The sequence below is a fragment of the Echeneis naucrates genome, chromosome 22 (genome assembly GCF_900963305.1).
Source record: "Echeneis naucrates chromosome 22, fEcheNa1.1, whole genome shotgun sequence".
NCBI classification, from domain to species: Eukaryota; Metazoa; Chordata; class Actinopteri; order Carangiformes; family Echeneidae; genus Echeneis; species Echeneis naucrates.
In genome coordinates, this window is record NC_042532.1 from 10,420,201 (window position 1) to 10,564,379 (window position 144,179).

Genomic DNA, 144,179 nt, shown 5'->3' on the forward strand with positions numbered 1-144,179 from the left:
CTCCATCACAGATACCGGAGGATTTAGAGCATCCTCACGTCTGAACTGCGCTGTCAGGTCGTAGAGTTCCTGTTGACACAAGCTTTTAGACTCCACAGCGGCGATGGCACTTTCACTGCTGCAGGTCCAGTAGAGTGGCTCACACTGATAATCAGCCCAGAGTGGATTTTCCCAAAGAGGAGTGTTACGACAAACATGACTAATATTAGCCTGCAGGTGCTCGCATAGGGAAGGTTAAAAGCTGGGACCTTACTGGAAATGAGCCATGTAGGTTATTGTACGTTGTATCGATGTCTTTTCAGGTTGTTTCAAACCCTCCGAAGGGAAGGAGGAAGTAAACACAGAAGCAGTGAGATTACAGCGAGTTATTAAAATATAGGGGCCATGTTTATTTTTAGTTTTTAACTGTACCTAAAACTAAACTTAGTAGCTTTCACTTGGTATTTCTCTACTGCTGTTATTGTTATTGTCTCTCTGACGATGTTGCATGCTAGTTTCAACATTACGGGAAGTTTTTTCTATATCTATATATATATATTTATATATATATATGTATATATATACGGTTAGTTATCATTTGGCAGAGGGGCCAACAGCTAAGGCCACCCGGTACACAAAGCTTTTAAATGGTGTCACAGATGAAAAATGTCAGCTCAGTTCTTTAAATGTAATTATAAAAGCAATAGCTTCCATTTACATTATGAAATAAAACCTCATGTGAACAGAATTTTGCGTCAAAATTGAACGAAATAATATTTTTCTCCTGGATTAAAACAGTCCACATGCATGTACGCATAGTTTACAGTAAGCACTACAAATGATGGGGGAAACTGCAGAAACAGCTTTTGCTGTGGTAGAATCAGACAGTCAGAGATTCTCTGGCTCCATCCTTAATGAAATAACCCTTTCTGACAGATGGCAAGTGCCACTTTCCCTCTGTTGCATAATTTAAACTGACCTCTCTAATTGGACAATAATTCAAATTACCAGCCGCTGGTATAAGGGCAAAATTGTCAGGACAAACTCGTGGCTGACACTGACAAGGATTTGTTTGTGTTTGGAAAAATATCAATGCAACTCATGAATATGAAGCCAAGCTGAAGATACATTATTAATCTACAGAGACTCAGAGACAAAATCAGGCCGTTTTCATGCATACATGAAACTAAAATTCACCAGTGAATTTGCATAAGTGTCAAGTTCTGTTAGACACTTAAATTTCCACCTAATCCTCACTGTGAACTTAAAATCTTTCATTTAAGATTGACCGCTACTTGATTTATGACCCCATCCTGAATCCACCAGGATTAGGGTCACTGGAATAGTCAGGGTTCATTATATAACATATGTGAACTTTAAAAAAGACTCACTGTACTGTAGCTTCTTTCATTTTATGAATATGTCTAATAATTGTAGAATTTTCTCAACCATGATGAAATAAGAATTGGCTGCACCTGATACTCCCCTTTCAACTACGATGAATATCCTGATGAAACGACTTCTTCGTTTTTCTTACAGAAGTTCTGGAAGCTACCATTTGGAGCTTTTCACCACGAGTGTTGCTGTGTCACGCATTTGACCAACTACAGACAAAAGTAACGACAGCAATATCATTTAGGCTGCCTCAGTGATCAAGACGACTACAATGAAAATTGAATCGAATTTTATTCAAAAAAAAAAATAAAAATAACTGTAAAATTTATTTAAAGAGAGCTTTGAGAAACGAGGGGAGCTTTTTGGTGCAAAAATATAGAAAAAATAGAAAAGATATGAGGACACATGAAAGGTGAGAGAAGCACAAAGGTAGAGACGCTTCAAAGAGCACTGAGGAACCTCTCGCTTTTGAATCTGACAGGCGGGGATTGAAGCTCCACTGATACATGTGATCTGAATGTTGCTTGAGATGGAGCCATTGATATGAATCCTCCTGACTGTGTAGCTGCTCTATAGCTCTATATTCCTCTACCTGTCCCAGATTACTGACCCCTCTGTGTCCACCTGACAGGTGTATGGAGAATTGTCTGTCACGACAGCTCCGGCACCCTAGTGGGCAGAACACTCATGAAAAACACTTTAAAGCTGCGTCATAGTTACATTCAGCAACAATCATTAGTTCAGGGGTCAGATTACTGTGTCAGAAAACTGCCCGGATGGATTATGTTGCTCTTGAGTGGGCTTATTTACTGCAGCAAATTGCTAACAAGGAACAAGGACGGCTAATCCTGCTTGCAGGAAGAGCTGAGGGCGGAGACTAACAGCATGGAGCCTTCCCACCCTGAGAGGCCAATCATGCCTCAATTGTGTCTACTTGATTCTTTTTATGCACCCAAACCTGCACAGAGAGCAGAGGTCAATATTTGTCAAGTTCGGAGTAACTTCAGAAGAAGAAGAAGAAGAGACTTCATCACAGTGCAACTGGAATTACTGAGCAGGAAGTACTGCTGGGATCATTTCTCCTGACGAGCTAGATCTAACAGGTGTCGGCACACAGGACAAAAGGGGGAGGGGTTAAAGTGGACTCTGCTCTGCAGTCAGCAGAGAGGCCCAAAAGGCCGAACGTGGCACAGTGTTTGACTGCCAGCTGGGTGAATAAAACCCTGAAATCCACAACCACCGCAGCACCCAGGAAGGAAGGAGGGATGTTTGCAGTCGGATAGTGCCGCACAGAGGCAGGCAGGAACACACAAAGAGGCTGGGTGTCAGTGATAAACCTGCGGAGGAGTAGTTATCTGGTCTGAACTGGCTGGCAGATCCCCAACTTTGTTCAGCTGACAGATGAGGGTCCAGAAGGTGGCTAACAGGATGAGGCCAGGCGGCCACGTGGCCCCGCAGGGATTACACCGAGCAAGGGGAAGGTAAAGAGATTAGACTCCAAACGGAGGCTGCTCTTTTAACCTCATCACTGTTGTCACACTGACAGCGCAGGAGGAAACTCCCGAGCCCAAATTCCATCTCTTCCCCGTTTCTGCTTCCTCCACCGCTCCTCACTCCCTTTGTCCCTCTGCTCGTCCATCCATGCAGCCACTGCCGTTGTCCCTGAGGTACCAACAGCAGTCAGGATCAAGCTGCTGCTGAGGAGCTCAGCTGGAGTGGACGGCACTGCTAATGGACTCACCATAAACAGGCTGGACTTTATTGTTGTGTGCTACAGTCTCTTCACAAATGCCAACTTTGGGCTTGAAAACCACATAAATTAGCCCATCATGCTTTTGAAGTCGGGATTATTCTTCACTTTGTGTCTGTTTACCCTCCAAGCAAGTCAAATCAAAGGTAAGAATCTGGGCTGGGTTTCTAGTTACTTAGTTAATTGCTTTGTTGTTTTTGTTTGTTTGTTTTTTTTTGGAAATGGAGAGCAACCTGCTGTTTCCACAGTCCACTAACTACAATACTTTGAGTTTAAAAGAAACATTTTGATGAAAAATATATCTTCCTTCATGGTTTCTATCATCGCATGGCAGGAGACTTAAAAATCTCATGCGTCACCTGAAGGACAACTGGGTTCTCCAGTTAAGTTTGTGTATAATTTAGGATTTGAAATAATGTAGCAAACCAAGAAAATGCTAACTCATTGTCAAACATAGTTTTTTTTTTTGTTTGTTTTTTTTGTTGTTGTTTTGTTTTGTTTTTTTTTATAGAAAATGTCAAGCAGCCAGGGAGCCACTTTTAAGGTCATGAATATTCACTGTGAATTTAACAGGCAGTGACATATAATAGATGTTCACCGAGAAAGATAGCATCGTTTCAACCATTGATAACATTTGTGTCTGCGCTGGTTGTCTTGTTCAGCGTGATGTGTCGAGTGAGCTCATTATCCTGAAGGAAACAAAAGCCATTCTGTTTGCAGTGGCACAGGACGCTAATCTTTTCTGGCTTGTGATTGTTCTGTGAGGCCTTTCTGTGGCTGCTGCGGGCGGTAAGGCCCGCTCCAACACTCCCTCCCCTCCGCTCCGCTCAGGACCTCGTGTCTAAGCATGTGCGAAGTCACTTTTAAAGCTTCCCAAAAACCCATTCAAATGTTGGGTTGCTGGCGTGATTCTTCGTGAAAACACACATGGCCTCGTTAAATTTCAGGCTGACCTGGTGGAATATCCTGAACAGCCTCACAAAACAAGGGGCAGCTTTGCCAAAAATTGCTACAGGCTACAATATCAATGGCGACACATTCTTTGCATGTTCTTGGTGTTGGGCCAAATTTAGATCTGAGGAAAACAATGTTGTTCATTGTAGTGGTCATTATTTATGTGAAATACAAAGATTAACACATTTCTTTTCTTCTTTCTTTTATTTGCCTTAAAAAAATAATTGAATGCATTTTTCTTCTCTCATGACTTAATTAAATCTGATGCAGCAGACCTCAAAGATTGCTGTGATTTTAAACCAACAGGCCCAAACTGGGAGGATGTTCTTTTACACGGGACTTTCTCTGCTGCACTAAAATCTCCCAATGACAGACAGACATGAGAATGAATGAATATAACTATATAACTAAAATCCGATATGCCCACTGTGAGATAATTCTAATAATTTTTCTGAATATAAAATTAATTCACTAACCTTTCTGTCAGTCAAACAGATTAACAATCAGAACCACACAAAAAAAAACAAAAAATCAAATTTTCAATTTCAAAAGTGTTGAAACTGAAAAAGTCTCTTCAATAGTGTAATTTCAGGAATAATGTGGTTGAGTAAAATGTGTTGCAGGTTTTGTTGGAGCGCTCTCCCACTCAGGTGTTTGTGAGTTTGTGTTCACTTATTGCAGATGGTCATACAAACACTTAGAGCTGGAAACCTACTTGGAGTGCCGTGCACAGTTTCTGTGCTGTATGGCCTTGGCGGTTTGGTTCTGGCAATGCAGTGTTGCTGCTGAAAACAGAAGATCAGGTATTTATGTACAGAGGTGGTCGTCTTGTTCACGTCGAGCTAAAAGCTCCGTCTCTGTTTGTACTGTTTGTTCTGTGTTTGTTCTGTTTGTGTACTGTTTGTTATCTGACCTCCAGCCTGTGTTTTGGGGCTCACAAATCTTGGCTTATTGTCTTAAAAAGTCCTCACAATGAGTGCTTTTCTTCTAAAATAGCTGAATTCAATGGGGTGACTGTTGGAGAGAGGAGACTGGCACACCGGCTTGTGTAATGGTGCAGAATTACCCTTCAGTAATACCTCTGCAGGGTGGCTGAGCTTTGTTTTCTTTACTTAGGTGATCAGAAAATTGATCAGGAATTTGGGGCAGTTTGTGTCAACATTCGACTTGACAGTTGTGTGGCGGGAGATATATAATTTTTTTTTTTTTTTTTTTTTTTAAAGCCTGGAATCACCTGTAGCTCATATTTATCTTGTAAAAGTTAGAATGTGTGCAAACTTTCTTTTTAAGATGTAATCTGCATGCATGCAGTCCTGCACATTCACACCTGGATGCCACTCAGTACCAATTCATCCTCACACTGCAGGCTACTGAGCAGCTTCAGCGAGGCCGCGTACAGATGAATGGAGTCGCCTCAGGGCGTCCCAGCTGCTGTTCCTGAGTGAGAATTGAGTGTTACTCTTTCGCTTTCTCTGTCTCTATTAATTTTCTCTTCATTAAAAATCTCATCCTTCCCATTACAAACTAGTTTGACAAAGTGAACTCAAAAGCTGGAAAAAACCGATTGCACCTTAACATGATGCAAAATGGATACAGACACCTTCCATGCAAATATTCTTTTCACTGCAAAGTCAGATACTATTTATAAAGCAGAGGCAGAGAGAGCAGCAGTGACCTTACAGTAAGAAGGCTAAACAGATGCAGTGATGTAACTGCTAAGATTGAGTGTCTGTCAAATCAAAGAGTACTGAGCAGTAGCTGGTGTTTACAAAGATGCACTTGCTTTGGTCATGTCACGGACAATGAAACCTTAAATTCAGGTTGAATAAACAAGTTTTTTGCCAAAATCCAAGATTTTGCCTGAAACATCGAATGCTGTTCATTAAAACTGTGCAGCATACCGTTAACAACAGTGGAGTAATGATGGAGAGTTCAGTTTTGGTTTTGGGATGGCGCCCATCGACCAATACAGTCATGCACGCAAACACTTAATAGCCAACAAAAGTTCAACTAATTATCACAAAGTCCTTGCTTATCTTTAGTAGAACATCATTTATTAAAATGGTAAAAAACCAGTTTATTCTAACTTTCTATGGGCTTTTAACTTCACTAAATGCTTTCGCAGACCTTCATGACCGGGGTTTCTCAGGACTCAGGAATGTGAAATACAGGCACTTTCTTGAAGCCTCTCGACCAATCAGACATGCTACAAATGTCAAACCAGAGCAGGACGGACATCGGACAAAGAGGTCGGCGCTGTTCACCACAGGGGTCAAAGTGTGTCCCCAGGAGACGATGAAAGCTGTTATCGGCAGCCATCGGGCCTATTACAAGCTCAGAGGTAAAAGGATGTTTACGATTCCTTTTTTTTTTTTTTTTTTTAAATGTGCAAGTATCCAGTGACCAAAGTTTTGAAACGCAATAACTCCTTCATGGACTTATGTGACAGACATGGACTCAAGTAATGTTACTCTAATGTTGAATGAATATTTTAATTTGAAAGGATAGCACATAATATCCCAGCCCTCACAAATATATGTGCTTATATAAATTATTGAATGTCGATGTTCAGCGTTTTGTTTTTGATCCAGAGGTGACTTTGGTAAATCACTGGATGACACAACAGAGCTGTTAAGTGTGAGGTTCAGGCATTCACACAGGAAAAACACTTGAGATAATGAAGTTCTATGCAAATATGTTTTGTTGTGGATGATTTAAGAGGCTAGATTGACACCTCGGATGTTACGACTGGTTGATAATAGAAATTGTTCAGCGGCAGCTGCTGTGGTGTATAATTTTAAAATGATGCTGATTAATTTGGTGTATTGGAGGTAATGGCTTTGCTCCAGAAACATGTTTGTTAGAGAATAAATTTCCCACAGGCATCAAGAGATTGGACAATGTGGGTCTTGCTTTCCCTAAAGAGGCAGACGGAGCATGCTGCAGCTTCAGGGGGGGTCTCTGTTTTTATAATTTTAATAGTTACAAAAATGCCATGAGCATGTTATGCTTTTTTTCCTAAACATGCAGTTTGACATTTACTGAGCCAGGCTTTAGTACTGTTTGGCATTGTCCCACTGATATCACATTAAATACATACATTCTGTGTTTTATTGGAACAATATGCCAGTGCAATGTTTCTCTGGAGGAAATCTGAGCAATAAATTGCTAAATTAAAGCAAATTTTCATTTACGTATGAATGCCAAGATCAGAAGAGTGATCTCATTTCTCCATGCTGTTATTTGTCGTCTCTTCAATTTTTGTTGCCAACATATGAAATGTTATGCCCAGCCATCCTTTATTTGGACTGTATTCATAATTATTTCGTGAGTATCATGCATTGTATCTGATATTGTGTAAGAACTGTCAAAATGATACATCTATAAAGTTTTCTGACTCACCCTCAGTTTGTCAGGAAGCAATCTGGGAAGCGTTTCGGATCTTCTTGGACAGGGTGCCAAACTCAGAGGAGTACGGAGCGTGGGTCTACACCTGCCAACATGAAAACCTCTGCATGGACGACCTGGCTCAGAACTTCAGCAGCTCTCAGGAACATCTGGAGATGGTGGCCAGAGTGAGTGCAGCACAAATACGTTTGTTACTGCACATCGGTTTTCCTGTTGATCCCCAGTGTGAATGCGTAATCACCAATATCATGCTTCTTATTTCCAGAGAGTGGTGGAGCAGACTGAAAGTGAAGGGTAGGTGCAAACGTCCCGCTTACAATTAGTGTTAAATGTGCTGAATAATTACAAAATAGCTGGTAAACAATTATCAGTGTTTTCATTTCCAGAGGGAGAGGAAACATCAGAGAAGCTGTTAAAACCTCAAAGGAAACTGAACCTCGGCTAATTTAGCCGGTAAAAAAGGAAGTGGGAATGAAGAGTGATAGAGAAGAGGAACAAAAAATCCCAAATAATTGGTTTTAACATTTATTGAGAAGACAAGGAATTTACTTTGGTGCTTAGACCCCAGCAGGAAGTTGATCATCAAGGGAAGTAGACCCCAGGCCTCAGGTGCCTCCAATTAGAGGAAACCTTGCCATGAGGAGACAGGACATGAATTATGTGTTCATGAGAAGGAGACGTCTGAAGGGGTTTGACTGGAGATGGTCTGGTGTCCACTCATGGAGTTGTACACACCTTACAAATGACTGGCTGGAGGCCAGCATGTAGGCTTGTGATTGGGCGAATGAGCTGCTGGGGCTCAAAGATAACGGGAAATGCTAAAATCAAGCAAAACTAAATATCAACTTGAAGCCCAGGGATTGTTGCTCAATAGTTGCTGTGTGTGTTTCCAGATTCGTCGCTGGGACCCCAGAGCCGGACAGGGAATGTGAGTTGGACACAAACGCATCATTATTCTTCAGTGAAAACAACAACATAACAGATAAACGATAGCTGACCTGGTGAGTTGCTGTTTTGTCGCAGGCACCTGGACGCCCCCTCTGATTGAGCTCCCGACTGATGGCGATGAGGTGACATGACCAACACATTTCCAGAATCACAATCTAAGTCTAGACAACTTCTGCAACAACTTGACTATAGTTCAGATAATGTGCTGTGGATCTCTGTTTGTCAGATCAAGGGCGATCCCAACATGATAAAGGAAAACTATGAGGAGTACATCGTCGAGTTCTCTGTCACTATCGTGGACCCGACGTACAGCGAGCTGCTCAGCGATCCTGCAGCTCCACATTACAATGACATCACGCGAGAGCTCACAGAGAAGGTGAGAACTGACTGCTTCATCTTCCTGTAAACATAGAACATCGTTCTCTGCCATAAAATCTTCCAATAAGCTGTTTGGACACCTCTTTGGTGACAAAACATCAACTCCTGTATTTCTCTCCGATTATTTTTCCCTCTAACAAAACAAACAAAACCTTTTTTTTCCCCCATTCAAACTTGTTGCGTTAACATGAGCTCAGTGTATCTGTCTGTTTCTGTGATAGTGTAAAACTCACCATTTATTGATTTAACAACTTTGAGGTTGCAACCTTAGACTTAGAATAAGGCTTCTAAATGACCACAAGCCTGGAATAGTATGATCGAATCATAGATGACCTCTGAGAAAGGAAGCATTGACTAAGACGCTGAGCACAGATCTTAAGGACGGCTTCAGTGATGACTTTGTGGGAAGCAGCCAGCTTTTGACAGAGGCTGCTGCAGCATGGCCAAAAGTAAACACATCACAGTGTGTGTGGTAATTGGAAATTACACAAATGTTAATTGGGTGGTGCTTTTTCTTCTTTTTTTCTTCATTGTGTGTTTATATCTTTTTGTTTTATAGTTTCCTCATTGTGTGAATGATGCATGTATGTGAGCAGCATATTGTAACTTAACTCGGGATAAATAAAAAAAAAAAATCTAACAATCGATCTTAAAGCTTGACATCAGGTTCACACATTGAAATAGTTTGCCTTATTTTAAAAGCGGCTGCTTTGGCTGAAGCTACTTTAAAGTACCAAGTCTGGTTTCATCTGCATATATCGCTGACATGGCTCTGGCCAATTCTTTGTATTATTTGCCTTTTTGTTTCCACATCTGAACGTCCTCCTTTGGGAATTAATAAAGTTTTTACTGACAGTTTGCAAACCATTAATTCCTCCTGTGATCTGGGAGCCCCCGTCCCCTGAGTCCCACAGCTCCTTCTTCTTGTGTGTTTCAGCCTTTGGGTTATTATGATCATTTGTGCTCTGTTTGGAATTTTCCTACATGTCGTTTGTTCCATCTTACAGTTTATTTGACTTAATTGCTTAGAATTAGGCCAGTGTTTCATAACATGTTCCCCACCCATTTCACTCCCTCCTGTTTTTTTTGTTTTTTTTTTCTTTGTATAGATGCTTCGTGTGTTTGAAAAGGTTCCAGGATTCAAAGAGATTCGTATTCTGGGATTTCGGTGAGTCTCACAAAATGTTTTCTAAGTATGATGGATTGATTTTTCTTAAATACACAGTAAATAAGTCAAAATATTTAATTTAATTTAATTTATGCATTTAAAATCTCTTTACTGGCTTTTTACTACCAAGCTTATCAACCCAGAGAAACTATCTTCCAAAATACCCTTTTTTGGTGGAAATCCATCACAGGTGAAGTCCGTCTGTTTTGAGGGACTCTGACATGATTTGTTGTGTTAATCAGCTCAGAAGACGTGTCTGTGCGCTACGCTGTGGTTTTCAATGGAGAAACAGAGCTCAGTGATGATCCTGAAGGCCTTGAGGAGCCCGAGACAGATGAGGATGTAAACGCTCCTAAACTCAAGAACATTATTGTAAGGGCCTTAAAACAGGAGCCGTCGTTACCGCTGGATATACAGACCCTCAACTTTGAAGCTGGTAAGCATAATTTTGCAGTCAAATTTGATTGGATCAAAGATTAAAGTGATGTAGCTGTACTAAACTGGGTTATCGTATTTCATTTCAGTAACCACGATCTATCCAGTTGCTGAGCTTGGCATAAACCCTGCCATCTTATCTGAGGACAAATCCACAAAGGCCTCGACGGAGGACAGCACTCGCGCTCCAAGTTTCTTCCCCACTGTGGCGGTGATGGAGAACTCTCTGGAAGCTTCTACAGTCAGACCAGACCCACACACCTTTGTGCCTTTCGCCCCCGCCGACCTCACAGAGACCACTTCTGCCATCTCTGAGGAGACTCCACTGATGGCAGCGGTAGAGGAGAACGCCACCGGAGGTCACATGTTAACTCCAGACACAACACTGGAAGCTGCCACACAGCATGAAGAGGAAGGAGCGGGGCAGGAGGAGGAGAAAATACCACCACCTGAACAAGACCAGGGAGGTGAGGATGAACCTGCAGAAGAGGCGACAGATGATCGGGCTCCTTCAGGTGAACCTTCGTCTTTAAAGCAGGGTCTTCAAAGAGACACGATTTGGGATTCAAACCTCTAAACCTCAATTAGATATATGCACAGATAAGAATTTTCACATTTAGATCATGGAGAACAAAAGTAACTGTGTTTTTAAGCTTAAAAATCTTTGTGCGATGGCTGAATTTGGACACAGTCATCTGACATGTAGATACTTCTGATGTTCTATGAAAGAGCAAAATTCTTCCACTTGCTTATAACATGTTTTTCATGATATTTATTTTGATGATGTGATCCAGCTGACGGGCTCAGCGAGGAACATGAAAGGGCGCAGAACAAAGACCTTCTCTTGGATACTTCGGCTTCACAGTCTGAGGACGGGATGAGTGATAAACCTGGTGAAGTCAACATGGAGGTGTCAGAATCTACAGATCCTACCGTTATGGAAATGCCTGTCATAGAGGCCTCAGTCCCAGGCTCCACACCACCAGCACCTCCTGAGGATACAGTCCAAGGCACTGAGCCGGAAATGGATGTGAGGCCTTTGCCATCTCCTGCCGAGAGCGGCGAAGAACCTGAAGACCGAGACGAGTCCGATGGAGGGCACAGTGGAGTGACTCCAATCTCAACTGAACTTCCTGCTGAGAACCTAAACATTCAAGAAGATGTACGACCAGGCCAGAACAGGACAGAGGCAGATGTGACCGACACTGTGGAGGAAGAGAGCGGCAGTGGGTTCCCTTCAGAGTCGGACGAGCGTCCTTATGAATCCACAGCAGCACCAGCCATGAGACAGGCCAGCACCCCTCTGATGACCGCAGCTGACAGAAGCAAAGAGTTAGTGGTTTTCTTTAGCTTGAGGGTCACTAACATGATGTTTTCTGATGACCTGTTCAACAAGAGCTCCCCGGAGTATAAATCCCTGGAGAATACCTTTCTTGAGCTGGTAGGTACACAAGCTTTTGTGCTGGATATCATGCTTCTCCATGCGTCATTTTCATACTTGCTTTTGTAGCCCAAGTTGAGAGATGTGATAAAAGTACATTTTTACAATATTTATGTGATTTGTAGTATAGCTAATGGAAGGACTTTTTAGAATAGCCCCAGGTTGGTGCTCAATCTAAATCTGCACCAGTGAGGATGCGCTTTATCCTCACAGCTGTTTGTTAATCCTAAAATTAACTAAATTATGATAAATGTATATTTTTTTCATGGATTAATAATTTTTTTTTTTATAATTGTTGAAAAAGTGATAAAAGTTTCACCAGTCGCCAAATTCCTGATCAATTCTGCAACTGCATCAAATTCAGAGGGGCCTCTGTGTCAGCAGTATAATGAAAAAGCTGAATTATTCTGTTTCACTTAGACACAGCACCCTGGGTCCAGAAACTCGCCAAACCCTGGAGCTTCCAGTAAATCTGGGCCTAGGAGACAGACGACTTTAGCCTCCATACCGGTATTTTTTTTTTTTCCATATTGGAACTTTATCTCCCATGCCTCAGAGAGAGCATAACCTTTCTATTTCTTAACTAACCTTTCTGACATGCAGTATCGCTCAATCTGAAACACCTAACATTTCTAACCTTTAATACACTCTGCTTTAGCTTTTGACTTTGCTCTTTGTAGTTTTGTGTAATGGCTGAAAGAAATGGTTGGAAGAATTTTTGCCTTAATGTTTTTTTTTTTTTATTGTGCTAACGGTTTGGGGTCTGTTTCCAGGACTGTGGAGATTTATGTCGCAAAATTCATCTCCAAGTGGTTTTTATAAAGGTCTTGAACATTTAAACAATAGATTTCTGCTATTAGTGGGACATTTTAAATCCTAAGCACCATAAACATCCAAACATTAAAAATGATCTAATTTACTAGTTCAGCATTTTGTAAAATGTCTCTTCTCTTTCTTCCTTAGAGTTAAAGTACACTTATTCAAAGAAAAGGGAAATTTTGTCTTACTTTTTGCACTAATTCAAATGCTGAATTGTTTGGGTGTGTACCATATTGTGTGTTTTGTATTGTGAAGTCGTGCAGGTTCGTGCATTTGCTCTCCCTGAACTGTCTTTGTTTATACACAAAAGAGGGCACACTAGCCCGGGGGAGTCTGATTCATGGGACCTGGGTCTGCCTTAGTCATTGCTTTGTGACTCCAGCACTACATGCATTGAGCTATCAGTCAGGTGTGTGTGTGGACATCTGTAATCTGTAACGCTGCACCAGTCCTACTGCATGGGGTACCTGCATGTACCACCAAATGGACAGATTGTTTTAGGCCACTTTGTTTTACAAGATGTTTATATAAATCCAATGTGCATATTAAACGTTACAGAAATGTTTTAAATTAGCATGAGCTGCTGGTGACTAGATGAGGATCACATCTCATACAACCTGCATCTTTTAGCTTACATCGAACAAAGAAGGAGCTCTCGACAACTCTGTAGTATCAATGTTTCCTCTGCGGCTGACAGATAGGACACATTTTAAGGCTTGTTCAGCTATGTCCTATGTCCTATGTCCATGCTAATTCTACTGTCTGATTGATGTTAGGGAGTATGAGGTCCTGGGACAGCTGGCCTTGTACATCATTTCTGTGTGAGCCTTTCGGGTGAAGGAGAATAGATAATAATGTATTATGAAACTCCATCGATAGCCATTGATTTATTTATCATAGTATACATGTAAGAAGATTAACGGTGTGATGAATCGTGCCATGAACTGAATCTGTTTGATTTCTTATCCTTAAACAGAATGGATCATTTCCACTAGAGATCTCCTGCCAATTGTTTTTTTTTTTAAAGACTACTTCATTACAGTAAATATGAAAAATATTGATGTTCTCCTAACATACGATGCTGAGGCAGAGATACACAGCCAGAAATGACGTGGACAGATATTAGTGACAAACAAAAACCCAACCCAACACAACACTCCATCTCCAATCTTTAATGGTTGCCCAAACCGTGGTTTCTGCAGTTTATCTCATTAATCAATACATTTAGCTTCCTGGCAAAACTAATGTGGTCTGCCGTTTTGAACTGGTGAGTATTTTACCAAAATACATCTATTATCAGTGTCTCATTCATATCTTCCTTTAAATGGGCTTATCAGTAGGGAAGGGACACTATGAAACTAAGAATTCAAACTGCTCCTGGTTTAGAAATTCAAAAATAGCAGAAAAGATAATGGAGATGTTGAATTTACATCACATAGCCCATTTAAATGGACAATGTAACGTGTAATGTCATATTGGACACCTTGTTATGATACTGTAGCTTTAACCTCCCCTGTTTTCCCCTTTCCTCCATTACTCCTGTACCTACTGGTTTGTGAAGCAACCAATAAATTTGGACATGGAGGTTGGAATGTTTTGATCTGCTCCAGTAAATCAGAAACATTTTCATGGCAGCATCTTAAAAAAAAAAAAAAAAAAAAAAAAAGTGTGTGTATATATATCAGAGAAGGGATGTTTCACTGAGTTTTTCAAAACAAGAACCAGTAGATACAAGTGTAACCTGTGAGAAGCAAATGTGTTTGTGTCCGAGTATGAAGTTATGGCTGCACTATTTGCTCCATGTTCATAAAAGCTTAGTGTTTATATAGGTGGCAAAGAAACAATCCACAGTACAGATGAGGCTTGTTGTGGAAGGACTTGGCTTTGACCTTGAGCTGCAGATTGCCATCTAATCTACAGTGCACGTGTATAATTTGACATTCTTCACTGAGACAAATTGAAGACCAAACGGCAGTGTGTCCATTCGTTCTGCACCCTGTTGCCTATTTGTTCTGGATGTTGGACAATTCTGTACGTCTCTCAGAGACTATTAGCTGTAGGGGACTAGCCCTCACTAAAGTGTCTGCCAGTGATAAGTGAAGTAACCCGATCAAAGCAGAGCTCCTTAAGGCCTCTTATCTCCTGCTCAACAGCCAGGCCAGCTAAAGCAATGTAATCTCTCCCTCTCACACCGCGGCGGTTTGATGTTTGCCTCATCTGTAGCAAACATGAATTGGTTGGGAGGAGATCGATGAACATTGATGCAGGCCCATTACTTGAGCGGGCTGACTTCCTCCCCCGTCTGAATATCGCCACCATCTTCCCTCCAAGCCCAGAGGCCTAATAGATTGTTCCTTCAGTTACTTGAACTTAAAGTTTAAGTCTCTGGGGGAAAAAAAATAATGAATGCAGCAATGTGGAAAATTTTAAGATGCAAGTAAAGTTAAATGTGTTTCATTGAAAAGATTGATTTTGACTGTGAAGTGGACTGCCTTAAAGTGTCTTAGCTAAACCATGATGCAGATAAATAAGCTGCAAAACTTTAAATGAAATGCTTTCTTTCAGACTCATTAGGATAATAGCCACTATAAAAAGTCACTACGTAAGTTTGCGGCCAAAGGAAAATGCATTGTCTAAATGTGCCGTCAGTCTTTCTCATCCGTTTTTAACAAATGTGTGAGTCAATAAATTAGTTTATAATTGAATTTCATCTAATATCTAATTTAAAGATGGTATAACTCAACCCCATCAAACTAATGTCAGGGCCAGTTAACTTTCTCAGCTTTGCTAAAATAGGCTAATTTACTTTTAGGAGGAATGGGGAGGAAAATGTTGAAGAAATTAGCTTTACCTTAGTTTAGCCAGTGGTTTGTTTCCCCACAAATATTCCAGTCTGCTCTTACCTTAAGTTTTTTTTTTTTTTTTTTTTTTTTTTTTTTTTTAAACTGTGTTTTGACTGATTAGAGCAGTGCGGGCAGAGATGCCTGGCAAAGAGAATTAGCATGTATATATTGAAATGAAAGCCTCCACCAAAGGTCTGATCCTTTGCTCACGTGTTCTGACGCTCCTGTGGCTAGAATTAATATGTTCTGTGTTCTTAAACTAATGCGTATAAACCTAAACTTAATTTTGTTCTGGATCCAATTACACACTCGATGCTGTTATAGCAGGATTTCATGCTTGCATCAAAATTTAATTATGAGCTATTCATAGCATTCGCACTGTAATGTGACCTGAATAATTCAAAGTAAGTCGTGCAGTCGTGTTGTGTGACGAGCTCTGTCCTGTCAGTGTGGTCTCTGCTCCCCTGCTCTTCACAGGCTCTGACACAGACAAAAACATCTGACATGATTTCATTAACCTACTTTAAATAACCAAGTGAAGCTCTTCATCTTCACAGGTTCAGGAATGACAAATTTTTCATCCTCTTAGATAAAATCAATCTTGGTTTTTGGGAACTCTGCGGTCCGAATAAAACAAGTTGTTTCTCTCACTGATCACTAACTTAAACAGTGAAAGAGAATCTGTTTCAGTTGGTAAGAAAGGCACTGACTTCCCTTTTCATTACTCACAGCTTCTGCCGTATCTTCAGTCCAACTTAACTGGATTCAAGCAGCTGGAAATTCTCAACTTCAGGAACGGCAGCGTTGTGGTGAACAGCAGGATGAAGCTGGACAAGCCCGTACCTTATAATGTCACAGAGGCCGTGCACTGCGTGCTGGAGGACTTCTGCAGCGCAGCATCTAAACGGCTTGACATTGAGATCGACAGTCGCTCCTTGGACGTAGAACCAGGTGAAATACCCTTACTTCATTTTGTGTAAATGAAATACACCGATGCGATGACATGATGCGGACACCATCATCCTGAGGAGAAGAAGAAGGGGGGAAAAAAAAAAAAAAAGCCCCAGCATAATCTGTTCTCGCAGTGATTTATGTTTACCCATTCTACAAGGTCACGCTCTGCCCACAACGTGCTTCATCACTCTGCTGTCTCCTGCAGTGTGTAGCTGAGGGGCTGTGTAAATCTATTCACTTGGATGACTTCATGACAGTTTGTGACCTCACCTAACGCACCTTATTGAAAACAGACACCTCCATTCACATCAATCGGAGTGCCCTTTAATTTCCCCTCTGGATCTGTGGACAGTGAGAGACGTTGACACTGCATTAATGTTAATTAGCTCTCTTGTCCATGTTCTGTGTCTGCTGCCGCCTCCCTCTCCTCTCTGTTGGTTTCAGCTGACCAAGCAGATCCCTGTAAGTTCCTGGCCTGCAATGAGTTTTCGCGCTGCGTGGTGAACAGTCGGACCGACGAGGCGGAGTGTCTGTGTGATCCGGGCTACAGCACCGTGGACGGCCTGCCCTGTCAGAGCACCTGCACTCTGCAGCCAAACTACTGTCTAAACGGAGGCCTGTGTGAAATAATCTCGGGGCACGGGGCCACTTGCAGGTGCACAACAACATCTCATCCCACTAGTCAATGAGGCGTAATGCAGATGCCAGACATTTAAAAAATAAATAAATAAATACAGATTTAAATTGGATTTAAAACATCTTCAGTTTTATTCTCTCATCTAGAAGTTCAGGGTGACACAAATATATCAGTGATTTCTAAAATATTGTTGCTGTTTAGAATTGTAATATTGGGATTTTTTTTTTATTGAATGCATAAAACAAGCCTATATATAGTGAGATCGGGCCAGCAGCCTGCACTGACTGATGACCTCTAATCAAAGTAGCATTGTGCTGTTTCAGTATTTCCTCTCTTTTCTAATTTACACTTGAAATTGGCAGCTGATAAATTTATGTTCAAACAGGGAGTTGGGGCAAGATCTAATGCAGGTTATTTAATTGGAAAACTGTAATGGTGAAATAAAATGTAATTAAATGTTTATGAATAATCAGTGTGGCAGTTTTTCAGTAGTCCTTGTAAAAAAAAAAAAAAAAAAGTAATTTAATCTTCTACCTCACTTAGCTATATTAATTTTCTCATCTCTTCCAGATGCCCTGTAGGTAAATACTGGCACTACCATGGTGAGCGCTGCAATGAGCTGGTGTCGATGCCAGTAGACCCTCCACTTATTATAAGCTGCCTCGCGGGAAGTCTCTGCTTCGTTTGTGCTGTCATGGGCATTTTGATTTTCATCAACAAGAAATGTATAAAGACCAGAAAGGCTGTAACTTTGGTGTATGTATGTTTCTATATTTTTGGGCATCCAGAGGGTGTTTCTTTTTGTTCTGAGAGTATTTTCCTTCACTGCCTCATCTCCTTCATATTGTAGGCACACCCTTGCTCCCTATGCCTTTGAGAATACTTTGAGGGTGAACCCAGTATTTGAGAATGATGATGGTGTCTTAACTCAGGTGTCCACATTGCCATGTTCTTCAAGCTCTTCTTCTTCCCAGTCCCAGCAGTCTGAGCAAGAACGTTTTGCCTCAATTGAAAATATACATCTGAGTATTGAGGTATACTGTGCTGTGCGGCACAAAGGACTAACAACTTACAGGAAATGGCTGACTATTGAACTAACAACCAGTTTTACTCTAACAAACTGAAAATCACTAGGAGTCTCTGTTTTGTGTCTTAAGAATTTTAACATCACCATCAAAGTTGGCCAAGTGTCTGTTGAGAAAGTGTCTTTCAAACTGTTTGTGGCTTAAATGGAAAAGAAATGTTGACCAATGTCTTTGTGTACCTGCAGTAGTTGCTCAGAGGCTTTGAACCCAACACATTTTACACAGTTTAAGTACCCAACATCCAGGATACTGATGATTCTTTGTGTCAAACCAAACAAAGTGGCAGTCGTAGCTGTAGGTATACAGTGTGATGTAGTAGAGGATAGATGTTGCTTTTCATGTGCACGGGATTTGTTTGGGACTATAATATATTAATGAAGCACACTGAGTCAGTCTGTTTGTCTGTCTCCATAGATCCCCAGAAAACTCTACACAACAAGATCAGAAAGATTAGTCTCAGAAATGGTGGACTTTCATCACTGCATACCACACAATGAGGTGAGCGCTGAATACTAAACCCTGAATTTGTAGCTCAGTTAAAGACACTCAGTCTCAAAAGTGTAATATTTAAGGAAATGTTGGGATTTTGAGTAAACAAAAACTAGGACTGTGTAAGAAAGCTAATACTTTTGAAGTGTGGATGCCACTGTGATTTCACACAGATGTGCTTCATAAATAACATTTTGTCATGCTTTAAGACAGTTATGGAAATATTCAATAACATTTATAACAAATATTTTGCAGCTCTATGATGCGTTCAAAGGTAAAACATCTGTGCGCACTGCGCCTGCTGATTTATTTATCTTTACTCCCAACCCAAATCATTGACGTTTAAGAACTGACATAAAATAAACCATAAAAACTTCTAACCTTCAGATAATGTCCACATAAGATCACTAGTGCATGACTTGACTGATGCTCCTGCAGTGTACTCAGAGCTGTGAAAAATCGTTTCTCTTGATTGATTTATACAATCAAAGGATCTTACAAGGTTATTCTAGTGCAATTCTTTTGGATAATGGCCTATCAAAAGATGACTCATTCTCTTGTCTATCCTGTAGACGTGGCGACTGCCAACTGAATACAGAACATGTTGTCTATTGAGGGCATCGGACAGCGACTGTTTTGAAGTGACCGTTCTTTGAGACCCGAGGAGAAACCAGCATGACCGCTCAGAGCTGAAACCGATGAAGAGAGGACTACAGTTGCTGTTTAACTGTTTGTGGGATGGTTGCACAAACACAGGTACAGTAGACAAGTGATTGAGGTTATTTGTTCATAGTGATGAAAGGGTCTTTTTAGACAGAGAGCTATGGATGTTCAGGTGGACTTAGGTTGTTTTAAAGTGGAATCTAATATTTATTTTAAATGTTGAATGGTAGGAACATTTCCTGTATACCCTTGGCAAAGGTTGTTCTTTCCTCACAATGAGGTATTTATTATTTACAAACTGATACACATGGTGGTATCTTAACGTTAGACTGTAAATTGTTGTTTATTTTAACGCTTCTCTGTAAACATTGTTGCGTCCCAAAAAGAGAATGAATGTATAAGCTGGTGACTTTGGTCATGATATATTGTGTATAGAAGTACTTGCGGCTGTGTGTATGTTCAAAACAACTGTTAAGACTAATCGTTTATCTTTTTGACATTTTGATTTTATTTTTATTTTTGTTTTGTTTTTACACATTTTACATTTAAAAGCAAAAAAAATTAAATGTATAAAAAAATTTTTGTTTTCTTTGTTTATTGGGTATGTCTTTAGCCATTGTTAAAAAAAATGTATATTTATTGATGTGACTTGACATATTCAGGTCGAGGATATGTTATTCTCAGTAACAGTGATATTATGCACTGGAGGGGCCCTGAAGTTAACACCCTCAGTACACTGGGCTTTGTTGTGTAATTAGCTTCTCTTAGCATTAGGAGGACGGCTCCATTTGCAAATCAATGGACACAAACATCTATGTCAATAGATTTGTGAATTATTGCCAGTAACTTGGCATGAAAGGGGAGAAAATGGGGGCAAACATTTATTTTCTGCATTACTGCAGTCCAAAACACAACAAAGAGGGAACATATGACATTGAATCATTAGGTACAGTTGAGTGTATCATTTCAGTAAATAAGCAAGTCTAAACTAAAGATATTTGCTTGTCCGGGGAGATGACAGGAACGGTAACAACCCAACCAACGCAGTTTCATAAAATATTACACTAATATTACACAATTACACTATTATCTGCAAAAGAAAACCTTAAACACACAAAACTGCAAACAAACTCTACACTTCCCTACTTGAATATCAAATAAACAATACAAAAAGTCTAATTTTTCATGGATTGCGTGCGTGTGTGTGTGTGTGTGTGTGTGTGTGTGTGTGTGTGTGTGTGATCAAGAGAATAAAGGATGGATAAAAAGACAAAACTTCAAAAGTGGTAATAAGCAATAGTTCACTTAAATAATTTTTTTCTAAAAAAGTCATTCTGGAAGAAAGATGCATTCATCAACTACACAAAGGAATTAAGAATTAGCAACATTGTTTTTGTTCCATTTGATGCCGTCAAAAATGTAGTCAGCAGAGGATGATCTATATTGTCAGAATCGTTGTTCTACTTATAAAATGACATAGGTTTTATAAATATATGCTCTTGCTTCTTGTTTTATTTATTAATTATTACCATGTTTTAGGACTTTATGCAAAGTGGAAAAAAATCAAATATATTTGTATATTTAAAAGACACTGAATGCTAATTATGGTCTTAATATTCAAATGATGATAAGGTACACAAAAAGACTGACTCTCTAAAAGGTTTTTTTCTTTTTTGTCCCTATTGCAGACCATAAAGGTTTCAGGTTTCCAGTTTCTATAGATAGGTTACGCACCAGTTAAGACTTTCTTGGTGTTGTGCAGTGTTGTTGCATTTTAAGGCCTCACTGTGAGATATTCCATTCAAGCATAGATTGAAAAGACTAAACACACATGCACTAATAAGGTGTTTCACAGCAACAAAAAAAAAAAAAAAGTCAGGTAGTTAAAAGAGAGATGATTTGGTGATTCAACATTTTTAGCTGTGGGTACTTTTTTTTTTTCTTTCCATCCTGCAGACAACAGGTACACTATGCTCCGCTCCCTGTTTGTGTTTGTGACTGAGTGCATCAAACTGGTGATTGTGTGCTTATCTTGTGCGCTGGGGTTCATTTGAGGAGACTCTGGAGCATGGCAGTGGCATATGTGGGGCGGGCCTGCTTGTTCTCAATAGCTTTTTTGAGGTACTGAATTCCATCACAGCGTTCCCAGATTTCTTCAAACTGCCTGGGCAGGATCTCCGCCCCCCTCTTCCTAGTAAGGCCTGTCTCCTCCAGACTGAGCTCACACATCTCCATGTCATCTTTGCCTGAGTGGTGGAGGAACAACAACATTAGGTTTACTAGTAGAAGATTTTGCAATGAAAGAAAAGCTTAGCTGCAATGTTAAAATAACTGAAATATTTTAGAGCTATCGTCTAGAAAATGAGCAAAATATAAAGTTGCTAACTCACCAGCAACCAGCACGATGGGCTGTTTGTCTGGATGAAGCTCCATCTGTCTGGCTATCCAGGGTCCATCAAAGTGGGCATACCACCACCCCTTCTTTTTATTCTGGGGGTCCTTGTACTGGTCAGCGGGCCGAATGAAAGGGATGCGGAAATAACGCTGCTGGCGGTTCATGGCCACTTCTTGATGCTGGGCCGTCATTGGAGGAGTTGGGTTTTGTTCAGCTACAAAGGAACAAAAAAGCATATTCATTTATTCATTCATCTTCAACCACTTATCCATTTCTGGGTCATGGGGAGTGCTGGAGCCAATCCTAGCTCACACTGGACGAGGGTGGGGTCCACCCTGGGTAGGTCACCAGTCCATCACAGGGCCAACACACAGAGACAGACAGAGACAACAACCAATCACACTCAGACCTACAGACAATTTAGAGTCACCAATTAACCCAAAGATGATGTCTTTGGACGGAGTACCCGGAGGAAACCCATGCAGGCACAGGGAAAACATGCAAACTCTGCACAGAAAGGCCCCCGGCCCGAACCCACAAACTTCTTATTGTGGGGCAACAGTGTTAAGAGCATGCTCAACATTTTCAAATATCTTGACCTGAAATCCTCAAGAGTTGAACACAAGGAGGACGATTCACAACTAAACGTCTGTTTCAAATAAATCTAAATCTTAAAATATCTTATTTTTGTGTGTTTCAAAAGCAACAAATGCAAACTCTGCTGGGCAGACACCAAAATATAAAACTTTAAAAAAATTCAAAAGGATCCAGGAAATGCCCAAATAAATACCACATGGAAAGCAGCTTTTACCCTTTTATGAAATGGCCCTGATAAGACCCAAATTGAGAACAGGATCCAATTATAAAGCGAGGAAAGGGCAGCCAGCCTGGCCTTCAGGAACAATCATACCAAAAAGCGAAAGTAAACAGGTTAAAGTAGAAGCACCTGTTAATCTTAATATTTATCCTTAAAATAAAGGAAATATGGAGTGCTTTAGAGCAGCTAAATAACATATACAAACACTGAACCTGAACTAAACCTGACATGCCAATGCTGCCAGTTACTAATTAGAACAAATATTTCTGGAAGACCAGACAGAAGGAAGCTGTATTTTTACATGATTCATCAGGTAATTGAAGGTTAGAAAATTCAGACAGGTTTGCTTGGTCGCAATATTCTTGTAAGTAAAAGCAAGGCTGAACTGGAGAAAAAACCTGAGAAAAAGACCTAATTTGTCTGAGTCAGAGTGTGTTTAGAAACTGTATATCACACTACGGTATACAAATTTGTGCTCATATTTATAATAGAAATGTAATGAACGTAATCTAGAGCAACAGCAACTTTACTCACCATAGTCAGTAACAGATTTGGGAGCCCTCTGATCATTTCCGTCATCATTGCGTTTCTTGTTCTTGGACTTCCATGCATGATAAACCTTCAGACGACGGTGGAACTCCTCTCTGCAGGCCGCCAACAGCTCAATGTCTGTCCATACAACATAACACCAGTGAGTACTCAAAAAACGACAAGCATAAACTGATGGCAATTCTGTGAAATACTAGCAATACTAGGAGAAACATTACACTAAAAAGTTGTACATATCACTTCTATTCTATCTAGACTGCTCTCCAGATATTATTGTTTTATTTCTCAGACATTTACAGAAAAATGTATATTAAATACAGAAATTAGCTTGCATCCAAAAGAACTGTACAAGAGCACATCTCTTAAAATCACAATATTAATGTAGTCTAGTAACTTGAACTTCTTGAACTGAACGTTTGGGGTGGACTTTGCTACGTTTTGATAAGATTTGGTGTTTTATGTGTAAAGACACAGGGAACAACCTTGGATATCACCCACATTAAGACAAGATAGCTGAAAAGATTCAGGAACTAAAGCATAGCAAATTAGGATTATTGTATGACTTCATTTCATTTTATTTCATTCACTTTCATTTTAGGAATTTACATTTCACAATAATTCAGCAATTGAAGGTGCTTTCTCACCTGTGATGAAAAGTAAAGCAAACATTCAGTACTTTGGAGCAAATTGGGCTATACTCAATCAGACTTCCGCCTTTTGGTATTACCACCAGTATCCCCAAAGCAAATGGGTTGCGCAAATTTACTCACGTCCTTGAAATCCCACAAGGCATATCAGTCCCTGACACTGATCAGCGTACTGTATAGAGTGAAATGTTAAAGGCATCATCAAAGGAGCCAGTAAAAACATCTGCTTTTCATACTGACTGAGGGGAGGGTTGGCTGGGGATCACTAGGAAGAGCAGGGAACTGCCATCTCCCATAATGGTGATAATTTCCTCTCCCCAACACTAAAATGTGTAATGATGAGCTGTAGCAGCTGTGGGAATGTTCACACGCTGCTCTTTTGATTTTCACTTTGATGACTCAAAAAAATGGGGACCAAAACATGACCTGCTCATGCAGCTAAGCTCGGTGACCTTGATCTGTTTGCAGCAGCTAGCTGAGTGTGTACGCCCACTTTGTTTTGCTGATAATGGCAGCACCATACTGAACTTGGGTGTATTTTCTGATTTCTCACCGCAGGAAGTGTTGATGACATCTCGCAGCTCAGCATATTTCCATTTGCTGAGGTCATACTTTTTCACACCAGCAGCAGCTTTGGTTGCCTGCACCTGAGGACCCCTATGGTAAAGTACAGATGAACATGGGTGAGAGAGAGAATAGATAAAAGTGAGTGCGCACATAGGTGCAGCACATGTGACAAGGTGAAACAGATACCTTGTTTCTTTCACGTCCTCGTCATTGTCTCAGCCGATTAAATTCCCTTTAGAGACCAATCAGGAGGGGAGCGTGACAGTAGTCTTTGCTCATAACCTTAAAGCCTACTGCCTCATCTTATGTTACAGCTTGCCAGATGCCAGTTTACATCTGCTGGCATTTTGGGTGCTGTGTTTATTTTCCTGGGTTTTGGTTGCAAATGACTGAAAAAACAAAAAGTAGCCATGCAGTACTTTAGTTTATAAATCAAACTGATGGCACAGAATTACAGCGAGTTAAAAGGTTGCTGCAGCAGGTCTGAGGGCTTGTCTCCAGATTCCCTGCTGAGCTGAAGCTGCTTATTCAATCATACAAAGGATTTACCTCCTCTATTTACAGTCGGCATAGCTGCTAATGTCTCAGTGTAGGGGATTACTAATCTACGAAACATTAGCTACATCTCAATGGCATTTATAATTCATGCTGACTGGTGAGATGAAACTGAATCAGGCTGGGACATGTGCCACAGTGCGCTCATGAAGAAAATGGGCTGTGTGGGTTTACTTCTCCAGGCAAAAAAAAAATGGCAGTGTAGTGATGGCTTTTGGCAGCAGGTGAATAGGATATAGATGGTTGGATGGAAAAGGAAAGTGGAGGGAGTCAGGGGTCTTTGCTACGATGCCAGCAATGGCAGTGTGTCTACATCCCCTGCAGCGTATTTTCATCTGCTTAAGATCTGTAGTGTGCACATGCAACAAATGTGACCTTTGGAGCTGCTCTCTTGCCGAAGATATCTTTTTGATTGCCAGGGGTCAGCTGGCAGAGGGATAGCAGGAGACACATACAAAGTGGCCCCTGGATGCCTGAGCCAACACTGACAAGATTATGGGCTATTGGATCAAATGTAATTCTGTGCTCAGTGGACCTGCAGATAAGGAACACACAGGCGCTAAGAGAACTTCTTGTGACTTTCAACACATTGCCGGGTAGTTTTAATGCCACAGATAATGTGAATGTGTTTGTATTCAAAGCAAAGTTAAGGTAGCTACAATATACTGTATCGGGCTGAGGATTGGCAGACAATCTTGTTGAATATCTGTTAAATATGGTTGATGACAGTTGAACAGTTTAAACAAAGTTTTCAATAACTAGGAGGTGATTAAGGATTAACTTGCTTCTACCTCTCTACATAGAGCACTATTTAGATAAAAAAAAAACTGCCAGTGAAGAATGTAAGTCTGCTCACTGAAGAATTAACTACAAATGTCTCCATTATATATACATTATGTATATTTAATGATTGAATGGTTTTCAACACAGCCAGTGTAAGGTACATTTGCCTTAGGTGGCAAATTATAGGACTGAAAAAAATCAAGGCAACAAGGATTTATGAAAAACTGCAGTTTTTGCTGAAATAATTTTCTACAGCTAATTCCACCTTAATGAAACATGTAAGGAGGCAAATCTTTATATCACTCACTTGTTTTGTAAATTTTATTCAGGCTTAAACTTATGAATAATTGAAGTTGAGGCCACTTTGAGTGAAAGGTTGTAGATGTAGCAGATGGTATTTCTGGATTTTTGATGCAAATAAGATACTAATGGTTTGCTGGGTGGTAAATTGACTAAGAGATCGTGAGCAGCCTGCGCTCACTATACCTGGCATCTTAGCTTAGCTCATTAACAAGCTAATTAGCCAGTAAATGAAATAATCTTGAGTTAACCTTCAAGTAGTGCCCAGATGCCCACCTCTTTAAACAATGCTTACCACAGTTATTAAAATGGTATTAAAGAGTTATATCAGGACATATTCTCTGGTTTGCACATTAAACTCAAGGTTGTCAGTAGAAAATAAATGTACTGTCACTAAAACTTTTACATGTTATATATTTTATCTTAGTGTTACAAAAAATGAATACAACCACTTCCTGATTGGTTATCGCAGAGAAAGTATTCATGAGGGTATCTTCATGAATATCAAAGGTGCCAAACACCTGTTAATTGAAGCCCATTAATATCATTGATATTAACATAGAGATAGAGTGGAGTGAATAAGTGAAGATAAACAACAAATTTGCCTTGAAACTTGTTGTGAATCAGGTACGAAATATATGCGTATATAAGAATATTGGCATACAGTGAAGGACACAAGCTTTACACACTGCTGACTCATGCTGTAAAAATTATGACTACACATTCTGATCCACCTCTCATTATGATTTGCTGTGTTGATTATAAAGCAACCAATAATCATGGATAATTTTCTCCAAATTTCTACACACATCTGAATTTCACAGTTGATTTTTAAAGTCAAACAATTTTCCTGTTGGCTCTGTGTTGCTGGTGTAATCTATCATCTATTTTAAGAAGATGGGAGATTTAGGACTATGATAGAGATTAAGCTAGACAGTGAGAGAGGGAGGAAGTGATTACTGTTGGTGTTAGCTATGCATGGCTATGAGCAGACTCGGAAAGCTGCAATATCTTACATGGCTCTGGCTGAGGATGAGGAGATAGGAAGATCTGAAAAAGGCTCATCACTGGGAGAAAACACAGCAACAGGATAAATACATTTACACACACACAAACACACACACATTCACTCAAATGCTGAGGTCAGCACTGCTTGTTCACTATACAGACAAGCAGTATGTATCATGCAAAGATGTGCAGTGTGCTCACGTATGCAATACCTGCGCAGGCCTGCGTCCATCTGCCCCTCCTCAGTGATCAGCTCTGCCTCACTCTGGGCAATTCTCATGGCTAACTCCCTGTCTCTTCTCTCCTGCTCCAGTATGGCAGCACGCTGGACCTGCTCCTCACGTTCCTGAGCCAGCTGGAACTCCAGCTCCGCCTGTAAATACATAACACAACACTTCTGCTCTTAATATGACTTGCTTGAATCTGGAAAAAAATCTATATCTTCTCTTGATCCCAATGCTGTCATGCATGCCAGAACCTTCATAAGAATTAGAGCTGCTGTATGCTAAAACATGATTTGGCTTATTTATCCAGGTTTTACTGGTATTTTTTCTAGACACAACAGTTAATCAAAAACAACTAATGAATTTATATGCAGTAGCAGTCAAAAGTTTGAACCCACTTTCCAAACTTTTGACTGGTACTGTATGTGCTTGTCTACCGTCTGGATATAAAGATGGTTGATAGTCTTTATATCCATATAGTCCTTATAGAAAGCCACTAATATATTTCATAATCTTCTTTAAGCAGCTTTAAGAGTAACTACTTTTCCCCTTCAGTTTATATTATTCATATGATAAAATGGTCCAACCAGAAGACCAGCAGGAACGTTAATACATAGTCAGAGGGAAACATGAGAACCAAAACTAAAAACTGTGACTTATGTGTGATCTATATAAATGTTCTGCATTTTGTAAAACAGATGTCAACATTGACCTTAAATTCCCAAATGTGTCTTAGTACTGTTTGTCCCAAATCACATTTATTGTTTGCAGGACAACACTTGTGAGCTGCACTGACCGACTCATATGTGGATCTTGGAAATAAAGGACATAATAACAGCTGCACCTGTTGTCATTACATGATAAGGATGAAAGATGGGAAACCTTAAACTGTGTGCCCTCTTTAGGAAAGTAAATAATATAGGTTCAGTCACCAGATTGTGTATCATAACCAAAGTGGGTTAAAGCAGACCAAAGTTTAGAGTGTGCAGTGCTCCAATAACCTTTTCTTATACAGCAGAAACTAGCAGAGAACACTTGAAGTAAAATGCCACCGTCAGTAAAATGCCACTGTCACAGGAGACTCTCTTGGAATGTTTACTGCTGCAGCTTTGAGCCTTAAACCCAGGGATAAACAAACTTTGCAGTGAGTCTCTTGAGAAACTGGCCTATGACAGGTTGCTCTGAACAATCTCACTGCTTGACAGATGACTGCATGTATCGGTTAGAGATGGATAAAAGTGCAAATAAAAGGCACAATAATACAACATAGGATAGCATATGGAACGATGAGGCCATTTAATTCCTCTAAGTGAACGGCTTCATCCCTCCGTATGCTGTCCTGTGTTGTCTTATTGTGCCTTTTATTTGCACTAGACAGACAGGAAGACAAGAAGTGAAATCATTGATCTGGACTCTGCAGATACCCTTTGGGAATCTGATCGATGTCATGACCAGCTGTTGCTGTGTGAGACCAAAGATCGAATTAATGTTTTCCTCAGGGTGGAGATCAGGCAGAGAGGGAACTATACTGATGGGTTTCATGTGATGTTTCTGCTGAACATTAACACCAGATGATTTATACTACACCCTGACAATGATGATGTATAAAATCAACTTGAACAGGAATGACATTTTCTTTAAGTGTTATGCTATTGCATGCAGGGACTGTATAAATAAAATCATAGTAATTTCAGTTCAGGGTGAATTAAAGGTTTTTCAAATGTGTGCCAATTTCAGTCTCCAATGTTTCTCCCTTTAATTCTCCACTTCACTTACTGGTTGTGGCCAGTTTGCTTGCAGGCAATGATTATCATTTATATTCACCGCTAGAGCAGCATGGCGGCATAATGGTTAGCGCTTTTGCCCCACAAGAAAGTTGCGGGTTCAGTTCCCGGCCTGGGGCCTTTCTGTGCGGAGTTCACATGCTCTCCCCATGGGTTTCCTCTCACAGTCCAAAGACATCATATTTAGGTTAACTGGTGACTCTAAATAGGTCTGAATGTGAGTGGTTGTTGGTCTCTGTCTGTCTCTGTGTGGCCCTGTGACGGACTGGCAATCTGTCCAGGGTGCACCCCGCCCTCACCCATTGAGCTGGGATTGGCTCCCTCCCCCGCAACCCAGAGACTGATAAGCGGCAGAAGATGATTGAATGAATTCACAGTCAGTCTAATCTAATTTTCTTGATTAATCACTTAAACTTTTGATCTGTAAAAAAGTCAGTGGACAATTGAAAATTACATGAGTTGCTTAAAAAACTAAACAAAACACTTGCAAACGTAATTACTGTTGATTTGCTATTACATAAATTGTTGTAGGTCGTCATTTTGGCCACACTCTAAAATACATATATATATATATATATATATATATATATTGATTGACCACTGCTGCACAGCAGTGCACTTTATAATATGAAACTGACCAAGTGAAGCTCCCTCTCAGTCTAAGATTAGAATTAAGTCTAGGAAACAATCTTTCTTAAATGTGATCTTACCAGCAGAGATTGAGCAGCGATTCCCTTCAGGGGAGAAGCAGCCAGTTACCTTACTGTGTAGTAAATACAAGGCTCAGGGGAGATCTTGAGTAAATGGCAAGCCTTCGTGACATCACCCATTACTTTTTGAGCAATCATTTTGAAGCCCTGAATTTGCAATTTAGCTGTTGCAATTCTTTTTTTTTTTTTTAAATCTGAAGGAACCATATTTGGAGGAAAAGGTGATGCCGGGGAGAAGTAGTAAATAGTAGATCTTCTGATCTCTTTTACTCTAGATGGGATCATTATTTAAAGAATGGACCTAGACAGTGAGACTGTAAATTCAACAGGGAAACATTTATGAAGGGAATAAATCAAGTAAGAATTAAAGCCATTTTCACATAGACTTCAACACAATCTGACTTATTTGACTTATTTTGACAACCAGCAGAGTCACCCCCTGATAGTCATTAGATAGAATACAGGCTTAAGGCTCTTCACCCTGCTTCACACACACATCACAACCTGAGAGCCTTTGTAATATTTGCTGGATTATTTTCACATGCTTGTGTCCTGGGCATTACAAACATTCAGCAGTAATACACAACGCACAGAATGGAAAGATATAACATTAAAGGTGCAACAAACCTGCATAACTTTCTCTTCTTCCTCTCTTTTTTTTCGGTCCTCTTCCTCCTGTTTCCTCTTCTGCTCCATCTCTGCTTTCCTGAAATTGTTGTAGAGAACAAAGAAAATATCATACGGTATGTAGTTTTAGTTGTCCATGTTATTTACAAATGATCTTTGCTTTTGCCATCACTTACAGCCTTCTGTCCTGTTCCTCCTGTTTGCGCCGTTGTTCTTCCTTTTCCCTCCTCTTCCTCTCTTTCTCCATCTCCTCCTCAATGTGCTTCAGTCTCTCACTTTCCTCTTCCTCTTGCTTCTTCTTTTGCATGGAGGAGAGAAGCTGCTCTGATCGTTTCACTAGCCCCTGGTATTCTGTGTCAATCTCTTTCCAGGTCATAACTGTGGCCTGTGGGTCAACAGAAGGATCAGCGCAGAAAAATTATCACAAAATCAAGTCCTACTTTTCATTCCTTAATCAACCCATTGAATGAAAGATGGGGTTACTCTGAACTTCATCACTTGCTTATCTGGTGGAACTCCCACAGGATGCTTAACAAGTTCCTTTGAGTTTATTTGAATAACATTTTGCCCCATGCCACCTTTTAGGGGAAGTTTTAGGTCGTGACACTGAGTGCACTCCCCCTGACTTGGCATACTCTCCTCTATTTCAACAACACAACCTTCCCATGTGGCATAAAAAAAGAAGGATGACGCTGACTGACACTGAGCCTGTCATTTGCAAACAACAGCCCTGATGCTCAATTCCCCAATATACTTGTCACACAATCAGTAGGGGCATAGGAGGTCACCATATTGTGAAGATTCATTAGAGTAAGCCTCTAACAGTTGCACAGGCAGGGAAGATGACAAGGTCTTGTCCCCAATGCATGGAGGCCTGAATGACAGCCAATGGCATCTCATGCATTATTCACTTGGAGATGTGATGCCATGAGCACTTTCTAAGCACTCACAGCAGCGCGGGTGTCCACAGTAGAGCTGCTAATAGGCTAACAGAGGAGCACAGGAGAGGTGGAGAGGTTGATTGTGATGAAGGGGATAGATCGGGTCAGGAGTCACTTGTTCACTAGTGTGATTCTGGATGCCATGATGAACCTATGTGCACTTCAGTCTTACCTGTTGATTTCATACAACTGATTACAGAATACCAAATTTGAAGGTAAGTTATGCATTTGTCTGAAATTGCTTGTGGATGGGCTAGTGATGATTTATTGTGTCCAGAAGGTCCAATAAGATTGATGCCTACTGCCCTGGGACAGATGGGATTTTCGCTAACCAAGTTTGAGTTTGCAAAACAGTCAGTGTAAATGTAATTATTGGAAGTAAGCAGGATTCTTCTTCTCCTGTATGTTCTTTTCATCTTAAAGTGATTAAATTATTGATGTTGAGAGAAAGAATGAGAAAAGAAGCAGCACAGCAGCATAGTGGTTAGCGCTGCTGCCCCACAATAAGAAGGTTAGTGGGTTCTGTTCCTGGGCCTGGGGCCTTTCTGTGCAGAGTTTACATGTTCTACCTCTGTCTGTGTGGGTTTCCTGCAGGTACTCCTGTTTCCTCCCACCGTCCAAGGACATGCATATTTAGGTTAACTAGTGAATCTAAATTGTCTGTAGGTCTGGGTGTGAGTGTGAGTGGTTGTTCGTCTCTGTCTGTCTCTATGTGTTGGCCCTGTAATGGACTGGTGACCTGGTCCAGTGTAAGCTGGGATTGGCTCCGCCACCCCCGTGTCCCAGAGATGGATAAGTGAATGAATGAATAAATGAGAAAAGTACACAGGGGTAGTGTATAATACAGTAGATGAGTCTTTGTAGCATGCTCTTTGTACAGGTAAATTCAGGGAAGAATACAAATATGAAGCAGTCATGCTTAAAGCCATGTATGTCCTCTGAAAAGTTTTTCCCTGGATAAACAAAAGCAAAATGTTTTATGTATCAACTATTTCTTGGACTGTATCATGCCTAAAGCGTGTGAGAAAGCAAGCAGCTTTAAAATCAGCAGAACAACAGTCTTTGGATGTTGTGAAAGATGTGAACAAAGACAAGCCTGCACACCTGACTCATAATGACTCACCTTTATCTTGGCCAACAGAGCATCGATGGAGGCTGCCAACACTTGGACCTGTTTGGCCATCTCCTGTTTCCCCTCCTTCAGCACATTTACCACCTCATTGATCCGTTCCATATGTTTTTTCAGGTTTCGAACCTTTACCATACCATCAATGCTATGATAGAAGACAGAAATGCACATTTTAGCATATTATTGATAACTTAGATATTTTTCAAATAAAAAGTCTGTTCATTTTTGCGTTGTGTGTTAATTAATTTAAAATAAATGTCAAATTTATCAAGTAACTCGGGGTGACAAACTAAAACTGCCCATAATGTACCATAAAAACATATTTGACCATTCGCTCATAGATGAAAGTGCGGCCAGAGTAATTTCAAAAGTGTGTCTGAATGCCATCTTCCATCTTTTCATCTGACAGTGCGGGTGAGGGAGGTATGAGTAAAGGTCATCAATCCTCTACAGCTCTCTATGCAACTTATTTCTTGCATCTATTCACCATGCAATACTTAATTTTTAAAGTCAAATATGAGGGATTTGAGCAATTTAAAACTCCTTTGTAACTGCATCCATCACACATATTCTGTTCCACTTGAAGAAACATTGCAATACATTATGGTTTCAGTTTAGAAACCCTCTGGCCCTTATAAATACTCCATACATTTTAGCTACACATTAAGTAACGTCATTAGTTTTAAATTGTTTATTTTTGTTGTAAATGACAACCTTCTTACTGAACTGCACATGCATGTTGTTCTTCAAACTACATTCTTTCTCAAACAGTCAGCCACTCATATCTCATACCAAATCTTTTCCCAAAAAACAAAATCCATCATCTGGACAGCTGCTTTCACCACAGTCATGTTTCCAAGTGCAATGCAATACAGCATGCGCTCTTTCCCAGAAAAGTACAATAAGACATAATTTCTCCATAGATGACTTTCTGGATTGATTTGAACTCCTAAGTGCACAATGTGGGAAAGCCATCAAACTCTACCAAGCATGACTCTGGGTAGATAAAAAGCAAATACAGGGAGTAAAAGGGCGAAAAAAATCAAATGAAAGAGCAAAGGGCACCTATAGTAAAAATGTGTGTGTGTGTCTATGTGTGTGTCTATGTGTGCGTGGGTTGTGTTAAAGGCAGACTTACCGTGGCTTATGCTTCTTCTTACACAACCACATGCGGACAGTCTTCTGAATCTTAATACAGGCCAAAGCTCTGTAACTCATCTTGTTCTTGACTGTCGATGATGAGGAAAGAAAAGATAAATGAAATATTTATTTACAATATAATGGCAATTTAATATCCGATTTAATACAGAATATAGCAGTAAAAATTTCATATTTAGAGGTAAAAAACATGGAATAAATGACCTCAGAACTTATGGTATAGCTCCTGTAATGGGTACTGTTCACCATGATCAGGAATGCATAAAAACAAGTTGTGGAGAATATTGTATGTGCACTATGCCTGCATTTATCTTATTCAACCACACACAAATGAAATGACAACAAAACGGTGGTGTGTGGCAGGAAATGAATGACCAGGACCGGGAACATAAATTTCCTCAGGTCTCCTCAGGTTATGCAAGAAATGTGCGGTCAAACTGAACCAATGTTCTTTTATAACTTTATCGTAATTTCAGTCAATGCTTTTCCACAAAAAAGGAGAGGCCAGTCTGCACTTGGTTAAATAGTGGAAATCAATAACTTGGCATAGAGCGTAATGGTTCAAAGAACTGCTTTTAAAGTACTATACCAATTTGTTAGAGGCTGCTGCGTTCGATATGAATAAATGCAAATGTGTGAAATATGATTTAGTATAGCTATCAGAGCTGCATAATAAACTATGAGGATATGGCAAAGCATTTTATAGTAATATCCTGAGGAGTAAAGTAGTTTAACTTACAAGAATATGTGTTAATGCTTCTTCTTGTGTAGAACTGACTTTGTACAGCCATTAAAGCTTAGAAGTACTCAGTGATGTTTGGGTGATCTATAAATGTGGGACTCTTCTGGGAAATTGATTCATCACTAGAGCCACATCTATATCAAATGTCTGATTCAATCCGGGTGGTATGTGGCACCGTGATGACAGATACAAATAGAGCATCAGGGAGTACAAAAGCCCTAAGATCAATAAAATGAAATGAAAGTACATAACCTACAGCAAAAACACATATGATACTGATTTCAATTTTTTCCAGACCAAGCGAGGACCATATCCAGAGTACATGTGGCATATTATCCCTTTTATCACGAGCAAAAATGAGGAGTAATGAAAGAAAAAGAGAATTTTTTAGAATTTAACATACGTTTAATGACAGACAGGGTGCACCACTGCACTTTCTTCCAGAGGCTACACACCAGCCACTTGTTGACTTTCTTCAGCAGCTCAGCAAGGTGGTCTGGATCTGACCTCATTATCTGGTCAAACTCTGCAAACTGATCACACACATGAACAGAGACAAATGAAGCAGCAGTCAGGGGATATTTGCTTTCTCAAGAATTGTACCAGATACTGTTATCAATGACCTTCAAAGCAAAGTGTAATTAACTTTGATAACTTAACTGTACCTTTCCAGGGCGGAAGAACACTTTGGTCAGTCCAAACTTAAAGTCATTATCATTCAGTCCCAGAGCTTTAAACAATGCCTAGAGAAGAACAAGCACATTTGCACTGTACGACACAGATAGAGTTTACACAAGACTTTAGTGCATTACATTGTTCATGTTTATATTTCCCAAAAGGCTCAGTCTATGTGACTGGAGGCTCTTTCAGCTATTTCTTTAGCTTTTAACTAATCACATAACTAATTGGGCAATGTTTTAGGCAAATAATCTTAGCATTTAAACCCAACTAGACATTTTTTTCAATAAATTTAATCTATGCAATCCCACCTTGCAGAAGAGTCGTGGATTCAGTCGTGTAAGTTTATCTGGCATGTACTGTTTATACATGTTGTAGAGTTCATGGAAGGGGGCTCTGGAAGGGAACCCTCCCTGCATTAGGTCTAACACTGACACCATGCCTGATCGTAACAAACACAAAAAGAAAGAAAATTTGATTTGGATATATAATAGGAGACAGAATGACCAGAGGAATCACATTAAACTATAAAACTATAAGACATTTGATGTCTTAATTTATAGCACATACATACATACAGTACATACTACTATACATACTGCATTCACAGCCCACCTGAGCACTGCAGCTGTGACAGAATCAGAGCTCCTTCAAACTGGTGGCTGACCATCTTGAGGTTTGGTTTCACACAGCGAATGAAACTTGAGCCCTGTACATGTAAAGGTTAGTCAAGCCAAATTGATCTGTCTCAGCATGCTACACCTCAGTCTACCACCTAAGTAATTACTCAATCTGAATCTGAATTAAAAAATGTATGCAATTGAGCGCTGTGTTAAAAATTCTACGCACACGGTTCTCATTGTTAAAGGCTAATTAATCTTATATTGATTCAAAGCAGAAAAGCAAATTACTTTTTCAGCAAAACACCTAATGACACGAAGCAAACTTTACTCACAGTGCTGCGAAGCTTCTCCAGCAGCAGGTTTAGTTGAGTCTGTGGGTGCAAGAGGACAAATAAACACTGTTTAATGATGACAAATTACTTTAGTTTTGAAAGGTTTTTGATGAAGGTAGCTAACAAAGGAAGGAAAAGCTGCAAAGAGCAAGTACTATATGGATGAATATGTAGCTCATAAATTGACTGTGAAAAAAAATGCTGTTTTGAGAGAAACATTTTAAAATGAACACATTGAGTCAAACTTGCTATTGGGGCCTTATTGAAACACCCACATTGTCCATGCCTGGTGTATTAACAATGAAAGAAGCTATATTTACAATGAAGGAATGTCATATATGTTTAAAAAGACTGTGAGTGATAGATTATCAAAATAACATCAAAATAATTCAGTTTTGATTGTTGTTGCTGAAGGTTGCATACTTCTGACTCACTCTAAACACTTTTGTGAGAAAGAATGAGACATTCACACTTTCTTCTATTTTTTTCTCTAACTCCATTCTATGATGCTTCAAGCTGACTTTATCCAGCTTTATCCACGAAAAAGGTTTTCAGACGAATGACAAGGGAGACTGCAAGAAAGCAAAGAGAGGAGCCCTGAAAAACGAGGAGGATTGGTTTTGTGAAGAGGAGCGTTACAGTATAGAGCAGGTCTAGAAACTAGAGTTAGAAAAGAAGCTACAGCAGACAATACATCATTGTTAACTATTTCACAGCAGTATTTCCATTACAGTTTTCTCACTACCTCCCACCACTCTCAAAATTACTGGAAAACAAATTCAGTGTGTTCAGGTTTTTTATGCTCCACGATGCATTGCTTGGACAACAACAGATTTTAGGTCTTAGACTTATCCAATAGGATAAAGCTCCTTTATAAAAATTAAATAAGCCTATTCTAATTATAATTTCCATGTCCCTGGCCATAAAATACATTTACATTTTGTGTTTGCAAAATTGTGTTTGCAAAATTGCAGAAAAAAGTATTACAATTCAACAGATTCATTGTGAAAGAATACACATATCCTTTTACTTAATGCATTATTTATTACAGTGAAATTAATAAACATAATAAAATTTACTACTACAAATGACTACAAATAAACTTTTATGTATTCATTCATGTTTGTTATATGTTTTATTACATCAGAGACTTTGGCTTCACATGCATATATGACAAACTTTAACATCCACACTGACCTTGAACTTGTTGCCAACACTGATGAAGCTCAGCTTGCCTGCTTTCTGTTTGGAGTCCTTGGTGGTGCTAGAGTTCTCAAATAGCTCTCGGACAAATTTGTCTTTTGATTCACACACTAAGCTCTCCAGGGACATGTGGAGGGCATCATTATTTTTCTCCACAAAGCGGGTCTGTGGACAAACACATTTCTTTAAGTGGTAGATTTTATACAAATATACAACACGCAAACACAATTAAAAAGTGCCTTGAACTTGAACCTTTTTTTTTTTTTTTTTTTTTAAATAACATTTTACCGTTTCATAGCAGACAGCTCCAGCAAAGTGTCGGACAATGAACCCTTCATCATCTCTGAGATTTCTGTGAATGTTCAACTTTGACTTCCTGGGAACCTAAGTGGAGAAGGTAGAAAGCACATCCTATTTAATGACATTACTAAAAAAAATATATATATATATACATACATAAAAACATAATCCATCACTATCTTTATAGAAGAAACTTGTTTATCCACACCACTCTTTTTTTTAGTTTGTTTCAGTGAAATAAAGTGCATTAAAACACAATAAAAAAGCATATCTTGTTTGGCACAGTTCAATTTGAATGTATTCGACATATTTACTTGCTTTTCAAGGAAATAGCTGCACACAGCCAGCATTTTTAAACTGCATTAGCTTCATAAGCTAAGACAACTGTAATAAGTTATCTTTAAAGGGTGAAAACTGAATCATATTCAGCCACTTTAGATTATTATTAATATGTTTTAACTTATTTAATGCATCTAACATCATTTATTTGATTCACAACACTCCCTGCGTGTGGTTGGAACCAGCCACCTCTAAACTTAAACTTGAACTAGTGTGGAGGCTACACTTCTAAAAGGATTTCATGCTTGCAGAGATACAGGCAGTGACAAACAATAGCAACAAAGACATAGACAAAGGGAAGGAGTGGGACTGTGCATTATTCACAAAACTGCTAGAACAAAACAGGCAGGGTGAAAATAGCCACAATGACAAAACCAATGTGCAGTTACACTGCTCCCTGGTGTCACAAAAGATCTTAATACACAAAGAAAGAGAATAATAGCACTATATATGATAAAAAGCAAACAAATGGAGGGAGAGAACAAGAAAAACAGTAGATGAGGAGAGATGGAGAGTAAGAGAAAGACAGCTTAACTATGAAGTCTGACCGTAAGTCTGAAGTGATCTTTATGTTTGCTGTGAACAGCCAGTGCAAAGTGTTGGTCGCTGGGCTGAGGAAGCCGGTTCTCTTCATCCAAAATGTCCAGGATTCCCACCACCTTTGCTTCCACAAGGTCTGGAAACAACAAATATATTTTTTCACCACAGCATTATGATGTGTGTTTATGTGAAGCTTTAGAATGTCTGTTAAATGTATGTTTGAATATAACACATTGAGGCTTTAACATAACCAAAATGGTAATATTTCCAATCCATATGTTTCACTGCATGCTTAGAAACTTAAGACAAAATTTAAGCAGGTTAACAAATATATTTAATTACATGTAAGGTGGTAGTGGAAACCATTGTGTTAATAAAGTTACGAAATCACTTCACATTAAGTTTCTGAAAATGAGATTTATTATAAATTTCTACTCTTTACTGTTTCTGAATGTGAGCATTCGAAGCACAAAGCATGCTCATCACGATGCTCATTTACTCACACATCTGAATTATTCATGCAGCATGCTGTGTTTGGAATATAATCTGATAGCCAAGGTCCTCAGAAAAAAATTTGCATGAACAAGCACCTGTGCATAAATCCTGAAGACTGATGAGTGAATTAATGGCCAGCCAAAACGGTCATTTGCAAGTCGCAAATATTATTCACGGTTGTCAGTTAACCTGGCACCTGAATAATTACAGTCTTTGAAATACAAATCAAACTGCTTTACCTCGAGACTGACTACTTCATCCCATTGATATGAGGATTTATTTGAGGACAGGAACAACAAAGAAAAGAAAGTTTTATTTTTCCGGCTTCAAAACAAGCTTTAAGACCTACAAATACTCATTACACTTGTTCCCTTCAGACTCATGAAGCTATTTTGATAATGAGAAGTCAGTATTTTTGCCACCCTGAAAGATGTATTTTTGGTTCTCTGATGCCGCACGGGTGAGCTCAAACCAACCTCATTACATTTGTGGTGTGTGGGCTACATCCGTCAGTACATGTGTTGGAGCATAGACCCTCATCTTAATGATATCTCTAAGTGGCACTTGATAAAACTGTGTCCACATCTAACAATCACCCAAGGTTCCAGACACATGGCCCTATCAATACTCATACTCCTACACACATATACCCTTGATTTGATCATTTAAAACTAGCTCAGTCACCTAATCACCTTTAGACAGATATATGTTCAAAGTCCTAATAGATAAAATAAGATGAGACTTTATTGATCCTACTTTGGGAAATTTGCTTGTTACCACAACTCTGCATAGACGAAATGGAAACAGAATAAAATAAAATATAATTACAACCCAAAGAACACTACATACAACAGAGAAAAACAAAAAGAACAGAGATGCTATATACAGAAAAATATGCAGTACTGTATACAGTGGAAAATGTGCATGATATGGTTAAAGAAGTAAATATATCTATAAAGTGTATCAGTAGTGAAAAGGAATAATTTGAAGAGACTGACACCAGGGTTTACATGTTACAGTCTAACTGCTGTTGGGATGAAGGATCTGTGAAAGAGCTCCTTCCTACAGTACGGATGTATGAATCTCTGACTGAAGGAACTGCTGAGAGCACCCGCAGTTTCATACAGAGGGCGAAAGGTGTTGTCTAAGATGGATGTTAGTTTTTGCAACATCCTCCTCTCACCCACCTCCACCACAGACTCCAGACAACATCCCAGCACAGAGCAAGACCTTTTCACCAATTTGTCAAACCTGTGCCTGTCCCTGTCCCTGTCAGTGCATCCCTCCCTCCCCAGCAGACTACAGCACAAAAGTTGGCAAATGCCACTACAGTGTCATAGAACGTCCTTAACAGAGTCCTGCAGACACCAAAGGACCTCAGTCTCCTCAGGAGGTGGAGTTAAATTTCTTGTATTGGGCATCTATGTTAGTTGTCCAGTCCAGTTTGTTGTTCAGGTGAACATCCAGGTATTTAGTCCATGCTCTCAATGTCTCGTTCCTGGATGTTCACCAGTGTGGCAGGCAGTGACTTCTTACTAAAGTCTATCTTCAACTCCTTAGTCTTACTAGTGTTGATGTGGAGAGCATCTGTCTCCTGCATTACATTTTCATTTAATTTTGAAGGATGCCCTGTGTTGAGACTTTTTTTCAGGGAAATCATGAACTTTGAAATATTTCAGGGACAGGAGGGTAGGTGGGGAACGATTTTAGAGAGGAACTTACCTATGCAGTCCTGGTTGTCAACATAATGTACCTCATTTACTCCCAGCCCTTCCCTTTGATACAGTTCTTGCTCCTGCACAAACATGTCCAGAAACTTATCGTTAAGTAAGAGTATTTTGAGAACATCGAATGTGAGTTTGTATTTTTTTTTTTTTTTTACAGTGGCTTCAGAACACCATCTACCTAAAAAAACCAAAACAACATAAACCCACAATACACAATCCACATAATGAGATAGAGGTTCAAACTGGAATTGCAGTGCATTAATTGGAAACCTTGGAAGAGAATAACGTTAAGAGATCACAGGAGAGAAACAAGCCTCATCATGTCTCTTGAGAAATTAGCATTCTAATGAGCAAGCACACTGGAAAGATGTAGCAAAATATGCAGTGAGAGAGACACAGGAGCTTAGTGTGACAACCACTTCCACCTGGTTCTTGAGAGAGTCAGTAAGTTTAGTCTTTGAGTGACAAGAAATGGCAGGATTCTCAGGATAAGAGTAGTAAACCACACTGAATCACATTAATCCTTACGCTGTTCACTTACCTCTTTGAGAATACGCTCGTTGAAGAACTGCTGCAGTTTCTCATTGCAGTAATTGATACAGAACTGCTCAAAGCTGTTGTGCTCAAAATACTCTAAAAGGAGAAATAAACAGAGAAAGCGTGAGAAACATATTTCAATAAATTAATTCAATTAATTCTAAAATGAAAAAAAAAAAAAAATAATAATAAATAAATAAATATTGCAAAGCCTGTGTTAGTTATGCCAACGAATGAAAACTATTCTGAAGAAATCCTTGTAAGGATGAGTATGTATGCATTATGGTACTTTAATTAGGAACTAAATTTTAGAATATTAATTAAGGATTATATATATATTTCTTCATATTATTTTGACTAAATTATGAACAAACAACTGGGGGGAAAATAGAAACAAAACGTAGTGCATCTAAAAGCTGCACTATGAAAAAAGCTAAACTATGTCCACTATGACAATAATGCTGACTTAAATCTGTCTTAATGGAAAATTCCACATTTTACAAATGACTAATTGCATTTTATTACCAAACCCAGCAATGTCCAGAACCCCAATGAAGTTAGTGGAAGTCTGGAAGGGGAAACACTGGTTTACTCGTTTGACTACATGATCGAAGAGGCGGCTGTACACTGCCTTGGCCAGGGCATCGCGGGCATTGTTTGCTTGTTCCACTTTTAGAGGCACCCTATAGGGACAAACAAAGTGAGGCAGTGAGGGACAAGCTGGAACTGGGACATGCAAGAGTTCAGCTGAACATTGCTAGTCCCCTTCTGATCTGATACTTATTGTCAAGCTAGGAAGTTTTAAAATTATGGATTCAAAGATGAAGAGACGGTATTAACGCCAAGATACGAACCCTGACCTCTACTAGGCTGTATAATGACAACCATTGATTTAAATTATTTAGACAGGTCAAATTTATGGATAAAGTGCTGTTCCACAGTGGCCCAGAGTTCAACTCAGCTGTCCCAGCTGGGAAGATTATTCAAAATAGAAAGATGTCTTTTTTTTGCTTTGCAAGTTGTTACATATCACCCATGCAGACACCATAAAAACCCTCATGCAGGCAATCTTAGAAACTGTACTTAGAATTAACCTCATTGAAAGGCATTTTTATTGTTGCCTTGTTTTGTATGCACACTAGGTAGAGACACAGTCACCCCTGATACTATCATGTCTGCCACCCCTCTGCCTCTGTTACCCTCAGCCTCCCTAGGGTATAGAGTGGATCTGTCTGGGGCATAATAAAAAAAGCCAGCGCCTCTTAGCTCCACCTGCTCCCCAGACACCAGGTCTTTACTGTACTGCTGCCATGCTTGCCTGCCTCTTCAGATATGGGCTGCATTATTTATGTGGAGAAAACACTTCCAGGCCAGGCCAGCATATGGCCCTCTTAAAATATTCATCCACCAAACCTGGCCCCATCACTCAAACACCACATCACCACCAAACTACACAGTAGCAGTGCCAGTACGCCACCATATTCTCCATACAGCCATGCAGAGGTACAGATTACACAGGTTACCCCAGCACAATATGGTTTGTAAAATAAATACTTAATATGTAAACTGGACACTGAAGATGAAGTACTAGTCACATTCTCATAGGGCGTTTTTTTGCATAACATAATCAGAGCATATATCATATATTCTTTTATTCTAAGACCACAATTTAATTTAGGCTTATTCATCAGGCTTAATTTAGTGTAAGGGTTTAATCTTATAATTTTGCACAATACAGACATCTTAATACTTGAAGGATAGGATAGATAAGCACAACAAGTGCCTACCCAGTGCCTGTGTTGACTAAAAATCCGATTGGTTAAATTGTTTCTAACGATTATTAGCTATTTTTAAGAGCCATTTGATCCACCGTGCACTCACTGACTTCACTCAGTACAGTTGATAGATATTTTGTCAGTAAACAATGGCAACAGTTTCAGAATTTTATTTTATTTTTTTAAAGAAAATCAAGATAATTTGTGCTAATGAAATCATTACTACAAGAAGTTTCATTGTCACATCTTCAAACCTGCATGCCACAGTTCTTACTTGATAACTGTTCCTTTGGCGCCCCCTGCTGTGGTGAGCATGACTCTTGTAGTGAGGCTGACACGCAGGTCATCCTGGTCCAAACCAAGCAGATCAGCACAGTACTCAAGAGTTTGGCCTGACTGATTTTTTAGGACACAACCACCTAAAACATAGAGAAAAACAAACAGTCCTTAAAAAAATCTCCTATGGGTTGTTTTCTTTCTTTAAATACAATATTTTTAAAATGATCTTTTTACATAAGCTATTATTTGCATTTCCTCTATTTGGTTAAAGATGTCTAGTAATTAATCACCATGAACTGTAAACGGCTAATTTGGTGTTAAGGATAAGAACCCTGTTTCATGGAGTAGTCATTTTATACTTTAAAAAGCATGAACAAATAAACATCTTAGAAACTATCACGTTATCGCACTAATTTCATTTACCTTTTACTTTCAATGAGAAGTAAAAAGAAAAGGGTGTGTAAACCATATGTCAATGCAGTAATTGATTCTTGTTTACAGCAATGACGTGTTTTAAACTGCACTCAGAAGATTTGAAGCAAATGTATTTAATCCACTGAGCCAAAGAAAAACAAAGAGTCAATGAGAAAGGAGCTGGAGAGATAATTGTTGCCAGGGTAACAGAGGTCTTATTTATCAACATTTAGGAGACAATTTTGGTGACATTCAAGGATATAGGTCTGGCCTTCAAAAATGTTGATTATAAACACACAAGTGTGCTCACAATTATCATTGAATAAACTTACTGACTCTGGAACCTTTGATGGTAATTTCAGGGGAATTTGTGGAATAGCTGAAATAAAATTCATGACCTCAGCTGCATGCATGAATGGAATGATAAAAATGCTAAAAAGATAACCAACAAGACTACAACCCCACCCCCCACCAAAAAAAAGAAAACAAAACAAAACAAAAGTGCAGTTGAAATCCAACTGAGATATCAGTTCTTCAAATATATTTTGCTAGTACCAAAATGTTGATGACAGACTAACTTCAAAAACTGTGTACATATTGTTTGCCTCACCTGAGGAGCTCCCTGTTTCTTCAAAGTCAATATTTCCTAGATGCAAAACACCAGCAACCACTCTGAAAAGGTCCAGCTTCTCTGTGTCATCCAGACCTATCTTCTTCATGGCCACACACATCCTGTTGAAGTCACCTGTGTCATCAAGAAGCGGGTCCTTAAGAGCTCCGACCTTTAAATGCTGCAAAAGAAACAGAGACTTAGAAGCAGAATAAGCAGCATACTCTATTGCTTTACTGAAATAAAATGCAGTCCATGAATGTTTTAAGATTAAAATGGTACAGTATCGAAGAACTGATGATCAGAAAGAACAGACATGCAGAAGAAAATATCACAGCACACCAACATTTCAAGCAAAATGAAGTCAAAATTGTAGCTCAACATACATTCATCCTGTACTATTAAGAGACAATTTGCAGTCAACGTATTGATGGAAACAAAATTCCTTTAACAAATAGTAAAATTTATAAAACTGGCTATGAGAAATGTATAGTAAACATGCAACCTTGTATAATTTGACTGGGAAAAAAAAAAAAGCAGAATAAGCAAACATCCCTTGCATTTTTTGAGCAAAGTGCCACCCAGTCCCAATCAAACCAAATCCTCGCAGACACATGCAGGCAAAGAGGAAGCATGCACTTCAAACACTAGTATGTAAAACCTGAGCATCTCAGAGTTTACAAAAAAAGTGGAGCACAAAAGCTTGATAAGAGAAAAATAAATCACCTTATGGTCCTATATACAGTAATAGGCACACATCATGAAACAGACAGATGTACAACATGATTAGCAGCATGCTAATAATACATTGTGTACTTATGTCACATATCTTACACAGCTTCAGCATAAACTACAGAAAGCATGTTACATTTCATAAATCAGTTGCCAAAAAATAAAAACACTTGAGGCCATTGAACTGAAAGTGTCTCCCTTGTACCACTACCTGAAACTTTGATTACCACAAAAGAAGATACTATTCTATCTAAGAAAACAAAAAGGAAAATGAACAAGTATAATTAGTCCCTGAGAGAGCAACCTGCCACACTTATTCCTCTAATTGTTTCATAATATTAATTACATGTCTCCTGCAGGGTACACAGCACAACTTAACAAGACTCTGGCTCTTTTTCATGGCGTACATAATTCATCAAATGCCTAGACCTGAACTAATTTCTTGGCTTAAAATACTGTGATTGATCATATTTTCATATTATTTCATATTTTTGGCAGATTTTCTTAAATTTGGTTAAGGTCTTTTATTATTGTATATTTAAATGATTTATTGCACAGGAAAGAATTCAATAGACCCGCAATACGTAGTAGGCAAATTTAACCCCAAAAACACATGTTAGCAATAATCATGTATCGGGCTGGATGTGACATTACCTCAGGACTCTTGCGATTCTGCATGATTTGTTTATCTGAGTCCTTGCAGGCAAAGTATCTGGTGCATCCTCGGTTCAGGTACTGCAATGGAGAAAAAAAATCATCTTAGCAAACATTTAATCATAATAAGTATTTTGATCAATTAAATTTAGATGCAGTGTACATGCATATTGAAGATATTTGTATTGATTCTCCATTTCTAAATGATTTACACTGCTAATATTGCTCCACAGCTGACTAGCAGTGAATTGCATGAAGTAATTGCCTTTGTTGATGTGGGTGTCACCTCAGGGACCTGATATAATGTCACTACGATAAACATCAGAGGGAACAGCTTGAGCTACTTGTCTTTCCATTTTGTAGAGCATGTAGAAGAAAACACCTGTTATAAACACCCTTATGCTCTCTGGCTGTGCCCCTGACAAGTGATAATTGCATTTGAACAACACACAACACAATTGAAAAATATTTTGGTATTCAGTTGAGTTTGATTCCACCTGAGAGGACCTTTTAATTTGTGTCACTAAAAATAAACTCTGACATCTAGTGGTCTTCCACAGAACTGCCAACCCAAGCTGAATAAAATACTAACTAAATAATTATAAAGCCTGTTTAATTACATTTAAAAAACAGATTTCAAAATGTTCTTATTCTGAGAAACATCCAAGTACGTTCAGTCACCCTAAAGCTGTCTGGAGAGTTTAAATGCAACTTCTTCTTGATGTCCTCAGATGCCCCAGCACACAGCCTGTAGAATATGTGGTAGTTCCTTTCGTCATTACTCTGCATGCAAATCCTCGACTTCTCCAGCAAGTAATGGGAGACAAATCCACCCACGACTGCGTTCTGGTGGAACAAAAGAAAAATCATTCTTTCAAAGGTGAAATCCAGAGCACATTATAAACCAGCCAATGATCATTTATTACCTTGTCATTAAAGTGGATTTCCACAAACTTCCCAAAGCGACTACTATTATTATTCCGGACTGTTTTTGCATTTCCAAAGGCCTCAAGAAGAGGGTTTGCTGACATTCAAAATAGAAAAACAAACTATAAGGATTCAGTCCAGTCCAGAAAGTACAACATACATATATGAGATTTTAATTAGTATATATATTACCTTCTACAATTCTCTCGTCAATATCTTGACCACTTCCATATGTTGTGGTCAGATATCTAGAGTATGGGGATGAAATAAATACAATGTGATTCAAAACTGTTTAAAAGTATGCACTCACTTAGACAGCTTACTTACCTGAGAACAAACTTGGTATTTTCAGTCTTTCCAGCACCAGATTCACCAGAAACTATGATGGACTGGCTCATCTTTAGGACCTTCATGTCCCTGTAGGCTTTGTCAGCTGTAAAAATATTACTTGTTACTGAACTAAATCAAAAAATGGAAAAATGCTAATTTTAAAAATGTGGCTATTAACTTGTCTTGGCAGAGTTATAATGTTAAAAGAAATGTTGAGAATGTTCCTTATAACAAATGACTCTGAAAACCAACTCTGCTGTACAAATAGATCATACATTGCATTAATAATGCAATTTCATATATTATAGAATAAAAATCCATTATACTTTAACAAAATAAAAAGTTTCAGTTTATTTTCCATTCTGACAAGGTTAACTAAAGATAAAACCAAGGATTTCTCAGAAAGAAACAGTATCTAACTTTACAAACAAAAGTATTTAGCATGGGTGACCTCTTACCTATAGCATAAACATGAGGCGGCAGAGTGCCAAGTGACTTTCCCTGGTATGACTTGATGGTGTCAGGGCTGTACAGTTTGGGGATGTCATAGTAAGGATTCACAGCTATTAAGATATTGGCCACATAAGTCTGTAAGAGATATGCCATGGTTATGGAGTCTGCATTTAGAGAAAGTACATTTAAAAAAACAACAACAACATAAAGAAAACACTAATAAATTACTGAACAATAAGTGAGTCCAAAGGGAAAGAATTAGCCCAATAGAGGTTGGTTAGATGCACCTTAACTTGTTTCCCTGTCTTAATTTTCTCATTTACCAGCTGTCCCTAATTTCCTAAGTGAGTGACTAGGATCAGGCTGACTTTGTGAACCCGTCCGAGCTTCCCTTCTCTCTTTGCCACCTGGTACTTTTCCCCCCAAGGGGAAGCAAGGTTAGAGATCCTCTCTCCTTCCATCATCTAACTTGTTACCGTATCTCCTTAACAACTGGATAGTGCTGAATTAAAGCCATTGTGTGATTTCGCACTAGCTCCAATGCAGACAAGCATAGAAGAGGAGAACGTACATAAATGTGGTCTTTACTGTACCGCACTCTAACATTGTTGAGAAGTGTGGCTTCATTCAAGTACATGAGAGAACCTGAAAACAAGAACAAGCAAGTGAAAACTGAAGTGAAATTATGTTAAAAACAAAAACTTAACAAGAAACTGAGCATTACATTAACAACTTACAGTTGTCATCTACGTGTTTGTTGACATCATCCTCTGCAGGGAAGACTTGGCTTATTGGCGCAAGAAAGGTCTGTAACATATATTTTTTGTTTGTTTTTTTTTTTTTTAAACATCCACATGATGAGATAGACATCCTTCAAGTTGTACTCTCTACAAATTCCTGGTAACTCTAAATGCTAGATTATTTATAGTTTACTTACTGTTATTCAAAAAGCTTAACACAAAACTAATTTTTGTACCATGCTATAAAAGTGAGAAATATTAAGTATCATGAAAAGCTAAGCAGGCATGCATAAACATGAATCATTCATCACGCTTAAAGATCACAGTAATGATGCATGGTGCAACATGTTCCCAGGCTAAATTAGTTACTGATATTTTCACTCTATTGTTTAACAGTCTGAGTTAATGGAAATAAACTCAATGGAACAAGCCAGCTGTGTGAGAAACAAGGGGAGACATGGCAGCATAATGAATAATTTGGTGAGAGAGCAACAGGATCTGAGCACCTGAGCAAATGCGTGTGTGTGTGTGTGTGTGTGTGTGTGTTTGGTGTATGTAGTACCCATCTTGTAAGCAACCAGTCAAGTTAAGGTATTGTTAAAATGACCAAACCTCATCAGTCATGAGTGACTTGAATAAAATGGAACAGTATCTGGTTATATAGCAAATATCAATATAATAAAACATTCTTTACCTCCATTTACATATTCATTACATTGCTTATATCAGCACCACTGCTTGTGTGATCCTGTGTGTGTATGTGTATGTGATTGTCTGAGCTATGATGCATGGTTTATTACCACCAACAGCTTGTTAGCATAAACAGAATCTGCTTTGTGTGCCTGCTACAGTTCCTTGGCTCAATCTCAACATGGCCATCCACAATAACAACCATGTGAGAAATGTCTAGCCAATAAAATTGACAAAGAAGAAGAAGCAACCATGCACAAAGCTGAGGCGCTAATGAGCTCAACACTGCAGTAAAAAACAAAAAAAAAAACCCTCAATCCCTCAACTGGCCTTTCATTATTCGGCTGAATGAAACTGTGTTTTTGCTTTGTAATGGGGAACAAACAAATAAAATTCATTCATTGCTTTTCCAAATATTCCATTCAAACTCATTTAAATCATCTCCAGCTGAGTGTAGCACACCTTAAAGATTTATTTTATCTGTGTATCATTCAGCAGGAGAAACAGCCTTAATACTATGCAGTTATTGGTCAGTGGGGTTAGATGATTGTCTATCTTCAATTCAACTCTGATTGCACAGGTCTTTTGGTTTATCTTGATACATGAATTGGGAAGCATAATCAGTTTTAAAAGTTTCAAAATGACATGTTCTGACAGCTTTTATAGATTCTGTATAGATTCTTCAAGAACTCCAACTTATGAAAGTGATTACCTTCCCCAAAAAGATAAATATATAAAGTTTTGTGACAAACCTTTCACACAAAAGTACAACATATTTCATTAGCTGTATCATGGCTGTAAATGTGATTGTCACTTCTAGACAAAAAATATCCACACATGACATTTTGACATGTTAGAAGACAGGAAAAGTGTAAAAGTTAATTATGACTGAATTTGATTTAGCTTCTTCAGCTTTGGGGTCCAGTTATTGTGCATTTGGGCCCACTGTCAAGCAGCTTTTGAGACACTTGAGTGAAATCCTGTTACCCATGATGTGATGTCAGAAAGCTCTCCCACTCCCACTGATGAGAACCAAACATAACAAATGCAGAAGCAACTGCTACATTGCATGTCTGCAATAAACATCTGAGGCCTGCTTGATAGAGAAATGTGACGGCTCAGGTGTAACAGGTGGACTTTACCTCTTAATGAGCTGCTCTCCCTCTGGGGCAAAACTATCAGCACACCTGCTGCTGCTCTCTTTATTTATTCATGCCACTGTACATGTGGTCTCTCATGTTTCGCTTATTTTACACACTGTCGTACTAACGCCTTTCTAGCTAAAGCAGGCAGCAATGAAATGAGAGAAAATATACATTTAAACTTCATTTACACAGATTCATAAAATGTGTTCTCCATGTACGTGAACTTGTAGTGATCTTCCTTTAAAGCAAACAATAACTAGTTTGTCTGACCGAATGAGTGAATGTGGATGTCTCACTTTCAGAGTCACGTTAAAGAAAAACAAGGACTGTTATTACTACCATCTCAGCCCCACTTCATTTTCTCAGCTGTAATTTGCCTGTAAACATGGGGTGTGTGTAGGTGCCTGTGTGTTTGGATTTGATGACCTACCTTGCCCTTCTGGTTCAGTGGTTCTATGGTGAGCGTGTCAGCTCCTATGTCAACAATAATGCCCAGCTGGAACCCGTCTGTGGGGTGGGGCGCCCATACTGGCTTCCCATCCTCCATGGCTTACTTCTAGGCAGCACGGCTACACAGCCAGGAGCATCATCAGGGGAGTTGAGAAGAGGCAACATAAATGAAAGAAAGTACAACTGAACATATGTGGCTTGGAATAAACTATAAAAAAACTTAACCTGCTTAAAAGTTGCTTCTATTCCAAGTTCCCAAAGGCCTCTATGGCTTTTTTCAAAGCTGCAAAAAGCAGCAATGAAAGACAAAAAAATGTGAGTGTTGGGGGAAAGTGGCACCGTGTGACCACCTAATTCGCATGGCAGCAAGTTTTACCCTATAAGACATAAAAAATATATATTTTAATCTATTTTCATATATCAATTATCTTTTACTTGCAATGGGACTAATTATTGCAGCTTGTAGATATGAGAAATGTCATCTAAATATCCCGCCAAGTCGAGCCAATGAAAATGAAATCACTGTCAAATTGATTGATGACCACTTTAGTTTCGGTCATTTGGTTATTGTGATTGGAAACTGTCTGCTTCATTAACCTATTCCTCCTACTGATCTTTTAAGAAAGGATTTCCCTCTGCAACATGACTGAAGGTGTGGTCTGAAGGATTCCTGCAATCCTCCGTGAGGATAACACGACCTCAAGTGACCTCACATAACCTGCCTAGTAAAGGGTTATGTTCAGCATCTCAGGTCCGTCAGTCAGTCTCAGCTAAAGAGGTGAAACAAGGCTATTTATAATGAATATAAATTGAAAGTGTAATTGTAGAAAAACAATATTGAGGGTAGGTATACTGCAAGTGTTTCTGCTCAAACAGATATGTAACAAAACGTTATTGTCCATTATAAAGTAATAACAGCATCCTGCAAATAATTCTGAAAGAATTTTCTCTTAAAAATGTCTACAAAATGTAAAAGCTATGTGGTTTTTGTGTATCATTGCGTTCTTGACAGGTAATCCTACAGCCAGATTTCTTCAAAGCAAAAGTGCTGACGTTATGCTTAAAGATCCAATAAACTTCAGGGACTGAGGTCAAATGTCGTAGAGGTAGTCACTGGAAACTGCTGATGCAGTCTTCAATGGGGACACAGAGTTCAAGAGGGACAACAAAGCACAACCATGATCCTGCATTACTTACCATTTTCTGTTCGATAATATACATTGTGTTGTTAGTAACTCCACATCTCAGGTGAGTGACAAGCACTAATACAAGGGACAGAAAGTTCTTTTTGAATATTCAGTCTATTTTTGCTTTGTGCTGCATGATAAATGCTTATTGAAATTAGTCAACCATTTCCTTCTTCCTGAACAAAATACTGTTACAGTAATAAAGAACATCAGTTATACTTTTACAGCTACATTATCAAGGTCATGTCAGGTCTGGTCTGTACAGCTATATCTGACAAATGCTTACTGTTGTTTAAACAACACTTGAGTGTTATTTCCCATCAGTCTCTCACTTGAGGGCTGAGATAGTAAACAGTTTAAATTAAAAATATGTGTTGCTTGTTGTTATCTCACTTTAATGATATACAACCAATCCATTGTAGTAATTATCTGTTTACACTAGATTATGTCGCCATATGGAAGCAATCAGCCAAGCTAGAGGAAGCTATCTCACACCAAAGCGCTGACCCATCATCAACCCCACCAAAACTGCAGCAAAAATTACTCAAACAGATGTTTAAGAGGTACATTTCATAGAAAGGTGTAAATTAAATCTATTACGTCCTTTGTAGGCATAAGTGACCTTCTGGAAACTTCTTGATCTTTGCTGCTGATTGTTGAAAGCAGAGTGAAATAGCTGTCTTTATGATGATAGGATCCAATGTACTTTCACTAGAATTCAATACACACATCTGACTACAGAATTTACTAAAGTTGGCAGCAACAAGAGAAAAAGGATCTGTCTGATACTGAGACAGCCATGAGCACAATCCTTGTTCATATATGCAAATTCTCAGTGCTAATTTGATTTACAAACACAAATATGTTGAGGGGTCAGTGGTGAATTTACACAGCACACTCCATCATTCAAACCACATCCAAATATAGTATGCAAGGAAAAGTTGCACTGCAGACTGGATAAGGTTATTTCCCCAGTCTGTTATCGTCAACCTTCAAGTATAAGATCAAGGCTGCTGGTTATCTCAAGACTGCCTCAGTTAGAGGACTAATAATAAAAACTTTACTTTCCTACTTGGAATTTAAATTACGTATACGACATGTAGGCTAGACAGAAAATACACTCAGCTCAAATCCCCACGAAAAACAAATGATTGTACAGATCTGGCAACACTATCAGACGTAATCAGCATACGGTGAAGACAAAATGAATGCTTTTTCAACATACAGTTCATCAGCAGTATCCTGTCTGCACTAGTCTGCTGCAAACCTGGATCCATACACAACACTGATCAGTGAACCAGGGCCTTGGGGATCCACTTTTAATTTTCAAAGCAATCCTCCATCTGCTGTATCACTTAGGGAAAAGACCTTGTACCTTAAAGCCTGCACCACAAAGCAAAGGCATCATTCACTGTTCAACTGAGACCAGTCCCTAACGAGGAACTTTGACTCTGCAGCTTTAAATCCTCTTAGTACTTGACCCTAATCCAGACAAAGAGGTGAGAGACTTCAAGTGAGAGCAAAGCCTTGCAAAGAAAAGTCATTGATCATTTAGCAGACCAAATCAAAAAAATAAAAAAGTGCCAAATGAAGCTCATAGGAAAATACGGTACAGATGAGAAAGCATAAACACACAGACACACACACAAGAATGGACATATGCCTCGTTTCCTGCCTCTTGTTTCCTGTTCTCTACCAGGCTAAAGGGACATGGATATCGACTACAGGGCAACAGGATGAAGACAGATAAACACATAGGTCACCCTTTCAAAGTTGCCCTTTTAAAATTAGAAGACAGAATTTTGATTTCAAAGAAGACATTTTGCCTTTGCTAAGGATTCACAGATTTTAAAATTAGACCTACAAAACACATGGACTAGTTGAATGAAACATAATTAATAAACCAAATGTAACAATGTAAGCACACTACAGAGAGAGCAAAGTAAGCTTACAGGTTAGTAAAGAACAATACATTTATACTTTGATATTCCAGTTGAAAACAGCTTTCTATAGTCAGCTACAGAGCTTATGGTGATAGATATCCACCCTCTTAACAAAAAAATAACGGAGCTAAGCCCTAAGTAGTACAGTGACAGTCTAACAACAAACACTACACAATAAATACAAGATAAAACTTGTTAAACTTGTTAAAATGAGGCGCCCAGATAAAATAAAGCCCCACAAGTTGTCGCTGGGAAGTTGGACAAAAGCGAAGACACTTACATACTCACACAGTGAACAGTAAGTGCTGGCAGACAGGAACGGGTTTCAAGCCCCTCATGCGGATATGTGGCTGTAAATGAAGTCCAGCTTTTCTCCCGGAGCACGACGGGACAGGACAGGACAGGACGGGACGGGATGGGACAGGACGGGACAGGAAGGGACAGGACGGGGAAACAGGATGACAGGGCTGCGCTCGCGCTACGGTAAGCGCAGGTGACGTCAGCCTCCGTCAGGTCCGTTTAAATGCTGCGTCAGGTAGACTACAAAGAAAAGAACTATGGAATTTTATATATCTATTAATTCATTCTGGGACCTAATGTCCAATTTTTAAAGCACACTTTCAGCAAAATCTAGCAGGTAAGACATAAAATGCATACGGACATATGAAGCAACATGTCGCTGGCAATATATTCTTGCACCCTCGGGCGACTGTGTAACTTATATAGTTAATGCATTTTTTTTTTCAGGGAAAAATATACATAATAAAATAAATATGTGTTTGAGCAAGGGAGATCATATTTTACAACTTATGACGATGGGTTTGTTCCCAATCGTCATAAAAGAAGAGTTATGGGATATATTCACACTAGACTATTTCACTGGCAGCAATGAAACGACACCAAATGTTGCCTCGAGTCATAAATATTTGAAAGGCAGGTAATCTAAAACTTTGGGGAGGATTTTCTAAGGAGACATCCAATCCACCATTGAGAGCAGCCACGGGTACGTAAATCTAATTAGGACATTCAATACTGCTGCATTGGACCATATCTGATTACTGACACCAGCTGACAGCATGTAAACATTAATATGCCATTTTTGTTCACAAGCTAAAAGTCCGAGTTGGCAGTTGCACAACTTTCTGATTAATACACAACAAACGCAAGCACCACCCGATCGCATCAGACTGGCATATTTTATTTTCTTTTATCTTACAATGACAAACTGTACGTTTTTCAACTCTGGCTAAAACAAGCAAACCCCGAGAACAACTGCTACATTATTTTTGTTACAAACAGTCGTTGATAATAGGACTGTGTGTACTACTGGTTGATAAATTGCAAATATAAGGTGATTTAAAAAAAAAAAAAAAAAAGTGTGCAGACACATACCCCTTGTCTAGCTTGAATAATGTGCTTGCATGGACAATGGCTCCATCAAGTGGTCATTTTGGAGGATCAGAAGAGCTGCACACCTAAAGTCAGATCTTAAACTGAAACATAGCTCATTTCTAGGGAGGTAGAGAAGAGTAAATAGGAGTAAAGGGATGCAGAATTGAGCATCATGAGGAGCTCATGGAATATGGGGGAAACCCTGTGGCAAAAGCCTAATATACTGGACAACAGGAAAAACCATTGTCATATTCCACTGTATTCCACTGTCACTCTCTGCGCCTTCATACATATCACCACATTTGCAGCTGCAGCCTGCCCACCATTAGAAACCTCCACACCTGCAGGAATCTTAAAAAGACATACATCATGAATGATGCCACACATCCAGCTCACATCCTGTTTGTCCTCCTCCAATGGGGTAAAAGGTTACGCTGCATCTACGCAAAAACCACCATATCCTGAAACAGTGTCCTTCCAGATGCTGTGAGACTGTTGAACAGCACACCATCAGCATGGCTGTAACTTGATCAATTCAATCATGCTGTACCAGAACTAATTAATAATATGCATCTGCTCACCACCACTTTATACAGACATATTTATTTGGTGCTGCTGCTTTAGAGTTTTTGGTGTTTTTTTTTTGTTTGTTTGTTTGTTTGTTTTTTCACAGCTTTCTGTTGTTTAGTTATCCTTGTTGGTTTTCTGTGTGTTTTTATTATTTATGATTCTTTTATTACTCTTTTTTATCTCTTGCTGCTAGCATCCCCAGAGTACTGAATTTAGTTTAGTTTTTTTTTTTTTGGTCAATATCATCTACATTGCTACATATAAATTAGACAGTTTCAAAGTTTAATTAAAAAGAAATAAAACAGGAAGACAGATATGCTGGGTGCCGTTTATGTTGGACAGTATTTATTAGTCACACAGACAGTATGAATACATTAGGGGAGCTAAAACTCATACCATTAATACAGCGTAGTGTATTGCCCTACAATAAAAAGTTTTATAAGTAAGTGGAAAGAGTTAAGGTCATCTATACAAACCAAAGCACAGGAAAAACTATGCAAACATATTAAAATAAACCAGTAATATTTAGCATTTAAAATAAATACTAATAGAGTAATAAATTGTATACTTGACTAAACTAATAATTCTCACCAAATTGCTTAAACAACTAACAATTTTATTTTGCTCTTTGAAATTTCTCAGTTTGGGGTTAAGGCTGTGGGTTTATCAGGCCCCTCCACTCTCAATCACTTGACGACTTTCCCAGCCAATTATCTGTGGAGCCCCAGCTGCCTTGGACTTTATCTGTGAACTGTTTATGAATGTCCTATCACACACACATTCTGTGGTGGCTGTGGAGGAACATGAAATATTTCTGCAGAACCACCAGCTGCTCAAAGCTCCTGCAAGTCTTGGCAAGTTGGCAGTACTCTTTCTTTCTGTATGGAAAGTTCCTCCTCAGGTAGGCCATTCATATTGTGAATTTGATTTTTTGTACTCTTATTTACCCTCTGGAGTTCTAAATATTGCATAATATATCAAAATCCAAACGAATGTTTCCTTGGTCTTGGGCAAATATGACTCAATGCATCTTCCATTTCCTTTGTGAAGCTGTTTGTTTCAGGCATAGACACGTATTAGTTAAAAACAATGATTTTCCCTGACGACAAAGCTACCTTGTATAGCTTTAAATGTATGGTGGATGCTTATGCATTTCTTTGAGATGGGATACTTAAGAGATGAATGCTGAACTCAACTGATAACAGATTTTTGCTTCTGGAACAAATCCCTCCTGATTCAATAAGCCATTGTAATATTCTTTACCTTGTCAAACTTAAATTGTTCTGAGAATATTTCTCACACATTTGTACTTTCCTAATTTTTCTCATCTCTCCAGTTTAGCCTACTAATCAGCATATAGAAGAATGAGAGGAGAGAAGCTGTTACTACCAATGATACTTATGTCTGTGGTGTTGAGTTTTATAATACAGACATCTTATGGACAGCACTTGACAGAGGAAGCCTGCACTGTTCAGATCCTTGTCCCTGGACTTAAAGGCAGGCAAATCCTATATACATATAAAGATATAATTTAAATATGATTAGTATTATTTTCAGATCACTTAAATTATAATATCTTTTCCTGCAAAAGGCGAACCAGGTGAGAAAGGGCAAAAAGGAGTGCCAGGGAGACCGGGAAGAGTTGGCCCTCCTGGAGATATAGGTACAGTTGTTCACACACACACAGCCTCATGCTTCTGACAACAACCACTAAGCTGAAACAAAGAAAAACTAGGGTAAAGATCACATTGCTTGGCCTGATAATGTCCTGTCACCCCCTCCTAACAGGCCATCCAGAGATGGCCAAGTGTTTACATTTCAGTGAGAGGTTGGAGCAGAAACGATGTACAAAATCCACTGCTGCAGACAAGTGTTTACTGAAGACCTTAATGAGGAGCGGAGGGTGTTCTCATACTTTTAAGTGAGATTACACAGACATCATTTTAATGAAGCTACCTTAGTGGAAGTAAATTGTGGTTTTAGAATTTCAATTATGCTGTCCTTAACTTTAATGTGTGCTCTTTTAAGGTGAAATTTTGTCAGGGAAAAGAGATGTATAGCTTTCTTTTTGTAATATTCCTATCACATTGACTTTTCTCAGGTCCACCTGGGCTTAGAGGACAAAAAGGAATTATGGGACGTTATGGAAAAGTGGGCCCAAGTGGAATGAAAGGTTATTATAAAGTACACAATTGTTCTTGGGATGTATTGTTTTGGAATTAATTAAGTGGAGTGTATTTCAAGATTTATGAATAATTTCATTTGATCTCAGGGCTAAAAGGAAACAGGGGTGATCCTGGTCCACAGGGTCCTAATGGGGAGCCAGGTGAGATATTTCAACAATTTATTCAATTTGACAAAACGAATGCTGCAGGTTTATACATACACATTTGGCGAAAGTTATGAATGAATCGCAATGATAATTGCATAATTACCCACATTTTTGTCTTATCAGGGGTCCCATGTGAGTGCACACCAATGAGAAAGATGATTGGAGAAATGGACATTCTTGTGGCCCAACTTTCCTCGGAACTGAAATTCATCAAAAATGGTATGATCTTATCATTCATATTTTTACATCTTAACACTTGTCGGATTTGTAGTCTTGTTGTTGCTGCACTTCTTGTTCTCAAAGTACTGAAAGTGTTGGGCATGTCAATGGGAAATTTATAGAAATACAAGTGCTCATTTTTCAGCACTGCCCTCCCCTGCAGCTGTTGCTGGCATAAAAGAGACAGACAGTAAAGTCTATCTGTTGGTGAAGGAAGAGAAGCGCTACTCTGAAGCTGAAGGCTACTGTCAGACGAGGGGAGGGCACCTGGCCATGCCTAAGGATGAAGGAGCCAACGCAGCCATTGCAGGTTACATTACTGAAGCAGGCCTGAGTCGAGTCTACATTGGCATACATGACCTGGAACGGGAGGGTGTTTTCACTTACGTGGATCGCTCTCCCATGACGACTTTCAGCAAATGGAGGAAAGGAGAGCCCAACAATGCCTATGATGACGAGGACTGTGCTGAGATGGTGGCCTCTGGAGAGTGGACTGATGTGGCGTGCCACCCAACCATGTATTTTGTCTGTGAATTTGACAAGGATACTGTGTAAGCTGCTAAATGATTTGATAAATTTGGCAAAAGTTAAATCCATTCACAGTGTTTGTGTGATACTTTCTACATGTAAATATGGTGACAAAATGACGTGTTGTGCAAACGCTCATGCTTTTTGATGTTTTTTTTTTTTTTTTTTTTTTTTTAAACAAGCTTATGGGCTATTTATTTTCTTAATTCACATAACCATCTGAGGTTGTGTTCTTTTTGTTAGAATTTCACTCATTGGAAGCTCAACCCTTAATCTCACATGATTTATTCATGTTCCAAACAGCATGCAAGGTGATAGACTGAGGTGATATGCAAGTCTTTGTTATGCAAAGTATCCACTGAGCAATTTTTCCTGAAGTGCCAGCAACCAACAAGACACATGAGCAAATGAGGGTAGATTTTTTTTTAGAAAATATTAAATTAAAACAAAGATTTTGGCTCCAGTCAGGTGCTTTTAATAAGAGAAACTGAATACACTATACATTTTATTTCATATTCATATAATAAGTTATGTGGAGCTTGTACAGTAAATATTCACTAATAATTCAAAAAAGAGAGACATGTTTGTGCATTATTTTCTATCAACGAGTTCACTTAACTTATGAGTGGTGCTTTAAGGGTAATCCTGAGCCAGTGATACGGCCTCCACGTGGTGCATAAAAACTGTACAATACTATAACAGTCTCTCCCAATGTGAAGCATATTTTGTGTCTTTGGCTATTGCATGTGCCTTTCAAATCAGATATTTTCACTTGTCACAGAGGGAAAAGCTCAGGTTAATATCAAAGCTTGCAAACGAGAGGCTAAATAAAATAGTGCCAACACTGCTGTTATTATTTACACCTTGTTTTCCCAACAGCGGCATGGCAATTATATGTAGTTTAGGGAGTGTGTTCAATCTGACTGTCTGGGCTAAACACAATGGTATGCTGTGTTAATTGTTATACTAAGTTAAATTAACACTGGATTTTTTTTAATGACACGGCTGTTATTAAAAATTATGTATCTAAACACAAGAAGGTTGACAAAAATAATAAATTAATTACACTTCGTAATTGTTTGACAGTGTAATTGGCAAATGACAAAAACAAGACGTTACACACCATGGGTTGGTATGACATTTTCTTCTGAGAAAACCCTCAATGGTTTAGTTGTGTGATTAATAGACATTGTCTTACAGCCATGGCTGCTATTGTTTTTTGGGATGGGCATCCCAGCTGAGATAATATTGCATCGCTCTAAGAAGAGGAATTTGAATATGCATGATTCAGTTCTCCTAATAAAGCACCGCACTGGTCCCTCTAGAAATGAATAATTAATGCTAGGATGAATTATGCATTTAATCGACCAGGACTTGTCTGGCCTAAACCAATTAGGTGCCATTGTTGGTGCAATCTCTGGTTACCTTTGTGGTAAACAATTTGGACAGCTCTGTCTAACAGTGGACTGGCAGATAATCTGTGTTGAAATAAAGGCCTGTGAATGAAAGATACGGTGACAGTGCATGGAAATAAGGAAAAGGGGCACTCTTCTTTGGATGTGAAAGCCATTTCTATATCCACCATGAAAATATCAAGTAGTAATAATGTTTCTCTACTCATATAATATAAATAAAATATAAAATATAAAGCAATAACTTTGTTAATCCAGAATTTTTTTTTTTTATGACTGCAAAGAATTGGGAGGGGTAAAGTGTTGAAATTGACATTGTCCCTGCGTGTGTGTGTGTGTGTGTGTTTGTGTGTGTATATTATATATATATATATATATATATATAAATGACAAAACACCAAAACTACACATCCAAATCTTGGGGTGAGGATTTTGACACCATGAAAGCAAAGCGAATTAGCTTTTCATATGGGTGTGTATTAATGGCTTGCATTAACATCTGCATGTTTACAAAAATAACTTAAAAGGCCTCCAGCACATATGTAGGACAAAGTTGCCAAAAACACAAACAAATTGTGAGGACTAATAAAACAATTCATCTCTTTCTGTTCCCTGATGGTCTTAATGAATGGTTGCAGCCTCAGAAAAGTAATGCAATAATGCCAAACTTACCCCATGTTACAATACGATGCAAAACGGATCATTTCGGAGGGATGAATATGGTTCTTTAAATATAATTTCAGGGGCCCAGAGATTACAGAAATGTTTACTGCAGGCCACTCACAAAGTCCTGTGAAAATAAAGACATTTGAAAAAAGGAAATAAAACGTTTTCACACAGGTAAAATTGTCTTCACAGTCTGTTGACATGACACAACTCCACGTGAAACTGACAGGCGCCACATTAGCCACCTTTAGGTCAACATTGTTCACGCGGGTGAACACACAAACACAAATAAGATGTTTGTGTGCTTTTCGGGCTGGTTGTCACGGAAACCCAGATTTTGGAATCAAACATTGAGTTAACGTTAGCTACACGGAAACAAACAAACAAGGAGCTAGCAAAGCCAGAGCAGACGTCTCTGTCTCTGGATGAATCACCTCCCATGTGAAGGAATTGGTTTCCATTATCAGGTGCTATCTCCGGTTACCGGAGACTCTCCACTGGCACGCTTTACTATTGACAGCGGGCGCCATTACAGTTTGTTGTTTCCAAAGCTGCACCTGTTAGCTTAGCCAGCTATGACGGGGAGAGGCGAGTTGCCGCCAACAAAAACAATAACGGTTTACCGGAACGGAGACGCCTTTTTCCCCGGAAGGAAAATAGTCATAAATCCGCGGCAGGTGTCCACTTTTGACGGCTTGTTAAATGCTCTGACCCCGAATGTCAGGGCTCCGTTCGGCGCCGTCAGGAAGCTGTACACGCCGGCAGAGGGCCACAAAGTTCAGCGTTTGGACGACCTGGATCACGGCAGTGTGTACGTTGCAGCCGGAAATGAGAAGTTCAAAAAGCTGAAGTGGGTGCCATGTTGGAAAGTGTCCGTGTGTCTGTCCTCTCTTCGTTTTCTTTCTTTGCTCGCTAGCTCTACTGCCCGGATAGTTTATGTTTGCGTAATATCAGCTGTACTAGTGAAACTCTCTCCTTTTCATTCACCTCAGCGGAAAAAGCTTTTACACACCTGTCATACATAAAGTTTATATTTGAGTTTTCTGTGCGGTCCTGTTGGCCTAGATTCTTATAGGTGAGTTAGTATAATTACTATTCAGTTAACTTTAAAATGAAAAACAAAACAAAACATTACAGGTAACATTTATTTTAAGTTCGTTTTTTTTCTTCATGTATGTGTCTGTGCAGGCAGTTTGTATCTATATGTTGTGTTAGTCATTTACATGTTATTTTTTATATATCTTCCAGCTATTGTAGTGCAACAACCAAAAAGCCACAGACTAGGAAAAATGAAATGGTAAAGTTACTCTTTGTGTTGGTTCAATTACACTGAAACTAATTCAACTTCTAAGTTTGAGTTGGACACTTAATCGCGTTAATACTATTTTCAGATCATACCTGTTCCCAGCAGAATAGTAGCTTCTGCTCGCTGGAGGAAAACTAATGATGAGTCTTGCACAATAAAGTGAGTTGTGATTTTAAGCTGGATAAGGGTATCTTTGATGTAAAAAGAATATGGTCTGTTGTGCTGTGCAATTATAAAATGGACAGTTTTACTATTTTTCCTTTTTACAGTGTCTTCACCAATGGCGATGTCTTGGTGCCTCCAGCTCGAATAAGAATCCCAAAGTTCACACTTAGAAAATGGGAAAATGTTTTAGCCATGGTGACAGATAAAGTTCAACTCCGTACTGGTGCTGTGTACAGGTAATCACTTCAGTATGTGGGAAAAGGTTTTCCCACTTTGTGGCAGGTGAAGACCTTACCAGTGTTGTCCCTGCTTTGGAAAGATGCATGTTTTAATGTTTGTACATTCCAATGGTGACATTCTCTTAAAGGATATGATGAATTATGAGAAATAATTTCATTTATCAAATATTCTATATGATTCCATAGAGCCAGCTTCTGGAACAACAGTGACATAAATGTAAGTGGAGGTTTTTCCACTTAGTTTGAATGCATTTGGCAGAGTGGAAGGATTTCCCCAATTAATTACTGATTGGAACCATATTGGGTCGAGACATGCTCACTGTAATTGCTCCTTAAGTGTTTAAAAAGCAATATCTGCTTTGATGGATATTGATATAATTATGCTGATATTTATGAACTTGTATGAAACAACCATAAAACGTTGCTCAAATTGGCAGTATTTCTTTACTTGAGTTCCCAGGCTCTACACATTAGATGGGCATCCTGTCTGTGCCTCCACTGAACTGAAGAACAGCCAACATTATGTTGCAGTTGGTGCAGAAAAGTTTAAACCTCTCCCGTATGATCATTGGGTCCCTATGGATTTCATGAAAGACAATACAACTGAAGAGTAAGAGATTTATGACTTTTTATTCATTAATATAAGTTTTGATTTACACTAATCAAATAAACAGTTGGTTCCTGTGTTGATGTGGAAAGGAAAGAGAAAATTTGTCATTTTTCATTTCCCTTTATTCCCTGCAGCCAAGACAACCTGCCTTCTATTAGAAAGACAAGACATGCAAAGGACGTGGTGAGTACAGCTGCTTCGGTGTTGAATGCAGTTTGCCATCTGGCCATTCACTTTCTTGCAACATGCTGAAATATAAATTTTTTTCTGAATTTCGCACTGGTTTAATGTTGAAACACCTTGCTACTATCACAGTGGAAAAGCATATCTTTGCACACGCAGCATTTCAATTAACATTTCCCACGTGTGAGACTTGTTGTGGGGGTGTAATTCGTTATTTAAACAGCGGTATCATCAATCACTGTCTGCAGGAGGCATTGAGTTACCGTTGCTTTCCACTTTGATGGGTAATCCCCACAGAGACAAACTGGCCCACTTGATCAAGAGCAGTGAGCCTCATAGACAGATCATATGCACCAGGGGGACTTCACTGAAAATGGGGGGGGGAAAAAAAAAAAAATCTCTTATTCAAACCAGAACTGGGACAGTTTGTATTGTGATTAAGTAGATAGTGAAATGCGTTTAATCCGTGTGAGGATTGCACTGCTGTGGGCCTGAGATGAACACCAAATCACACACGAAAGATGAGAATATGCCCACTCAGCAGATTGAGGTAGAGATGGGGCCCCCTGTAAGAGATGTGTATGACATCTGATTTTTCTAACCATGAAGGATGACAATGCCAGGGAATATGCCAATTTTTTTCAATGGAGAAAAATACCCCTAACCTGCAATGGATTGACTTCCATTACATTTAGAAAAAAACAGGAATATTTATACGTAAGTTATTTTAAACTATTAACCGCTGTGGTGTACTTTGATTTTCTGGCATAAAACAACAGATGGAAAACCAGATTATTAGCAAACTTGGCCTAACATAGGTTCGGTCCTGAAACATTATTCAAAGAAACCTGAAACATGACCATAACTTTTGCCATTTCACATAGTACCATAAGGTGGAGACAGAGACAGGGTTACTGGTGTGTTTTGCATCCACCAGTTAATTGTAATATTATTCATTCACAAGACATGATGCTGCCGCATTTTACTCCCCTTGCCTCTTCATCTCATTCCTCATGAATTTGTAAACTTGATTTGACCAGTTAATAAGGACCTTTCAAAGGGGAAAAAGACATGCAACAAATATTGCCCTATCAGTCTTGATCTGTCAGTTGTTTAGCTTACAGATTATACATACATTTATTGGGTCATGTCTGCCATTAATTTCAGTTTGACCTCACAAAACAACAGAAGTCTGGTTAGAAATGCTTGTAAAAAGATCATTTAAACATGCCTAGTGAGGCTGTGTAAAATATAACCTTGCTCTAGCCACCTCAGTGTATTGTAATAGTGTCCCCTGCTATCTGCATTGGCAGCAGAGTATTTCTGCAGTGTTGTGTGGGACATCTGGTCTGCAGCAACTACTGAAGTCTAAATTGACAGCTTTGAAGAGTGTAATATTGAAACTCTCCGACATGTTCCCATTGGAAGCAAGCATATATGCTGAGTTAGGTGTTCATAGACATGATGAGGTAGAACGTACTGAGGTAGACATAGTAGAAAGAGAAGAGTAATAGGGGAGAGAGGAATGTACAGACACAGAGAAAAAAGAATAATGGTGTGTATCAAAGCAAAGCACTTTTATGTTTCAGCAATCACAATGACCAGTGCAATTGTATTCCAAATATGCTTTGCTCAAAGCAGCCTGTGAAAGCAGCCTTGGTAGTCTGACTAAACCTTTAAGAGCTGCTCTCTCTGACATCAGCAATGACTTGCTGCTACTCCCAATTTCTCAGATTTTTTTCTTCGATGATCTCATTGGTTAGGGGAAGTAGCAATGCCCTGTGGAAAACTATACCCCCTCACTGCTGCCAGCATGTCTGCTCAACAGAGGACTCTGCCTTGGGAGTGGCTCCTACTGATACCACAGTCAGTATGGCTGGAGGCTGGTCGGTCCAATTGGTTGGGACCCCTGTTTTCCCCTGGCTATCATATCACAGTGTCCTCTTGTTGACTCCTGTTCTCTGCCACTTGAGAGGGCTATACATTGCTTGCTGCTTGGTCCCCCTGAGCCCCTCTCACACTAACCCTAGCACTCCCTCTCTCTCTCTGGGGCCTCCTGATACACACAGTTGTCTGCTCCCACAGGACATGACTGTAGATATGTAATGCAGAATGAGCGGGGAGATGACCTCAGCTTTTCCACTGCTCTGTTTCCAGTTGTGTTGCTGCTTGTACTGTACTCTCCTGGCTCTGCAGAACCCCTCGTCCTCTGTTTTCTCCTCCCAGAGTGAGCCGGTCTTGATTTAACTTTGTTGATTTAAATAAATTCTATTTGCATCTCACCACTAGGCTGTAAACATGGAAAACAATCTGTTAAATTTTTGACTGCCCAGATTTATTTTGATTCTGAACTTCAGTGTGAAGTTATTTCACGTCACTCACAGATGAATTGAGCTTGTGAAACTGAATTAACAGCTAACCATTGCAACAGTGCCACTGCTCTGTGTTTGATCTTGTGTGGCTGTGGACACCACAGCACTACAGTGTGAACTCTGTTTCAACTCCCCATCGTTGAATACATGAGGCAAACTTCACTCTTCTTTTGTTGTTTTATTTCTCTCCCTCGGCCCACCAACGGCTGTAGAAATTCAAAAGAATACCAACAGAGTTTGCCTCTGCATTAAAGAAATCAAACAAGTGAAGAAACAATGTGGTTATTCCCCAGACTCCATGTTAGTAAGCTTGCAAACACCATTGCCAGAAGTGTATTCTGGTGGAATCCTGAGATCACTACACTATCCCCCGAGCCAGCCCAGGGATCCAGCCAGGCAGCTGCAGTAAAGAGCACTGTAGCTGAAAAGAAACATTAAGTCTGCTCTTTCCCACTCTCTGTGTCTGTGTCTCTCATTCTCTGTAAGGGAGACATACCTCACCTTGCTACCTACAGAGGGGATGAGGAGCCCATGAGGAGAAAATTGCCTTTTGTGGAAGCATTAATTCAGATGTGTACCCTGCTGTCTGAACATCACTCTGAACTCTTTCCACTGCTCTCTCTCTCTCTTTTTCTCTCTTTTCCTCTCTTGCACCTTCACTCTCCCACAATGCAACTAAGTCCCAAGCCTGTTTTTTCCTCCCCTTTCCATCAATAACCTTCTGCTGCCTACTGCTGAAAAATAAGTTATTCCCTACAACTCCCTCCCTTTCCCTTTAAGCTTGTTTGGATTTTCATTGTTTGATCTGGCTTGATAAATAAGACAAATGCAGTTAGAAATTCATGGCTGCCCCATTTCATCAATAAATGATTAGTTTGCCACACTCCCCAGTGATTGATAGGTTGTGCACAGGATGTATTGGAACCAGATGAATTCAATACAGGAGGAGTCACTGGGGAGCTACAAAGCATATCAACTCATGAAAAATTGAGGTCAATGGAAAATGTAAAAAAGCGCTGAAAAGAGGAGACACAAGTTTCGCCCCATCGTGTTTTGTCTTTGTTCTTCCTCTTTACAGAACAACAGCAAATGTCAATGATGAATCACAGAGAAGTCTGAGAAAATATGCCTTAATCTGTGCTCCCATACTCTCTTCTCTTTTGTCTCTCTGTGTAGTTTGCTCACACAGGCTTTAGAAAGGACCTTGAGCACACAGCCAGGGGCCAGATGAAGAAACACACAGCCAAGCCAGAGAGAACCAAACAACAGAGGCAGATGTCCAGAATCCCAGTTCTCCTCCCAACAGGGGGTAGGCAGAGCAATTCTACAGAAATATAATTCTCCAAGACACTATTCTGTCCCTCTGTCCTCATAGTATGGGTTTTGTTTTGTTTTGTTTTGCGTTTTTCTTTTTTCTTTTTTTTTTGGCAGGGGGGTTCCTTCAACTCCTCCTCACTTACTCTCACTCTTACAATATCTAGTAACCTGGAAGCTTTTGAATTCAAACTTATTTTTTATTATATGTGTTTGGAATTTTCACCATTATAAAAGATATGAGAGTCACACTTAAAGAAAGTGTGGCTGGTGGAGTTGTCTTTGATTTTTCAACCTGTTCCTTAACGTCCAAACAGAACACAGCTCTCTGCTCTTTGAAAGAAACATGACTCTTTTCTGTGAATATTAAACAGAACAAGACTTCAAACACCGTCAAGGGGGCTTAAATCATAGATGAATTCAATCAGGCCATTTTGTTGAATTTGAATCCAGAAATCCCCATGAACCATGTGGAGAAGTGGGGGCGGGGGGGTGCAAAATGCTCTAATTTTCTCCTGACATGGGAATGAAATTGATAATAAGTTATTAATTCCAAATAGTGCTGACAAAAGATCATAAAAGTGACAAACTAGTTCTTTAGATTGATTACTTTGAACATTGTAGCAGTCTGGCTGTTTAAAAATGATATTCTATCATTAATAGAGTGTGTCTGTTTGGTTATTCAGTAGGCACTGTTTCATGGGTGTTTGTTTTACCATCTGTGCTCACTAATACCGTGATTCAACTTGAAAGACTCATCCTGGGCCTCGAATAACATGATATTATGTGGTAGAATAAATTGGATAATTGCCACAGTTTGAAAACTGCCATCCTTTCATATTGAAAGAAAAATGTGTTTCTACTTTTGGGCTCATGTCATGTTTTTTTGTTTTGTTTTGTTTTTTTTTTTCATCTATGTTTTGGACACCCGACCAAGTCCTTACCAGAGGCACAGCAGCTAAAAAGATTAAGGTTAAGAATCCTTTCTATAACTGAATCAACTAGTGTTCACAGTCTTCACCAGGTATGGGACCATATCTCTTGGCAGCTTTATAATTTTACTTTTTTTTTTACAAAAGTGAGCCAAGAAGGAGATTAATAAAATAATGCCTGACTGGAAAACATAAACAGCCATCATGTTCTGCAGCTACATAATTTCCTTTCAAGCTAAACCTATAAACCAAATCTATTTCTTTGTACATTGCTTCTCTTGTCACTGATTAATCTACCACGCTTGGTTATTTACTATTTAAAAGAAATAACTTGAGGCTATCGAAGTAGATTCCAGCTCAATTATGTGTTTCATTATTCACATTCCAGATCCAACAGTCACAGACAAAAGGGGGTTTGTTTACAAGGACAGAAACACTGTGAAGTTACCATATAAACTATTCCCCACATGCATCAAGAGCAACCTGTCACTGCTAGGGACTAACCCTGAACTGAAAGTTCACGCTGGCTGGCCATATTTGCTGCATGGCAGCTGTGGCTTTCTGGCCCTTTAGTCTCTGGGACCATTCTAAATAAATAAATGACTTCACAGCAACATTGATCTCTTGTGAAGTTGAACAGGAGAGGACTGGAGGGCAGTGAGGGATGGAGGGTGAGCAAGGGAGAGAGAGAGAGTGCAAAAGAATGACATGGCAACTGCCAACAGATGAGGTAATTGTGATTAATCACTTTTCTCAGAGGGCAGTGTGTTCAGTGCACAAAGCAAAAGAAGCGAGATGGCAGAAGCAGCAGAAGTGCAGGAGGACCATCAGGTGAAGGTAGACCTGCCAATTGATCAGGTAAAACACAATTCTATACAGGTCTTTAAGCCTGCTGAGGTGCCTCTTTATCCAACAGGAATTGAAGGAGTTGAATTCAGTCCAAAAACACAACAACATCAACAAAGACAAACACTGGCCCATCTGCAAATTCCTGCTAAATTAGCAGTATGCTCCTAACTGAATTCATCAGGGATGATTTTACAACCTAAGCAGCACAACACAATCTAACAATTTACAGTTATTTTAGCATTTTGACTGTGAAATGAATGGCATACAGTATATCACCTCTATCCCCACGTTCCTACCAAAAAGCCACAAAAAGAATTAAGAATGTACTTACACAACGCTATGGCATCATTTTCTGCTCAGTATACTGTAAGGCTAATGAATGCTCAATAGAACAAGTTGCATAAATATTTAGTCAAATCAATACAGCAGTAAAGTACGGTGTCAGCCAAGAGGGTCAATTTCTTTCCTTTCTGCAGGTTGAGGCCAAGATAGTGGAAGAAGAGTGTGAAGACAGGAGTTATTCTGCAAGTCCCTGCAAGGCCCCCCTCCATGATTCTGATGGCTTGTGTCTGCATAGATCTTTGTCTCCAGGTTCCAGGAAGGATGTAAGTACCCTTATTTTAAGTTTTATGTAGTTAGTATTTCACATTTAGTTCATTTTTGCTCTATTATTATGTCCAATTTTTTCATTTGCTTTTGGATTAGGTCACATAAAAGTGCTCTAACCAGCAATTATGGTAATCCTTTCCATAATTGCAAGAGCATCACATAGACCTGCTTCCAGCAACTACATGTTAATCTAATGTGTGTATAACCTGTTTTTTCTGTCTCCATGGTTTTCTTTGTTCATTTGTGTTCCACCAGTACAACTCTTCTTCAGGGCAAGGAGAGTCAGTCAAAGGCACAGGGCACAGTTCTGGCACTGGAGACACAGAGTTAAAGACACTTGAGCCCCAGGTACAACTTCATATGGTATAACTTTTGAAAGTTCAGCTTGGCTGCAACCAAAGTTACTGTATGTATTAAGCCGCAAGCTTATAAAATACACAAAAGTTCGTGTTGGTTAACAACTTCCATAACAGAGTGTGGCTATATTTGATGTCTGTCTTTTACTCTGGTTATTGTGTATGTTCACAGTGATGAAGTAGGACTGAGCTGTGCACACAGATGTTTCTCCATGGATCTTTGGTTCCTAGAAATTACACTCATTTGAATATACTTATTTTGCTCTAATAATCCCCAAGGGACAGCAATATGAAGCAGTATAACTGTGATGAATGCACACTGTAGTTGGGTGATATTACTATCCGAGCAATTTCATTCAGCTTTGAAATGAGAAGATATTGAGTCTTATTTAAGCAATCAATAACATTGAACATTTTGTTTTAATGAAAACTATAATTTCAAGCAGTGGCAATTACACCATAGGGGGATGTTTTGGTGTGATGATGATTTTGCTGCCGTATGCACTTTTGCTATAAAGATATTCTTATCGGGATAATTATTGACTTCTGGGGGCCAGTTATGACCCCAGCTAAAGACCTCATCAATAACTTAATTCATTACTTTTCGCTTTTAGTCATTCACGAATGTTGCTGATTCAGATTGGCTATGGATTTCTGGAAATGACCATTAGATGATGGAAAATAATAATAATTATAATAATCCCTTCATAGACTCAGCTACTTTTTGCAATAATTATCTTGTCCAGCAGTTTTTGATTCGCCAGCTAAAAGTGCCTGACATAAGGTGAACGGAAGATTTCTGTTAGAAGCTCTCGAAAGCTTTTCCAGTTGAAAACGTGTATGACAGAACATGGCTTGAGCACAGCTAACTGCAGTTTACAGTCCAGCCGGCAAAATTTTGACATTGCTCAGGACATCATCGTTCACACCTGGAATGTTGTAGTTGACATAATAAAGGAACCTTTTAAATCAGAATACTTTACCCTACTTTACCCAACTCCTTCTTTATTTATTTATTTGTTTTTGTTTTTGTTTTTTGTTTTTTTTTTCACACCAATGCTTATGAAGAATTGCATTATATTTATAAAACTCTTTGTCAGACTGGAAAGAATGATGCTGCAGGTGAGATGTGGCTCACTTAAAGTCTAACCATCATTCATGCATACTCTCCTCTTCTCCCTTTGAGTCCAAACAGACTGTCGCTGTCTCGCTGTCAGCAACCTCATCATTTAGAGGGCTGTGAATAATAATGAGGGATAACTGCACTGCTATGACTCATACTTTGAGCTGAGTTTGGACAGATTTCCTCCCACTACAGTGCTCATATGTGCTTGTGAAATGCCCTGTGGAGTCCCGTATATGTGCATGTATATAGTAGATATTGATGACCAAATTCAATTACATGATTACATTTTCAGCCGAAGCTTTAAATGATTTATTGCATTGAATTTAAATAGTGAATACATTTGCAGACAGTACATGAGTGCAGCGGTGGTGTGCGTGTGATATTGACCTGTGTGGTCTAGGCGAAATAAAGAATAACGAGATTCAGCATCTCTGCCAAGTGGAGATGTCCGCTGGGAGTGAAGGCAGGCTATCTCGGTGTTGGAGAGCAAAGGACGGCGAGTGCGAGCCTGATACACATTTATCAAAGCTTTTCTTATAATCACTTGACTGACTTTTGTTGGGCTTTCTGAAGGTTGGGTTTTCCGTTAGAGTGCACTCTGTTAAGGAGCTGATTGATTTCATGAGGGGGGACTCTGTCTATGTTGTGGATGTCATACACTTTGAGGAAATGTGCACAAGGGTAGACTTGCACTCACTGGCATGGTATCATCTTTACAACTATCATTTGTTTTGATTTAACAATATTGGCTGATTTATCAACCAGTCAGCTAAGCATTTTTTCTTAATTAATATTGTTAGAAATGCCAATACAACTAGGGATGTTTGATCAATTGTCTTCCTCTTCTTAAGAATTTTGTGATAAAAAATCGACTCGTCATTGACCATTATATTGATCCATTCCTTCCCTGTTTCAATGCAAGTCCATTTCATTTGTCTTTCAGCTGGTTTTCTGTGTTTCTATTCCCCAAAGCTTAGGTTAGCCATTTCAAAGGCCGTATTTGCTCCATGCAAGGTCAACTATAATCAACTGTAGACAATGTCACCGCCTTGCTTTTCCTGTGAACTATGCAGAGGAAGACAATTCCTTTGGGCTTTTAAGGACCTGCTGCATTATACCATTCAATTACTGTTCATTAGGCAGTGTACAGCCATTAATCAGACTGAGATGTTCTGCTAGTCCTCAGCAGGGACAATGAACTGGGGAAATTTATTCTGGCTTCCTGTCTGGGCTGCTGTTTAGTGGTAAGGAGAGAAATGACACTTTGTAATGCGCTGAAGATTTCAGTACAGAGACATCCTAAACTGAACTGCTACTCCACTCTGTTTTCAAGTCAAGTTCTTCGCTTCATGCAACGCTGTCTTTGAGTTTCAAGAAACATAGGCTTTGTCATAGATTTACTGCATATGTGGGAGAGTATTATGAATCTGATATATCACTAAAAGGGAGAAAGCTGACAGATTTACTGATTAGAGCTTCATATGCATTGAAAATGACGGGATGATGATATGAGAAACTGATTTATGCTTTCCAGCAGGTTAAAGAGAGGGAGGTGTCTACCAGGCTTGGCAGAATACAGGCACGGGTGTCCTGGTTTTTCAAGGGTAGGTGCATCAAAGCATAAAGTCTGGTAGTAGCTCACAGGCAGCAGCAGCCCCCACATTACTCTCTTCAGCACCTAATGCACCCATAAAGAGACCACTAATACACTCTGCATTACCAGTTCCTCCCTCACATTGCATGTCACTAGATCCGCAAACCACCTCTCGACATCTGGGAGAACTTTACGCCGTGCTTTATGGACACCATCTGGTTTAGTTTTTTTTTTTTTTTTTTTTGTTGTTGTTGTTTTTTTGTTTTTGTTTTTTTTGGGTTTTTTTTTGCCTGCCCAACCTCAGATGACTTATTATAGTATTAAAGGCACCTGCACATTAAGGTGTGCCATGCTGAGAATCTGGGAACCTCCACTTTATTTTTCCAATGTCATTTGTGATGTTGAACCACTCAGACAGAATGAGAATGTTATGTACCTTGTTACTATGACACTCTTTGTTTTTCTCCATGAATTTGTATTCTAAGTAGAATTGCATGGTCTTGCTTTTATTTGATTGATGTAGAGCAGAACATGTGCCCTCCACACATTTCGTTAATGGGAGAAAGAAGATAACATAGTGTTAAAGCACAAACCAATGCAGCGATGTAAACTTGATATTCTTCTTTGTTGAGGGAATATGCCTTTCAGGTGGTTCGAGCAATTTCATTCTAATTGCCTACAAAAATCAGGCTTTAGTAGTGAGGCCCATTCAGTGTTTTCCTGCATCCTCTGTTGTCCCTTGTGGAAATTCCAAAGGTGACTAATGGAACAGGATGTGAATCTCTGCAGGTGGTTATCACTGTCTGCCCTTCAATCTGTGGTTCACTCTGTCAGTGAGACGCTAGGAAACTCATTGGGTCCTGCATTAACAGCAGGCTCCATACCACATGCACGTGCCATTCATGCTATTGTATAAATACTGTGATACACATCCATATGCATGCACATATGTGCTGTTATCAAACAGGCTTCAGCTCACATCAAATGCATCTCATATACATGCAGATGATTTTTACGTGTATGCATGCATTCCCTTTCAATTACGCTCATATTCATAGTACGAGAGGTTGAAATGCAGCCCTGTACAGTCTAGTACTGGCACTGATTTCCTTGCAGAATGTCAATGGGCACAGCAGGGGGTATTTGAAATAAATCACAGCCCATTTTTGCTTGCCGGCTCTAGACCAACATTCTCATTTTTCCTGTCCCTATCACATTATATTGTTGTTGGTGGTTATGAATAGGCCTGAATCATTCATGCCTCATATTCCCTTGCTGTCACAGCGGATCTGAAGATGACTCAGATCTGCAAAGCATGACTGGAGACTCTGAGCCATAGATGTAGGAAGTGGGATGTGAAAGGAAATGCAAGTGATCAAGTGAACAGAATCAAACCTGCCTGCCACTTGATTTGCATCAAAATGTCAATATCTGCAAGTTTTTCTCCTGGAAAGGAATTTTTCAACCGAATGAAAATAGTAGGGATTCTTCTAAAAGCAAATCTACCATCAAAGTTCTTACTCTCCCCTGGCTCCTTCATATAATTCAGTAGGGGTATTCCATCTTGACTTCATGTATAAAAACAGGAGATAGTAAGGGTTCGGTTTGGCAGAGATTCTCCTTCAAAAGTTATTGGCACCATGTACAATGGCCTTGTTATTTATGAGAACTGTTAAGGCCTCTGACAGAAGTTGTAAAGCATCTTGACTGATTGGGGAGATGTGAGATGTGTGCAGTCATGGCATATTGTCGCCTGCATGTGTGCACGACATGCAGAGACTTGCATGGCTTGCTCTGTCACAGATAAATTACTCCACACAGTCAAATTAAGTTGTTGTAAATCACCTTGTGGGCCCGCGACCAGTCCTGAGTGACGACCTTTACGCCTATTTGACTTTAACTCTTATTTATGTTAATCACATCTGTATTATACCGACAGTAAAATTGTGTCATATTCTGAAAGGTCATTGTTTTGCAGCACAGTATATGACAGGGACAGAAAAACATACTAGTTATGTTTATTATTAAGTGTAAGAAGTGTTAACATGATGGTTTGACTCTGAAATCTTATCATTTCTTTAAATCTTCAAATTTTTCCAGAAAAGAGGAAACAACATTCCTTGTTTGGATGCATAAAATTCACTAAAAAGGTATGTAATACACAAAAAATATATTTAAATATCTGATTCAGTCATTTATTGATAATCAAATACAGATGATATACTAAGATACATACCATTTGAACACATTACAGCTTGAGAATGATATTTATTTATTAAATCCTTTTTACAAAAATTGCTTATTTCATGTATATCATGGAATCTGGATGTTTTGAATGTCTTTGGATGTTAGTGCACTATAATATGTTGTATTTTATTATTCCTCTGCCTCACTCACCCATCCTTGTAAACTTTTTATTCAGGCAAAGAGCAAATGGTATCCTTGGGGATTACTTTGCTGAGGGAGAATTCCAGCTATAGCTGCAGGAAAATGTATAGTTTTCTTCTCATTCATCATATACATGTCATGAAAGGCCTTCAAAAGGCAGCAGCTCCCAATAGCAATAAGTCTCTTCTTTTTTTTACATTTACATGATGAAATATAATAAGTTCCAACGTCTGTGTGCTGAAAAATCAGTCACTGTAATGTGGGAGACACGTCTGTGTGTGATCTCAGCTGCACTCGAGACGACAGGCTCTCTGAAATGCACCACTGCCCAGTTACACATTAGCTTTGATTACCAGTTTGTTCTGTGCATTGCCTGTAGCTTTGAACTCCATCTCGAGATGAAAGCCAACCTTGTCCACAGTGTGTCCACTGTAGACTGCTGCTGTTGCTTATTTGCTTCAGGCACCATCAAGGGCTTCAGGACTGTTTTTCCTATAGTTCTTTATCATGCTGAGATGAGCATTATGTATAATTTATCATACAATGCACCCCAAGACAGCACCCAATCTCAGCTCCATTTTAATTTAATGCCCCTTCTTTCTTTCTGCATCTTGTGTTGACTGTAGTCAGTGTATGATACCACTAAGGTATGCCTTTGTTGTGTCCACTAGATAGACTTTCGTAATAATGGGTCCCACTGTAAGACATTCACCACTAAGTGCTCGTTCTTTTTTTCCCCAAACCCTCTTCCTCCTTCTCTCTGTCCATTTCCTTTAACAGCCCGAACCATAGAGCAGTGTCAGACTGCTAAGGACCAGTCGTCCTCGTTCACTTCTGACTCCAGAAGCCAGCTGCTCATGTATAAGATGAAACAGTGTTATAAACCAAATAAAAATGTCTTGCCTCTTGACAGCCCCACCGTGAATATATAGCCTCTTATTTCAGTGAATATATTGCATAATTATGTATGGTTATGAATATTACATGGAGCCTCACACTGAGCGCATGGTAAGATGCCTAATTGCAGAGTTTAATTATTAAGAAGCAAAGGTCCTGAGCGGATTTTGTGAGAAGCACTTTTGATAAATTATTTTTTGCAGTTTTCTGATGAATTATTTTGGGGGCTTGTGTCTAATCAGCAGGCATAGTGGACAGCATAACTGCTCTTTAGAGAGACTTATCTTTCCATGGAGAGGAATTACTATGCTGATTAAATCCACTGAAATCAACTAATAACTTAATGATATTGGAGTGGATCAAAAAAATGAATCATTGCCTCTCATAGTGGTGGCTATAAAGAACACAAGGGCACAGCGATGGGAAGAATGAGGGCTACTGCTGTTGACCTCGGGGCACAGCTTTAATATTTCTATGCAATATGATGGGGGGAAACTGAGTGTGTGTTGGTATGTACTAAAGCAAACCTCTTATAGAACAGTGCTGTACTGCTGTACTTGATACTTCATACAAAGCACTTCAAGGAAAAAGTCCAGAGAGGCTGACTAAACAAGGAATAATAAACTACATCTCCCTCAAGTACTGCGAAAGCCACTAAACGCTGGCACTTGCATAACAACAGTGCTAATTCTGCTGCCACTTCTTCCTCTTCAGCGTGTACCTTAACTGAATCGCCCACACAAAAATATTCCTCCCTACTTATGTATTCAGTTCAAGCACACTCAGTATGTGGAAAAGTTTAAGGCTTGACCTCGGTTTTGTGTCGAAATAAATTTGATAATGAATAAAACAGGCAGCTCTGCATGTTACTGCAAATAAAAAAAACTAGTGCACATGATGTACTCTTCCATAAAGTCTAATGGCTGTAATGCAGACAATAAGAATCACTGACCCACTTAATTGCAGTTCTGTGTCCTGCTGTGACAGTGTGAAAGTTAGTTCACCACAAGGATCAAACGCAGGGGTAATAACTGAACTCCCTCCATTCCCCTCCTACAAAATGCATATCTGGTCCAGCACTTACGAAATGCAGTGAAGCTGCTTTTTGCGCGCCAGCACAAATATGTGAATAATTGATTGATATTGATGTGAGGATCGCCTCGGTGTATCCAGGAGTTGTTTGGTTTAGAAGTCTCTCGTGGAGGGCGAGAGTCTGGCCATCTGTCAATAGCATGTCCGTCGTCTCACATGGCAGGCGCTTTGACCAGCTCCAACGCTTCAGTAACCAGCTGAACAGTTCCCAATGTGATGTTAAATCAGACATTCTGCTCTTAATGGAGGCTTCAAGATAAAGTGTTATAGGCCACAAACGTTATTTAAATGCAGTTATTATAAATGATGGACTGGACTACATAATTGTCTACCATTTAGATGTAGCTTCTTTTCCCAGGCAGATACACAACAAACTACTTTCTGCAGTCTTGTAGAAAAAAAATAGCCAACGTGTGTGAGATTTCCCGCAACAATCTTGTATCACAAGCTATTGAACAGGCTTTGTGCAGTTTAATATTATCAAGGCATTACTAGGGGGCACAATGTGGTTTAAATTGAACCTTTCTGGCAGACTCAGTAGGACAAAGGTGTCAATGAACTTTTCAATCTTGCAGGAGTGAAATGAAAACAGTCAAATTTCATTTTACATAAATGTTCCGAGTGCCTTGAGTTGTGCCTCCTTACAGAGAAGACGGAGAGGTGGTGTTTTGCCACTGACATCATCCAAAGCTACCGGGAGGCCACTTTCTCTCTCTCTCTCTCTCTCGCTCTTTCCTTTCCAGCCTGGTAGCTACCCGCTGTCTGAGGCTAATGGCTGGAAGCACAGCTAAAAGCTCTCAGTGTGATAAGGTAATGTAGAGTCAGAGGGAGAGAGAGAGAGAGAGGGAGGAAGCGAGTCCTATATCAGTGGAACCATATATAATGATTATACAGTGATGAGGAAATGGTCTAAAAATAAAAACAAATGGAGAATGTGAGATGATATCACTGCACCCAGATTGCTGACTGCAGTCTTTAGAGTCATATCCAGATGGTTATGAAGCAGGGATGACGGTGGGAGCCGAGACTTACTGCTGTCCTCTCAACTGACCTTCCTGATGTCATGCTTAGTAAATAAAAGAATAATATTCTGTTTTGCACATACAGGGGTAGATAATGAATATTAAATTAAAAACACTGCATAATGATGATGTTCTTTTCAGAGGGTTCCTGGTGTTGTTCTAAAGTACTTATGCTTTTATCTGTAATGATTTTCAAATGTATGCTCTGTAAGTAAAGTTTAATTCTGACTGCCTATTATTATTCTGTACAGCAGTTGACATCCTCAGCAGGCGTTTCTATGGCTATAAACGATCATTGCAGTATGACACAAAAACCTGCACTAGGTGCTTGTCATTTGTTCAGCTTTTTTTTTTCCCCCCGCTTGTTTGCAGCACCCCCTTACCACGAACACAACTCACAAACGTGTCCGCATTTGCATTTCCATGTTTAGTTTTCTGTTTTGCTTTTTCCTGTTTCTTCCCTTCTGCTTTCTTTTCTGTCCATCTTGGACTTCCTTTTTCCCTGGCTTTCTCCCTCTCTTTCCCTCTCCCCCTGTTGTTTTCCTTTATCTGCTCCCAGACGGGTTGTCCTTAGTAAGATGGATGTGTGCATTCCCAGGGCAGATGGCCCTGTTGTTACTCTGTGTACCCAGCTCACACTTTAACACTCAGCCGGCTTGTCTGGCCTGACGGGCCATTGCCTGGGGAAAGGACTCTACTTCTGCACAGAGCAGCAAACGTGTGTTGTGCAGCTAACTGCATGGGTGCTCACGTCCCTTTTTGTAAGGGAGCAGACTGTAGCAGGCGGCGTGCCAGATACACAGATGGGGTCTTTCTTTAAGGATCACATGTTTTCTTATAGGAAAACTTAAATATATTCTACTGTAGTATGGAGTGCGCTACACTGAGATGTTTTTTTGTGTATTGACCACAGTAAAGGTACTCGTTAAACCCTCTCCTGCTCTACAAGTACTAGAGAGTAGAAAAGGGCAACTTAATTCTCCATTAACTTTCCACATCATTTGTCAGTTTTCCTTTCCATGTTGCAGTGAATACCCGAATACTCTGCTCTGATGAAACTAACCTCAGGTTCTCACCTGTGTTAGCACTTAGTCAGCAATTCAAGAAGGCATATAATTTTTTACATCTTTTACTGTCTCTTTGACCTTGCCCAGTCCCCAGACCTTGTTGCTGGTCTCTCAGTTACAGCTCTATATTGATGTATTTGTTGCCATTACATGTGTATTAATATTAAATTCTGGAGAGATTTTTGACATCCCACCTAAACTACCTATGATTGGGCATCGTTTTGCATGATGGCAACCTGTACCTTTTTGATTGATTCATTCCATTTCATTGTCATGATAAACTTTTATAACAGCTATCATTTACTAGCAGCATGTGTAGGCCTCTTTAGGAGATCTGTGCTAGATTTTTACACGGTAATCTGAGGATGATAAATCACTGGCTACACATAAATTACATCAGTGAAAATCACATGCAGTATGGCCCTTTTGTGGGCACATATGTAAATCCTTCCAGGGGATGTTCAGCTGTGTGAAATTGCAGTCTTTGTCTACCCTCTAACCATACAATTTCTTTCATTTCAATCTCAGCACGCATTTGGAATATTGTCCCTAGCTGCTCCTATCATATGTAATGAATGTGCTGCCCCAAAGGTGAGTGCTATAATTGATTAAAAACCATAATGTTTTTCCATGCCTTGGCATAGTCTGATAAGGATATCTGTGATGTGTGGGTATGTGTGTGTGTTGATCTGGATGTTTGTGTGGACAGGGTGGAACATCAAAAGTCACATGTGCCGTGGCTCCGTTTCATCCTGGCTAATGAAGAAGCTGCGAGTGTGCTTTCGGGTCACAGTGGGAACACGCACAGTGAGGTCACTTCAAAGGCGGGATAATGGCGGATTAAGTCTAAATCATGGCTGCGCTTTAGACGCTGTCTCACATCTAGCCTGTCGCTTTGCATTTTATTAACAAATCATCGCAACATGATCTGGTAAAATGTGCCTGCCTTAATTTCCCTCGTCCATTTTATCCTACGCAAATTCTCTACATCCAGATTAATGGATCTTGGTGAGCGGAGTGGTGGGCCTTTTATAAACCCTTGATGGTGATGAAATATTCTTTCATTAGTGTCCATATATCTCCCATGTATTCATGTTTTAATGCACTGCTCTTTTGCAGTTCCTTATTGCTTTGTGTTGTGTCCCTGACAGTGATGCAGCTTTTCATTTACGCTAGTCTTACAGATTGCAACCATGATATTCTACCCTTGGCTAGTTCTCTTCTGCATTTGGATTGAAACACCCACAGGCCTTAGCACTCAGACGATGAACGAGTGCAATAAAGGAATTTCTGTATTGTGATCCGACCCTTAAAACTGTAAGTGAACATGAAATTGTTGAGGTGAGGACAATACCCCAAGACTATTGCGCTCTTAGCACTCTTATGTCTGCTAGGTTTGCGCATGAATGTACTGCTTTACTGCAATTCATCTTGTTTAATGTATAACACTCACAATCTTAGACCTTAGGCATGCTATGGCTGTGGAATTACAGGTATGTAGGAAGCACTCAGGGAAGTCTAATTGCTACTGGAGTGATTTATCCTCCTGTAGATTCTCTAAGAGCACTCGAACACTCGGGTACTCTGGTCAACAATGCACCCGAGCAGTTATAAGCTGCGGGCTCAGGCACCAACATGCATGTTTATGCATGGAGAGGCGCAGTGTCAGGAAATACTTGATAAATTTCACCAGTAATTTGGATGAAGCGTGTTTTGGTGTCATTCAAGGTTCCATTAACACTTCAGACTGCTGCTGAAAATGAGTTCAGTCAGTTTATTGGATGACAAAAATAATTTAGTAAAACGAAAATGAATTGCCTTCAAATTTTTAGCCAAAGTTGAGTTTACATCTAGTCACATGACATTCAGTCATACAATGTGTACATTCAAACTTTTGCAGCTGCGCAAATGTAACTTTTAAATGTGAGAAAATGTTCTAAAATACAATTTGAATATCATTTCTCTTTTTCTGACTGATGGTTGGACATAAGTGATTTGCTGGAATCACAATTGCCTGTAAGAAATTATAGTCAGCATCATTCACAGCTTTGACAATTCATTTCAGGGCTCTTTACTCAAGAAATGTACACACAGACACACACATTAATGGATAATGAAAATAATCATCTGTTACAGCCTTGATAAAGTCTACTCTCTATGTTAATGCACACATTACTGCTTAAATTAATTCACCCAATACAGAGACTTAATCAAATGTACTGCACATACATTACTAAGATATATATATATATATATATTTAAAAATGTGGAAGTGAATATGTAGGAGGGGATTACTGCAGCTGAACCTGGGTTGTCCAGTTCTTATCCACAGAGGGAATGAGCCAAGCTACAGAGCCTCATTTGTTGGACACTCTGTGGCAGCTCCCATTTCACCTGGGTTCTCCCATGTTTAATTGGCCCCATTATGTGATTAACTTAGTAAATTTACCTCTTACCCTCAAGGCACAGCTTTGAACACTGGCAGACCACAAACCCTTCCCAAAGTCACTCCATCACTGAAACCACAATGTCAGCATTTAGGTTGGCCATCACATTCCACTGGGAAGTTTTCATTTTCCTGCAGAGATGCCAGTTTGCCTGTATTAACCTCTACACCTTTGACTCAACGCACGCTTTTTAAAAATGCAGTAATTCATTCTAAGATGATTAGCAATATATCATTGTTTCCATGGAAATGCTCAGTATGCATATTATGTTGCCTATCATGCTGTCTAGGCTTTGCTGAGATTTCTGCAAGCTCTGTAAATTGTTGTATTATGCACAGCGTGTGATGCTTTGTTTGGATTGATGTTTCCATTGATATCTACAACCCACACTTTTGAAAATTGAGAAGTTTTATATTTGAGGTATAAATCTATTTTATTTCAGGGTACAACAAGCACGTTTTGTAATGCAGCACTGTGGTCATCTTCACTGCATCACTGTAGATTTGGGTATTGGTTTTGCCTTTCAAATCAAGCCCAACCATGGAGTGAGAGGAAAGAAACAGTAGATTGTCCAATCCAACATGTGAAATCTAATATTTGGAAACCTCAAGTTGTTTGTTTGTGGGTTCATAGATATTGGTTTCATTTTGCTGATCTCCTCAGAGAGTAGCATGGAAAATGAAAGGAAGATGAAAAACAAAGTCCATGATGTTAATATAGCCTGTCATCATAGGAAATCTCACAGGTCCTCTGTGGGCTCCCTGACAGTCCGATGAAATGACCAGTAAAATGCCAATTTTACCAGACTACTTGTTATTTGCAAGCACAGTCATAGGTTTGCTTCCTTGTTTAATAACCAATGGTGGAGGAGGTGATGAAGGGGGGAGTGTGTGCGTGTGTCCATGAGCCGGGGTGGAGGAGGAGAGGAGGGGCAGCGTGATAGAAGAGAAGTTTACAAATGGGATCCATCATTTTTCATGCACAGGGGTGACATCCCTCCATCAGCCAATTTCGCTCCGATAGCCCAGTCCCTTGGTTCATTGATATCTGCATTAGGGACCTTTGTTAAAGGTCTCATCTAAATGCATTGAAAAGCGCCTTGCTCCCTCTGTGTACCTCCTACTGTTAAAAGTGTGTGCATGCATGCGTGTTGCTTGGGAAAAGACTTGCCGCCTTGGCTCTGTCTACATTAAGGTTAGTCTTTGTGATGTCGCTGAACCTGGGAAGGGAAAAACACCAATTGAGAAAACCATCAACAAAGCCACAACAAAAGGCGGCTTCTCAGAGGGCTCTCAAAGCCTGAGCTACGAGTGTTTTCTCACTCTGCTCCTACTGAGTAACTCTTCCGTGTCTGTTTAGGTTAGTAATGTAGTGGATTTAATAAAGCAAAATTATCAGGGAAAAAAATGAACACGATCTCTAAACTTTTTTCAAGAATAGGGCAGGAGGCCTTGTTAAGGAGCTCATTTCGCACTGGTATGAATATGACATTGCCTTCTGTAGGAGGTTGGTTTGAGTATGCCCATTAACCAAAACACTTCAAAGCCACTTCATTTTATTCCACTAAAAACATCACCTTTGATATCCTGCACTTGTACAGTTCTGCAGTTCAAACCAACCTAACTGCACATCCCTCGCTACGATTAAGACGATTTAATTTGCTATTTGTGTCCATCTATTTTACAGAGCCATACTGTGATACAGCAGAGGTGCTCGGGGGCTAATGTCACTGTCAATCCACCATCCCCTCAGCTACAATCTCACAGCTTCATTTCCACACAGATCTAAGTACCCTCAGCTTCAAGAGGTCTCATTGATGCTCTTGAATCAAAATTGCTCCAAACTCAACACGCTGGTTATCATCAATGTTGCACTCGGAACAATTTTAGCAGGTGTGCCTTTCGTTTTGGTTCATGAACTTTCAGGTAAAAGGCGAGCCACACACCGCGCCAATCCAGCATTTCATTAATATGTTTAACATAAATGTATGCCGAGCCTTTCCTTTGCAGCTTTTAGGTAGTCAGCCTATATCTGCTGGCAGTCTTACATGATATATTAAGACAAGTCATTAATAAACTTGATAATCTGAAATTGACTAATAATTTGGTGCTGGAGGACGTCCTTGCAGTATGGTCCCATAGGGATCCCATTAAAAGTCCTCCTGACTATAATCTATAGTTGCACAGTTGTGCTCTCGGATTCAGCCATGTTGCCCTTGCAACAATATAGAGAAAACCACTTTCAAATAACCTTGAAATTATGAATTTACAAAAGTTTAAAGACCTTGTGGTACATCACAATATTTGGTTCGACATGAGTGATAGTGTGTCCCAGAATGTTTACAAAGAGAGCTGCTGTGGGAGCATCTGTCACTGGCTGTCACTGGTTTGAAGAAAGAATGTGAGTGTTTGACACATGCTATTACTGTTGTTGTCCCATTTTCAGGTACGGTCTGGAAAAGGACAGGTCCATGTTAATGTTCTTTAGTCAGAGTTAGATTTTTAAAGACAAATTCAAGTGTGATTAGCAGCACCAAAGGCTTTGCCATTACTTGGATAAGATTGTATCAAAGTGAGCAGTACCCATTCTTAGTGCCCCTGGCTCTTTTAAATAAAGTTATTACTGCCATACTCTTCTATCACACGGCAAAAATGTCAGCACTGCCTCAAACAGGCTCAGCCAAACTGCCCAAACATGTCGAGATTGGATGTGAAATCAGTGCAAGGGTCACTGACAAAAGAAATTGGGTTTTATGCAGAACGTGCCTCAATACACAACACTCCCGAACCAAAAGGTAAAAGCAAAGCCCTTACCGGCTATTTTCAACCTATCATTATTTCTCATAAATCCCAAACTAGCCTAGACCAGTGCCTTTGACAGCATGACTGATGAGTTTGCTATTGTGAATGTCAAGAGAAATGGTCTCCTGCACCTTATCTCCCCTATTTCTCATTGTGAGTGAGACTTGGGGTTTTATGGAGAAAAGCCACGGCCGTTGTGATGAGCATTACCTGGTGATAATGAAGGGCGCGCTGCTGTACTGTCAGCCTCTACAGACAGACAGGCAAGGGAAGTAGACAGGGACCTGCTGGCTGCTGAGAGATGTTGTCCGTTCAAGCGTTTATGTGCCCTTATGTCTTTATCTGGAGACCAGAATAAATGAGCATATTTGTATATTTACACTATGTCAGTCCTGTGATTGCCTTATCTACTCCTGCCTTCATTCATGGAGGGAAATGTCAACAGGTAATCAAGTTAAATGTGCATTTGTCAGTTCTATTCATGGATCTCAAATTGTATATTGAAAACAATTTGGTGTCGGGTGTGTAGAATCCTCTTTACCAGTGTGTTTGATTTAACTGGTGAGGTTTCCGTACTGTTTGATTATTTATATGATCCACTTTAGGTTGCATATAGTTCCATACATAATGGAAAAACTAGAAATACTTCATGTTTGGGTTTCCACTCAAACTTACAATTACTGTCCAAGTCTCCATTTGAATTTTAAAAATACCTCTTAAGTAAAGTATAGCTTGTTTGATTTTTTTTTTTTTTTAACTCTCCAACACAGCTTGTTTTTTTAAAGCCTTGTTTATTTAAATCTCTTGTTTATGAGGCGCTTTCAAGTCCCAAAGGTCGGCCACATATTCCACTGAGCCTGATGTTAAATGGGTTTTTAGTGCTCCTGCCTGTAACTTGGCATGCAAACCTGCCACGACAGATGAAGGATAATGAGGTCCCATTCAGGTCTGATCAGTGACTGTTAGGCAGGAAGCTGCATATTTATTATGGCTTTATGATGCATTTATTAGCTATTTACTGTCCGAACATTGTCTGCAGAGACCTGACAGCATCCTCAGAGATAAGAATCCGATACCCCCTGTTAGGTGGCAGTCTGGCCAGATCCCCTTTCTTGCTGGTTCATTCTCTGTTTTTATTTCTACTGCCTTTGTGTCTTCAAGTTTTCCTCTCTGCTCTCACCCCCATTTACTTGCCTTTTCTCATATTTTGCTCATATGTTCTCTATCTGTTCCGCCAACCTTTCTCTGACGTTTGACACACTTGTCATCTGGTTACGCTGATACAAATCAGGGTTAAAACATTTGTTTACTGTGAGGAAAGGAGGAAAGAGAGAAACAGCAATGTGCTAAATGTCAAGGATGATGAGGTGGGTCAGGGTTGGCAGTGCTGTTGCAATTATGGCTTTCTTCGCACGGCGTCATCACAAACTCTGAATCAGCGAATCAACATCAAAAGTCTCCCAGTTGGGCTGCTTCACCAAAGAAATTAAATTCACATCCCGGCCTGGGGCCTTTCTGTGTGAAGTTTGCATGTTCTCCCCATGCCTGCGTGGGTTTCATCCCACAATCCAAAGACATCATGTTTGGGTTAACTGCTGACTCTAAATTGTAGCTCTGAGTGTGAGTGTGAGTGGTTGTTGGTCTCTGTCTGTCTCTGTGTATTCGCCCTGTGATGGACTGGTGACCTGTCCAGGGTGGACCCTGCCCTCACCCAGTGTGAGCTGGGATTGGCTCCAGCACCCCCTGCTACCCAGAAACGGATAAATCATAAAAGATGGATGAATGAATGTTATCTTAAAGAACATTCCTTCTCTTTTCCCTCCAATACCAGGAATGTGTGGTGTCAAACTGCACCATTCAAACCAACCATATCAGGAATATTTTAGTCTTTCTGGGATAAACCACATCCACAAAAGTTGCTAATGTCTATATCATTCAATGGTTAACCAGATGTAGAGGTGCAAACAGGCATTAAAATACAGTTTGATATAATTGTTTGAGGGCTATAGACACACAGAAAATGAAGCGGACTGTCAACTATTTGTCCAGTAATATGGCAAGTTGAAATGTGCTCACACCTACACCCCACGCCTGTATGTTTACTGAGTGCCTTGTGTATGAGCTATATGATTCTTTCATGAGCTGTGTGGCTGGCCTTTCATAGGCGTGCTCTCATTGAACACTTAATCAATACCTGTCATCTTGAACTCATCCTCCGAAGTAGGCCCCAGTTCTTTGTCCCCCCACCCCTCGTAATCCATTTCTGTTCGGCTATTTGAATCCATACTACAAACTAAGAGTGCTTTCCTCATTATCAGACGACTTAACAGATTGTTGAAGGGCCCTCAGTATGTATTTTCATAAGCGCAAGACAGAGTTTATAAAAATCTATATAAGGGGCTGAGGACCCGAGGCACCGTGGCAAGCCAGGTGAGCCTGCAATGTGTGGAGAATTTTAGATTCAGTGCTGAGCAATTTCAGTGTCTCGGGTTTTTTAGATTGTTTTGTTAAAGCTGGTTTTATTGCTGTTTCTCACCTCTTCTATCTTTCTATTTACTTTGGGTTTAAGGAGTCGCCAAAGGTAATTTATCGTATCCCCCCCCAGGAGTATTTGATAAGGCACATCTAAAGCTGCCCGACTATGGGCTCAAAAAGAGGGAGACGTTGGATTCTTCACAAGTAAGGCTGCTTCTTGAAATTACACTTTCGGGAGTCGATCTGTGGTAAAGACTGATAGTACTCTAGGTGCGATGGTAGAGCGACTAGTTTGTGAGTTTTTCTAAAGCAAACATTGATAGTATTAAGGGAACAAAGACACTGTGCTTTCAGGTTTTACTTTTCCCTCTTTTACTCAATCGCTGCCTTCCAGTCCTACAGCTCGGCCCTCTCAGAAATAAGTGTGCACTGATCCATGCTCTAGACACAGTTAAGAAAATAGTCTTTGAAAATTGGACCTTGAAGAATTCAGAGTGGGTGAGTAATTGGAGGTCAATAGAAAGCAATGCTCCACGACAGAGCGAACCCGCAGAGGGAGAGCGAGCAAGATAGACGCGCAGCAAGTGAAAGAGAGAGAGAGGAGCCAGCAGAGTGTCAATCAGCTAGTGTTTTGCCCGCATTGCCCCTTAATTTAATCACTGTTTAATTACTGCTGTCCCCTGAGGGGTGCTCTGCTAGGTTCAGTTACTGAGCCGTTCTTCTTCCTCTGCATCTGTCTCTGGGTGCATATTTAGCCTTCGGACACCCTCTCTAAAGCAGACCACTCTCTCAGAAGCCTCAGCAGTATTTCAACCTTACCTCTGGGCCCTGAGCGCAAATCTGCTGATGATAATGTCAAGGGCAAGCACATATGCATGTGTGATGAAACCTGCCTGCAGGAGGAAGGACATCACAAACACAACTTTATCCAGCAGAGCAAGAGCAGAAAAAGCTGGGAATGTCTTAAAGGGCCTAACTACTCACCCACTGTCCGTTCCTATAGCACCTTCCCTTCCCCGTGTAAGTGTCAGCATGCAGGGTTGGATGTGATGTGAAATCCAAGAGCTGTGAGACTCATCATTAAAAATCACTGCTGGAAGCGATGGTCAGGTTTACTTAAAAGCTCACTGGGGCCGTTTTAAGTCCCCATGTGCGCTGCCATGTCTGTGGCCAAGCACAGTGGACACATTGTGGTTCCTCAGGATTACCAGCAGCCCACCACCGGGGCTGCGTTGGGGGAATAACTCACACTTAGCTCTTAAGCTACAGCGATCAATATAAATTTAGCATGGTAATGATCAGGTGCAGGGGGTGGAAGTCTCTTGTGTCCCCCCCCCACCCCCCAACATTTTCCTGGTACATGCCATGGCACGCAATCTCCCAGAGGCTTGTGGGTAACACAGCGAAGGCTCTGCTCTGCACGTCGAACCTTAACTGAGGATTACAGTTGGGAAACAAACAAACAAGTCTGTCTCAGAGTCTTAGGGACAGGCATTAGCAAAAGCCCGCTCCAGTAATAAAGCAAGCACTGGCACACACTTATGCACACACACAGCCCTTAACTGCACGCAACCCTCCAGGTTCCCCTTCCTGTAGCAGCAGAGGTATTTTACACTGTGATAAGAGTATAATGGGACAAATAGAGAAGATGTGATGAGGGGAGTGTGTGTCTGTGTGTCTGTGAAAGAGAGAGCTTGACTGACAGATGAGTTGCTGTCTCTCAGGAGAGTGTCTGTGATGATGGCTCTCACCATGGGAGGACAGTTGAGACAGTCGTGGCTCCTGGGTATTCAGATTGGAGTGTTGACAGGTTTATTATTGAAGTTTGTTTTTTTTTTTTCCTCATTCCTCATTCCTTCTTTCACTGGACGGATAGTGTCAGGATGCGATAGCCAATGTCTTCTTCTGTAGTTTCCGTCTCAACAGACAAGTCCACTATTTCTCCACCAGCTGGTCTCTTGCCACTCAGCCGTTTGAAGACATCTGGAGGAGGCTCACTGAGGCAATAAGAATGGTAGATGAGTTCAGGTGCATAACTTCATGTTCTGCTGTCTATTTTTAATGTAGTTAGAATTTTACACCGTGAGATGCTGTATTAATGCCAAAACCAAAACGAAACAATGTCAAGGATGGTGCCAAAATTAATCCCCTCATCTGGCTGGCTGGCCTTGTTTGTGTCGAGCAGGATGCCTTGGCCTGTAATGCAATTGACGACCTGCTGCCTCTGACATTAATAAAGATGGAACATGTACAGGAAATTAAACTCTCACTTTCCTATTGTAATGAGATCGTATCCATCACGAGACTGTTTACCTCACAGTCAGATAAAATGATCAAATTGAAGCTCAATGAGGGCCTCACGCAACGCCATTGCTGTAACCTGCTGGCATTAGTCTTCTAAATGGATGGAAAAATGAATGGGATTTAAATAAAGACTCTATATGTTAATGGGCAGGGCTTAGCTCCCCTGGTGATCCACTTTCGACAGAGACAGGAGAGAAGAGGTGGGGGAGTACGTAGCCGATGCTGAAGATGAATGTCAAGAGAGTCGTTGTGCTTTACACATTTCTAATCTTCTTGTCCTTGCTTTAAAAATGATGCAAGTAAACATGTTGACCTCAGGAAGCGTCTCAGAGATCTTGGTGTCCTGGTTGTCCACAAGAGGGAAGTAGCTAGCTACAGAGGAAGAACAGAGGCTGCAGGTTCATAAGCACACTGGAGAGATGTGAGATATATTAACTGGGGTTATTGTCCTTTGCTTTACTTTTATAGATCACTAGATTTTTTTCCCCGTTACGTGAGCCTATGATCTTTGATATGGAAGATGGAGAAAGTACTGTGGACAAGAAGATGAGGCAATGCAAATATAATAGTATTAGCTTTTATTGGTAATAAGAGGGCACTGATCAAAGGTTCACAATACTCAAAAGCAGCTAGGTTGCACTCATGAGGGGGACCAAGTGCTCTCCAGCTAGGCTGAGTAAATTGCCAGATCAGCTAATCAGAATTCAACTGGAAGATGGAAGTTAGTGGGGACTAATTGAAGACAGATTTAAGGGGTATCCATCTGGATATGGCAATATTCGTTCCTGCTCCTTAGTAATTTCTGGTGAATATTAATAATGTTTTTTATAAAATAGTCTATGTGTTGAGTGGGGAGAGGATAAGGGTTCTTCAAATGAAGCCCCTAAAAGCCTCAAACGTACAGGGTGAAATTACTCAGAGGAGATCTCAAGCAGACTCTCTATTTACTTGCCCCCCTTGCTTCTCTTGAGCATGCAGAGGGCAATGATGGAGGAGCTGAGCATATATGAAAAACAGCACATGTGGGACGTTATCAGCACCTGCTCAACATGGCTATATGAACCAATTAAACATCCATGGGTGTATGTTGTCGTCCTGTACGCGATTAGAATCCCAATTCCCGGCTGTGCGGTCCTGTTTGACCTGGCTCATGTTAAGATTGAATATTCCCAGGAAAGAAGGGCTCTAGTAATGAAGAGTATTGAGCTTCAGGCTGATCAAGAAGTAGGCCAGGATGGATGCACCTCCAGACTGGTGAAGTTGTGGAGATGAGAGCACATTGAATTTGCATAACACGCTCAACAAAAATTAACGCTATTGCATATGTAACATAGTGAGTGTAAATCCAGCAGAAAAAGTCAACTCCTTCTTCCAACATACATTAAATGAGCAAATATTTACATTACACCTCTTAGTCGGTCAAACAACGCTATTCTTGTCTTTTCCTACTATTATAGTCATAAAGCTGTTTTTCCTCAAAGGGCCTTCATATGATCCACTTTTTTTTTTTTTTTTTGTGGATTCAATTCTTTGACCTTCCGACATCATTCCTCTCCCGTGCTTTACTGTGGATCCCGATCTGTCAGTGAAAACACAGGGGCAAAGAACATCGTCAATATGGTATTCACAACTGCCGTTATTTCCCTCAGGACCGCGAATCACACATTTGAAACAATCCTCGAGGGACATATTTAGACAATGGGCCAATCCAAACTGCCAGTAAGTCAAATCCCACTGTCGCACTGCTACTTTTAACAGGCTTTTAAAGGAGAAAGATAAGGACAGATGAATAGTTAGATAGATTCAGAGCCTTTAACTGTTGCAGAGCAGAAAAATGAAAAACTAAAAAAAAAACTTGCAGAGCAGAAAAATTAAAAACGAAAAAAAATACTTGCACAGTAGAAAAATGAGAGAAAAAAAAAAAAGCATTTTCACGAAAGGTATGTAACTTCAAACACAACTGATGGCTATAGACAGATTGACTGTGGAGACCACAGTTTGTGCAAAATAATAGTGTATCCACAAATACCGGCCCAGGGACAGCCCATGGACCTTCAGATGAGAAGTGCATTTGAGACGAAATGATACAACATTCACAGGGAGTGATTGCCATAATGATCGATTCCTAACCAGACATTTTTCATAAATTGAAACTCGGATTTACGCCTAAAAAAAAAAAAGAGAGAAAATGTTTTTTGTGCCAAATTGCTGCATCATGTATAATGGCTATGCTTTAAATTAATGGACTTCAGAATCAGTGAACTCGCCGAAGTATGGAAAGCAGGAAAAGTTTGAGCAAGTTTCATCTGGCTTGTCCTAAATGATTTTTTTGATTGATGGGTTAACATTTGACATAATGCACTGCTGAAGCAGGGATAAATGGAACACTTTTTGCATATATATTTAACACTGTTATATCAAGGCTCTCTTCAATGCTATTTTCCACTGGTATGCAAAATGGAAGGTCTAACCTGAGGGTATATATACAATATGATTAGAATGAGAAGTCATTCCCCCTCCTTCCTCACGGCCACTGTGATAAAAATATTAGAAAGTGATTAGGGGAGAAGAAAAAGCTTTAGTTCATGTATATTTTATAACGTATGAAAAAGTAATCTGACCTATAGACACTGACTCACACTGGATATGGAAGTAAGAAGGCCTACATCTGTGTAAGGCTGCTTAATTTCAATGGATTTACTGCATTATTTACGTCATTAAAAACCAGGACCAGTGTATAACCCATAGTCAGGGGACAAACGCATTAATACAAGGTTGGAGATGAAAATAAGGTGACAGCCACATGAGCACTTCCCAAAGAGACATCTTAAATCAATCTGATCAGTCTAGCATAATGTGATGGTTATTACATTTAGGCTGTATATATGGATATCAGTCACTGAGTATGGCACGGCGTTAGTGTGGGATCCCATTAAACGGCGTCTAGACTCCAGGTCAGAGAGTTCGGCATCAGAAAGACATTGGTTGAACTCTATACATTATTACTGTTTGAGAGGTGTCAGTTTCAGTTTTCACTTCACTGCCCTTGGGGCTGATAAATGTTTTGCAAATACTTCCTTCCATCAATTATGAGTAAGCTAAGATCCATGCTTCGATTTTGCTATTTGAATTTTTTTTTTTTTTTTTTTTTTTTTTTTTTCCCCCAAAAAACAGCAGAAACACATCACTGGCATATTATTACAGTTTAAGCTGACACTGCAAAGCTTCCAGAAGGTAGAGAACATTAGCATTCACATGGGATTCTGTTTCTGGCCGTATGGAGTATGTCAGTCCAATATTCCCTCTCCTTTTAGCTCCAGTTTTCATCTCTACCACTTCCTAGGGGAAATATCTGGCTCTTTAGATGCTAAATGCTCCACTATGTTCAACAACCAGGGGCCAGTGTTGCTGTAAGGAGCTTTGAGGTCACTAAAAACAACTGCCTGCTGTGCCAAATAGTGACATGGATGAGAACAGTCAGAGAGGAGCAAAACAACCAGCTTAAAGATAGTAAATTTCTCTCCAGATCTGAGGATAAATCATTTGAAGATAGCATGTTGCAAGCATTTATTTGCTTTCCTATTTTTCGAACCATATCATACACAATGTAGCACTTACTAGTGCATATCAACTCAGCTTTGACACACAATATGACACTGATTTTATGTAACATACTATAAGAGAGTGCACTGTTCTGTTTTATTGTTGCTACCAGCGCACACATTCGGCTTTGCATCACCAAACCAAGGTGAAGCGGGATTCTGACATGCATTAACTTTGACCCTGCCCAAACATTTACATACACAAAACACAAACTACTGTTGATGCCCCCATAAACATGACACATATGTGACACGCCTGTCATACACGCGCCATGTCACTGTGACCGCGTGTGACATTGTGACAGGTCTCGTATGCCTATGTGCTGTTTGTGTACATGTGTGTGGGTGGTTACATTATTTTTGTATTGGGGGGTTGTTACTGTGTGTCATTGCGTGGGCGCATTTATGCTGCCTCACTTTGACAGCGCTGGTCTGGCTCCATCTTGCAGGTCAGCTGGGGTTTAATTGTCAGCCTTAAATATTCATGGGCACATTGAGTAGATAAATGAAGGTATAAGCACACTGTAAAATTTTCAATAGGTCAGGTGTCACTGACTTCACCGGATACAATTTACTGTAAGATTCGACATTCGCTGTAATGCCAATTAATATGTCAAGAGCATGAAAAGAAACCCTAATGGCATTTTCCAGTTATGCATTATGAAGTAATCCAGCATGAGATGGATACCAGTAAGAGTAAAGGTGCACTGCAATAAAATGGTGCACTTTATGAGGGTGTTTTACATAGGTATGAATCTATATAATTTTAACATAGACTTTAACCTTTGATGCTTCCAGTCATTACTTTTTACCTGAACACGTGTTCCCTCTTGATAACCTGAACATCGTGGTCAAATTATTTTGCAGTTCATCATTATACTTGTGCACGAAAAAATAAACTAATAAATAAATAAAGAATAAGCATCTGTACTGCAGGCTGCCGGAAGCCAGTTGCACCAGATCATTATAAGTTCAAACTTTGCAATAATTCAAGTGTTTATTAAGTGCAGATTTAAACATCACAAGATTAAAACCAGCTGCAGCGCAAACTATTTCTAGCATAGAGGTCAGTTGATATTTAACCCTCAGGCCCGGTGAATGCAACGTCTAGCAGTTTTGTATATATATGTATATTGTTTAACACTTGTGCAAATCGGTAATAGTTTCAGTTACATTTCACAAAAGGACACATTATCCTGTACCTTCAAGTAAAAAGTATTATGCAAATGCTAACCGTAATGTTAAAGTTTGGTTAGTCTAGCGTAATCGCTGAATGATCTCTGAAACACAGATATGTATATACCTGTATTTATGAAATGAGTGTTATTTTGTTTGCCTGCCTAAAATGCTGTGGTAGCTTGTCACCTTGTAGGAGCTGTTTCTGTTGTTGGTATCTTTTAATTTGACTGTTCGCGTCCTATCATGTCAGATGGTAGTCATTTTAAGTTTCAAAGTTAATGTTGCGCCCTTCTTTCTAAAGGCGGTACATCGATTTCTGGCCCTGTCACAGAAGCGCACAAATTGGATTTTTGCGCAAACATGACCAAGTTTGCACCTTAACAACACAATCAAAGCCAACTTAACCAATGCCAGCCACCCAGCTGTCCCCCTCTTGCCAAGGTTAGTATTCTTTCATCCTCGGTGTGTCCATCCTTCTCCTTAATGGCTTATTTGATGATAATTAACCCTGAATCCTACAGAGATGGGCCAGTGAGAGATTGATGGCCTCGTCGGCCTGCAACACCTGTTCTGCTACGAGGCTCACAGTTACCAAACCATGGCCAAATATGACTGCCCTGGAGCCCTGCATGTTAATGTCAAAGACAAACACAGGTCCTCCCCAGTGGCCTGGGTGTTCTGTATAGGGCAACACTGTGACCACAACCTCTGATTACGCTCATTATTCCACTCAAGGCTAGTTGCTCCAAGGGGGCATCCCGTGGTCCCTTTTGTCCCAATTAGCTGCGCTGTCCCTTAAAACGTCTATTCATCTGCTGCCACACATCTTCCTGCATACAGATGCTCTGACTTCCTGGAAAGCATATTTTATCAGGCCGGCCCTTTAGTCAGTGAGTCCATTCTGAGGGGCGGAAACAAACCTTAGGAAGTTTTGTTGCACATGAGGACTGCGAAGAAGTGGTGAAAGGTCTTTAATTTATCAGTGGATGCTGTTTTGCAGACCCTGCTATTGTTTCTGCATTGAGTTAGTCTTTTGCTTAGAGCGTTGTTAGAACTATCAATACACATAACCCACTTGATTTTGTTGCCACTGTTTATGAAACTGTTTTGTGGTGGTAGATTACTGCTGTGAAAGCAGATTCCAGGCTTCGCACATGTGCTTGCTATTACCATGAACAGATGTTAATTACTTCTTTTTTTCTTTAACTTTTCTTGAGATGCTCCTTAGTCCCGTAGGTGGAAGCCTTGGTCTTCTTCTCAGCATGTTGGGTGAAGCATGGGCCTCTGTTTTGTTTGCTGCAGAGGGGCTTTCGGGAGTGGAGGAATAATCAAATGCAGAAAAGTGTTTAATTTTTCATAAACAGAGGAACCACTGAATGCACACAACTAACAATGTACCCCAAAGCAGATGTAGAGCGTTTTTAATTTATGGAGAACTGAGCAAAATGGGCAGATGGAGCAAGAGGCGGTGGAGGCATGCTGAGGGACTCCACTTTTCTCTCTTCTCACCTCACAAACAAGAGAAGCCTGTGAGCGTGTGCCACAACACGCACAACGCACACTCCCACACACAGCTCAAAGACACAACACATGCACAGACGCAGACATGTACCACCCCCACCATTTACATGCATGCTTCCCACCGCTACCATCACTTCCACCACAGACACACACTGTTCTCCCCTGTTTTCCAACACAATCCAGCGCAAAGCACAAGAGAACACACTTGTGTACATCTCCGGCCCACACACACACACACACACACACAATACAGCCAGAATTGATCCCATCATAATCAGCCTCTGGCAAATCTTTACGGTCTGACTGGACCCAGTTGAGAACACCTACTAATGAACTGCCTCATGTGCTCTGAGTCTCCAGCAAGTAGACAGGCTTCATTCTGACGGGCCATATGTAGGTATGAATATGCATGGGAATCTGTCATACAGGCAACAAGCACTACATATATATGATGGTAAAGGTCACTAGTGTGAGGAGTGAAATTAGCCCTCTGTTGGGCATTTTGAGACATGTACGACTGTGCTCGGAGGGCGTGGGTGGATTTTGAATTGTGCTAATATGTGAATGTAGCACTTGGCTCACTTTCAGAGAACAACATTGATTGAGAAGTTGGCCGCTGAGTAGTATCTGTTTTCATTAGGTGCAGTCAACGGGTGCATCTTGCATATAGAACAAGGCGACAGTAATGATGCATAGGCCTATTAATGCGTACGAATATTTTTATGTCCCAGCTACAACTCTAAGCTTTTTTATTTGTTTTTTCAAGTCATGGTGATGGAAGTAACAGGGCTACCCAACTTTTGCTCATATGATGAGCATATGCTGAATATGCATTACATTTCATATTTTAGCTTTGCACTGATATGTGACTATCAGGATGTATAACTAATAACTAAATAACTGTGTACAGAGGTTTTTTAAGGTAATATGGCCACAGTGTCAGTGCCACATAGCTTTTCTATGAGGGACAACCTCATCTTATAACTGCGAAACAAGGCACCATCAACCACACTGGGATGTGAAATAGAAAACAATTAATACACTTTTCTAGTCTTTTTTGATGACATTGTATCACATTAACAGCCATTAATGTCAGAGTAATGTAATGCACATGTTCTATTGGCCCTTAAAACACTGATGCCTAAAAAACCTTTCAGTATATGCATCCATCAGCAGCAACCTGGAACACAATATTCGCTTTTCTTAATACAGTGCAGCTGTTTAATGTGCTGCTCAGTCCATGGCCTGGTCAAAATGATTTAAAGAGCTAATTTTAAGTTTTCCTAATGCTTCCTAGCATTAACAGCTCTACAGTTGGGACATCAGCAACCTGCCCTGAAGATAGCACTGCTCAGAGGGTGTGTTAAAGCCCCTTGTTTTTATGGCTGCAGTTCTTGGAAAGGCTAAGTAACTGGCTATAAATCTAATGTTGCAAAACATGCAAAACTTACAAATAGCTTCTAGTAGTAGTAGTAGGTTTCTAGCCTACATATCATTATCAAGTATTTTTAAACTCCTTGCTATCATAAAAATCCAATATTGTTCAAGCTGTGCTGTAATGTTATGTAATTCATGAAAAATGAGATGACTGAAAGTCGGGGCTCTCGGATAATCATGCCCCGTTAATAAACAACAAAACTTTCATAGTTTTTCTTCTTGCAGACATCTGAGCTGCATTGACATGTTGCCAGGAGCCTTACTACTTTTTCTATATATAAAAATGGTTTGGTTTTTGTTTTTGGTTTTTTATTTCGGCTTTTTATTCTTGGTATTTGATCGCACAACTTCTCCCACAGGCTCTGCTACTTGACATGGTTTTGTTAGTGTACGATTTGGCCTTAGTGTAGAATCAGGCTGCAGTTCTAACAAGCACAACTATCTCCAGCTTGTTAACTATTTATTTGCAGCGACATTAGACCAGCATTATGCTTCACCAAAACACATGTGTCCCGAGGCATGGCCCAGACGGCCTCACTGTCCCGCAGGCTTTCTGCTGTAAATTCCCCACTTAAAATTTCATGATCTCCGCTCGGCAGGATACCACTTCCATCATGAAAGAGTTCTCAAACCTAATAACCGTTACTACTCTGGCGGAGCCATCAAAAACCTATTTGTTTCAACAAAAACCCTCTCCCCCATGCAATGCTGCTGGGTAATAATGCCAGATAGGTTTTAAGGGCAATGAATTGTGGAATTACCATTTTCTCCTCTCTCTGTCTCTGTCTCTCGCTTTCTTTCCTCTCTGTGTCTCCCTCTCTCTCTCTTTCTCTCTCAAGATCATTATATTAAACACTTAATTATTCATTGGTAATGCCTGTCATGGTGAAATATTGTCCTCTGCCAATCTGAATGCATCATACTGCATAGGCCTGCCTCTCTTCCTGAGGTTAATGGCACAGCCGTCACTTGCATTAGCTTGGCTAAATGCAGTGCACCTCATAAGTCAAAGTTCCCTAAGTGAGTGGAGAAGTCATCACCTCGAGCGCTCTCTTTTTCTTTCTCCTTCAGCACGTGGGTCAGTGAGATCATCTTCACACAGGAACTGACTTAGAACGTGCACACACACACACACACACACACACACACATGTAGGTGTTCATGCTGGATCTTTATTGTTTTATCTGAAGGATGGTTTGGTCTTGACAGAGCAGTTGCATCTGGATGGGGCTTTCCATCAGGGCTTTTAAAGGTGAGGGGTTGACTGGATCACTATTCTTGCACTGCACTTATGGAGTGAACATCCGTAGATGGCTTCTATAGGCTACAGAGTGTTATGACTAAATTATGAGGCTGACATTAGTCATTCCATACCACATGTTCAATTTGGATGGACATAAACAGTATTAAACAGATTACAGGAGATTGTGGTGACAAGGATCTCTCAGCTCCGATGCAAAGATGCATGGCATCCTCCTCGTGCTAATACACTGGTGCAAGCAATATTCCTTAAGCAAATATGCAGTGCTAACAAAAATGATAGTTTTGTGCACTTAAGCAAATTGCAGGTTGATTACATCACTTCCTGGTAATGCTAAAATGAAATTCATTTTATCACTGATTAACAGGGTATTACTCGTAATAAGACGTCCTTCTGGAATAAGAAAATGCAAACACCTAGCAGTGTGCCAATGACAGAAAATGCTGACATATTGGTAAATATTTCACCAGCTATGCAGCTTTTTTTTCTGTGGCGAATAATAACAAAAACAATTAATTTTATTTGAAGGAAGGTCAATCTGTTTTAACCCTCACTGAATGAAATGTCAAGGAAAAGGAGCAAAAGGATGTTGGAGATTAATACCTTGTCTTAAAAGCCAATATGGATCATTATTTTATAGCCTTCTGTTACCTGGTTAAACATGTATGACTTTATGTCAGCACATTATTAAAGGTGCCAGCGAAAAATGCTTCTTTGCTGCCCTGATGTTTACCTCACCACCGTAGCATCTGGTACACATGGACATGGAAGAAAAAAAAAAAAAAGTTATTGGGAAAGCTTGAGACTTTCTTGGTAGATTGAGTCATGTATAAATTGTTCATTTGAAGATAGCATTTCACTTCAGCTAGAGTTTCTTAAAGATTTGCAGGAATTGAAAACCATTAGATGTGTGACATTACACTGGACACATCTCCACAAATCTATTCTGTTCAAGAAGTGGAACAACTCAAGAGTTTTCTCTTACTTTCATACTTTAGATGCTCATTAAAAACAGCGAGAGGAGAGAGGAAGTCTCAAGTGACCAACAAAAATACCATAGCTGGTTCCTTTAAATCATTTGTTTGTTATTAGTTAATGACTCCTGAAGTCCAACAGCACAGTTGACCGATGAAATTTCTGACCTTCACTTCACAGTTGACTCTCCTCACTGTAGAGCTCATTAGTGAACCATCTAATCTCATTAGGCAATGCTGGGCTAAGATGGCACTGCGACAAAATAACGTCTCTCTCTCTCTCTCTCTCTCTCTCTCTCTCTGCCTTTGGTTTGGACCAGGAGTAGAAACAGGTGTGGGAGCAGGCATGTGAGTCTGGTACAGGCGGAGTCATCGCTAACCCTTCTCCTCTAATTGCTGTGGATGCCAGTATGCTTGCTCTCCACTGCCTTTCATAACAGTTGGTGTTTGGCAAGAGGCTTTTATGTTGATTTTAGCTGACGCTTTGCTACTTATTGTGTCTCTGTCAAAAGAATAATTTTGCATCCTTAGTTGAACTGAAATGTGCACGTCCCTTGTGGATGTGGTTGCCAACTGCTCCAAGACAAACTACAGTGAAAAAGCCACTTTTGGAAACTTCCAGCAACAATCTGATGTTGATTTAATATTTTTTTCTGTAACTATTTACAAAAAACTTCTGCACACAGAAAAAGGGGATGGAGGCACTGCAGGACAGCTGTGCAGATTAAACAGTGTATGAGCAGTCTTACTAGTTTCAACAAATCCTTAGGCCGTAAGCATATAGGGCTAGTTATTTCCATGTTGACAACAAAGATAATCAAATTTTTGCTTGCTGTAACATGTGAAGATTTTAAATTGTTCAATCATTAAGTCACTTCCTGCCTGCTATTCTCCTCAAGCTGTGTTTTGGAGCCTGTTCCCTTGATACACCTCACTAATATTTGTTGTATTGAACCTCCGAGAAGATCAGTACAAAAGTTAAATTGTATTCCTCGGTTTGCACATTTTTGCAGCAAGGCTCATATTCCAGATCATGTGGAGCCATATTTATTGTCACAGCTTATTTAAATAATCACCAGCATGTCAATGCACATTATGGCCCTCTGTCAAGGTAATGACACATTGTCATTGCTGTTGGGAAGCAAATATTAAACCATAGATCAATGTTTAACAATGCATAATGGACTGGATCTGCATGTTCACGCTTTCATTTCAGTTGGCCCTCGGCAATATTAGAATAATTTAATGCTCCAAATGATATGAAAAAAGCTGGTGTTATTATTGCTTTTTTGATAAATAGTTAAGGGAATCAGTGTTACATGTATTATGGAATATGAGGTTGTTTGCATATGACAGTCATTTGATGTTAGTCAGCCTGTGCCTTTGCCTTTTGCTGCAGAAACAGTGGAGTAAAATCTGTGGAACACAAAAGTGCATACATAAACAAAATGAGCATCATTCTCTTTGATTTATTTACACCTGTGTACAGTGAAGAATATTTATAATGAAACAATAAGGTGTTAGGGATTTTACTGCTTGTCTGTGGAGAACATATCAAAGGGTGTCTTATTGGTGATGTCTTATTCAGGCCGTTCTGGCTCCAACTTCACTGGATATTATTATTCTATGTTAAACACATTATTCCAATAGCTGATTTTTTTGTTGTGGTTTTATTGTTTTTTTGGTTTTTGTTTTTTTCTTTTGGTTTCCTTTTGGTCAATTGGTGGAAGTGTGTGTTTACAAGTTGTAAACATAATATGGATACTGAACACACAATACACAATAGTATCGCCACATTGATGGAAAACTGGGCAGCAAGAAGGTGAATGTTTACATCCAGCATTTATGGACAGTTTTAAATTGGTCTTTGAATCTGGAGAATATGGGGAAAAAAATCCAAAGTTCATTCAGGTTATTTTGGTTTCCCTTCTGATAGTCAGTAAATAATTTATGGAAATGTTTGTACTTTAAAACAAACTTCTAGTTCTACTGTAAATGTTTAGCCACAAAGGCATGTTTACTGTACAGCGTGGTGTCTTTTGGCAGGATAGATTGTAAAACGAGTTTTTACAGGTGCATCCTGAAAAAAAAAACCACCTTGACGGCTTGCTGATTCTGCTGAAGGTTTAATGAACCATCAGTTGGAAAATCTCCCCAGCTGATCCTGTATCGGTGTGTACTGGGTGCCAAGGCCTGCAGCTTTTGCCCCCGGGAATCCCTCACGGATCAGCTGTTGCTAGCTGAGCCAGCGGCTAACAGCGCTGGGGAGCTCCAGGTGGGTTTGATTAGCTCTCCATGGAAGAAGAGGGTCAAGGGGAGACAGGTTGGGTTCCCTTCACGCAGGAGGAAAGCCGGGGGGGGGGTGAAAGAGGAAAACGGTGCGTGGTGGACAGGGGAATGAGTGGTTGCAGGGCACCGAGTGGGGAATTAGACACATGTCTGTCGAGGTCTCAATTTTCTCACTATCAGTGCAGCAACTGGTCTCGTCTTAATTGGCCAGGATGCCTCACCTAATCCATCGCCTGTCTTCCTCGGTGCTGGGAGCCCTCTAAGCTCCATTCAGCGCTGTGGCAACTGGACAAAAGCTCAGGATGAAAAAGTGCCTCTCTTTGAGGCCTAATCCAATTACATAACTGTTAGAAGACCATGAGTAGAGTTTCATGTCCCTTAAAAGTAGACACGAACTCTGTGACCTCAGAGAATGACATCTTGTTAGGAGTCGCAGCAGGGACTCCCAGCCCCCTCTCTTGATCTCTCGGACCAGAGTAAGTGTGTGTGTGTGTGTGTGTGTGTGTGTGTTCAAGGAAAGGAGGGAGGGTGGGGGTAAATGATTCTTACTAATATAGCAGCTAGTCTACATCTCATTCTGAATTCTAAAGCAGAGCAGCATCTGAATGGTATCTCCTGGTAGTTGTGCAATGTAGCTTGTGTTTGTTTTTGGTTTAAACTTAATTAACTCTTTAATATTCTTATGTAAACACAACAAACCAAAGTAAAACAAAACAACACAAGAGCCACTGTAGCATATGAAAGTAGAAAAACTGTACTTTGGGGACCTTTCTGATTTATTCATATTTACTGAATCCTGATTTGCCTTAGGTGATATCTGTGTCAGTAAATACATGAATATGTATTCCTGCTTTTTCAGACATGGTATGACTTCCGGATTTCCAACACACCTCAGGTTTTTATTCATGGAAAAGGTTTGAGGCGATGCATTAAAAAGGCAGTGTTTTCCATTTCTGAAACACATCTAAGTATTGTAAACTTCTAAAATGCCCCGCCAAAGTGGCATTGCCTGAGAAACTGCCCCTAAATGTTTGCTAAAGAGGGCCACGGGCCAGTCCTCTGAATACCCCATAATGTCCCTGCATAGTGATCAAACAATGAAATTTAATCAGTGGCCTCCAGTCTACTTCTCATAAAAATGTGTTCTCTAATATAAAGTTCATTTCTATGAATATTAAAGCAGCATATCATCTGTTGAATATTTCATTTGATCTGCACCTTTAATAATGCAAAATGAGGAACTGAACATTCGCCCCCTTTTCCTATAGATGATGACTTTGTCCACTATTGTATTTCTCACATACCGCTTTACAACCTGTGCTGTGATGTGCACGTAGTAAAAATGGCGCCTATTGCAGTGAACGTGACATCACAGCAGTGATTCAGAATGATGTGATGAAGAGACACCTACTCGAAATGAATGTTTATTGGCGCTAACTGTGAATTTGCTAGGTGGCCGGCGACAGCAAGCGCCGCAGACAAATCGAGCAGATTTCTTAAAGATACTGTTGGAAATAAAAACAGTTATGTAAGGGGGGTGCAAACTCCCATCACAGCTTTGCTTATCTAGGATAATTGTGTGACAATATAAGGATGCAAATGAAGTGTGTAGACATGGCAACACTGTTGGAAAAAGCCTTCAGGCTCTCCTTTGTTTCCTTCCCCTCTCAGCCATGTTCTAATTGTATTATCCCCATCATTTTAGTTATTTGCTTCTCTCGTTTTCTGTCTCCCTCCTCTGAATGTCTTTGTACGGCACAGTCATCAAGGTGATAATTGCATTGCCAGTCCCCAGCAAGAGACATTCTTAATTATTTCAGCATTAGGCGGTAGTTATACAGGCAATTAATGCTTGACTTCACGATTATATACTTTGTTTGATTGCCTTTTATCAGCAGGATACAATGGGCTTATTTGCGGCTGACAAGGAGAACACCCCAGTTTTATACAAAAGATAAGTGATGTGACATTTGCTGTATGGCTTCCATTCACATGCAAACATAGCACAACATTTCATGTGTTGAAGTGCTTTCAATCTCACAAATACCCCACACGGGAAAATAGTGGCATGGAAATATCCTGACAATGGATGAGCTATCAAGCTATGGAAAGCAGTTTTGGTCAGTCTTCGCTTTTGTAGCCTCGATAACGGCTTTGCTGGCCTCGTCCTTTTACAGTCTCCGCGCCATTATCCAGTAGGGCTCGCTCTGAATTGTCGACACCTTTCTTGGAACACGTGTTTCTTGCTCATACAGATCGTCGGAGTGCACGGAGCTGTTTGACTCTTTGTTTGTTTTTTTTTGTTTAATTCCTCGAGTGTTTCCAATCTTAGTAAAACTATCACACTCAAAATATGTTGTTAATAAGTGACATTTATTTTATGTGCCATTTTATAATTCGATTCAGGCCTAATTACACTGTGGTATACACCTGGCACTCGCCCCCACTACCATATTCCTCTGTCTTTAAAGTCTTGGCCGGGGCATCAAAGCCGTCTGGTTTTGATGATATTTTGGCACCGGCCTGTGTTGGCTGCAACTTAAATAGGATTAGAGTGTTGCATGTTTTTTTTTTTTTTTTAAAGGCCTCTGCTCTTCATCTCGGCATAACAGGATATTATAAGTATTTTTCAATGTCAAAATTAACTGACAGGAAAGGAAATTGCAAAACAGGAGAGGTCTCTAAATATACGGCATATTATTGTTAGGAAATATTTCAGCGAGTCCTTCATCCTTGCACTCCGCTGATGTTATAGACACGTGCTTCAGGCTAGATTTAGCGCGGCCCCTTTCAGCAGACCAGTCCACTAACAGTGCAGTCAAGTGCACCTCTGGGCAGAGCCTTAACTGAATCCTGTTCGCTTGCCAACATTATTATAAGCTAAATTGGGTTCAGATATTGCTAGTCAGCGCACCAGATGTCGATTTCAATAAAAAGTCTTTTGATGACACCTGATGGTATGGGCAGAACAGACAAGTGAAGGGTAGGAGCCAATATTCAGATAAAAGTCAATTTAGTGCACACTGTTCACAGATGTGCATTTACATTGTTTACTTACTGCCAGTTCATTGCTTTTTCTGTTCCTAATTATTGTCTGTAACTGCCAAGCTGGTCTCATCTTTGGCTGTAATATTGATCCATGATAAGGCTGGAACTGAAAAAGTGACGCAGCATGAGTTGTTCTGGCTACCTCGGTGACTTTTAGAGGTGCGTGGGGAGATTTTTGACCACTAGAAACTTTGAACGCACTTTCTGATGTAGCGATGGCTCGTCGACTTGTTGCTGAAACTAATCCATTATTTAGACAACACTACTGCTGCGAAAAGATATGCTTATTTTAATTGCTAAAAAAACAAAAACAACAAAAAAAATAAAAATTTTTACGGCTGTAATTCCAACCGCTAGAGGGCAGAGTCAACAACAACTATCAAACTTCATGTGCAGGACAAAACAGAACACCATGAACAGCCCAGCAAAATAGAAACAAATACAATCCAAAACCATCCTTATGCGTGGAGTTTGAATAAGAAAAATTACAGGTAGAAGATATCTTCATCTAGCTATCTTACTGTAATCCTATTGTTAATAATTGTCTTGTTACTTTGTCTTTGTTGGTGTTTTGTTGTGACAGTTGACACGCAATTTGTCTTGAGGATCAGTTACAATGAATAAATAAAGGAAATACAGAACAGCCAGGAAGAAACTGACAGAAACTGTAACTACATAAAAAAAAGCCCCAAGCAAGACTGCTTTGCTCAAACATCATTGGTATGATTTATTGTAAAAATCATTTAAAATAAAAGACAACAACCAAACACTTTTAGTTTGTATTCAGCTCTGACTTGTAGTGCAGATAGTCCACATTGAAACAGTGAAGACTGGAATTACTTAATCTTAATTAAGAAGCTGCACATAGTTTATGTATGCAACAATGAATGTGTTTCATTATTAATTACTAGATCAAGTAGCTTTCTGCTCTTTTTGTTCTGTTTTCAAGTCAGAGTCAATAAACGGCTCCAAATATCTCAAATTTAGATGTATCAAAGATGTTTTGCTTTTCTGTGAACATGTTATCCTGAGCGCCGGAGCGACAGTGTGGACGGACTGTGTCTGTCCTGGGATGAGCTCTGTGTGGATCAATGGGTTCACACAACATCAGAGTTTAATGATGGGTTTGGTTTTTTTGACTGAGAGTCATTGCAAGATTTTATAAGAAAATGTGTTAGACATGTGAATCAGAGTTGGCCAAGAGCAAACAGGAACACAAAATACTAATAACAGGGAGCATATATGCATGCACATGTACACAAACACACACACACACACACACACATATAGTAAGGGGAGTACAGGGATCATTTCAATAATAATAATTATGGTTAAAGAAATAACACTATTGATTAAAGAATAAAGTAGAAAAGAGTAAAATAAGGTCAAGCAAAAAGAAATAAAATCACATGCAAGCAAATGTATAAAAATTATTTTGTAGAAGTGTTTTACCATCTCTGCAAATGTGCTGAATTCATTTCCTTCTTAACTGAGCTTTCAAATATCGTGGTTTTTTATAATTGTGGTGATTAAACTGTAAAAACTAACTCACTCAGATTAGCCAGCTAATCTTTACTCAACTCAGGATTATACAAACCGTCCTGTTTCAGGTAACTTTACATTTTACAGAGTGACAATATGGTTAAGTCTTTACTTGGAATAAAGTCGCATGCAAGCATTATTAATAAGTGCATTGTCCTCCTCAGATATATCTCGGTATCACTAATGTACATAGACCTTGCCTGTTACTTCCACAGATACACTTTCCTTCTTTCTTTTTTTTTGTGGCCTGATGCTCGTGGGACTTTCAACAGCTACTTAAAATAATGATCACATCTATTGTTACTAATTACCCATTTGAGGGCCACTGCAGACAGTGGCCTGAACCACAATAACCACAGTAAGCTTCTGCTTCCTTCTTGATATCTACTCCTGGGCAAACTCCATACTCATTGGCATCCACCCACATACACACATGCTGCTGCAACACACATGCTCAGCAGTCATTGCCCATGCAGTGGGACATACATCAAGACGACGGTGTGGACATCAAAGATCAAATTACACCTCCCAGTATGAGACGCATTGATAACCCCAATGTCAGTAGGAATCCAATCAAAATCTAAATTGTGCCCCACTAAAATGGCCCCCTTGATTAGTTCTCCAATAAAATCCATTTCCTGCCCTCATGCCTATTTTAGGCAGTTTATTTCCCCTGTGGTATCAAGCAATAGGCCTTATCCAAGACTCCCATCACACAAGGCCTGGTGTGATGTGTCTGTCTGGCCTGTTTTACAGGAGTTTGATGCCTCTGTTTGCCCCCCCCCCCCCCCCCCAACTCACTGTTCCTCATGATTATAACAGCCCTACTGTTACCTTTACCAATATACACCTCTGGCTTAAGCTTTCCTGTCCGCACGAAGCAGAACTCAATGGAAGTGCTTTCAGATAATTGTTCCACTTTTTGTAAATTAAAAAAAAAAAAAATCTTATTGAATTGAAGAGCTATCTTGGAGAGAGGCAGAGAAATAGCACAGATGTAATACAAAGCCATCTACTCTCTCTATCACAGGAACAGGGCCATGATTCATTCACCTAAAGAAATTCTTATCTCTGGATAAGTAGTCTTAAATTTCAAAAAGTGAAGAGAGGTAATATCTGCTTATGTGTTATCCTATTACCTGCTGCAGGTTTCATGTAAATTCATCTAGAGCACTTAAAGTAATATTTCACTTCGGCTGTTTTCATTTTTTTTTTATCACTCTTTTCTTTCTGTTAGTGTTCTGTTGCCTTTACATGTTTGCCAGTTTTTGCCATTGATGCCTGTCTTTATTCCCATTTCTATAAATGGCTGTTACACACAAATTATGTATTGAAAATGACCCTGCAGAACAGGATTGATTGTTCAATTATCCTTCGTCTTCTAGCAGTGAAAAGCAAGAGTTGGAGTCTTGGAAAAAGAAAAAACTGTTTGCCAATTTCAGGTACATAGAGAGTCGATGGTTGACTTTAGGCACAGATGGCTTCTGTCGCAGTAAGTTTGAAACACACTAACACTGAATGTTGCACTTAAGGTTGTTCTTAAACCAAATGCGTTAGCTTATTGGTACAAGTATAGTTTTGTATAAAATAATTCACAAAAGGTTGGGGGAAAAAAAAGAAAGTTGGGCAACACTTTTCATCATTTAAAATGATTTTCGATTATATGTTTCAGCGATTCAGCCCAGAAAGTAAAAAGTTAGTTATGTTTGGGCTTACACAGACCTCATCTGTAAAACATGGTCAAATACAATTGATTTCCACACGTTCTACAGAAAGAAAAGAAAGAAAATCCCAAATAAATGTGAACACACACGCCATTATATTTGAAATTCTGTTTATGGACTGTTTAGCACAGTTCGCTCTTTATACATAAAATTACACTTTCTAATTGGCCAAACACTGCACATACACTCTGTCACCGTCACAAACTGAAAACAACATTGATTCATGCAAGTCACATCCACAGAAATATCAAAGGGGAATGAAGCCACTGCAAACAAAACCCAGGGTTTAAAAAAAAATAAGAACGGAGAACGAAATGGATTTTCCACCGAACAGAAATGTCCGCCGTTTCTGCACAGGAACACCATTACAAAGTGTCCTATTGAGCCGTATCTTTTTAGAAGCCAGGCAGTAAACGGTTAAATGCCACTAATTCCCCTTTTTTCTATAGAGGAGTGATTTATCATTGGATTCGACAAAAGGTGATTTGTTTACTCATAGATCCGCCCCTTTAAATATACATCCTGCCGCCTGCTCCAGATTCAATCTCCTTCTGTCTGGTGGAAATTTGTGACAACTTGACATGTTGACGTGGACATAATTGTGTGTCACGCATATAAAGTTTACTAAAATGGAAATTGACCATCCTGGGATGTTTTACAGCAGAATTACCTAATTTACAGTATTGACATTATTGACCCCTTCACGGGCTGCAGAAGGGATTCTGGTGACCTCAGCCAGTAAACAAATTGGGGGAGATCAATATGACAAAGTCAGAGTTCACTCAGCTGCCCCGGCCAGGTTGATTGCTGAATGAACTTCATTAAAAGTTTCCAAGGCCCAAAAGTCAAACATCATTTGGCTCAGATGTCAGAAAGCGGCTACAGGAAAACCCGAAGACACGGTGGCAGTAATGGAGTTTGTTTTGGGTGCTTTAATTGCAGGTGCGGCCCTGCCAACAGCTCAAAGACCTCTGCATGGGGAGAATTTGTTAGAGGGAGCCACTGTGTCTGCGATTAAAGTCAAAGGACCAAACTTCACTTGGCCCTGTCCAAAGCACAGATTTCTGCGTCTCCATTGACAGCTGTCTTCTTAGATCTGTGGTTGTGTAGCTGCAGCAGAACGCAGCTGTCTGAACCTGTCACTTCTCTGCAGCCGCAGTGTTTCACTTGTCTTTCACTTAAAAAGAAGTTTTTTGGTGACACCTCTTTATGCGAGGACACCTGCCACAGTCATTACTCTAATTGTTCGTTTTGTCTCGTGAACGAAGGGCATACAGAATGAAATTAGGCACTTGAGTTACCACCACAGTGTTGATTCGATTCAGTAGTCAGACTTGGGAGGTCTCCAGTAATTGCGTTCACAAATTGAGCCCCCACTTCCTCCGCTGCTGCCACACACACACATATACACACTTTGACATCGTCAGAAGGTGGTGTTTCTGGACCTACCCCCCCATCCTGCCACTCTTTACTCTTCTCCCCTCCCCCCCCCCAGCCACAGCTCTGCACCCACCAAATCCGTCACCTCACCCACTTCCTCCCTCTCTCATTCCTCTGTCATCCCTTCATCCCTCCCTCTGCAGCCAAGACTCACTTTACCCGAGCTATTTACAAAGATAAAGCCATAATGGGTCTCCCTTTGTGCCGCTGACGGCCACTCAGCCATGGCAGCCCCGTCAACAGATAAATATTTCATTTCTCTGTGTTCCTTTGTAATGAATTGGCTTCATTTAGCACAAGTTACAGTTGTTTAATGAATGTCCTCTGTGACCTTTGCTGTGCTCACCTCTTTTCAGGGATTTGACTAATTTGAGTTTGTCTGAAAGGTTTGCGCTGCGCTGTGGATGCATGTGTGGGATGGGCTGGTGGGCTTCAGTGCAGCAAGGGGCCTGGACGTGTTTTGTTTGCTGACTGATAAATGGATGTACAATGCTGGCAGATAAAGGTCTGCAAAGTCAACGGGGCAGGAGTTGGAAACAGTCAAGGAGTACATTTATAACCCCTCCCACCGCTGTCCCCCCAGCTTCCCAAAGCTGTGACATGTCAGCCGACACCGTCCCTCTCTTCGTTCCCCTGTCTCTTTCTCCCACCTTCCCTCCCCCTCTTTCTCTAGATAGATATTTTTATTCCTTGGCACCTCACTGTAGATAGGCCATTGGGCTGCTGTCTGCCGGGGCAGCTGGCTGGGGGTTGGAAAGGGATGAAGGATAAGTAGATTCAATCAGGCGTTGCAAATCAACTTTTCCACCAGCATCCTGGGAAGACCTGATAATAAAGGTTTCTAATATCTGACCTGTCTGGCAGGAAAGAGAGAGGGAGTGAGAGGAAGGGCGAGAGAGGGAGGGACAGACTGTGGAAAAAGAAAAAAAAAAAAGAAAGAGAGCATTGAACACTTTGATTTGATGTTGCTAATAGTTCAGCAGCTGATAAGCTCACTGGCGCCGGTCACAAAAATGATAGGTGAGCAACAGACTGAAATGAATTGGCTCCAGCTTTTTTGTCTCAGCACCGTCAGAGTTTTGAACGCTATCAGAGGGGCTGCCCCCCCCCCCCCCCCCCCTTTAGTCTGCATGCTGTTACGTTGCTGTTTCAGAAAACTCAAACACATTCAGGACTGCGTATGGGAGTCAAACTCAGATCTGTAAAAGAGAGGAGCAGAACACAGAGCATGACAGTCTGAATTATGCAGAATGAGCTGCTGAAGTCAATATGGCAACCTGGTGTGTGTGTGCGACAAGTTCAAACTGTGCAGATTAGCAGTTTCGTCAACATCCACATCAAAGTTCACACTGACAACTAGGGCAATATAACACAGATCAAAGTTAAACAATGTTAATATGTCAACTGTGGTTGTATCTCACCTTTTGTGAAGCTGTGAAAAACACGGCACAAGACCCAGGAATGTGTGTAGGAAAGATGCATGCAAAAAGCTAATGAGGTTACCAATGTTATAACTGTACATATGAGCACAGTTTCATCCTCAAAGCTCCTTCTTCTTGTAACCACTTACTAGAATTTTCTTTATAAATTAACAAACTTGATTATGAATTTTTCTTTCTTCAGCTGGCACCATTACACTTAAACCCTACTTGAGCTAATGCAACGCTCCTGTTGACAGACGGGGCAGAATCCATTGTGTCTCAGTGTGACAGTGCAGACGCTGCCACTCTGACCTTTCCTGATGCTAGCATCTACGGCAGAGCCAACAGCAGTGCTAACGAGAAGCTGACATGACTGGACAGCTCGGGGTGGCACGCAATTATTCCACTGAAGAAAACTGCAGGTCCGTGTGTGTGTGTTTGTGTAGGTGAGGCGTATGTGTGTGTGTTTGTGTATGTTTGTGAAGCCAGGGGGAAAGACTCAAAAGAAGTCCATGCTTCTGTTGCGATCTCCTGCAGGTCACTGTGAATCCAGCATCAAGCTGCACTCCTCCCATTAATGATCAATGTGTCCAAATCTCGGCAGAACTGCCCTGTCAGATCTCAGCGCAGGTGAGTTTCATTAACATGAACTCAGTCACCTAGAGTGCCTTCTGCTTGGTTCGGGGTGGTGATCTCAGAAAAGCCTGGCCTCGTCTGCTCCAGGGACTGTCTTCTGTGACCCATTTATTGACTTTGTTGTCAGCTGTGTTGTTTGAAGTCAGGGTTTTGGCCATAAGCAATTTTTTTTTTTTTTTTTTTCAACCCTAGAAAAAGACTCAACCTTGAAGAGAATACCATGTGGCTTCACTGTATCCAAGTGAATGCCCAGATACACGAGGGAGTGAATGTAAGACCAGTGCTCTTTTTGAGTGTGTGTGTGTGTGTGTTTTGTGTGATATCAATATCCTATTTTTGTCAGAGGATTATCTCATAAATAAATGATTAGATTCATCTTCATCTGATTAACGTTGCTTAATTAGCTGGATAAGCTTCACATGCACGGCGGTGGTGTTGATCGTCTGGAACGTTTCAGATGAGGTGACTTTGAGAATAGTGTCAGCAAATCAATTAAGTCCTCAATCAATAAATTAAACTGGAAGAAGATAATAAGAGGTACTGTATATAAACTGGTGCCACTGCTGACTCTTGAATTTGACTTTGACAAATTGATTGAATGATTAAATCCATACCTTTAAACACATGAAGGCTGTAATGTTTGTTTGTATTATGCACTTCTAAGTTGCTTCTAACTCAATATATTCAAGGTTATTAATTGCAGCAGCGGATGATTTGCAGTATTTGCAAGTCAACGCAATGTGGAAAACACAATTGCCTTTGTCCTTTGTCTAAAAATAAGGACAGCTTTAAAATATTTTTTTAATCCATAAATTTTATAAGATAAAAAAGAAGAGAGCACAAAGCACCATGTTTCAACAAAGCCCTTATTAAAAATAGATGCTGGTACAACAAATCTAAAACATGGATACATTTGACACAAACTGTCTGTTGGGCTCTCTCATCTGTCAGGGCATTGCTCCATCAAATTCCACGCCGACTTCTAAGTTGCACATGGTTATAACATCAAAGCAAGTGCATAGAGTATCATAATAATCCAAGAAGGGGGGTGAGGTCGGCATCAAACGTGGTGCAAACTGCAAAAAGGAAGTGGGGTTAGGACCTTATGCTGCTGCCTGGATAGTAAAAGAAGGATTTTTGCTCAGAACAAAGGCGGAGAGGTGGAGAACTTTGGAGTGACATGCAGCAGTCAGTCAGCTGGAGGTGGCAAAGACACAAAATACGCAGCAATGAAAGAGTCAGAGCGAGGAAATTCCAGAATAACACTTAATCTTCCACCGTGTAATAATGTGGAACATCATAAACACTGTCTGTCACTGCCTGCAACACATTTGAAAATGGTTTTGAGGGAATTAAAATCAAATGTTATAATCTATTCTCTAGCCGGTCTCATCATATTCTTTGATCCCTTACTCTTTGTGAATTAAGGATAACAAATTTGCTTAACATCAAGCACTTCAATCAGATTGTAAGACACTCTTTGGTGAGAATGTGCCAACTTTCAAGGCCATCAATCAAAGGAAGAAGGAGAGCCGCCATTCCTTTGTAGCAAAGGCCACTTGGCTCAGATATATAAGTGGTTGAGCTTGCTGCAATGCCTCAGAGGTCTGTGTGCTCGGGCATTGTTATTGATCTGTCTGTGTAAAGTTTTTTGCAGAGCGATTGCATATACAATGGATCTATGCTGGAGTCCAGACTGGACACCTAGCATTTATCTATACCATACACCGTGATTGTAGTAATTCCACGTTTGACATATTGTCTCTTTTTTTTTTTTAGCTCACTTAGCTTATTGGTGTCCTAAGATGTCAACTTTGTGATGCTCTTAATTTGTAGTCATGTGTTTGTGATTGATGGAAATTTCAGCCTGCGAAATGGGTAAGTGTGAAAGGACTGATGGGAAGCAGTCTGTGAATTGTTATTTCAAATATAGCCCGCCATGCTCTTAGCAGCCCCCCCTTCTTTCTATAAGTGCTGTATATCCTTAACAGTGATCCATTGTGGTGGCTATGACAAGAAAATAATGTATTTCCAGCAGAGTCTATCAGAGAAATTACTTTGCAGGTAGAGGGAAGAGGAGCAAGATCAATATGTTTCAGGCAGCTGTGAGTGTTTTTGAAACTGAATTTCCACCTTCCTTTGAGTTGTTTTGACCTTGATCTCTAAGAAGATATGTCTCTGCTCCTCCCCAGCTTTCACCACTCCGTGATTATCCTGTACAGCATGAAAGATAACCTGTACGGTGAGCTCCACTTTTCCTGCCCCCCCACCCGCGGCAGCCCTCGCCATTATCTTGCCAATCCGAAAACAGAACAAAAGATGTCACCGCGCGGCCATTGCACACCTTCATCCTGTGCACACCCCTCATTATTATTATTCCCTTGCTGTCTAACTGTTCTTGGTGATAATTGAATTTAAATGAAGAAAAGGCAAAGGAGAATGTTCTTTTTGTGCTGCGTTAACATGCTGTCATTAATAGCGCTGGTTGTTTTAATGGGCCAGGTCTTAAACTATCAAGACTGCAGAGAACTGTTGAGAGAGGTATGAAATAGCAGTGACAATGAGAGAGAGAGAGAGAGAGAGAGATTAGAAAATTGGATTATAATTAGTTTACTGCAAATTGCTGCAGCTCTTAAAGCTTTTGGGGCTCTTCACATCTTCCTGTTTGTGCGTGGCTCAGGCCTCCATGTGCGCACAGCCTATTTTCAGTCTAGTTTACGATAACATGCAGGGCCACCACTCGGACTGAAGGAAATGGGCATGAACGCATGATGGGATTTCTGCCAAAATAAACATCCAGTGCCGTCCCCTGATGATTGCTCAAAGAGAGGTGCTTGTCGAGGCGTCAGCAGACAGAAACACATGTTGTGACAGTTCACATGGAGTGATTCGATGCATGCAAAAATCAAATGATATGCCACAGCCAGGGAGCCCTCCCAATGAAAACAAAATCAGGGCATTAGCATGTTTCAGCTGTGCCTCAATCAAGGTCGTCTGCGGTCTTTGGTTTTCATGTCCCTCAGTGGGATTGGGAGGCAGACAGAGCAAAAAATACAAATAAAATAAAGAATTAAACAACACAAACCCGGCATGGATATTAGGTATTTGTTTGTTTGGGGCTTTTTATTTTTTTAAGGAAGAATCTAACCCCCAACTGTCCCCACATTTCACACACACACACACACACACACACACGCACTTTTCATCCTGACTGGTAAGCCAAGCTAAAGGAAACATCTAGACTTCCATATGGTCATGCTGTGCCAACATACAGGAATGAGTATTAGTTTGGCACGGACTTTGATGGATGCGTGACTCAAATTGGCTGCAAGGTTGACAGACATTTGGAATATTTAGAGGGGTGGACCTAGTTTTTCAATTTCAGGCTGAAAAAGTGAACCTCCATGATGTCCTTAAAACACACACACACACACACACACACACACAAACAAACCAGTGAAATACAAATGTGCACTCATGTCGAAGAAAACACTGAACCAAGAAGCTCTGAACTAGGTTGAATTGAATTTAAAAAAAGACACCTGGAGAGTAAGTTCATACATAGCAAATGTTGAAATTTCTCTTTTGTATGTCCATCATCTCTGGGAACAAATTGGGTAAGTTTTAAGAGTAATATCAGCAGTGTCAGTTCTTTCTGATGCAGCAGTGATGGCAGCTGGAATCCAAAATGCATTACATTTTCATTATGACCAGAGCAATGTGGCACATAGTAAGGTGCACTCTTGGTGCACCCCATTTATTCTGAATGAAGAGGTGGCTGCTGCAGTTCAATGACCTCTTATCTGATGGTGTGCCGCTGTCATTGAAGCCATCAGAGTGAAAGGATTAAGCCAGGCTTATATCGATATAAGTCCTGAATGGAGCTAAAAACACACATGCACATAAATTGGATACAAACACACACACACACACACATAAGCAATATAGCATGTCCCTCTGAAAAACATTAGAAAGGCATATTAGGTCAGCGCTTCTGGGTAGGAAGATATGGTTTCATCTTGTGAGCAGATGAGGAAAAAAGGAAAGTCAATAGAATTCTCTCAACTAGATATTAAACAAATCGGCCTCAGCCCGCCAGTCCATTCCTGGATGTCAATAGTACAATGACATCACATTAAATGTGCACCACAGAGCATTTACATCATATGTCGGGGAAGAATTGAGCCGCGGCCAGCTTTGCTGCACTGATGGAGAGGTTAAAGTACTGCTAGAATGCATTGATCACTGTTTGCAAGGATGCAAATAACTATCCTACTATCCTTTTTTTCAAGTGCACACATACCAGTGCTTATACATACAGCAGACACTATATTATTGTACAAGGTGGGATGTTTGGATTCTATTGGTGTTTCTCACTGTGCATGACCGAAATGCCCTCCGTCTTTCTTTATTTTCAGTAAACACAAAAATGTGCTGACGACACATACTATACCTTACTATGCCTTCTTATGAACTTTGGGGATTTGTTGCAGCAATGGAGACTTGGTCCATCTGACAATTAGATCTGATGACCTTCAGGAAAGCGTACATGGCCCACCTGGATCACACTGGCAGCATATTAAATTATGTGCCCTGAAATCCTGAAACCCTCCGAAAGCTGTTATTCAAATGATGAGATGAAGGGCTTCCAGTATTCAGTTGAAAACCTGTTTTAACGTTAATCGCTATTATCAGCACATGGTCTAAAAACACAAACAGTTTAATTATTAAAAGCTCAAAATGCCATGCAAAGAAACAAACACCTGAAGCCCCCTTGTTGATCCCTCTGTTTCTCTCGGCATGCGTGGTCACAGTGGCATGAAGACCTGCCTTTGAACATACCGGCTTCAAGGTTCACTAATGCAGAATTTCATCAGATAGGACCAAATTGCTTCTTTTAAATGCATAATGTATTGTTATGTCTTTACACATCTAGCTCAAGATTAAGAGACTATACTTGTGGAAAAGGAACAGTGTCAGGCCTTTTCGCTGATTTCCCTCTGACTGTGACCTGTTGTGTTCCCATCTAGAATCCATTTGTTCCAGTGAAATGACTTGAATTGTTACATGTAGGGGTAATTGTGCAGTATTCTGAATTTGATCTTTTTACTGTTTTGGCATACAAGCACTGTTGTGAGATTTACTTACACAACCATTTGACTTGAGACACTTCCACGATAGAGGTTGTAGCAGGTTTTTCCAGGTACCGCTGTGTCCCAGAGAAATGTTTAAGCTACATCCACATTGTTTTTGTTGTTCTGCTCTTGGTTTTGAACTGTCCATTTCAGGATAGCTTTGGAAATGTTGCTCCCTGACTGGGTCGTATCAACTTCACCTAACGTTACCTTACTGTCTTTTCTGCCAGTGGTCTACCGCATTTTACATGCTAATGCTCCAAAAGCCTTTACTTTTCCCTGTTTGTGGAATTGTGTGGAACCAATCAACTGCAGTAGTAGTGAGCGTGCAAACATGTTGGGTTTTCAGGCATGTTAACATGGACATGGATCATACGTTGTTTAATTTTTGTTTTAAAATGAAACCTTATTAATGTTGCCTCACAGATGGAATGCGTGTGCAGTCTGGATCAGGATAAATTGCTTGAAATGTAGTCATCATTTTCAAAGATTAACACCTGAATTAACAATGATCTGTTTCCCTGATAAATAAATAAAAATAAATAAAATAATAAATAAATAAAAAAGTAATTGCAGGGGTTTGAGGAAAACCCCAGAGAACCTATGACTTTCAATGTGCAAAGCCCATAGAACAAAATTTTTATGCGCACCACTAATGGTGATCTTATACTTTCCTCCATCTAAAATATATTCAGCCTTAAATTCTGGCACAGATTTCCGATTTGCACCTCTGACTAAGCTCATGGGTTTTGTCTGGCTAAGAGCTTTTTTTTTTTTTTTTTTCGTGCCAAGAACAAGATTTCTCTCTTGTCTGCTGGTGATAACATGAACCTGCAGGATTTTTATATTATCCAAGACAGGGGTAATATAGAAAAAACTAAACACACATCTGAAGCCCTTCCACAGATAAGATAAGAACTGTGGCGCAAATTGTCAATTGTCTCAAATCTGAAACTAAAAAGTGTTAGTCAGTTAAAGCTCACACTATGTGCACAACAACCCAAAACACAAATGAATTTTTAGTTGTTTAAATTGAAACCTAAGGCTAAATTTGAACAGTTAAAAACTTTTTTTTCCCCTGATTTTTCAGTGAAGACTGCCTGGTTTCCGGCTGTAACGCATTATTTTTGTTCTCACAAAGGAGTCCCAGAGAGAGAGTTACTGGGCACTGGCCTTGTGGCAAAAAGGAAGGTAATTTTTCAAAAGAAATTTCTCGGTGTGGATGAAGCCTGAAGTCTCCACATATGTCTCTCCTGCAATCTAACACAATGTGCTGCCTCTGTTATGACCTTCCTCGTGGCAAATGAAATCACAGTGGTCATAGTTAACAGTAAATCCTGCCATAATGAATTTTTCTCTTTCACTTTGCTGGGAAGTCAATCTGTTAAATCAGTTGAAAAATCTGACAGCAGACTTAGTTCCGCTTGGCTCGCAGCACACTGAAGCCAACTTTTGATTTCTGTTTTCCTCTTCATATTGCACTGTGGATTGTAGATTAGGTGTAAAGTTGTGTTCCTCAGATCAGGAGTACTCGTCTGCCCGCCAGTTTTACACATTCCCATTAAATGACACCGATGTCAAGGAGAGACATATTGACTAAGAAAGAACCTTATGCTGCCATAACTAATAACTCAGCATCCTGATTTATCATCCATAATTTACTCCAGTAGGGCACTTACTGTCTTCGAATAAATTGGAATATTTAAACAAACAGATATATGCCTGGTGGCATTTAAATAAGTAATAGATCTCCCTCCCAAGTGTTCTCAATTCTGAAAAAGAGTGCAATCCAGTATACAAGTTTGATGCACCGCTCACCAGAATGAGTGTTTTATTTTTCATGCTTTTGCCATCCATTAGCTGTGTTTTTGAAACAGGTTGACACACTTTGAAATGCAGTTTTTCAAAATGTTTGAGTCAAATTGAACATTCATTTGCCATGCTGAGATATAGTACGCAACGATGCGTACAGATGCACGCATCGCGGGCTTCAGGTTTCTGTACATGGAGCAAGTTGGTTTATGGCTCGATGCCGGGTGTTGTGGCGACCACAAAAGCATATGATGGAATCATGTATGTCTGAAAAGCCTCAGTTGAATATAACATTTTCTCAGAGAAGTGTTTTGAGGAGCAGTCCTATCAGTTGAAAAAAGCATTTCCACTGTCAATTCTTTCTTATTCCCTGAAGTCTTTTATAATCGTCTACAATCTTAAAAAGCAGTAATATAGATATGAAATCACAAAATTTTCCATTCAACGGACCTCTGCCTGAAAGGTGGTTAAGGCAAGGGTCTGGGGGTGGGGTGGGGTGGGGTGGGGCGGGGTGGAGGGCTCTTAAGTCACTCTCTTGCTCCAATCCATGAGTTACTCACAGAGCGAGCTTCTGCCTTTTTCAAATGCTAATGATGAGCGGCGCTGAAAGCCTTAAATTGGGCCATGCAATTCAGCCTGTGGTGTCTGGTGAGGCCCTGCTCATGTTGGAGACTGTGGTCTTTTCCCCTGCAGCCCCCCGCCCCCCTTTCCCAGTCTTTTGTGTGCTGCGGTAATAGGCACAGATGTTCCTCTTGCCTCACACAGGGCCACTTTCCCCTAATCGCCACCTTGTATGCGGACGGCTTGCACCTGCCCCAGCAGCTCTCTCCTTTTTCCTCTCTCTCGCCAATTCTCTCTTAGCCCTGCTTTCTCACTCTCTATGTTTTTTTCCCTTTCCATTTCTCTCCAGATTGCTGTTAGAAGGTCTTTTCCTAAGGCCCCCGACGCTGCGTCTCAGGCACCTGATTGTTTAAACATCGTAGAAATGGAGAAAGGGAAGACGAGACCTGGATGGATGGAGGGTACAAAATGAAGCCTTTTTCTATATTGGGGAATGGGTTTAAAAGAGAGAGAGAGAGAGAGACAGAGAGATGGGTGAACCTCTCCTCACTCCAGCGGGAGAGAATTTGGAATATAATACCCCTGTAGCAGCTCAGCCAAACCTCAGCGCTGATGGTGCCTGCCTCCGTCGGGCTAGTGGACTGAGGTGTGAGGAGCGGGGGGGTGGGGGCTGTAGCCAGGCTTAAAAAATTGGACCAGAGTGCAGCTGCTTCGCGGCCCCCGGGGTGCAGTGTGATTTACCATCATCTTCAAATGGTGCTTGCAAACTGAGTGTAGAAATGTGTCAAAATTTGGTCTCTGTAGGCATAAAAAAAAAAAAAAAAAATCACATTCCTCTTACTGATGTGTTTTTTTTTCCCCAGCAAAATAAATTTGATAAGTATCATAATTACCTTAAAATGATAGCATGGCAGGTACCAGTGAGGTGTAATGGTACATTCGCTCCGAGCTGTGTTAGAACTCAAAGTGGGGAAAGATACATTTTGTGGTCGCATTTAATAGCAGCAAGAAGCGGCCTATTACTTCAGAAGATCGCGTTACACCATATGTTCCTACATTTACCTTCCATTTTCTGTCAGTTTTATTCCTTCTCTTTGTGACAACTGCAGATGTCAGATATACATTTGCCTCACAACGCGGGCTTCTTAGTGCAAGAGCTCGGCTTGTACACACAGTGTCTCCAGTGAAAATCAGTTGTTGTCAGTCTACAGAAAGGAGCCGACTTTACTCCGTTTGGTGCATGACTTGCAGCATTAATGCGCCGATAAGGAAGAACTGCATTTGAATAGCCAAGGGATTAAATCAATGAATTCTCTTTGGTGGTTCAGTATAGTGTAGACATCACGCTGTATTGCTGTGAGGAGAGATAGACATCCAAGAAATACCAGCCAGAGACAAAATAATTGATCATTATTGCTCATGGCAGGGGCAAGGGATTTTAAAATCAATGTAGTTTTTCTGTCCTCAAACACATATTCATTTAATGCTAAACTCAGCCGGTCTCAAGTTGAGAAAGTGATGATTGCTTAGAGAGGAGAGTGGCAGAAAGAGTGAGTCTTTTTTGTTGTTGTTGTGCGCGGTGCATCTGACACATTTGTGATGTATTTTGACAGTTTTATGGTTCAGCTGAGACCTCTTTACTGCGAGTCTTCGCCGAGTGCATCACACTGTAATCATAACTTAACCATGACCTTGGTCTAGCTGGGGTTGGGAAAAGGAGGCTGTAACGCCGCACATGATGCAACTCAAGCCGAGATAAGAGCTCATGGAGGTCATTGATTTGGTCTTCCACAAAGATGCGCGGCCCCTTTTCTTTTCTTTTCTCTCTGAATTACAAAGCTAACCAAAACTTTGGAAGAAGGATGCTACACTGTATTTACTCACAAGGCTCCAATGTTTTCACAGACGAAAGGCATCCCACAAATGATGTGAGCTTTACTGGGTTTGATGCACATATTTCAATAACATGCACACACACATACACCTTTGTCGTATGACCAGCACATTGAGCACGGTGTGTTTATTCAGCCTTTCGTCAGCTGTTTGATTGCCTGTTTTAAAGGGCAAAGTCTTGCAGTGGCTTGTGTGCAGGATAATTAGTGTTGTGATTGTACTCAACAACTACGGCTACCTGTCAGCAAGAACCTATAGGCCGCTTTGGTCAGTTTGACTTGATGCACACCAAAGGAGCTCGCACACGCTGCGCCAATCAAGCAAATTATTGCAGGTTATGAGGGTTTTGATAATTTATGCAGCGTATGTATGACAAGACTGCTGATTCTGTTACAGCAACAAGAGCAGCACCTTCCATCTGCTGAATAGTCTGATTGCCGTTCTTATGGAGAAAGGGAGACACTTCCAGGGCTGTTGACACAAAACTCTGTCATCAGATCACTTTTGCACATTCAGTTAATTAGATTCACTTCTCTCATATGTTGTTTTTTTTTTTTTTTTTACAGAATCGTCAACTAAAAATGCATTTCATGAGCTTCTGAGAAAACAAAGCTCTTCCACACACCCTCTCTGCTTGTGCCTATTGACCAAACAGCTTTGTGCGTCAATATTTAAACGTGTTTCTCCTCAAGAAAGGAAAAAGTTTTTAACATCCTGCAGTGTGGCAATTGTTTAACGGTGATAGATTTTCAGAGTCGATGTTGAATCATGAAACATTGCAGCGATTTTTCAGAGCACATGTTTTTCAATGTATGTTAAATATCAATGTTCAGTGCATTTTTAATGTCTAAAAAGAAGACACGTGAATGAAATAGGAATTAATGACAAGAATCTCTAATCCTTTTAGAATGTTAATACATTTTCTTCTCAGAACAGAGTAAAGTATGTGAATACTTACAGGTTACAGAGCTGGTGTCCACTTTGGTGCTCAGAGACAAATTTGCATCGTGTGATTAGGTGATCGACATATTTCTGTGACATCCTTGTGTCAGACAACACATTTGCAAAGTCTTTGCAGGCCTTAATGAATATTGAGTGTTCTATCTCTTTTGCCTTCCAATTAATGAATAGATGTTGGTAATTATTTGACCAATGCCTCTCTTTCATGACATGTCCCATATCCATCACTAAGTTAAAAATAAATTAAAATCAATACAGCCAGCAGACTCTTAGGACAGTGTCGGTGCTTCCTATGGAGAGACCCATGCAGGTCTGAATAACAACTATTGATCCTCCTTGAGGAATATTCTCTTTTATCACCTCCCCTCTTCAGCATGCACGCACATGCACACAGGCACACATATATACACAAGATAAGTGTTTCTTTTCTCTCTTTTCTTGTAGTTACACACATTGGCAGCCGCTGACAAACCCACAACTTGTTTGTTCTTATCACACTATCCCACGATAAAAAGAATGCAAAAGGAATCGGAAAGTAGAAAACAAAAAGGTAGAGCTGTTGCCGATAAAAACCTGGCACAGTTGTGATTTATACTTCAAATGACTCCCTCTCCTGTCCCTTTCCATGTGTCCCCAGTGCGGTAGGTGGCCATTGTGTAAACAGCTTCTTGAAAAACAAATGGCTCCCTAAATCGTTGTAAAGAGCTGTGGCAGCTCGATCCGAGCGGAGGCCCGGGGAGAGAGGGGACGGGAGATAACGTGTGTCAGCAAACATTGACTGGGCTTTATCACAATGAGGTTTCTGTGTTGGAGGAGCTAAAAGGCTGGCCAGCGCACATTCCTACAGGTCAGGGCTCAGGGTTATATGTGTGTGTGTGTGCAGAGGGACTTTTAGTATGTCTGTGCTGAGGACAACCGAGAAAAAAGCTTCAGTTTTGTCATTTTTTTCTTTACGCTCTCCTCTTGTCTTTACACTTTGTATCCTGTGACCTGCGATAAGGCTGACGGAAAAGCAGTGTTTGCAGATATAACTGTGATGACTATTTGTTTACTCTTATCTTAACTGCACGATAAATCACAGACGAAAAGGAACATCTGGTGTGGTAGGAGTCAAAGAGGAGAAGAGGACTGTGGGTTTTCTGTTTTTTTTTTCTTAGGGTGAGAGTTTACTGCTCAAGGACAGAGCAGGGAATTAAATTTCACACAAGCATGAAGGGGTTTACTCTCTTAACAAATGACATCTGAGGAGAAAGGCACACTAAAAGCACTCAGGGTGATTCCGCTTCAGCTGTGAGGTTAGCCTCAAGGCATCTTTTCATCTTGGTTTGTGACTTGGGAGTTTTGCACCCTTGTGTCTCTTTAAGGGTTTTCTGCCTCTCTTCTTCTTGGGCACCGGTTCTGGTCCTCAGTGCAACAAGACCTCGTCTGTCTCCCTGCTGCTTCGCCAGGAGCTGCTCCGCTGCAGTTGCAAATCCAAGCCAACAGATGTCAGCCTTTCCAGCTGCTTTCTTTGAAACGCTGGTCCAAGAGAGCAGTGGTGTTGGTAGATTCATGTCCACAGCCTCAGACGCTGCACACAGGCTGGGAATTAGCAAAGCAGAGCGCATGCTGGTTGGAGATTATCTTTGATATACATCATGTATGTTAATGTGATTCCTTATTAATCCCCCAAGGGAAAAAGTCTTTTTCTTTCGACCCTCAAGAGAGGTCATAGTGCAGGGTCAGATACAGCATACCCCCCCCCCCGCGCCCTAACCCAGAGCTGGTAGGAACCCCCAGTCTTGTTCAATGACACTTCATCAGGGTGAATGTGCCCTGACGTGAGGGTCTGAACCCCGGTCATGTGACTGAAAATAGCCTATGGATTATATCACTTTGCCATCAGTTGCACAGCGAAGCGTGTATGTGAGTGAACACCAAGTTTCCTTACATGCCGGGGGGGGGGGGTCAACTCAGTCCTATCCTTAAAAAAAATATCACAGTTCCCTCTTTGCATTGCATAATGCTAAGCGTTTAATCCTGTTTAGCCGTCAGGCCTGTGATAACTCCTGGGGAATCACTCCTATTCTTATCGTATTTATCCAGTGATGACAGATTAGTGGGTGTTAAATGCACTTCACATACAGTAGACATTGCCCCGGATTGGCGCAGAGTGTTTCAGGGAGGGAGGGCTCAGACTCAGTGTACTTTTTTTTTTGTGTGTGTGTGTGTGTGTGTGTGTGTGTGTTGTTGTTCTTGTTGTCAAAAAAAAAAAAAAGAAAAGATGAATGAAAATCCACTCACTGAATCGGCTGTGTACTGGAACTACATAAAACTTGGCACTAAGTCTCAAAGTGTGCTGTAATAATTTAGCAGCAGATGTAGTGTGCTCGAAACCACTGCATCCCAAACGACCGCTTTAAAAAAACCAATGCATTTTGCAGCATTACACATTTGATTCAGAAATATATGGAACATTTACCTTTAAAATACTTCAAGGGTTGGCATGGCAGCCGTCGGTTTTATATCCTCTGAGGATTTCAAAGGTTCCTGCAGAAGTTGCGTGCTTTTGCTGTTCCGTTACCATGAAGAGCTGTCGGATGTAATGCACATGAGCGCATATGTACACACACACACACACATTCATATACACAGACACACACTAAATAGCTGAGTGTGCAGGGGGAGTCTGTTCCTTCCAGGCAAGGGCTTGTCTGAGAATCTAAGAGGCAGGCAGGAAGGCACAAGGTGGAGACCTCTTCAGATCTGGCTGCTATTAACAGTCTTGTGATCTGCTCATGTTTACCTACTCTCACAACACTGGTACTTGGGGCTGTGTGGAGCATGGGACGCGGGGCCCAGCCTCTTTGAAGTGAAGTTGATCCCTCAGACTATGCTCTTGGTAATTGCACCTTCTCTCTTCTCTCACTCTTCTCCAGCACCCCCCCCCCCCCCCCCCAACACACACACGCATGCTTCTTCACTTCTTTTCATTCCCTTTTTTCATTTTCTTTCTTGCCGAGACAAGGTCTGAAGGATGCAGACGGAGGGTTTTGTCCATGTGATTGTCTGCCTCTTTGCATCTTTACTTTAATCTGGCACAAATCAAACAGTCAAGAGTAAAATATATACATCATTTTTGAAGGTTGCATTTTTTTTTCCTTTCCGTTTTAGTAACAGAAATGTCCTTCTTACAACCACATTAGTTAGAGATTTTCATCTGAGATAGCATTGCTTTGGCTTACCATGGTTATATACTGTTCCTTCCCTCCCTCCTTCTTCTCTGCAATAGAGCGTTAAAAAAAAAATCATGTCTTTCTTGTATAGTTCACTCTACCAGATTTAGATTATCATAATTGAAAAGTGGAAGGAAAGCCACGTGAGCAGACAGAGCATAAAATGTCCATGTTAAGCACCGGATGACGAAAAATGGTTTGTGCACTGACTCTGTGTCGATAAAGTAGCCATAATGACACTTGATTTGAATTCGTTTTGTAGTCTTCCTTATTTTTCTTTTTTTTTTTGTGATGTTCACTCCATCCACTGTTACTGACGTGTGCTGTATTCAGTGGCGTGTGGCGTGGAACACCTGTGTGTTGTTGTAATTACTTTGATTATACCTTCTATGGGGTGTTACAGCAGTCTGGAGAGAGGCTCTAATTTAACCTGCAGTGAATTTCAATTCTAACTGAAAACAAGAGACAGGGAGAGAGAGAGGGGAAAAAAAGCTATCTGGAATATTTGATCAGAAGAGGGATATTCATATGGTTACATGCTGTGAGTGGCTGTGTGTGTGTGTGCAAATATAATAAGCAAAAAGGCAGGCATATTGGACTGTGAAGTTCAAGGTTCTTACTTTCCTTTTCGCTTTTGATCAGTTTGCCATGATGGGTATTGGTCTGCATCCAGACATGTGACAGTCCAGGGGGCCTCGTTGGTGAAGCCTGCTCTCCCAGAAGATGCCAGGTGCCTGATTCGCAACAAATGCTCACAAACAGAAACACAAACACACCAGAGGGACCCCGCGTGCTCACCTCTCTTGGGCTGGGAGGAGGGTAAGGCTGGCAGGTATTGAGCTGCGTTCGAGTAGAACGAGCAGTCGTGGGCATCTCCTGGTTCATGACGCTAGTCAAAAAACTGACAAGCCAAAGCTTCTTTTTATTCTGCAGCTACAGTGTAAATGAAGCTACCTCCCGTCCCTCATGCAATCACCCCGGACCCACAAACTGTTACAGACACTGCTTTGGATTCATTCTCTTTTTCCCCTTCACTTTCTCTCTTTGTGACTGTGTCTGCTAATGTGTATACATCTCTGTCTCACTCTCTATATGCTGCTCCCCTTTGTCTAGTTAGGGGGCAGATAGACCTCTCGCCAGACAGGAGAAACCTATACTTTATCACTGCCACATAGGGGGAGAGGTATTTTCTCCCTCAGGGAAACCTGGCATACAATTATAATGTTCTTGCTGTCCCAAACTCCACAAAATATATAGCATCCTGTTTTTGGCTTACATGAGTTTATGATCCCTTACATGGCACCACAGTGTTGTGTGTCTGTGGGTGTTTCCCTTAACACCTCCTTATGGTTTATTTACTCACTGGGGCAAAGCTCTCAGGCTATTAAAGTTGACCTGGAGGTTGTTGTTTTTTTTTTTTTGTTTGTTTTGTTTTTGCCTCACCAGCTGTAAAAAGTTTGTCATTCGAAGACAAAAAACAGTGGTTCAAAACGAGCGTCAGAATAAGTGCTTCTCCGTGACAAGATGGAATTTGTAATTAAAAATATTTTGCCTTTAGTTTCATGTGTGTTTTATCTATATAAATATTCTCACAGAGATAGCGCAAACACACCTGTGATTAGTTGGAGTAAATTGCAGACAAATAAATTGAACGAGTAAATGCACAAAATTACAGATGACAGCACTTTGAGATGTCTGGAAGCAGTTTCCAAAGCCTGCACAGAGCTGCTGTGTGCCCGTTGTACTCGCTGGCTCTCTACCATCACAGTGGTAAAGTGGGACAGATGTTAAGGGTTAGAGAGGCCCCAGTGGGATATTGAGAATGATGGTTTGGCAGGGAGTACGGGACAATAAAAGGAAGAGACGGAGAGGCCAGGGTTCTTCTTTCACCTGACCTGATCCTGCCCTGGAACCTGTTCAACCTCATCTGAAATGAAAGAAAGGTGCCCTTTGTCGCTGGCCAACACTAATTTACATGTACATTCGAAACAAGGATTCTCACCATGCCTTATGAGCATCAAGAGGGATGAGGCCCGCGAACGCTGCTGAAACCGAGCAGGATCGTGGATTTCAAACATTAAAGAGACACGCTCCCGTGGAACAACATCCCCTGGAAAGATGGTGGTGGAGAGCTTCAAAGTGAGGAGACATAAAAGTGCATTCTGAAGTGTCCATTTACCAATTCCTGATTCATTTAGGGATCGGATCAATAGCTGTCCTCCTAAATTTCAGGACAAGCCTTTGAAGTGAACAGTAGATTTACAGTAGGTATAGAATACTGTATAAGTTGTTTTCCTGAAATTGATGCTCCACAGAATCTATAAACCATGTATCAAACTTCACAGCTTTTTCTTTTTTTTCCTCAAGTCCCAAAAGTCCTTCAAACATATCTAATAAATGCAATATCAGTTAATCCAGTTTGAAAGTGTCTCACTTTTAAGCTCCAGTTTTTAAATTTCAAAAAAAAAAAAAAAATGATGGAGGTCAATGCTCCAGGTTTCGCTGATCTGCTATGCAAGTTTGCTTCCAGAGAAGAAGAAGAAGAAGAAGGGGGAGAAAAGAATCCTGTCTTTTTGTCGGAAAGGCGCTGTTTTATCAGATTGGTATTCAAGTTATCTCCGGAAACAGCCTAATTGTAGGGCTGCAGCTGCCAGAGTACGGCAGGCCTTCCATTGGTTTTACATTTCATGAGAGTTTACATACGCTATGTTTCTTGAAGTGGAAAATTGTTTTCTGCATGATGCCAACAGGTGGACTCATTAGAGAGTCAACATAATCATGGCAATCATTCCTCTCTGCAATTAGAAATATTGATCATTTACATATTATCCCAAGCCATGGATGAATTCATTGTTTTACTCGCTTACATTTCAAAAGCCTAACATCTGTAGTAAACAGCATTCTGCACTGTTACTACAAACCTGTGGCCGATGATGATGAAACATCTGAGTCTGAATATTTGTCTGAAAGTGGTTTGCTCCTGTCACTACAGCAGACTGATACCTGTAATGGTGGTAAAATCTCCTCCAATATGAAAGCCAACCTTTCAAACGTATTAATGTATTCAACTCTTTTATTCTAGTCCTCTAACACTGACACTCAGTCATTCATATATAGATGCTGAGAATATAAAGCAACAATTACAATCCCCTGTAACATCATTCTATTTAAAAATGCATAAATTGCCTCTGCACAGTCCACTTACCCCAGGAATACTGCCCACATTGGAAGATACCACACCTTGTGATTTATGTAAAGTGCCATTGTTCGGTGCCAATTCAAAAAGTAATGAGCCCTAAATATAGTGAGGGAGCAAGTTAGTGTGTGGGCAGCTGGGTGCTTGATCAGTACAGGTCAAGCTTTATTATTAATCCATACTATGGTCCTTCCTTAACCTTAACCTCAGGATGCACAACAATAACTGGGCTTTAATCATATTTCATTTACTTTAATCACAATTTTCTCCATCCCGCACATAAAAGTGTTGTACCTGAACACAGAATCATCCAAAATGTACATTCTCAGGATGCTCAACAACATGGCTCAGGGAAATGTGTCTAACGTGAACCACCATGTCAAGCACTATTGTTGTGGCTTGGACAAGTCAAGGGTTGAGTTTCTGTGTCCACTTGCACCGTTTCTGTTTTTCCAAAGGCTTGCAGATGTCTTCTAAAGCTAAAGGTAGGCTCGGGGCATTTTAGTTCACTGCACCTTGTTGTCTACCTCTCACTTTGTGAAGCAAACCTCTCTGGCCTGTTCTCCCAGGTCAGCCACAACATTGACTTGCTCCTGGCTTGTCAACGTGTCAGGGTGCATGCAGGCGTGCTGTAAAGGCTGAAGCGAGGAGAGAGACACATGAAAGGTTTGCATGTCCTGAAGATGGTGGTTGAAGATGGCCTTCTAAAACATTGTTCACATTATGCCTAGGGAAAAAAGGCAGTCCAGTGGAAATGAAGTGACCCCTCCAGACCTGCTGTCATGTGACATCTTTGTTTTGGAAACCTATGGTTCAGTCCATAGGTAGCTCAGACACAGTGGGAATCAAATTTCTTCTTTTCATCTATTTTTAGTAATTGTTTTGCCGCTAGCATTATACATCATCACATGAGCTCTCCCATAACAGCTCCACAGAGTCTCCTCTATAATCTGTACGTGTCTCAAGTTGACATGTTAAAACTGTTCTCACAGCAACTCCTGTCATTCCGTTTGAACTGAAAACATTTTCAGCATCACATCACATTAGATCACCGAGCAAAAAGAGACACAGCACATTAAAAACGGTCCTTTTTTAACACTTCTCCTTTCGTGGGCTTAAGCAGGGATTTGAATCACGTAACATTTTCACCACATGAGTCTTCTTGAATGGGTTAAAAAAAAAAAAAACAACAATCTGTGCTCTATTGAGTTCTATCCCCTCATTTGCAGCATAGTCACACACATCACAAACAGATGCCGTCCTGCCCAGTAGGGACAGCTGTACTGGTGGACATAACCGATACGTCCCCTATTTCCATAAAGTTTAAGTCACTGTCTAAACAGGATTAGTGCCAGCTTTGAAGTGTCACAACAATTACAACAATGACATCAGCATGGTTTGGGGGTTATGGCTGACGGAGTGTAAATGTCTGCAGACATGAACGCCTACTAGCTCTCAGTTGTCACCGCCCACACTCCACTTCAATCTGCTCCTCTCCTTTTTTTTTATGACAAAACATGCGTCAGTCCACCAGAGTCACGGTAGTTTGGATCCACTGGAAAGATAAAAGATGGCCGTTAATCACCGGAGACCCTTATTTAGAGCTTTATTTCCAGTCTGTATTTTCATCGTTTTCTCTTGTCTGATTTAAGGGACAGATAAATGCTCATATTAAACAAATAGTATTGGTAGGTATGGATTATATGGATGTAAGAAAGGCTTTCAACATCAATCATCGTCAGAGTTTTATACATGTGGTGCACATCATTCTGATATTCTGCCCTATCTTTTTTTTATATATTCTATGCTAATTGAACATACTTGCTGTGTCGAAAAGAATTGAAGCATTCCTTGATGTATTCTGTGGGGGAAGTAAGTTCATCAGCTGATGAAAAATGAATTGATGAAAAACTGTACTTCAGTGTCCTAGACAAATACATCCATAAGCCACTTACATAGATAAGCTAAGTGCCAAACCTTACTCACTCCTTTTAATATGCCTCACTGGTGCTCAAAGAAAGAGGGAAAGCAGTACAGATATGATGTACCCTCTTGCTCCCCCTCATTAATCTTAATAAAACAATTGACCCCTGAATAGCTTATTCCTGCCCTGAACCATTAGGCTGCATGACCGAGGCTTTAAATATTAAGCAGGCTTTGTAAAATTTGATAAAATGTTTAGTAAATGGCATAAGGCACAGAGTGCTCATGGGCTTTTTCTCTCACACTTGTGTTGTAAATGATAGATATGTTTTTATTAGGCAGAATGCTGTTTAAAGTAGCATTGTGGTATTGATATTCGCCTTAAGCTTGCATGATTTAAGATAGCTGATATGTGCAAACCCATCAGGCTTTTACCTCCACTACCTTCCTCTACTAACTACCCTGACATAATCTCATCGTGAATTTTCATGATTAAAAAAAAGAAAAAAAGAAAGAAAGACAAAACATACGAGCTCTACTGTTTGCCTGCAAGAATACTCTTTCTTTCTTGTCTGTGTATTTTTGCCCCTTTGCCCCCACAGACCACAGCGACGGAGCAGAGTACACCACACAATATACAGTAATTTGTCTCTGATTAAAATTTCTGCTGAGCTTTGATGCCCATACTGGTGTTATGTGCTGAAGTGGTCTTCCTCGTCTGGTAAAAATTGAAAGCCTTTTCATCTCAGAGGGCTTAAGGGGTCAAAGGAACACGAAATAACCCTCCCTGTTGTGTTTCTTTCTATTTTTTTCCTTAGACGCTTGTAACAAACTGCACCTTTGTCGGACGCGGCCTCTGTCAGGCCGGGGCTGGGGGGACTGCCCTCAGGTTCAGGCTTTGGAGACCCTGTCAGCTTCAAAATGGGGTCTGCTTTATTTCACCCCCTGACCCCGAGCCCAAAAAGAGCCACGCAGGAAAAACACAGAGATATATGATACATCAAGGCCTAGTGAAAGTCCACGGCTGGGAAATGAGGAAGCAGCAAACTGCAGAGTGAGCAAAAAATGAAGGAGCTTATTGAAGGGGGATTTTTAACACTACATTGTTTGGTGTTCTGTTTGGGGGTGAATCAAGGTTGCTGTATTGTAAGGCTGAAGGCAAGAAGTTTAGCTTTTTGATAGAAATTTCATTGTTGCACACAATAAATAAATGCCATACTGTGATAGCACTTCTTTCCAAACTGTTAGCGCCTTACCTACTTTTAGTCATTTACAAGTAATGAACTGATAAGGCTGAAACACAATTAGGTAAATTCATTAAACAGTCTGGCTGACTAAGTGGGGTCTAATTTGTGTACATTTTAGAATAATGAATGCAATATTTAATTCATTAATTTCCGAGCTACAGAGAAAGAGGATACTTGTTTGGACCAGAATTGAATTGACAAAACCATTACATGGAAGGTTTTCAGTGAGATCCGTGGATGAATCCTCAAGTTTGGCACATCTGCATTAAATGAATGAAATTGATTGACTTGGAAATGTTGCTGCATAGCCAATCAATCTAAAGAAGGCCAACCCAGGGGGCATCCTTGGGGATGCGGTGAGGAAGGGCCTCCTATTGTTTTGGGGCCCGATGTCATCCAGTCCTTGACCTTGGGGGTGTCCGGGCCTGTGCACTCAGGCCTGGGTGAGAATGCTGGGACAAGGTCTCGGATGCTCAATATGGGAGAGCTAGGCTTTCAAGCTCAGGGTCACGGGGTCAGCATCAATGCTCAGGAGTATTAATGAGTGACCTTCAGAAAATGGTGGAGGAGGACAGAAGGATGGAGGGAGGAGGTGGTGTGTGTGTGTGTGTGGGGGGGGTGGGACGAAGGAAAGAGTGGGCGGGGTGAGTGGCAGAGAGAAAACTGTAAAGCCCTGAGAGAATGGAGGCTGAGACCTGTTTCTCCAAGATAACAGAGATTGGCCTATGAAAATGCATCCATCTCAGGGCCACTAAGCCGGAGCCTTCTTTTGTGTGTCCGTGCCGGCTCAGAGCGAGGGCTGGCGGGGGTGGGGGGGGTCAATCTGCAGAGAGGGAAACAGGGGATAGGGGAGGGGGGTGACGGTCGCTGGGTTGGGGTGGAAGAAAGGGTAAGGGAGGGAAGGGTCGCTCAGGCCAGCCTGGCGTGGACAAGTGAAGTGGGAACGCTCCATTGCTTATTCAACAGGGAGCAGCTCTCTAAGACGGCAGAGGCCCACCAATCTTTTGAATGAGGGGTGAAGGCTGGAGGGGGTGAGCTAACAAGCAATGAGGTTTAATTTAGTCAGCGATGTCCAAGCTGAAAGTTCTGTGACGGAGTGAGGTGGAGAGGAAGAGCTAATGCTGTAATACTCTGAGGTTAAAGGCCGCTTAGGTTTCAGAATGTGTTCTGGGGAAAAAAAATAAAAAACATTTAGAGCACGCAACAATGAACTGTCTTTTCATATCACAGTTTCTTTCGTAAAAGATGATTCCTGTAGCCTTTCCTTTTTCTAATGATTTTTTTTTTCCCTCAGCAAGAGTAAACTTCTTCCTCTGCTCTTCTGATGTTTCGTGTCTAAAGCACACTGAGCCTTTTGAAGCACTTTTCCTTTACAGTGTGGAGCTTGTCATTCAAAGTACAGTACAGTGCACCTCCATTTCCTTTTACATCATAGATCAATGCTATCTGCAGGAGTGCAGGAACAGGATTGTCTGTTTTATACCGACTTGTGTTTTCCTCCCATCACCTGCTGTGCTCTCCAGACGTTCCAAGAGAACATCCTTGCTCCCCTCCATGTCACTGTATGTTCAGCTCTCTATGTGAGGAGCAGGTTGACACAGATGAGCAACAGACAAGAGATAAATTGTGCGGAGTGGGGGTGGGGCCGGTGAGCGCTGCGCTTGTTTTGATGACTTCTATTCTGCATTGGAAGTGGCACATTGACGCAGTCAAATTAATGTGACTGCCTTCAACTTTTCGCTTTTTCCTATCCGTCCTTTTTTGCCCTGAGGCTTTTTAATTTTCACTGGTCCTTCCCATGGCTGCGGTCCATCCTGGAGACAGATACACCATAGGCACTTTAAAGCCCCGTAATGTATACATTATTCATATCACTCCACAAAAGGTGCTCATTAAACTTTACATGGCCAATGGAGTAGACAGTCATAGATTGAAAGTGTTGCCCATATCACAAATGTCACCATGGATTGACAGAGAAACGAGAGCGCGCTGCTGGGGGTTTGATTTGAAGATGGCTTTGATTTAACTCCAGGGTTATTTGCATCCAGCTTTATCTATTCTCCCTTTTCACTCCTGTCCCTTCTCTCTGGGGCACATGTCCTGTATATTTAATTGGTATACAAAAGTTAAGGACACTGAAATATAAATGCACATTTTATTTACAAAAACACATTTACTGAGAATTATTACAGATACATTTCTTTGTTTTGCCAAACATGATGCATACAGAATAATAACATACTACATCAAGCCCATACAGTGCAGAAGGTTGATACATTATGTGCTTAGGCATAAACCCCTCATAATTCAACATCAAATGCATCTTTAAATCTGTCTAAACCCCAGCAGCGTTTCTCACAGCACAAACAAGCTGCCATGGAAGGCCCTTTGGGTAAGACCTACACGCTTTCCCTTGCCTTTGCTGGGGTCTCTGCAGAGCGTTCATCCCTTAATAATACAACACTTAACCCTCCTACATTGTCCATAAAAGGCTTGGCTGGCAGGTACAGTAAACTGGTGGGACTAACAAAAGCTTGGTGCCGAGCTGAGAAAAACATCCACACAGGGAAATGAGCTGTCATTACAGTAGCAAGGCAGCACTCAGGCGTTTCTGTGTGCGCGCTCTTCTCTTCTGCTTGCTACCCCCAAGGTCCTCTTCCACTCATAAATACATAATTACACCCGCCGCCCGCCATGATGATTTCTGTTTTCATCAGCTGTCAGAAATGACCTGAATTACCCATCACTGTTTGACCCAAATGCAGCCGTCAGATGTTAATCATGGCTTACATAACCACTCAGTCCTCTTTCCAGCGACTTAAATCGTGGGTATGCGTGTGCCCGGAACTCCTTTAAATAGCACCTGTCACCAACACAGCAAAATAAATAAATAAATGTAAAAACTCCAGATGAAATATATTGCAACCATAAATTTTCCTTAACTTTGACGTCTGTAAGCAAGAGGCGTGCTGAGCTGGACTTTTTCTAATGCTTGACATGACAGAAAAAAACATTAAAGACTGATGTCCCTCAAAGCTGTGACCTGAAGAATGAGGGATAGGAGAACCAGAAAAATGTTATAGTGACTACAGTTTTTTCTTTCTTTACAGAAACTGCTTGACGTTTATAATTGTAGGCAAGAAAGTTGAAATGAAGAAATGGACTATTCTGTTTTTATCGTAAAAGAAATACATTTTAGACTTAAATCTATCCCAGTGGAGTCTGTCTAACACAGACTCCATGCTTGTCTGCTTCATTTAAAAAAATGGCAGAAGCACAGGCAGTGAAGTAGGAAGACCCTTTTGGACTAAGTCTTCCAGCCTTCTCTCTATGTTTCATATCGCTTCTCATGCCCCATCATAACCTTTCTCTAGTGTTTTAAAGTCAAGTGTGTTTGACATTTTAGTGTTTGAACACCTGTTTCTATGAACAACAAGGCTGTTCCCTTCAGTCAAAACATGGCCGAGGTCACAGTGGGATTTGTAGGTACAATCCTCCCGACTAGTGGCATTAATATTTCGCTGCAGCACAGTTATAGAACTAATTGTGAATAAGAATTTACATCAATATATTATGACAAAATTATGTGCCTTTTCAAAGTCCCCATAAATTCATAGCCAGCGGTTATTTGCGTTATGGGGAAGATGTTTGCACAGTGTAACTAACTGATCATTTTATAAAAATCACATTTGTCGGAGTACATTACATTATCTCACTACAACATCTGATGTATTTGGTTGTAATTAGAATTATCAGCTCATCAAGAGTAATGTACAAGTAAGAAATTTGGTTGTCAGCGCAAAAGCATCACAGCAACAGGTTGCAGGGAAGGCTCCTCGAAAATCTTATCTCATTAGCAGTAATTATAACTGATATCATCCTGTATTATTGTGTGAGCCAACATATCCCGAAGCAAAAGTCCTTCCCTAAACCCAACGCCTGTTTCCACAGAACACCGGGTAGATTTCGCTCTGCCGTCTTTTCTTTGCATAAACAGTGCCTGCAGTCAGAGTCTGCTCTGATCAAAGGGACAAATCTATCCAGGAGCAATCAGGTTGCTGCGCTAGCCCAGGCTGCTGACAACTCCAGGCTCTTTGATCAGAAATACATCATCTTCAGCAGGCAGCCTGCCTGGGTGCCTTTGTCTGGGGCCAGGAAATAGGGGAAGTGATAGCTCCCTCTTGGTGCTCTTCTTCACTGCTATGCCTTTTGGCAGGCAAGATGAAAGCTACCCCAATTATAAGTGAAAATACCCCCAGTGAACCGAGCTGAGCTTCTGGGATGCAGCTAGAGCCACCACCACCCTATATCATCACTAAATCTCTATACGCTGGCTATGCATGATGGTACAAAAGATATTGTCAATTTCTCTTTTTTCTTCTACTGTCTTTCTCTGTGAAATGAGACTTTGGTTGAGATAGTGTGCCAGTGCAATTGAGGTCACATCCAAAAGCATTGGTTTCCCTCCTCCCAATTTAGTAACTGCAGTTCTAATAACATGGTCTTGTCGAAAAAAGAAAAGAAAAGTGAATGTCTGGGCCTCTAAGCGCACCTCCTTCGCTCCCCTCCCCTGCTTTCAACCTCTTGACTGTGAGCTAAAGCATTTTTTTTTTTTCACCCATCTTCAAGTGGTGGAACAGGAGATGTTGAATGATGGACAGGTGTGCAGGCATTGTGCTGTTCTGCTCTGCACTGAAGGAGATCATTGATTTGCATTACAGTCGCACACATAAAACACAACCCTCCACACACACACACGCCCCCATCCACATCACACTGTTTCACCCCTATGACTGCACCACCTCCCACATGGCAGCCCACACCCACGCTCCTAATCAGGGAGTGAATGTATATCTCACTTCCTGTCTTTTATAGGGGCACAGTGTTATCTCCAGCTCTCCGAACCAGCTCACCTGGGCTGACCTGAGAGAGAAAGCTATCATGCCACAGAGCAGACTTTACAAGGCCACTAAGATGATTTCAGAAACCATACTTTTCCCCCCACAGAGTATACATCTGGATGTATTAAATGAGGGTTATTGCAGGACACTTAACCTTAGAGCCTGTCATGTTCGGCTCACATCACGGCTGACACAAATCAAACCAATTTCACTTTGAATAGATTACCAAAACATTTTTTTTTTTTTTTAATTTCTTTCCTGTAGTACACAGAAAAAATGGGAAAAAACAAAAAAAGAAACAGCCAGGGCAGCTGATGCTGCTTAAAGGTGTAATCCCCTGCGTCAACAGCCTCAGGAGCATATCAGGTGTCTTTAAGCTCATCCACCTGTCAGTGAGCTCTTCCAGCAATTACACATCTGTCAAGTGTCACCTATCTCAGTTCTCACTGACAAGGGTTATGTCAAGCAGTCAGGCATTACGGCGGCCCAAATGGAGTCTGCATTGTTTAGAGCCAGCAGGAAGTGGCTGTGGCATGGAAGAGTGAGCAGGGTCTCCGTAGTGTGACTGGGAAGCCAAGCTAACGGTTAGTTTCAGAGATTGGCAGGGGAGGGGGGTGGAGGGCTGCTTCTGTCCAGATCTCTTTTCTCACATCTCCTTGTATTTCTCAGTGCAGGGATGGCAGCAAATGTGTTTTTTTGTACACTGAGCTTTGAGACTCATCCGGGCTAGTTAAATCTTTGCCCAGGGCAATGGCTTTTATATGCATGAGCTTGATTTGACCTGTCTTCAGGCAGTGAAGAGGGTTATGCAAAAGAGAAAATCAGGCAGAATATTAAATATGATATCAGGTTAAGCCTTCGCATGTGCTTTAATATTGGTTTGAAATAGATGTGTTTTTTTTCCCAGTTGTCACTTTAATCTGTAGAGTTAACTTTATAAACACACATGTGTAGCCTAATTTGATCATAATTCCATAACAATAAAATGATTTTTCTCCTTACTGTTTGAATTCCTAACATTAATGGCTGATGGATTAACCTTCACTTTGTAACTTTGCCATCCTCAGTACCAGCCAGATGGTTGACAGACAGGGAAACATTTAGTTTCCTGTTTATATTTATGTCATGTTTAGTTAAACATTTCAACCAAATTGTCGGGGCAGACACGTTCTCTCTGAGCCGATTCTAACCACTGTACCACTGTACCCCAGGTTCGCACTGCGGGGAGGTCGTGGGTTCGATCCCCGGGCCTCTCTGCAGGTACTCCAGCTTTCTAACACGGCCAAAGACTGGCACGTTTATGACGATGGCCCTGCCATAGACCTGTCCGACAACAGTGGCAGGTTTAATAGTATCATAACAGCTAAACTGGGGCAAAAGGGCAGCTGGTTATATTTCTATTCTTTTCTTAGAAAGGATTTCAACCTGCATCACTGCGGAAGGTGGCGGAGCGAAGAAGCGGAAATTAGGCACACCGGAGGAGGAAGCTGGCCATGGCCTCCACCTGACCCTGACAACCTGGACTACCTTTGTAAGACACTTTTGGGATTTGTCCTTTGGACTTCGGAGGGAATATAAATCATCCGTGAGCGGACGGATAATCCAACATGCCGCCCGTCGCTCAGGTAGGGAGTCGTCGTGTTTTCGCCATCTTGCTGTTTCGCTGCTGGTTTCCGTGAAATGACCTGAACGCTTGAACGCAGAGTATGTCTGAGCTGTGCGGTTGTGTTGTTGCTGATGAAAAGCTTGAGCCTTTGTTTGTTTGGTTTGTGCACTGTGTTGTGATGCTGCTTTGCGATGGTCGCCATTGATCAGGTGTGTTAACACCCCCCCAGCTGTTCCTGATGCCTGTTGCTGCTTGTTGTGTGAAATATTACAGCTGGGGGAGTTGTTTGTTCATCCAAGTCCAAAAAGGGCCATCAGGACAACATGACCATATGTTTTTGTGATGTTGATGTGCTTTAAACTTTGCAGGGGGTTGCCAAATGGAGTTTTTAAAGTCTTATGAAGCTACTTCTGAACGCATCTCTGTCCTCTTGAATAATTTGGGTCTATTTGGTCCCAGAGGATCATCAGATCGCGTCTCCTATGTATGGTCTGTTATAATGGCGGTCAACACCCAGCCTTTGTCGCCCTCTCAACTGAATTTTGTATCACAGGTGCTACGCTCGGTGTTAAAAGCTTGCAAGTAAAGAAAGAAAGATTGAATCTGGGTCACTTTAATGCTCTCGTTCGTCAAACCACTACATCTCCTCAGGCCTGAGATGCAAGGCACATTGTCAAGTATTAATGAAGAAAACGTCCCTGTAGGGCCGGTGTTTGTCAAACCAAATTACATACATTCAGTTGGAAAGGTGAGGATTAATCTTTCAAATCCCTTCTGGATGTGAAGGATGCAACCTACAGTCAGTCCCACACCGAAAATAACCCCCCTGACGCTGACGCGAATTGGCTGAGCAGAATGTTTGTGCTGTTATGGTATACATACTGCAGGAAGTGATGCCAGTAAACGAGTGAATATGCTGACAGCAATACAGCACCCTCTATAGCTGCAGCAGCTGGGAAATATGCATACACTTGAGCAAAAACTGGGACAGAATTTATTCTAGCCGTGTGGCAGTGATTATTTGGTGTTTTCATTATTGTGCTTTCCGTTTCTGGCTTTTCATCAGATGAATAATTCTGACTGGTGGTAGAAAATATAGAAAATAAACACAACACAGAAAATTTACAAAGTTTGATAGAGGCTTTGAAATAATAAGAAAAACTGGGAGTGTCTGCATGACAATAATGGCTTGCTTCGGTGGTCATACAGCAGCAATGCATCGGCCTAAAACACATGCAAATCTTTCTTCTTATTTATTATAATTATATGAACAAAGAGGGCATGAAGTACAGCCAAACCTCACTCATGTAAAATAAGCAGACCAGTATGTCAATAGCTCTGTATTTATTATTATTATTATTATTTTTTTTTTTTTTTTTACAAAGATGGTTGAAGAGTTGTCCTGCGTGGCTGTTTTTATTTGGAGCAGAAATAATTCTCAGTCAATTACATGCCATTGATAATGCAGAGGCAGGCTGCTGTGAGAATGGCAAAGCAAAAAGCATCATCTCCCATTTATGATGGGGATTTGGTTTACCATGGGAAAGAAGCACAGTGGTGGATCTGCAGAATTTCCCCATTCCATCTCTCCTGCTAGTGTCTTGCTGAGATTTAAATAAGCCTAAAGATTACTTGAGGGCCTTTAAATGCAAATTTCAGTGAGTGTGCAAAGCCCCTCCTGTAAACATCAGCCTTATCATTTGCCTCCCAGATTAAGGCCTGTCTGAGATGCGAAGCTGGCCCCAGGCCCCCCAATAAGCTGCAGGCCAGGGGCCACTCCTGAGAGAGAAAGAGAGGGGGAGACAGAGGGATGGATAGAGAGGGAAGGGGCTTGTTAGGATATGTGTGCCAAGGTCAGTGGTGGCTGCACACACAATAATCAGCAAGTATCAAGAGACTTACATCTGCAGATTTGCTTATCTATATATGTGTGTGTATGTGTCTCTATGTACATCTGTGCTTGTGTCTGTGTGGTTTTAGTTACTTCAAACACGACCACGATACATCCAGTCCCAAGGGTTCTGAGCCAGGATCCTTGACAGATTAGGCAATAATCAATTAACAAATTAAAAAAAAGTAAGCATAACTGCCTTGTATCCCACACATTATAAAACACTTTGATGCACAGCTACAGCTATTGGCCCTGTGTCTGGCACTTTTTCTTTAAAGGAGGGATAACAGATGTTAGAAATGTCTTTGATAGGTATATTAGCTCTGAGGAAAATCCAAGAGTATTTATGGTTTGAAACATGAAAGGATTCTGGCTTGTGGATGCATTTATATTTGAATGGCACCCACTTCATTACTTAATGATTTGAAAAGGCTGTTAGGGAGCAGAGTCTGAGCCAACGAACCCATGACCCTGCTGAGTCAATGTGCTAAGCAGACACAAGCTCTGCTTCAGGCAGCTCCACTTCTCACACTATGGAAGTCTGACATATGACCGTGGAAAAAAAGGAGAATACATTAGATTAGATTAAAATACACTGGCTTGTGGAAAAACTATATGTGTCTTAATTTTATTAAAGCAATTATTCATATTTTTATGATGACAATAGAATAATACGGCTTCCGTAACAGTTGCATGGAATTATCACCAGCTCATTTCGTTTCAGCTCTGCAGAGTTTTATGGCATCTGTCAACTTATTGTTTAGGTTTTTTTTTTTTTTTTTTTTTTTTTAATATCCTTCAACTTTGAAGCATTCAACTTCATCTTTGTTATTGACACTGGGAATTAGCTCAAAGCAATGCTAAACTGTGTTGCTTCAAACCTTGATTTAATGTGACACAGAATTTAGCATCTTTTGTACTCATTTATGTGACACAAAACCTTGTCTGTCATAGTCAAACTGATCCATTGTGACTGAAATGTTGAGTGCTCTGAGAGTAACTTTCACAGCTGTCTTCAACTCACATAAGAGTAATATAAAATCTTTTAAGAACCAACTTTTGAATTCTAATATACTTTATATGTCAATGTTTTCCTGTTTCAGTCCACTAACACTGAATTATCTTAAAACCGTTGTCTACAAGCCGCTACTGAAACTGCAGCTTAAAGCAATTTTGCACTGGCTTCAGTGGCGAGACTTAATGGTTTCTCTTGCTGCTAAGCTGTATGACTCAAGCAGCTATGTTGCTCAAGGGCACTTCCATAGTAGTTATTTGGGAGTGCGCTTTGCCTGCTCTCATAGTTCTATCTTGACATTATGCCCCTAATTTTCAAACCACTAGCTCGCAGAGGTCTGCAAAGCTACCTATTTTACTACATATCTCAAGTATTGAGGTCACTGATTTGCACCCACATTCTTCAGAGTGAAAGAACAGTGTAGCACAGTATTTCACTTCACCATCAGATTTTTTTTTTCTTTGCTTCAGCCTCACTGTAGCCGACTTTCTGCACATCTGGCACAGTGTGTAGGCACAGCTGCTGTCAACAAGGACCTATGCTGTCAAAAAGCGCCAATCTCAGGTCAAGGTGACGACGGGGAAAGTTAGTTGGTGGGAGGAAGGGTGGTGGCAGTCCTGACTGATGTTGTGGTCTACTGCTCTTCATAACCCCACCTTCCTTCCCCTAGCAAACACACACAAACACCTTTTCATCCGACTTTTCTCTACTGTGTACCCATGTCATACAGCCTCCCCTCCTCTCTCCCAGGTGCTCAGAAATTATGTGGATGAGGTCGAGGACATGAGGAGCCCACTGGAGAGAGAACAGATGTCACATGCCTCTTGCACCAAGCTCAGTGTGCATGTGTGTGTGTATTCTTTGCTGTGACAAGTAGCATGTCGTAATTGAAAGGTAAAGCAAGGCTTTACTCCCTGAAAGAAATTGCATAAAATTGGGTCCAATAAAGTGGTGGTGGGGGTAGTAATGGGATAAAAAGAATGTATGAAAATAGGTTCTGGATGTCTTGTTGTACACTATAAACTTTACAAAGGGCTGGGGCTCCAAAAATGGGACCATAAAATGTTGCCTTGTGCATGAGAGGTTTTCAAACCAGTCTTGGAGAAACATCCAGGGTAATCAATACCTAAACAATAAAATGCGCTTTTGAATTAAATCACTGCCATAGAATGAGCTGCTGTCAATCACCGAGACAGTTATCCATTTAAGTGGAAAGACTTTTACAGCTTTTAAAGCTGACAAGAAGAGATCTTTTGTTATGGCAGCATGCATCCTTTCATTCATCATTCATCGGACATAGTATTCTGTATTGGCGATTGAGCATTAGCAGATTCAGAGCTGCAATAATGGTCAAAACATATGCACAGACACAGGCCTGCACATCGATTAGAGGTTAGCCAGTGCTTGCCAGCCTACTGTAACTGAAAACATTATTGCTGGTTAATTCAAAAGAACTGTCAGTTCTTGATCAAGATTGCTTCACCTTTGTCATAATTACACACACGAGGCCCACTAAATGTACACTCGCTGGGAAATGAACTCATTAGGAATCACGCTGATAACAGAAATGTCATGTCCAGCTACCCCATGGAAAGTGATCCGTTGCGTCCCCCGTGACACCTCCCTCTGTGATAATGTACATATTCATTATTCAACATGGGCCTGTCAGATTAACAGAGTATTCAGGAGATTATCTGGTTAGCTGTCTGGTGGTCTTGTCTCTTATCCTAGGACTAGAGTTCCCTGACTAAGCACATCCCAGGTGGTGTGTAGTGCACGAGGAGACCTACTTTAGATCCGGTCTGTGTTTCTGTGAGGTTTGGATGGATTATGCTGTATCTAAATGTTTGCATTGAAAGCTGACTGATGATAACTACACTCATGTCTGTGTATGAATATTTACATGCCGTGTTTGGCCATGAGGGAAAGTGATTTGTCTGGTTGTAGTCAGAGGTATCTGTGTGCCAACATCTCCTATACCTTCCAGGTACTGAAATCTATGTATATCCTGTCGAGCGTGTTCAAAGCCTCCTTCATGTTGTGGCCAGCGAGTCCTGCATGTTAAGCAGGCGTCTTTCTCCCGCAGCACAATCCCTGTTGGATGATGAAGACATCAGAACCGAGAGACGACTTCTGAGAGTCGCACTTTCTCATAGAAATTCATGCTGTGTGTGTGTGAGTGTGTATTTGTGTCTGTGCTTGTGCAATTGTGCTTTTGTGTTAACCATGCTATTTAATCAGAGCTAACAGCTGAGTTTAGGATGTTTCTGGCTGCTTTTTGTCTTTTGGTTCGAAAGTCTACTCTGAGTGGGCTTGCTGTGTGTGCACCTACCTGTGTTAGTGTGTGTGCGTGTGCATTTGTGTGTGTGTGTATGGGTGTTACATGAGTCAAGCCACGGAACCTGTGAATGTTGCACATATGCTGACAATTATACTTCAGTTTCCAAAGGGAAACCAGTAGGCAGGATGGAAAGTGTATTTGAACTTACGTTACATAAGTCTACAATCAGCGGGTATGGTAGTGATTCAAACTATGGTAAACATGTTAGCAAGAACTAATCAGAGAATCTTTCATCTTCTAGTGTTGCAGGCAATTTATTCATCATTCTGGCAGAGTACTGTAGACCATAATTTTGAGGTCTAGAGGGTGTGTGTAAGCGTATATAACCTTGGTGTGTATTTGTGTATGTAGGTGTGAGTGAGGGCCAAAGAGTTGGAGGGTGTGCAAATGTGTCTGTCCCTCTAAATAATTAACATCACCCACTGTACGGCAGCATTGCAGACTACATCTTTTTTTCATAACGGATGAGGCAAGGTCCTCATCAACCGGCTTATTCCAACAAACACTAAGCTTAAAATCATTAATTGGTTGTATGGATTTCATTGGAGGGCCCTTTATTAATGTTTTACAAGTGGATTGCCTCATTCTCAAATTACCATCTGGGTTGAGTGTACCGCTGATTTAGCCTTTGGTCTGAGACCAGTGCAACACTCTTCTCAGTTCCATTTGTCGGGCCCCTGAGTGTTTACAATTGGCGTCCGTTGTAAAACTCAGACTGGTCAGACTCACTGCAGTTGACTTCAGTTAACTGAGGTGCCATGTCCCTCTTCAAAATGTAGAGGAGAAGCAGCCAAAAAAGCACCATGGGGGCATCGTAAAAAGAGCCTCACAGGATATTGAAGTAATGACTGCTGTAAGCAAAAAAACAGGATAGCCCAAGTTAAATCATTTCCTCATGTATTTGTCCTGAGCGATCATAAAATCTTCCGAGAACTTTAAAAGTTGTCTGCGGTCGGCTAATCCAATATAGAATGGGCCACATGGAAAAGAAACATTTCCTCCAACTACCAACTTATCTGCCTGGGCCAGCCAAGCAGCCTGAATCTGCTCTGGTTTTTGGCCTATCAGTCTGGAGAGTGAGGGCAGAGGCAGTGAATTAATGGTCAGGAGATTTATTTGTTTGGTGTAATAAGGACTGTAAAACAGTAAGAGCTCTGTGCAGCCTTGCAGGCACCCTGCCCCGTGGGTACAATCAAATGTTGCCAGTAAATCAATAGAGCTGGAAGAGGTTTTTATAACCCGAGTTTAACACCAGGCTCTAAGTGCTCCAGGTGGCAGGTCATTTGTTCATTATCCCAACTTATCACAATAAACAATGGCAACTCTGATTGGACTGCTCTGCTACTATGAGAGAAAAAATTGAAGAGGAAGATGACAAAAATCTCAGGTGGGCAAGGGAGGGCTAATAAGGAAGGCAGAGAGTGGGCAGGAGACAGGGGAGAAGCAGAAGATTAACCACCGTAATTATGTACAGGAGCGCAGAGGAGGGCTGGGACAGTACGAGTAACAGATAGCACGAGAGCTCTACAAGCTGTCAGCCTGTACTGATGACTCCTCCGATGCCAGGGTTATAATCAGGCCTCCGCTATCAGTGCCACCAAGAGGTCTAGGCTTTTAATAAATATTGTGGCTCGGTGCTTTTGGGAGCGAGGCTGAAAATGGACATGTCAATGTAAAAAAACAAAAAACCAAAAAAAAAAAAACAATCCAAAAACAAGCAGGGTATGGGGTTATGTACGGAAACAAGATGAACTGCT

General features: G+C 40.5%; 4 protein-coding genes across 12 annotated transcripts; 3 read left to right on the forward strand and 1 right to left on the reverse strand.

Moving 5' to 3' along the window:
- The first annotated feature begins 3,194 nt into the window (after positions 1–3,194).
- impg1b (interphotoreceptor matrix proteoglycan 1b) lies at positions 3,195–19,339 on the forward strand. The gene is made up of 17 exons (XM_029494320.1): positions 3,195–3,270; positions 6,204–6,419; positions 7,487–7,653; positions 7,752–7,780; positions 8,380–8,414; positions 8,510–8,556; positions 8,661–8,810; positions 9,922–9,980; positions 10,223–10,416; positions 10,505–10,930; positions 11,210–11,856; positions 16,250–16,469; positions 16,917–17,127; positions 17,680–17,865; positions 17,960–18,143; positions 18,609–18,692; positions 19,256–19,339. Exons 1-17 carry the CDS (start codon positions 3,204–3,206, stop codon positions 19,337–19,339), a joined length of 3,006 nt encoding a protein of 1,001 aa, XP_029350180.1. The 5' UTR covers positions 3,195–3,203.
- Positions 19,340–19,877: 538 nt separating this feature from the next.
- On the reverse strand, positions 19,878–53,828 carry myo6b (myosin VIb). 6 transcript variants are annotated; one of them, XM_029493345.1, is made up of 34 exons: positions 53,674–53,828; positions 50,236–50,374; positions 47,968–48,037; positions 47,802–47,875; positions 47,236–47,365; positions 46,775–46,880; positions 46,640–46,695; positions 46,447–46,544; positions 46,202–46,366; positions 45,521–45,601; positions 44,861–44,869; positions 44,135–44,315; positions 43,106–43,250; positions 41,582–41,739; positions 41,061–41,152; positions 40,515–40,587; positions 38,306–38,433; positions 37,407–37,502; positions 37,113–37,283; positions 35,916–35,954; positions 35,576–35,669; positions 35,272–35,402; positions 34,948–35,025; positions 34,686–34,815; positions 33,521–33,611; positions 32,377–32,527; positions 30,489–30,697; positions 30,313–30,391; positions 27,180–27,340; positions 26,976–27,026; positions 24,308–24,411; positions 23,093–23,227; positions 21,737–21,955; positions 19,878–21,592 (listed from the first exon to the last, which is right to left on the reverse strand). In XM_029493345.1, the coding sequence occupies exons 2-34, from the start codon at positions 50,350–50,352 to the stop codon at positions 21,393–21,395; spliced, it is 3,822 nt and encodes a 1,273-aa protein (XP_029349205.1). In that variant the 5' UTR covers positions 50,353–50,374; positions 53,674–53,828; the 3' UTR covers positions 19,878–21,392. The 6 variants fall into 6 exon arrangements, with proteins under 6 accessions (XP_029349205.1, XP_029349204.1, XP_029349209.1 ...); XM_029493344.1 differs by having other exon boundaries at positions 53,666–53,823; XM_029493349.1 differs by lacking the exon at positions 50,236–50,374 and having other exon boundaries at positions 53,666–53,823.
- On the forward strand, positions 53,776–58,453 carry colec11 (collectin sub-family member 11). Of its 4 annotated transcripts, none has more exons than XM_029493351.1 (7): positions 53,776–53,868; positions 56,684–56,844; positions 56,939–57,010; positions 57,449–57,520; positions 57,620–57,673; positions 57,803–57,898; positions 58,044–58,453. In XM_029493351.1, exons 2-7 carry the CDS (start codon positions 56,712–56,714, stop codon positions 58,451–58,453), a joined length of 837 nt encoding a protein of 278 aa, XP_029349211.1. In that variant the 5' UTR covers positions 53,776–53,868; positions 56,684–56,711. The 4 variants fall into 4 exon arrangements, with proteins under 4 accessions (XP_029349211.1, XP_029349210.1, XP_029349212.1 ...); XM_029493350.1 differs by lacking the exon at positions 53,776–53,868 and adding an exon at positions 55,924–56,248; XM_029493352.1 differs by lacking the exon at positions 53,776–53,868 and having other exon boundaries at positions 55,924–56,844; positions 58,062–58,453.
- A 2,626-nt stretch (positions 58,454–61,079) lies between these two features.
- dcdc2c (doublecortin domain containing 2C) lies at positions 61,080–69,414 on the forward strand. The gene is made up of 10 exons (XM_029494321.1): positions 61,080–61,354; positions 61,753–61,801; positions 61,896–61,969; positions 62,080–62,211; positions 62,675–62,824; positions 62,959–63,007; positions 66,556–66,697; positions 68,383–68,483; positions 69,066–69,079; positions 69,339–69,414. Exons 1-10 carry the CDS (start codon positions 61,080–61,082, stop codon positions 69,412–69,414), a joined length of 1,062 nt encoding a protein of 353 aa, XP_029350181.1.
- The last annotated feature ends 74,765 nt before the right edge of the window (positions 69,415–144,179 follow it).

Coding starts and splice junctions, on each gene's coding strand:
- dcdc2c (XM_029494321.1), top strand. CDS start 61,080: ATGACGGGGAGAGGCGAGTTGCCGCCAACAAAAACAATAACGGTTTAC. Junction 62,212..62,674: donor CGTACTGGTGCTGTGTACAG/GTAATCACTTCA, acceptor TTGAGTTCCCAG/GCTCTACACATTAGATGGGC. Junction 62,825..62,958: donor AAAGACAATACAACTGAAGA/GTAAGAGATTTA, acceptor TATTCCCTGCAG/CCAAGACAACCTGCCTTCTA.
- myo6b (XM_029493345.1), bottom strand. CDS start 50,352: ATGGAGGATGGGAAGCCAGTATGGGCGCCCCACCCCACAGACGGGTTC. Junction 30,392..30,488: donor GAGGAACAGGACAGAAGGCT/GTAAGTGATGGC, acceptor CAACAATTTCAG/GAAAGCAGAGATGGAGCAGA. Junction 21,593..21,736: donor GCCCATCGTGCTGGTTGCTG/GTGAGTTAGCAA, acceptor TCCACCACTCAG/GCAAAGATGACATGGAGATG.
- impg1b (XM_029494320.1), top strand. CDS start 3,204: ATGCTTTTGAAGTCGGGATTATTCTTCACTTTGTGTCTGTTTACCCTC. Junction 8,415..8,509: donor CCCAGAGCCGGACAGGGAAT/GTGAGTTGGACA, acceptor GTTTTGTCGCAG/GCACCTGGACGCCCCCTCTG. Junction 8,811..9,921: donor CGCGAGAGCTCACAGAGAAG/GTGAGAACTGAC, acceptor TTCTTTGTATAG/ATGCTTCGTGTGTTTGAAAA.
- colec11 (XM_029493351.1), top strand. CDS start 56,712: ATGAGAGGAGAGAAGCTGTTACTACCAATGATACTTATGTCTGTGGTG. Junction 57,011..57,448: donor TGGCCCTCCTGGAGATATAG/GTACAGTTGTTC, acceptor GACTTTTCTCAG/GTCCACCTGGGCTTAGAGGA. Junction 57,899..58,043: donor ACTGAAATTCATCAAAAATG/GTATGATCTTAT, acceptor CTCATTTTTCAG/CACTGCCCTCCCCTGCAGCT.